The following is a 144,179-nucleotide window of genomic DNA, read 5'->3' as shown; positions in this document are numbered from 1 at the left end:
CTCCTCTACGGCAGCGAGATATGGGGCCCAGCCTATACCCAGACCAGCCAAAATGGGATTCTAGCCCAACAGAGACCTTCCATCTTGAGTTCTGCAAATACCTGCTCCATGTCCACTGCAGCACCTCCAACATAGCATGCCGGGCGGAACTAGGCAAGCTCCCCCTGTGGCTCACGATGCAGAAAAGGGCACCATCATTCCAGGTGCACATTCAGGGCAGCAGCCCCGGCTCCTACCACCACCAAGCCTGGCTAAGCCACAGAGCCCCGAGCAAACCCGATGCCCTCCAATTGAGCGATAGCCAACTGCCAAGCCAAAACTACCAATAGGCTCTGAACAAGGCCCAAATAAAGGGGGCCATAGAAGCGGCAAAGAGCGGTACATTAAAGAAAGGAGAAATGAAATAAATAACTCCAAGAAGCTCACCGTGTACCAGTCACTGCAAAGAGACTACACTATGGCCAGCTACCTGGAGAAAACACACCATCCCAAATACAGACAGACCCTGAGCCTGTAGAGACCGAGTGTCCACAGCCTAGAGATGGGGCGGCACAGGCAGACGTACAAGCCACGGGAGAATAAACTGTGCCAACACTGTGCCCAGGGGGCCCTAGAAGACGAGGCCCATTTCCTGTTTCACTGCACCAAATACTCAGTGGTGAGGGCTGTCTACTTCCAAAGTCTCTCTGCCCACATCCCAGACTTCACATCTGCAGACAAAAAGAGGAAAATATATATCCTACTGGGAGAAGAGGAGTCGACTGTGTAGACCTGCCACCAAATGAGGGGAAGATGAAACTCCAAGGACTATTATACCACCCAGTATAATCACCCACCCATTCACCCATCAACCACCCTACGCCCGCCCCACCCCCTATACCCACCACTCTCCCCCATAACCCCCCACCCCACTTGCTTTGGCAATGCCAAATGTGTATTCGGATGTGCCAATAAAGCTTCTTTGATTAATTTCCTGATTGATATTGGGAGGCCCTACAATATCACTTGGCCAGACTCCCAGACCTTGCACTTGAGGGCTCCCTTTAGCTGGTATCTGTGACCATGTGGGCGAGAGCCCAGATAGCAATGCATCCTGTCAAGTTGAAGCAGGGAACCAGAGGGAACCCCCAGCAGAGAGTTGAAAATCGAGCATAAGATACCATCCAATTGTTGAGGCTCAAATAGACTCAGGGATTCCCCCAATATGGAAGTTATTCCACCTTTTATGATTCTCCAAATCATTAAGGTCAGCCAAATACTGTACTTGAAAGGAGTGATTGAGGGGGGCCAATTCCTGTATGACAGTCTGAGAAAGTATTGAAAGAAGATTCCATATTGTCGACCTGGATCTCCAGCTGTTGAACAGTGCCATGGACAGTTCAGTTTTGTAGGGCTGCTCTAGCTAAGAGACATAAGCCTCCATGTCTTCTCTCATCGGTATAGCACTGAAATGTGCGCTTAACTGGCAAGACTCCCCCAAGGTGTCAGTCATAGGGGCAGCCAATGGGTCAACAAGGCAGAGGGAGGTATGCCCAGGGAGTTCCAAAGAGAAATATAATGTATAATGAGTAAATATTCACTTTCATGGGAGCTAGCCAAGAAAGCCGAAATACAGAACTCAGCTATCTCCAACACTCCCATTAAAGTGTATGGGAATGTTATCCACCAAGTTATATGGTTTTATTTCGTTTAACCCCTTAAGGACCAGGCCATTTTTTGGTTTCGCATTTTCGTTTTTCCCTCCTCACATTTCAAGAGCCATAACTTTTTCATTTTTCAGTTCACAGAGTCACATGATAGCTTATTGTTTGCGGGACAAATTGTACTTTGTAATGGCACCATTCAATATGCTGTGCAATGTACTGGGAAGCTGGAAAAAAATTCAGAATGAGACGCAATTGGAGAAAAAATGCATTTGCGCCATTTTCTTATGGGTTTAATTTTTACAGCATTCACTGTTTGGTACAAATGACATGTTACCTGTGTTCTACGTGTCAGTACAAACGCGGTGATACCAAATTTATATAGTATTTGAAATTTTTTGATACTTTTAAAAAAATGATAAACTTTGCAAAATAGAAAAAAAAATTTGTGTCATCATGTTCTAACACCTGTAACTTTTTCATATTTCCATGTATGGAGCTGGTTGTGGTGTCTTTTTATGCGGGACAAGATGACGTTTCTATTGATACCATTTGGGGAAAGATCCGATGGTTTGATCACTTTTTATTCAATTTTTTATAGGAGGCAAAGTGTTGAAAAAAACGCTTTTTGGCTGTTTTTATTTTTTTTGCCGCTACGCCGTTCGCAGTACGGGATAAATGTTTTAATATTCTAATAGTTCAGGCATTTTGGAGCGCAGGGATACCTAATATGTTTATGTTTAATGTTCTTTAATTACTTTTACAGCTGATCTAGGGAAAGGGGGGTGATTTGAACTTTTATATTTTTTTTATTTTTTTAATACTTTTAAAAACTTTTTTTTTTCTTCTGTTACATTTATGATCAGACCCCTTAGGTACCTTGAAACCTAGGGAGTCTGATCGCTCATACTATTCACTGCAATACTACAGTACTGCAGTGAATAGCAGAATCCCAGCACTTCTATTAGACGATGCCTCTGGCATCGTCTAATAGATCTAGTGCAGAGACAAGCCTGGAAGCCTTCAATAGGCTTCCGGCTGTCATAGCAACCGATCACCGCCCTCTTGTGACGTTCAGGAGGGCGGCGATCGGCGAAACATGGCGGCGCCCATGCCGCCGGCGCCGTTTACACACTGCGGTCACGTTTGACCGCAGTGTGTAAAGGGTTAACAGCAGCGATCGGCTCGGGCACCGACCGCTGCTGTTAGTGGCAGGTCCTGGCTGTATTATACAGCCGGCATCTGCCGTGTATGGAGCGAGCTCAGCGTGTGAGCTCGCTCCATACATCCCCATGCGACCCATGACGTACAGTTACGTCAAGGGTCGCTAAGGGGTTAAAGAATAACTGACTGCACCCAAACCAATCCCAGGAAGCAGCCTTTATGTATGTTTACATATTCAGTACCAGTACTCTGGGGATTGGATGCAGCTACAGATGTATACAGATTGATTACATCAGTAATTTTCAACCAGTGTACCGCACGTGGTCGGGTTTGCCGCGGGGAAAGTTCCCCAAACTATGGTGCCCCCTGTGTTTTGTTCCCCGGCAATGCGCAGTCACAACTTCCTACAGTGTAGGAGCCGTGTACAATAACACATGCGCGAGCTTTGAACGCTTGCGCGACTTAATGACGTCACCGAGGCCAGCGCGTCATCCTGAGAGCGGAGAGACTCTCGCATCTGCCCGTCAATAATGCGGTGTATAATCATTAAGTCAGCAACAGCTCATTAACAGTTAATGAGCTGTTGCTCATTATATGAGCTTTTGCCTGAGTATATGAACTGTTGGCAGAATACTCAGCATATGAGCTGGTACTTTTTTTTTCTGACAAACGAGAGGTCCGATTATTCAAAGCTGCTTGCAAGTGATGAGTGGTGTGCAAAGCTGGCATACCTGGCTGATATATTTCAATATCTGAATGAACTGAACACACGGATGCAAGGCCGAAATGAAAACCTGCTTACAAGCACTGATAAAATGAACGGATTCCGTTTAAAGGTGCAGCTCTGGCAACAACATGTGCAGGGTGGCAACCTTCAGATGTTCCCGCTCACCGAGAAACTGCATGATGACAATACTGCTGCAATGTGCAAGGTGATTGGCAGACATTTGAAAACTCTTGAGGAGAAGTTGTCGTTTTATTTCTCTTCAGCCTTCACAGAATGCCTTGACTGGGTTAGGGACCCATACAGCTCATTATCCGTTGCTGGAAAGGACATGACTTTAAACTTGGAGCAAGAGGAACTCATTGAACTGAAGCAAGATCGCGGTTTAAAGCTAAAGTTTGCTGATCTTCCTTTGGACAGTTTTTGGTTATCTGTTGCCAAGGAGTTCCCTATTCTGGCCAACAAAGCTATTTTGACATTGCTCCCATTTTCAACCACATATCTATGTGAGCTGGGCTTCTCAAGCTTGACTGCGATAAAAACTAAAAACAGGGAGAGACTGAGAACTGTTGAGGAAGAGCTTCGTGTGTGTCTTTCCACCATTCCTGCCAGGATATCCCTTTTGTCTTCATCGAAACAGGCCCAGGTTTCACACTGAGTGAGTATAAATACATTTAGAATCTATATTGTTAACAATATGTATAATATGTAATGTTTTAGTGTCATTTTGTGCCATTTTGGTTGGTGGTGTGTCCCGGGATTTTTTAAGTGTAAAAAATGTGCTGCGGCTCAAAAAAGGTTGAAAATCACTGGATTACATGGCATGACCTATACAACCAGCCCACTGAACAGCACATCAGGATACATGTCCAACTTGTTTACAGGCAAAATACACACAATGCAGTTTACTCAAAAGATGCATGCAGTATATCTTAGGATACAACTAAAACATAGAAAAATCTAGACATGTATACTATATAAAGAATTATAAAAATACAATCCAAAGATTAGAAACTTTTCAAGAACATTAATGCAAATAAATACGTAAGATCAGTGTGCAAATTAAAGTGCCTTGGAAATTTGCAGCCTTTTGCTCACCCTTCACTCAGGCTGCAAATGGAGCATAAATCACACACCAGCATTGTCTACGCAGCCCAGTTACAAGCTGCCAGCAACTATTGCATTCAGGGCAGGGGTGAACCATGGCTTTCTGCCGCCTGAAGCGGGAGGAGGGGGCGGGGCCGAGCGGAAAGGGGGCGGGGCCCCGTGGAGCGAGCTTCTTTAGCAGGCAGAGAGCAGGCACGGAGAGGACCTGCTCTGCCTGAGCGTGAGGGGCGGCCGCTGGAGCAGCGCTGCTCCAGTGGCCTCCCCAATCCACCGCTCAGTGACGGTGACCCTAAGCCAGTCCAGGACAGCTTGGTCAACAAAAATGCCGCCCTCCCCGTGGCCCTGGCATAGCGCCGCCTGAAGCGGTCGCTTCAGGTCGCCTCATGGGAGGTGCGGCGCTGATTCAGGGCCAGTAGGAACCCACCACATATGAACATTACTCTCCAACAGTCAGATGGCAAAAAAATTAAAAAAAGACAACACACTTTAGGCTTAGGACCCCCGTTGTGGAAATGCAGATTTTTTTTGTTGCAGTTTTTTGAGACAAAGCCAAGAATGTCCACAAAGTGAATGAAAACTATATTGGAGGTTCTTATATGTCTGCCTTCTTCTCATTCCCCTCCTAGTTTTGGCTCAAAAAAATGCAACAAAATCTTCAACAAAAAAAGCTGCATTTCTTCAACTTTAGTCTCAAGAAGTAATAGTTCTTTAGAGCGTACAGAGACTAACATTAAAGTTAACACTTTAACCCCTAAGCGAAGAGCACTGTACTATTACGGCATTGCCGTCTAGTTCTTGAGGGCAGGCACTTTTGAAGAGCTTCTGAAATGCCAGTTAAGTGGATTCCCCTGACATGTTCCCATTTTGGAAGCTAAACCCCTGAAGGAATTTATCCAGAGTTACAGTGAGCTTTTTTTTATCTCCCAAATGTTGGTATAATTTATTTTCCAGAAAATTACATGCAGCTGCAGATGGTGTAAGGTGAAAATGGCAATTTTTTCAGGAATACATACCGTATATACTCGAGTATAAGCCGAACCGAATATAAGCCGAGGCCCCTAATTTTACCACAAAAAATTGGGAAAACTTATTGACTCGAGTATAAGCCTAGGGGGGAAATCCAGCAGCTACTGGAAAATTTCAAAAATTAAAATGGTCAGAGTTTTTGGGTGCAGTAGTTGCTGGGTGAAGGGGAGGGGGTGTTTTGGTTGTCTGTCTGCCCCTTCCCTGAGCTTGAGGACTGTTTTTTCTTCCCCCACTTGGAATTCAGTCTGGCTGAATATAGGGTATCTGCAGTGCTCCTATTAACCCCTTCCCAACGGAACAGGAGCACTGCAGATACCCTATATTCAGTAGACCGGGCACTTTCAGACACAGGGATACCTAATGTGTATGTGTTTCACAGTCATTTTCTACTTTTGTATGAATTCTAGGGAAAGGAGTGATTTAGGACTGTTATTTTTTTTAAATCTTTTTTTTTTTTTTTTTTTCACTATTTTATGGGAGATTCTATACATTAATATTGTGGCTGGTCGTAGACCCGCCCCCCCCCCCCCCCCCCCACAAAAAAAAAAAAAATTATTTTTTTTTGCTGACTGGAGTATAAGCCGAGGGGGGCTTTTTCAGCACAAAAACTGGGCTGAAAAATTTGGCTTATACTCGAGTATATACGGTAATTTTGGTGTGCAATATGTTGTGTCCAGCTGGTATCAGAGATGAATGCTCCAAAAGCTGCTTAAAGGGACTCTATCATTGGTTATAGCGATTTTTAACTAAGCATATCTTTGCATAGGCTTTAGAAAGGCTATTCCAGGCATACCTTTTATTCATTGATATGTGCCGCCGTTTTTGAATTAGCCTGCTTTTAATGAAATGCTAATTATCCTGCACATAGCTCCAGAAGCCCTCTCTATGTTCTCTGAGCACCACTTGCGTCATCAGCCTTCCCCTTTTCTCACTGCCCCATTCTTTACACATGATCCCTCCTGCTACAGTTCTTCACTGCTTCCAGAGCAGCTAGTCACGTACAGTGCATGTACGCAATTTTAATTGCACTGTACGTGAATAGCTGCTCTGAAGGAAGGAGGAAGAATCAATAAAAGTGGGCTAATTCAAAAACGGCGTACTAACATGACAGCACAGGAAGTTCAGGAGGGGCAGGTCTGATCACAGATTGGGAGGTGCTTAGCTCCTATTCATTTTAATGTTGACAGTGCAGCTCCAGAGCATGAATTATACTAGGGAGAGGGGAGTAGTACAAGTGTGTTGTTTTCATCTTACTTTATACAAATCACCCAGTTTTCCCAGATTACAGAAAGGCTAAACTAGCAGTGTCATAACTACGAAAAAGCTTTTGCAGAAGCCACGTTGCAGAAGCACAGCATTTTATTTTTTTTTGTTGCAGATTTTGCTACTTTTTTTGAGTGAAAGCAAGGAAAAGATTGAGAAGTAAAAGTACTTCCTATCCTACTAATATTATAAACGTGAAAGTTTGTAAGTTTGTATGTTTGGTCCTCAATCACGCCAAAACGGCTGCACGGATTTGGCTGACAATTCACACATACCTCGCTGGTCACCTGGAATGAAACATAGGCTACTTGATATGCTGCTAAGTGCCCGCAATCCCCGAACCTATGCTCCGGCTAAGCTTGAGGACCTGAGATGACGTCATCACAGGACCTTTAGCCGTTGCCAGATTGGATGGCGCTATTGTGTTGTGAAAATCTATATTGGCTGAAACTGGGCACAGTGCACGCTGAAGAAAATGGCGTCGCATGGACAGTCGGCATCGGAGCGAACATGCAGCCACGCTCCTGGGACACACGACCAGCATCGGGTGTGCCGCTTCGGTTAGTATGATGGGGGATTTCGGAGTTGAAGGAGGAGGGGGGGAGGAATGTCGGCAGCCAACGTATGCAGCCTCTGTGATGCATCCTCTACACTAGCGGGTCTCCAAGTTCGGTGTGCATGACTGGAAAATGTACGATGCCGCCTCTGCCGGAGGGGGAATCAGTGGCCACGCTGGGGGGGACGAGGATCTGCAAGGTTGGGTTGTTGGGGGGTGGATTGGGGCGGGTAATGCGCGGGGGCGTTAGGAGGAGGGGGAATTGGTTCTGGGGGGGCAGTGTACACCAAGGTATACTGCCCATATACACAGATGCAGCAGAGCGCTGACAAGTACTCGCGGACGAAGTCGCGGGCAGAAGCCAGTACTGTATATTTCCCACTCCAGATCTGCAACAAAAAAGCTCCATTTCCACAATGTGGGGCCTCAGCCTTAGGCTCAGTTCACACGTAGTTTTTTTGGCCAGGATTTTGAGGCCAAATTAGCCTCAAAATCCTTACCAAAAAGACAGCTCCCATTGAAATCAATGGGAGCCAGTCAGTTCTTGTTTCCGACATTCTTCAGGCGGATTCGCCTCGCAAATCTGCCTGAAGACATCCTCCTGACTAGGCCCATTGGGCCTAATACAGAGCGGAGTGCGCGACTGGATGCCGATGCACTGCACCGACATCGAGTCGCAGCTACCCGTTTTTTGGTACAGAAACAGAATCCGCCTCAGTTTCCGGACCAAAAAAACCCCATGTGAACCCAGCCTTAGATTGATAAATTTTGCTTCAGCAGCAGTTTGACATCTGACATGATATGGCACAATTGTGTACCAATAAGTGGGATTCATTTAGATAAATGTAGTACTATGTATTTATTATAACTCAAACCCAGACCTTTAAGATAGAAAAGAAAAGAGAAAAAAATAAAATAAAATCAGAAAATGGTGTCACATAGAGAATTATTTGGTCCTTTCTCGCAGCCGCCATTTTTTCGATGTTTGTTTTGGCTCCGCCTTCCAAAAGCTATACCTTTTTTTTCCCCGTGCTGTATGAGCGCTCAGTTTGTTGCAACTTTTCATATATTTTTGTGTATTTTTTGGGAGGGCCAGATTTTTTTTTTTATTTATCCCATTTTGGGGAATGTCTATTGCTTTATGCTCATTTTTTTTATTTTTCATATATGCACGAGACAGCAAAAAAAAAAGAAAAAAAAAAGAACTGCTCTTTAGACCAGCGCCTGAACTCCGCTTTCAGGTTTCCGTTTTCTGCATGCAGAAGACGGAAACCTGTCATGCCGAGTCCGGCCGTGAGCGCTGGTGAGCGTATTATGCTCTCTGCAGCGAAACCGTTTTTTTTTTTTAAACCGGACACAGAGTACTGCATGTCCGACTCTGTGTCCGCTTAAAAAAAAAAACGTTTTCGCCGCGGAGAGCATAAAATGCTCACCGGCGCACACAGCTGCCTGCGTAGTAGCGCTTCCCTCCGAAGCGCTACTGCGCAGGCTCACTCGCGAACTGCCATTAAGTAAAATGGCGAGGGATTTGAAGAAGCGTGGGATTTGAAGAGAAGAAGCCGGAAGACACGGAACCAGAGGGCGTTACTCCAAGAAGACAGAAGAGGTAGGCGTGCCCGAAGCTGACGTCACATCGTGCATCCCCGTCCATGGTGCACGTTTAGGTAAGTTTTGCATATATGTTTTTATGCTTTTATTTAAAAACGGGAATGGGGGTTAATATAACTTTTACGGTGCCTGAATAGCCTTTTTAAAGGCTATTCACGCATATGTGGGGCTCTATTAGCATAATTTTGCTGATAGAGCCCCTTTAATACCAGAAGCAAAACTATTTATTCCCAGGTATAATCATACTGAATCATAAACGGTGTCAAAACAGCATTTTTCTTTTCCAGTGCAGTTTTAACTGCACCATGTGAATACTCCCTTATAGCCACCTAGTATGGCTGAGCCTGACTGTATCCCCAGGTATCAGTAAGCCCTTGTGCTAGACATATGTTAGGGGACCTATCATGTCTGAAGTCACCAGGGTGGATGCCGGAGAGCCAGGCTTCAGATATAGCGTTTCACTTTTGTCTGGGCAGTTTTGGATGTTACAAGGAGCATGGCCATAGGTGCCTCTCCCTAATCTTGGCGCCTCCTCCGGGAGCCATTGTATATTTTACTCCTAACCACAATGTTGTCAGACTTGGGTTAATCCCAAAATAGTTTCCCGACTACCGCAAATGACTCATTCAGACCTACCCTCGCCGCAAGCAGATCATTGCTCTTCCGTGCATGCGTTCATGAAAGCGCCGCGCCCACGTGATCCCTACGTCACCTATCAGGAACTCTTACACTGGGTATGCGGCCGCCATCTTCTAGTCTCATTCTGGTTCACCTGACTTGCATATCATGGCTAACGTTGGTCGCGCTGCGGCTTTCAGGTTTAGAATGGTGACAGGAGCTAGGCAGTTCCTAGAAACAACGAAAAATCACTCCAATGTTAGAAGCCGCACTGCAGTTACCACAAGCACGGGCGCTATTTACCCGAAACCGGATAAAGTAAGCTATTGCATTTTAATAATGGCTTAAAAGCATGGAGCATGAAAGCAAAGAACATGTAGTAGACGGAAAGCGAATCACTGCGCCTAACTCCGCTGTAGTCTTACTACAGACCAGCTCTTGTCACAGGTGACTCAGGTCCATCCCCTCAGTGAATTCATAGTTTGTGTGTATAATATATATATATATATTAGATTATTATTATTATTATTACACAAATATACTTTATTTTCTCTGCATAAATGTTTGTCTCCCAGTAAAACACACTTTCAGGCTAAGGGCGGGTTCACACCTGTCCCCAGTCTCTGCAGGTTTCTGTCTTATGCCCAAGAAACTGGACAGGAGATGGAAACCGGCAGTCAGTTCTCAAACCCATTTATTTGAATGGGTTTGCAAAGTGACCGCTCTTGAGCGTCTTCTGGTCTCCGCAGCGAAACTGTTTTTTTTTTTTTTTTTTTTTTTTTACTGACACAAATTCCAGTTATAACAAAAAAACAGTTTTGCCGCGGAGACCAGAAGACGCTCAAGGGCAGACACTGACTGCCGGGTTTCCGTATCCTGTCGGCAGAAGACGGAAAACCACAAAGCAGAGACCGGGCGTAGGTGTGAACCCCTCCTAAGGGTAGGTTCACACTTATGTTCGAGTTTTCATCTTTTGGGTCCGCATGGGGATCCGAAAAACAGAAAGCCTATCTGCTTAAAGAGGACCTTTCATCAGATCGGGCACATGCAGTTTTATATACTGCTGGAAAGCTGACAGCTTTCCCGATCTGTGCCCGGTGTAAAGCGCTATCGGTACCGTAGCGCTTTAGTGTCAGAAGGGCGTTTCTGACACTTAGCCAGGGACGCCCTTCTGCCCAGCAGCGCCTATCGCGCTGTACAGTGTGAGCAGGGAGGAACTTCTCCCCACCGCATCATCGGCTGGTTGTTCAGCCAAAAGAGCTGACTGTTCATCTCCATCGGCCATTTTCATGTGGCCTCTTACACGAGCGTCCATTTGGCCAAACGCCAGTGTGACCTTAGCATTAGATGTTTCCCTTCTTTTTAATACACCCCTGACTTTGGCTGAAAAAAACACAGGAAGGATTTTTTTTTGTCTTGTTTTTCTTCCCTTATTAAATGTATAAAGAAGCTGCAAGCATTTCTGCAGGTAAGGGGGCGTTCACACTACCGTTGGTGTCCGTTATGAAGGTGTCCGTTTAAAAGAAAAAAAACGGACACCTAACATAACGGACATTAACTGACACTAACTGATGCTAACTGATGTTAATTCGTCCGTTGTTTTTAACTGATCCATTTAATGGATCAGTTAAAAAAAAAAAAAAGGACACATTAGTATCAGTTATGCTAGGTTCACACTAGCGTTCACCTGTCCGTTCTGAGCTTTCCGTCTTCTGCATGCCAGAAGTTGGAAAGCTCAGACCGGGTCCGGCCGTGAGCGGCGGTGAGCGTTTTATGCTCTCTGCCGCGAAACCGGATTTTTTAATCCGGACACAGAGTACTGCATGTCCGACTCTGTGTCCGGATTAAAAAACCCGGTTTCGCGGCGGAGAGCGCAAAACGCTCACCGCCGCTCACGGCCGGACAGCTTTCTCACCCATTCAAATGAATGGGTGAGAAAGTCTCCTGCAGGTTTCCGTCTCCTGCCTCTGTTTTAGGCAGGAAACGGAAACCTGAACTACGGAGAGGAGAACGCTGATGTGAACGAGCCCTTAGCATTAGTTAGTGTCCGTTTTTTATACTGTCCGTTTTTTCTTTTTTGCTGTTTATACTTTCTGAGCATGTGCAGAAAATAAACGGACAGAAAATAACGGACTTTAACTGATGGCCATCAGTTACTGTCCGTTATATGTCCGTTGCCCATAGACCTCAATGTTAAAAAAAAACAAAAAACGGACACTTTCTGTCCGTTTTTTTTCAAACGGACAAAAAAAATCCTGCATGTGTGATTTCTCTGTCCGCTTGAAAAAACGGACATGATAGTTAACGGACCCTTAAGGACACAAACGGACAACAGATGAAATCCCATTGAAATGAATGGAAATTGTAACGGACACAGCTACGGACAGTAGCAACGGACACTGCAATCGGACACCAACGGTAGTGTGAACGCCCCCTTAGGGAGCGTTCACACTACCGTCGGTGTCCGACAGGTAGTGTCCGCTCAAAATCTGTCGCGGACACTAGCTGTGTCCATGACACCTGTCATTCATTTCAATGGGCATCGGGTGCATTCTTTTGCACTCCGTGCCCGTCCTTCCCTGTCCGCAAGTGAAGATGTCCGACTTCTCAAGCGGACAGAAGAACCCTGCATGCAGGGTTTATTGATGAGTGAGACTACATTCAAACCCCCCCTCCCAAAAATAAAATAATAGGAGTGTCTTTTTGAGAGCGTATGGCATGTATAAAAGGGCATGTCTATACTTTTTTAGACCCTTAGTTATAATCTACCCTTAACTAGTCACACTTTTTGGCAACACATAATCCTTTTGATGTCCCCTACACCGTGCAGTACCACCTTAGCAGCCCCTTTTTTAGTGCGATAATAAAAAGTAATACTTTACTCCATTTTCATGCAGTGGTCTGCAGGCCAGTCTACTCCACTCTGCAAGGTCTCTGATTTGGCACAGAAGACATGTCACTAAATCACATTAACAGAACAGGACAGTAGTCCTGCAGTGAAGTAGTGACCCATTCCATTGTAGATAACTATGATGCTGTGAGTCCTGGTGGTGAGAATATGCTCTGTATTTCAAAGAAAAAAAAAACAATTACCGGAATGGACACATGACTAAATATAAGTCATTGGTAGCAAGGGACTGTATGGAAAGAGTTCAGGAGGTGAGCCCTCTCCATACGTGCCAATCGAGCTATATAGATGCTAACAGCCACGATTGGTGCCAACACTTAGATGCTGCAGTTAAACCAGACCATGGCATCTTAAAGGGATTGTACCATTAAAAACTTTTTTTTTCTCTCTAACAAGTCGGAATAGCCTTAAGAAAGGCTATTCGTCTCCTACCTTTAGATGTCTTCATTGCCCTGCCGTTTGGTTAAAATCCCTTTTTCCGCCAGTATGCAAATGAGTTCTCTTGCAGCACTGGGGCGGGCCACCTCCATCTTCTTCAGGAACGGGGTCTTGACGCGTCTTCTTACGGGGTTGGCTTCAAACTTCTAGGCCTAGGGCAAAGCGCTTGCCAGCCGGCCGCAAGAAAATGGCCGCTTACACAGTATTGTGTAAGCTGGTAAGACTTGCTGCTGTAATAGCAGTGAAAGATGGCTCTAAAGTTTGCATGTCACACTTTTCAAATTTTTATTTGATTGAAATGTTGAAACCCATGTATCATTTTCTTTCTACTTCACAATTACCTGCTACTTTGTGTTGGTTTTTCACTTAAAATATCAATAAAATACATTTAAGTTTGTGGTTGTAAGGTGACAAAATGTGAAAAAGTTCAAGGGATATTCATACTTTTGCAAGCCACTCTATTTTCCAATAAAATGTCGCTTTACCTCATTTTTTTTATTTCCACAAGGGGTTAAAGGGGTTGTCCCATTACAAGGATCCTATCTATACTGCTTGTTAATATGGATGTAAGACTTTTCCTAAATACATTGCTTCAGCAAAACTGCTTTGTTTGTCCACTATCTTACTTTATTAATTTTTTTTTTGACACATCCCTTGACTTATCTGGTCATAAGTCAAGTGATGTATCTGCTGCTCTGAGGGAGGAGGAGCTAAGTGCAGGGGAGCGAGCCTGGAGGGGGGGGGGGTAGCTTACCCTTTGGGGGGAAGGGGCCGCCAATACAGACCCGGAATCCGCTGTAATAGAGAGGCGGATGCCGGTGAGGGTTATTTGGACCCCCAGGTATTACATTAATTTATTTATCCACAAATTGATGCACAACAGGGGTTGAAAGGTAAATCTGTGCAGATTACATCACAGTATTAGGAGAATATAATTATAAAATTAATAATCTGAGCACTTCATGCACAGGCCAGGTTTTTCTAGGCAGGTGTCACACTGAAAAATTGTGTCTTTCCTTATTCCCCTTTTTGGAACAGACGGCATTTTTTTATTTTTTAAGATCTTCCCTTTCTTTGCAGTTTGTGGGACTTCACTTGGAAAATAAAAATTGTAAAATGTTGCTCTGGAACAACAGACATCTTCAGTTCCAGAAGTCCCCAAATATCAGGGTCTTGATAATTTCCTCCTGAAACTGAAGGAATCTCCCTGTCCTGCCTGCACATTGTCATAGCACAAAAGATTTATACATTGCCATCTGTACGATGTGCATGGCCAGCTTTTTGTACCACATTTTGGTTTTTCTCATGGCATTGTACAACTTTAGGGCTTGGTCCTATAGATCAACTCGTCCCAACTACTACTTGTATGCCAAGATGCATTAGGCTTGGGAGTAAGGGTACTGGTAACTGTTACCATGAATTGTGGTCAATACAAGGACACCCCTCTTGTCCTCATACATAACCAACAGCATGTTCTCATTGCAGACTGCCCCACTCTCACATTCTGAAGGGCTGCGCAACCTGAGCCATAGGGAAGCATCTCTGATTTTTGTGCACCGCCTACAAGCTTTCTTTTTTATGTAAGTTGATTTTGAGATGAACAAATAGCAAGGATTTATTTTTTTTAAAGGGACTATCCAGGACCATACAGTGAGACAGCAAAAAACTACGTTCCACACAGAGGATCCAGCAGTGGATGTAGCAAATCTCGCACTATTTCCCCACTAACTCTCAGGATTAGGGGGCATTCTGGGGCTCAATTCTTGTCCCTTCCTGCATAAACTCTAAATTTAAAGGTGTACCCTGAGCTACTCTCGTACAGTTTGTATATTTTAATGCTGTACTGTTCTCTCTTTCTGGGCAGGTATTTGTGGAATTTAAACCTTACATTGAAACTGATCAGGGACTCCTCTATAGAAATATTCTGATGAGGGATCTATGAAAGTGGTCAATACTGGCCTGATTTTGAATAGGCAGTTAAGTTGGCGGGCATCTCAGGGAGGGCACTGCGCATTGTTGTTTGAAGGTCGCTTCAAAGCTTGACCTAGGCATTCTAAAGATTGGAGTGTTATTTAAATTGCCTGTACTCCAATACTGACTTCCTTAGCGGAGCACTGCCAAGACCATCGGTTGTAGCTAGTGCAGGACGTTGGGGGGGCGGGGGGAAGGTATGCTACTTACCTTCCCCATCTTCGTAACAGCACTGGTGCTGCTGTTGGTTGTGGTGGGCGGGTCTTAGTGGAGCTTTGTGAGACTTCCGGCGGTTGCGCCAGAGAGCCTCACTTCGTGGGCGTTGCAGTCGGCTGAAAGCTGTGCTCCGTGTGCACAGGAAAGCCGGCTGCTGCCTCTGCTGTGATACCACTGCGGTTGTGTCCACTGTTCCAGCTGCTGTGGGATGAGCTGGGAGAGTAGACTTACTGCAGTGTATGCACAGCGGGCATCACACAAAACCTCCCCCATGCCTTTCTTTCGGGAGATGTCTCATTTTTGGGGAAACATGGTAGAAACTTGCTTCAGGTATCATTTGAAAGAAGATTTTCTACCTGTTTTATGCTTGGTTCATACTAGCCTTCGGGTCAGCATGAGGACCTGCAAGACTGAATCCTTGTCCATTTAAAAGAGCTTACCTATGGAAACCCACGGGCCCTATATACTCTGAGGTCTGCTTGGTTTCTACCAATTTTATACTGAAACCAGGGGAGAGAAAAGTCCTCCTTTTAGGACTTTTCTCACTGCAGATTTTAAAGGGATCCTATCTTTTAAACACAATTTTTTTTTCTCCCTAACATGTTGGAATAGCCTTAAGAAAGGCTATTCTTCTCCTACCTTCTCTTCTCCGCGCCGCTGTTCGCCTACAATCCCGTTTTTTCTTGGTATGCAAATCAGCACTCAAACAGCACTGGGGGCGGGCCCCAGCACTCAAACAGCACTGGGGGCGTCCCCAATGCTGCCAGAGAGCTCTCCAGCGCCGCCTCCATCTTCTTCTGCGATGAGGTCTTCACCGCGTCTTCTTACTTCTAGGCCTAGGGCAAGCCAACTGCGCATGCCCGCCAGCCAGTGCCGCTCCTCCCATGAGGCGACCTGAAGCGAGCGCTTCAGGCGGCACTAAGCCAGGGCCTCAGGGAAGCTGTCCTGGACTGGCTTAGCACGGAGCGGTGGTTTGGGGAGGCCACTGGAGCAGCGCTGCTCCAGCAGCCTCCCCTCGCTCAGGCAGAGCGCAGGCAGTCTCCGGGCCTGCCGGCGAACGGCGCTAAGCCCCGCCTCCTTTCAAGGCGCCACGCCCCCTTCACTAAACCACGCCCCGCTCTGCCCCCTCCTCCCGGTGGGGGGAGGCGGCTTTCTGTACTTCGCTCGGGCGGCGAAAGGAGCAGGTTCACCCCTGCCGCCAGCCAAGAGAAAATGGCTGCTTACAATACTGTGTAAGCGGCCATTTTCAAACTAAAGACACATCTTTTCAGACAGGCCTATCACAATTTCTAGCATAAACCTTTCCTTAGTTAGAATCCCTAAAACAAACCCTCCTCTGTTCACACACTCTCACACAATATGATGTCGTTTCAGACTAACTTTATATGTCCAGGCACCATCTGCATGTTAAAGGACACGACTGATGATGGCTCATAGGTTTGTGTAATGACAGTAACCTCTATTACAAAATTGTCTGACGATTGTATAAGCAATGCTGCCTCTGATGCCACCCCTGCTACCCCTTTTGTCACCCCCCTCTACCTCATAAATTGTAAGCAGAGCCTGCAGTCCCATTGTGTGAAATGACTATTTCTTTTGTAATGCATCTTTTTTTGTCTGTGCTTGAACCCTACAAATTGTACAGCGCTGCGGAATATGTTGGTGCTATATAAATAAAATGTATTATTATTCTACCTCCACATAATCACTCATTGTCTCCCTTCATAATACATCAAATTCTCTTATGTTTTTGATGACTCCTCTTTCATTTATTCCTTGTGTAAAGGTTGATTATTATATTACGATATTCTATTATGTAATATGTACTACTGTTACTGTCCTGTAGTTTATGCTGTCTTATGCACTGTATTGCATTGAGTGTTCAATGAATCAAGTTTAAAAAAAAATTGTAAGTTGAAGTTTCTAGTTGTAATGGTTCCTGTGGATAAAATAGCTACAGTAACCTTTACAAGTACAAATTTGGTAAAATTGGAATCAGTGTATTACTGTACAGTATATAATGGAATTTGAGCTGCCCTTGAGGGTAAGGATTGTTACTGTATATGTTGTACCGTTAAAAGCCGTGCAAATATGCAGACAAATCTTAATTGATTTCCTTTTGTTTTTACAGGTAAGCTTTGGCTTGCTGAGGGTCTTCAGCGTAGTGATCCCATTCTTGTATGTAGGAACACTAATTAGCAAGAACTTTGCAGCCCTGCTTGAAGAACATGATATTTTTGTTCCAGAGGATGATGATGACGATGATTGAGGTATTCCTGAATGTTGATGCTAAATAGTTTAACCCTTTCGCTGCCAGGCACATACACTGTACGTGCTCCCAAGGTGGCACTTCAGTAGCGGAGGACGTAGTTACTACGTCCTCCCTACTAATGCCGATATCTCTGGACTGCATCAACATATATTGATGCTTTAAAATTCATTTTAAAGAAGAGACTCTCATCTTTAAAATGATACCAGGGACTTGATGATTTTACTTACAGTCTTGGAGGGATTCACTGTTGAAAACACTATTTGGCATTGAGATCCAACTGCAGATCTCAATTCCCGACAGTGTTTCAACAGTGAATTTCTCCAAAACTGTACATCCAATCATCGAGTTATTGATAACATTTTAAAGATGAGATTCTCCTCTTTAAAATGCAATTGAAAGCATCAAGATATGTTGATGCAGTCCAAAGATATAGAGCTCCAAAGTGTCCCCCCCCTCCTGTCTAAGCAAGCAATTTGCGATCTAACAAGAAAGGAAGAGGAACACGGAACAGTGCAGCAGAGAGAGAGACACACAGAAACGATCTCTCTCTGTGCATAACTCGTATGTGACAGCAGGAGGGGGGTGGCAGGGACTCTATTGTCCCTATTAACCCTTCTCCTGCCAATCAGAGCGTATACTATACATTTGTCTCTGATTGTCACATACAGTTATAATGTAATTCCCCCCTGAGCTTTACTAGTGGGGTATTCTTATGTTATACCTCCTGAACATAACCAGGAAGTTTATTGGCGCTGTGACCCAGACGTTTACCATTGTCCAGGTTGCAGAGCCAAAAAAAAAAAAGTCGCACCAAACACTTACACAACATATACATAAAGTCGCAAATAAAGTTTACATTTCACCGAATCCCTGTCCTGTCTATACCTGAGCTTTCTACAGTAAAATACGTCTCTAGTGATGTCCGTTACACACTAAAATAATAGTAATAATGATTATCACTAGAGATGAACGTATAGTTTGCTAAAATTATTATAGGGGGATGGAAAATACCATTTTTATGTAAAGTCCTATTTAATTTGCATGCACAAAATGGGATGGCGCATTTCTGCGATTTTGGTGATTCTTTAACACCCGCCCCTGTAAATATATACATGTGTGGTATGTATGAACTCCTCACATATTGCAGTTTTAAGGACAGTATATTATGTTTGCAGAAAGGGATTTCTTGAGCCGCACTTTAGTGGCAAATTTGAATTTTTGCGCAATTTTTGCTAGCAATCTCTGTTTGCGGCAAAGTTGAATGAAGGTGGTTGTATATATAAACTATTAAATTGTGTTTTTATATAAGGTATGCTGTGTACTCTGAAAAAAGTTTGATTTTGGTGTCACAGTCACCGTTTGGTAGGTGCAGTATAGCTTTTTAACATATTAGTGAACAACAGCAAAATCCTGCTTGTCTTCTGTATTCATGTTTTTGGGAGTCCGAGCTCTTGTTGTAGTTGATGTTTGCGGTACATATAGTATATATACACATTGTATACACCATAAGCTATTATTTTAAAAGTATTTTGTATACGAATGTGAGATTGAACATGAGTTTTAGGTGCAAATATGTGTTAGCATATTTTTTCAAAAAATTATTTGTGTTGGTCGCAAAGTTGCATGAAGGTGGATGTGGCTATCGATGACCCATTAAGACATTTGTAATCTTCAGGTTGTCTACTTTCAACAAATATATAGGGTTTAGGGGTTCACTTAATTTTCATGGTGTGTAATCCCTACATTTTATAGGATGATACTTTTTTAACATTTCCAGCTTCAAAGCAGAATTTTGTTCCTTCCAGTTCTAGCGATTTTCTGAAGACACATGCATGCGGGTTCAGGTCATAGTGATATGTATGAACTCTGCACATGTTGAACTCTTATTTTTAGGAGGTTTGGTGCATTTAATTTTTTGTTTGGTTTCCGCTTTTAACAACTAATATACATTTATTTGCATTTTTTCATAAAACATTCACTTTAAATCAAAATTGCATGAAGGTGCCTGTTCGTATACAGTACCAAGTGGCATTCTGACAATACTGCAGGTGTCTACTTTAAGAAAATATATAGGTATGGGGTGGTTGGATGCTTTTTTAATGTTGCAATTTAGGTTTGATTTGTCCATCTCAAAACTGTGAAAATTGCTCTGGCTACTGGAGGTGCAAAATTTCCGGAGACCCTTGGCAGCGAAAAGGTTAAAAACTAGATCATGTTTCATAATTTTCTTATAAAACTTACCGGGTTTTCACAGAGGTCACATGATTGGAGACTACACTGTACAAGGTATTGTGAACAGAGTGGCCTACTAATGCTTCAAGGATCAATGCACCATCTTTAACTGCATTTGTTTTTTTTTTTTTTTTTTTTTTTAATACATGCTGTTGTGCAGAAGTTAATAATAATTTTCTTTTTCTTTACAGGTGCTGCATCCATTAACCACGTCATAAAAGAAAACTCCATCACATATCTTGCCTTGAAACTATTCTGTTTACTTCCAGACTGCGCTAAAAATTTTCATTGATTCACAGATTATGTAGAGTGCATAATAAATTATGTTTAAATCAGAGAATACTTTTGCATGTTGTTGTCTCCCTCTTGCAGGCTGCAGATGGAAGCAAGTTGATTATAAGAGAAAGTTGGCAAGAGAAATCCAAGATGGCAGCCCCCAGAGAATAGTAAGGCTTAGCTGCACACTATAAGACTGACGTTTTCTCTGGGGGCTGCCATCTCGGATTTCTGCTGCCAGCCTGCTGGTTGCTAGGCAGCTTTACAGTGTCACGCGCAGTGTTCCCACATAGGCAAATCGACCTTATCTTTCTCTGGGGGCTGCCATCTTGAATTTCTTCTTCCAGTCTGGTTGCTAGGCATGCTTACTGCGACAGGCTTGTTTCTGAAGACTTCTATGACAGTTTAACCCCCTTCAAGACCGAGCCTAAAAGTATCTTCATGACCAGGCCTCATTTATCAAAACTGACATGTCACTTTATATGGCAATAACTTTAACACTTTAACTTATACAAGCGATTTTGAGGTTTTTTTGTGACACATTGTACATCATGTTAGTGGGAAACACTAATCATTATTTTTGTATTTATTTATATAAAAAAAAAAAAGGAAATTTGGAAAAAAAACAATTTTCAAAATGTGAAATGCTCTGCTTTTCAGACAGTCATACCAGCCAAATACATTAAAAATATTATCTACATATCTCTGCTATATATTGGCATCATCTTTTAATTGTCCTTTATTTTGGATGATAGAAGACTTTTGTAACAAGTGTAACAGCGGTTTTCCCGATTTACAAGAAAACTTCCCAAACTAATTTTTTAGGATCCACTTCAGTTCTGAAGGGAATTATAAAGACCTATATAATAGAAACCCCCATAAATCACCCCATTTTCAAAACTGCACCCCTAAAATAATTCAAAACAGCATTTGGGAAGTTTAACCCTTTCACGGAAATTAAAACAATATGGAGGGAAAATGTAGACATTTCATTTATTTTCAATTCCTTTAGCCCTAAAATTAACACACAAAGAATTAAAGGAGAAAATGCATCTCACTGTTTATGCAATTTCTCCTGAGCACAGAAATACCCACATGTGGGTGCAAACTGATGTTTGGGTGCACGGCAGTGTACAGAAGCGAAGGAGCAACATTGGATGTTTAAAAAGCAGATTTTGCAGGAATAGTTTTTGGTGCCATGTCCCATTTGCAGAGGCCCTAGAGTACCAATACAAAGGAAACCCCCAAAAAGTGACCTCATTTTGGAAACTACACCCCTCTTGGAATTCATCAAGGGATATAGTGAACATTTTAATCCAACAGAATGTGTAAATGAAAAATTAATAAAACGTCACTTTATCCCCAAAGTTTTCATTTTTACAACAGAAAAAGCACACCACAGTTTAACAATTGCTCATAAACTCAACAGTACCCCATATGTGGTTGTAATCTGCTGTATGGGTACATGGTGGGGCTTAGAATCAAAAGAGCGCTATTTGGCTTTTGGAAAGCTTGTTTTCCTGGAATAGTTTTTGGATGTCAAGTTGCATTTACAAATCCCCTAGAGTACCAATGCAATGGAAACTCTCAAAGTGACCCAGTTTTGGAAACTACACCCCTCACAGAACATATCAAGGGGTATAATGAGCATTTTGACCCTACAGCTGTTTCACATATTTTATTAACATTGGGACATGAATTACTTTTTTCCAATAAACTATCAGTTTAGCCCCAAAGTTTTATTTTCATAAGAGGACAAAGGAGAAAAAGCTCATCAAAGTTTGTTACACAATTTCTCCTGAATACAGGAATATTCCCCATGTGGTTGTAAGCTGCTGTATTGGTTCATGGTGGTGCTCGGAATGGAAAGAGCGCTATTTCGCTTTTCAAGGGCAGATTTGGTTTTCAGGTGCCATGTCTCATTTGCCCCTAAAGTACCAATACAATGGAATCCCCCCAAAAGTGACCCCATTTTAGAAACTACACCCCTCAAGGAATTTATCAAAGGGTATTATCATTTTGATGTATAAAAAGAAATAGGAGCTCACCGTGGCTTGTGGAACAAGTTCTTCGGGGTGCACGACCAGCTTCCTGGACCAAGGACCAATCAGTGTAGCCGCAATGTAATACAGATTGATCGGCATCACTCCAGGAACGTATATAAAATATAACTTTTAATTCATGTTAATAATAAAATAGACAAAAAACACAAAAAAGGAGTGAAAAAACAAACATCTAAAAAAAAATACCAACGCGTTTCGGAACGCACGGTTCCTTAGTCATGGCAGATGGAATTAATGGCAGATGGAATTAATGGCAGATGGCTGGTTCATAAAGAAACCTCATACACGTGCTAATTAATCAAATTATTCAGTTGGTGATTTGTTGACTATGATAGATGTTAACCCCATAGAGACACAGCCCAAAAGTGACTTAAGGACCAGGCCTCTTTTTTCAAAACTGACATGTGTCACTTTAAATGTCAATAACTTTGAGACGCTTTAACTTACACAAGTGATTCTGAGATTGTTTTTTCGTAACACATTGTACTTCATGTCAGTAGTAAATTTTCGACAATATGTTTTGTCTTTAATTATGAAAAAATAGGAAATTTGGTGAAAATTTTGAAAAAAATGCAGTTTTCAAACTTTGAAATTGCAAGCCTTTCAAATAGAAAGTCATACTACCCAAATTTTTTCATAAATATAATTAACCATGTCTCATATTTATGTGGCAATCAAATTTTAATCACCCTTTCATTTTTTTCAGAAATTATAAGGCTTACAAGTCAAGCAGTAATTTTCCAAATTTTCAAGAAAATTTCCAAAACACATTTTTCAAGGGACTAGTTCAGTTCTGAAGGGAAATTGAAAGGCCTCTCTAATAAAACCCCCCAAAAGTCACCCCATTCTAAAAACTGCACTCCTGAAAGAATCCAAAACAGCAGTTAGAAAGTTTCTTAACCCTTTCAGCATTTCACAGCAATTACAACAAAATGGAGGTCAAATTTACATTTTTCAATTTCTGTCACTAATATATTCATTTAGCCCTAGAATTTACACATTTACTAAGGGTTAAAGGAGAAACTGCACCCCACATTTTGTTACACAATTTCTCCCGAACACGACAATACCCCATATGTGCTGGTACCCTAATGTACGGGCACACGGTCGCTCTCAGAGCGGATGGAGCGCTAATTGGATTTTGTAGGCCAGATTTTGCTAGAATACTTTTCAGGCACCATGTCCCATTTGCAGAGCCCCCAAGGTGCCAAAACAGGGGAAACCCCCAAAATGTCACCCCATTTTGGAAACTAGACCCCTCAAGGAATTTATCAAGGGGTATAGTGAGCCCTTTGACCCTACAGGTGTTTCACAGATTTTTTTACCGTTGAGATGTGAAAATGAAAAATTACTCTTTTTATAATAAAATGTCACTGTAGCCCCAAATTTTTCATCTTCACAAGGGGTTAAAGGAAAAATTGCTCCCCAAATTTTGTTACACAGTTTCTCCCGAACACGACAATACCACATATGTTCTGTTACCCTAATGTACGGGCACACGGTCGCTCTCAGAGCGGATGGAGCGCTAATTGGATTTTGTAGGCCAGATGTTGCTACAATACTTTTCAGGCACCATGTCCTGTTTGCAGAGCCCCCAAGGTGCCAAAACAGTGGAAACCCCCAAAATGTCACCCCATTTTGGAAACTAGACCCCTCAAGGAATTTACCAAGGGGTATAGTGAGCACTTGGACCCTACAGGAGTGTAACAGAATTGGCCCAACAAAAGGAAAAGTGACATTTTTTGCTATAAAATGTTGCTTTAACCTCAAATTTTGCATTTCCACAAGGGGTTAAAAGAGAAAATGCACCCCAAAAATTGTCAAGCATTTTCTCCCAACTACAGAAATGCCCCATATGTGAATGTAAAGTGATGTATGGGCACGCTGTGAGGTCCAGAGCTGAAGGATCTCTATTGGGATTTTGGAGGGCAAATTTAGCTGAAATCTGTTTCAGGCACCATGTTGCATTTGGAGAGCCCCTGAAGTGCTAGAACAGTGGAACCCCCCTCCCCAAATGACCCCATTTTGAAAACTAGACCCCTCAAGGAATTTATAAAGGGGTTTAGTGAGCACTTGGACCCTACAGGTGTTTCACAGATTTTTTTTACCATTGAGATGTGAAAATGAAAAATTACTTTTTTTTCCAATAAATCGTCCATTTAGCGCCATATTTTTAATTTTTGCAAGTAGTTAGAGAATTAAAAGCCCCCCCAGTTTGTTACACAATTTCTCCTGAACATGGCAATACCCCATATGTGGCCATAATCTGCTGTATGGGTAAATGGTGGGGCTCAGAATGGAAAGATGGCTATTTGGCTTTTGAGGGCAGTTTTCAGGTGCCATGTCGCATTTGCTGAGCCCCTAAAGTACCAATACAATGGAAACCCCTCAAAAGTTACCCCATTTTAGAAACTACACCCGTCAAGGAATGAATCAAGGGGTATTATCATTTTGAGCCTAAAAAATGCTTCCCAAAAATTAATGTACAAAATGAAAATTTTAATTTTTAAAGAAATATGTCATTTCGGTGCCCAATACGTTGCACCCACTTTGTATTGTCAGAAACCTGCACTCCTAAAACTATTAAGTGGGCGATCCCGAGGGGCAAAAAATTATATATGTGGGTGTAAACTGCTGCTTGGGCATACAGCAGGGCTCAGAAGGGAAGGAGCACTGAGCTTTTTAGTTTTTGGGGTACAGATTTAGAGGGACTTTCTGGGTGCCATGTTGTTTTTGCAGAGCCCTGGAGATGTCAATGAACTGGAATTCCCCAAGAAGTGACCCCATTTTGTAAGGGCAATTTTAGGGTCTCTGCAAAAGTGTCATGGCATCCAAAAAAAAACCCCAAACCGTCTAAGTCTGTGCTACAAAAACCAAATAACCCTTCTTCCCTTCTGTGTCTGGCTGTGCCCTAATATCAGTTTATTCCCACATATGACATTACGTGCATTATCCTGGGTACACCAGTGTCATACATGTGGCATAAACTGCAGTTTGGGCACACAGCAGGGCGCAGAAGGGAAGGAGCGCGATGAGGCTTTTGGAGTACAGATTCAGATGTTTGGTATCTGGACGCAATGTCATGTTTGTAGAGTCTGTAAGGTACCGGAAAAGTGGATTCCACAAAGGAGTGACCCCAGTTTGAAAACTGCACCCCTCAAAGAATTTCTCAGGGGGTGTAGTGAGTATTAGTATCCCGGACGTGACTGCACAGCGGATGGCGAAGAGGGAATATATAAGCAGTGCGGAGAACTTTACAAACACCAAATTGCCTACTATGTCCCAGTAGCTCCTATGATTGGGGGAGTCACTCTGGGGGGGTCACTTTGGGGTCACTTCTGGTGTCTTTTCGCTCATAATCTGTAAATCTGGGGTGTCCCCTGATATCCGCTCACACAGCTTATATATTCCCTTCCTGACGCAGCCAGTCGTGTTCTAATAATTTGGCGATTTTGCGGGATTTTGTCTTCACATTGCTAGATGCTATATTTTCTTTATTTTTCTGGTGACGCGGCCATATAAGGGCTTGTTATTTGCGGGATGCGATGTATTTTGTAATGACACCATTTTTGGGTGCCTACAACTTACTGAATACATTTTATTAACTCTTTTTTTGCTGGATTAAAAAAAAAAAAAATCAATTCCGGTATTGCGATACCTCATTTATATTATTTTTTTATGCAATACTAATTCTGCAGAATAAAAACACATTTGGAGACATAAATCAATGTTTTTTGCATCGCCATATTTTGAGAGGCGTAACATTTTTATTTTTTCTTTGACAGTGTTGGTTGAGGGCTTATTTTTTGCGGGACAATGTGTGCTTTTTATTGGCACTGTTGTGAGGTGCATTTGACTTTTTGATCACCTTTTATAGCACATTCTGTAAGGTGAGATGGCGAAAAATCACTACTTCCGGCGGGTTTTTTCCGTTTTTTTTTTCTGTGGTTCACCGTGTACATTAAATATTGTTTCAGTTTTATTGTACAGATTGTTACGGACGCGGTGATACCAAATATGTATTGTTTTTATTAATTTTTAGGTTTTTTTTCTATATAATTCATTTTCTATAGAGAAAAAGGGTTTTTGGGCTTTATAACTTTATTAATTGTTTCAAAACACTTTTATTTTTTTTTCCACTTTTTTTTTAACTTTTTCATGTATCCCTTTAGGACACTTGGAGGAGTGATGATTGCATCACTCATCCACTATCATAGAGTGAGACACAGGCTGCAGTAACAGCCTGCACGTGTCACTCTAGAAACAGGAAGTGAGTCGTACGGACGGCACAGACTCACTTCCAGAAGACGCCGGCCAGGATACAAAGGTGAGTGGGACTCAGGGCTGGCTGGGGTCACTAAACAGACCCCTGGCCACTTAGTAGGGATACCAGCACCCCCCGATCTCGCAGCGGGGGGTGCTGGGGACCCCTACACGATCGGGCAACCCGTTGTTTGCCGTGATCATGTTTGATCACGGCAATCAACGGGTTAAAACCCAAAATCGGCACTCATGTCCGATGGAAGGTGTTGGAGCAGGGTGTTAGGTGTCAGATACAACTAACACCTGCTCCTAGAACGCCCGCACTGCGCTGCGGGGATTGTTTACATCCATGTGGTACTATTACCACATCGGTCGTGAAGCACTAGACATCCATGTGGTAATAGTACCACATGGGTCGGGAAGGGGTTAAAGTTTATTCAGACAATATATTCAATAAAAAAACAGCATTGCTGCACCTTCTCCGTGTGTGTTTGTTACGTCCATTAACTTCATTTTTCAATATTTTATAAAATGGCCCCTTCTTGTTATTGAAGAAGACCCGTAGTTGTAAAGATGGTAAATTTATATTATCACAATTGAGAGTCACATAACAGGAAGGTTTCTTTATGCATCTGCCATTAGTTCCATCTGCCATGATTAAGGAACCGTGCACTCCGAAATGCGTTGGAGTTTTTTAGATGTTTCTTTCTGGTTTTTTTCACACTTTTTTTAAATATTTTATTAACATGAATTAAAAGTTATATTTTATTATACATTCCCAGATTGATGCCGATCAGTCTCTATTACATTGCTGCTACATTATCATTTTCAGCCCAAGAGTGCTTCCCAAAAAATTAATTTACAAAATAAAAATTTTAATTTTTAAAGAAATATGCCATTTCAGTGCCCAGTTTGTGTCATCAGAGACATGCACTCCTAAAACTATTAAGTGGGCTATCCCAGGTAGAAAGAAGTTGTATATGTAGATGTAAACTGATGCTTGGGCACACAGCAGGGCTCAGAAGGGAAGGAGCAGTTTGCTTTTTAGGATTTGGAGTACAGATTTAGAAGGATTTTCTGGTCTGGATTTTCTGGTGTTTTTGCAGAGCCAATAAATTGGAATTCTCAAGGAAGTGACCGTATTTTGTAGGAGCAATTTTAGAGTCCCTACAACTGTGGCATGGCATCTAAAAACTAAACAATCTATATCAGCGGTCCAAAAGCACATAGCGCTCCTTGATATCTACACCCTGCTGTGTGCTCATGCGGTAGCTTATGCCCACATGTAGGACAAAGTACCCGGGATAACATACCTAACAATGTCATATGTGAGTATAAACTGCTGTTTGAGAACAGCTGGACACAGAAGGGAAGGAGCGCTATTTTGGATCAGAATTTAGTTTTTGGACGTCATGCCACTTTTGCAGAGCCCTTAAATTAGCAGTAAAGTAGAGCTCGTAGACACAACCCCACTTTGGAAGTTATACCCCTCAAGTGATTTATCAAGTGGGGTAGCAAGCATTTTTAACCCTTGAGCGTTGCATTAATTTAATTTCCAGAAATAAATGCGCAGCTGTTAATGAAAAGTGAAAATTTTACCATGGATATGCCATTTCATTGCCCAATATGTTGTACTCAATTTGTGTCAGAAGAGACACACACACACCCCAAAAACTGTTAAGCGAGTATCCCAGGAACATCTTTTGGAGCATTCATCTCTGATACAAGTTGGGCACAACTTATTACGCACTGAAATGAAGTATTCCTGGAAAAATTGTAATTTTCACCATCATATATTAATTTCTGGAAAATTTATTAATCCAATACTTGGGGGTTAAAAATGCTCACTATACCCCTGGATAAATTCAGGGGTGTAGTTTCCAAAATGGGGTTACGTGTCAGTGGATTCCACTTTACTGGCATTTCATGGTTCTGCAAAAATGTAATTACATCCAAAAACCAAATTGTCTAAATCTGTGCTCCAAAAACCAAAATAACACTCCTCTTCTGTGCCCGGCTGTGCCCAAACACCAGTTTATACCCACATATATGACATTAAGTATGTTATCCTGGGTACACCAGAGTCATACATGTGGCATAAACTGCAGTCTGGGCACACAGCAGGGTACAGAAGGGAAGGAGCGCTATGTGTCTTTTGGAGTGTGTATTTCAATGTTTGGTATCTGGATGCCATGTCATGTTTACAGAACCTCTAAAGTACCAGTAATGTGGAATTTCCTAGGGAGTGACCCCCTTTTAAAAACTGCACCCCTCAAAGAAATTATCAGGGGGTGTAGTGAGCATTAGTATCCGAGACGTGAATACACAGCGGATGGCGAAGAGTGAATATGTAAGCTGTGCGGAGGACATTGAGAATACCAAATTCCCAAACATAACTCCAGTAGCTCCTGTGATTTGGGGGGGTTATTATGGGGGTCAATTCTGGTGTCTCTTCCCTTGCAAGCTTTAAATTTGGAGTGTCCCCTGATATACGCTCGCACAGCTTATACATTTCCTTCCTGCTGCAGCCAGTTGTATTCTAATGATTTGGCAATTTTTGTGTTTTTTTTGTCTTCACATTGTATAACCTGTATTTTCTTTATTTTTTTTTGATGATGTAGCCATATGAGGGCTTGTTTTTTGCAGAATGAGATGTATTTTGTAATGACACAATTTTTAGGAGCGTATGACTGATTGGTCTAATTTTATTAACTCTTTCTTGGTGGATTAAAAAAAACCCCCAAAAACATCAATTCTGGTATTGCTTTTTACCCTTTTTTTTTTTTTTTCACACAGCATACAGTAACAAGTTCCCTTTACTCTGTGGGTCGGTACGAATACGCCAATACCTCACATATTGGTTTTTATCCGTTACTAGTTTTGCAGAACAAAAACCCATTTGGGGAAATATATAAATTATTTTTGCATCCCCGTATTCTGAGATGTGTAGCTATTGTTTTTTTTTCGGTTGAAAGAGTCGGTCGAGGACTTATTTTTTGCAGGATGACCGATGCTTTTTGTCGGTACTGTTTTGGGGTCCATATGCCTTTTTAATCACTTTTTATAGCACTTTTTTAAGGGAAGATGGTGAAATATCATTATTTCCTTGCTTTGTTAAGTTTTTTTTCCATACAATTCACTTTTCCACTTTTTAGCGATGTCCCATTAGGAGACCTGAACCAGCGATGCACGTGTATTACAGTCTATGGAGGAAGTCAGCCTATGCAGACACATCGGTTGACTTCCTCACTTCTTGTCAAGATCAAGCAGGTACTTTGGGCACCTAGCAGTTTGAGATCACTGGCCAGACCCCAGGCTGCAGAAAATGTATATAGGCATCCCCCAATCTTGCCGAATGGGGTGCCGAGAGGGACATTTCCTATGGCGGATCCCCTTGGGCCAAAACCCACAATCAGAGCTCAGCTCTGATTGGGCGTTATGGACCAGTTTGTTAGCTATCAGTTATAGGTAACACCCACTCCTGATGCCACCTGCAGGCGCATGGCAGCTACTATCAGGGAAAGTTTGTTACTTCAACAAACTTTCCCTGATATGGCAGCTATATTATTTGGACCTGCACCTATCAGGTCCTGATCATGTCTTCATGGACACCAGCAGCTATTAGTGCTGTGTTCACAGAGTTCCTGACCCTTGTGGAGACCTGATCCCCAATTGAGCAGGGTCAGTTTATAAACGTCGGCGCTGCACAAAGCCCAGCAAGCGCCAATGATTATATACAGTGGGCGGTTGCAGAGGAGTTAATGGCTCCTTCAAGTTTTACAGTCATGCATGCAGGGGCACAACTATAATCAGGCAAAGTGAGGCGCTATCTGTGGAAACCTAGGTTAGCAGCAAATTTATTTAACCTTAACCAGCCCAAGACAGGCCACTCAGTGTATGACTCCCTTTCTTTTTTTGGCTCCCCTTAAATATATGACACTCCCATTCTTGGTCCCAACATGGTATAAGCTTTCCCTTTTTATGGCCCCCACAGTATATGACATTTTTTTGGCTTTTTTTTTTTTTATTCCCCCACAGAATGATTCCCCTTTTTATGGCCCTCATACTATATGACTCCCTATTTTGCACCCTACACCATATGACCGCCTTTTGTTTGCTTCCCCAACAGTATATGACCCCCTTATATGCTCCCCTCCACATATGAGCCTGGTAGCAAACATTGAAGCTAGCTAGTGTACCCCTGGCAAACAGCAATTCTCCCAATTGCCCCCCAAAAAGTAGTAATGTTAGTGAGTGGCCCCAAGACAAAAAGTAATTCTCCCAATGGCCCCCAGACTAATATACAGGCTTATAAAATATCCTTCAGAATTGATGGTATTGGAAGTTTTTGAAAATATGGAAAATGGCTGTAAGACTTGTAAGCCATCTAACATGTTAAAAAAAATAAAGACTATCTTCCATATTACATCTTGTGGAGGGGGGGTGGTAGAGCAAGAAGCACTACAGATTCCAGGTTAACATTCCAAGAACTTCATTGTTCACCTGTCGCATAATGTGTAGTGGCTGGTTTAGGTACAGTACAGACCAAAAGTTTGGACACCTTCTCATTCAAAGAATTTTGTGTATTTTCACGGAAAACACATGGACCCCATTATAGTCTATGGCAGGGGTGCCCAATACGTAGATCGCGATCTACTGGTAGATCGCAAAGGACGTATGGGTCGATCGTGGGATGCAGGGATCCCCAGTGTCTGTTCACAGCGCAGGCAGAGAGTTATCTCCGGACACTGGCAGGCAGGGCTGCCGCAGCCCCAGCCTGCCAGTGTCCAGAGATAACTCTCTGCCTGCGCTGTGAACAGACACTGGAGATCCCTGGGCAGCCACAGAACGCCGCTGTGTTGCTCTTGCGATCCGCCCACATGTCCAGCCCCGCCCACAGACAAGCCTATCCCGCCCACAAGCCCTCCTGGTCCCGCCCACAGGCCCACCCCCGCCCTAATAGATCTTTTGCCTTGGTCAGCTAAAAAGTAGCTCACACACTGAAAAAGTGTGAGCACCCCTGGTCTATGGGGTCCGTGTGCTTTCACTGCACACCGCTTGCCAGTGCGTTCAGTAGTCCGTTCGTTAGGTCCCCATGCGGACTCCCCGAACGGATTACCAAACACAGATGTGAACCAGGCATAACACTATATTTACAAGAATGTCATAAACGGCTGCGTGATTGACGTTCATTCAAGAGCCGCAGCATGGCTTCATTAATATTCATATTACTGATTTTTTTTGACAGTCTGTCAAAATGTCACGCTCTTCTTTTGTCTGTTTTCATGGATCCCTCTCAATACTGCAATGTATAAGGGATTGGTGAAAATGAGCACCCGTGGGTGCAAAATGGTGGTAAAAAAAAATGTACATTTTTCATGGCTGTTTTCTGCCTCGGTTAGATGAATGTAGCCTAACTCATCTGTTCTGTTGTGGACACAACAGGTGATGCCTATAGCGCCACCTACTGGATCTGAAGCAGACCAAGGAGAACCTTCCTTGAACCGCTCCATTCTAGTGTGAGAGTCGGCTGTCTTTCTGAAAGAACTATTACACGTGACACAACTTTGCACAGTGTTTGCACTCATGCCAATAGTATACGGCGCATTTGTTGACAAAGGTGACATCATTAGCACGACATGCACGATGTGGTATTAATGCCACCAGGACAATGTGGAGGAGCAGCCATTAGGGCTAGTACATAGTGTACAGGTGGTGTGATGTGGTAATAGTTATCACCCTGATAACACCCGTATTATAGCATAGCTCTCAGGCGATTCCCGTTCTTTGACGTGTCTCTATCTTGATAAACAGCGCACTCCAGCCTTTACTTCAGCACAATAAGAAGCAGCGAGTTTGCGACAATTTTCTTTCACTGACAGAGTAGAGCTCAGCAGGGGCCGAAGCTGTTCTCTCATGTAATACCCACAGGCGCTGACATTGACCAGCGGCGCTGTGAGGACTCAGCCGGCAGGAGATCTCCGCTAACGCCGCGGGACTGGCGTGACGTCACTTCATCTCTGGTGAAGTTGAACCCTGAAGTAAAAGCGCGGGAACAGTGAGGAGCGGGATTCTTAGGTTTGGGGACTTAATTGTCAGTTCTACTTGACAGTGACATCACACAGAACGACTCGGTGCTCTGATTATTAGCAATAGTCATATTGTATTGTAATTCAGGTGAGGAAAACAGCACGAGCCTAATTAAGGCTAATATGAGAAGAAATACAGACGACTTGGCTGATAAACATAATCTGAAGAGAATTGCCTGACATGTTTTTTATGGAATCTATATTTTTATTCCTTAGAATAAGTTGCAAAAAAATTTAGAAATGTGCATCAGACAGTCAGTCCCTATGCTGCTGATATTTTGGTAGTACCATAAGTGTTAGGGGGTGTTCACACTACCATTGTTAAAGAGGACCTTTCATGGATTTGGGCACAGGCAGTTCTATATACTGCTGGAAAGCCAACAGTGCTCTGAATTCAGCGCACTGTCGGCTTTCCCCATCTGTGCCCCGGGTAAAGAGCTGTCGGTCCCGGTATCATAGCTCTTTACACTCAGAAGGGCGTTCCTGACAGTCTGTCACAGTCAGTCAGAAACGTCCTTCTTCACAGCAGCGCCTATCACGCTGTACAGTGTGAGCGGGGAGGAACGCCCCCTCCCCTCCTGATAATACTCGTCTATGGACGAACACTGTGAGTAGAGGGAGGGGGCGTTCTTCCGCACTCACACTGTACAGCGCGATAGGCGCTGCTGTGAAGAAGGACGTTCCTGACAGACTGTCAGAAACGCCCTTCTGACTGTAAAGTGTTACGGTACCAGGACCGATAGCGCTTTACCCGGGGCACAGATCGGGAAAGCTGACAGTGAGATGAATTCATATGGAACTGCTTGTGCCCAATCTGATGAAAGGTCCTCTTTAATGCCTCTTCCGTCATACTGTGGCAGCAACTGACATTAACCTGTCGCATAGAGATTGGTTATAGACTGTTTCTGTGTCCATTCCCATAGACACTAATGTAAATAACACGAGGGAAGCTATCTTCTGTCATGTTGGTTTATATTTGTAAATGAAGATAAAGTCATGCATGTACGCTCCTTTAGGGTAAATTCACACTGAGCTCCCAACTCTCCTATTCATTTCAATGGGAGTCAGAAGCAGATTTTTTCAGGTAGAGGAAGGGGGGGGGGCATCATGACTTATCTTAGGTGGTTTCTACCTTGAAAACTCCATTGAAATGAATGAGTGGCAACTTTTTTTTTAGTTGTGTTTTGCTAAGTGAAGCCTCAGCATAAAGGGATTTTCTAGGTTAACAGAGGTTGATGACCTATCCTTACCAGATTGGTGGCAGTCCGACACTGCATTCCTGCCAATCAGCTTTCTCAGTCGCTGATTAAATTGAGGGTTTATTCAGATCAAGTCGTACATATAAGCATGTCCATTTTCTTGATGGACAAGTATTTCAGAAAACTGACATGTTCTATCTTAGGGTAAGTTCACACCAAAGCCCATTCTCCATTTTCAGAAGACGGAAACCTGGCAGACAGTGTTTGGATGTGAGCGTTTTGTGCTCTCTGCGGTGAAACCGTTTTTTTTTCTAACCGGACACAAAGTACTGCATGTCTGACTTTTTGTCCGGTTAAAAAAAAACGGTTTTGCCGCGGAGAGCACAAAACGCTCACCAGCGCTCACGGCCGGACACTTTTCTGAATGGGTTTGAAAAGTGACTGCAGGTTTCTGTCTCCTGTCCAGTTTCTTGGGCAGGAAACGGAAACCTGCAAAACGGAGATCGGACGCTGGTGTGAGCCCACCCTCACTCTGTTTTAATGGCCACATGGCCCCCACTAAAGATAGTGAGGCTTTTTTAATGGACATCAAAACATATTTGCATTCTAGCTCTAGCTTTGTTAAGAACTAAAGCAAAATAGATGATACACAATTATTAAAAATGGACAAATAGACGTGGAACAAATGCATAAGGGTATGTTCATACTGAATCCACCTCAAAATCCGGCTGCAAAAATGGCTCCTATTGACTTCAATGGGAGTCGCTCACTTTTTTTTTTTCGCTAGCTAGTAGTGGAAAAAAGAAGCAACATGCCCTATCTTGCTGCTGATTCCGTGGCAGTCAGCCGCGGCATCCATGGCTCGAGACACACTCCTATTGAGGCCCATTCATTCCGGCCTAATCAGGAGCAGAATGCCATTGCACTGTATCGGAATCCAGTCGTGGCTAACCACGCAGATGTTCAAACAGCAAAGTTTGGTTTTCGCCGTGTGAACATGCCCTAACAGGTGCTAAAACTGACCGATTTGTCAGTTTTTCATGGCTGAGAAATGGATACGGTCATGTAAACAATGTTCCACAAAGAGAATGGGGACAGAACAACAACTCTATTTTCTATTTGGTGGCCTGGCAAGGTTATATCAGCTCAGCTTCCATTTACTTGCTTGCTGACATAAAGAAAACATGTCTGACACTAAAAACAATGGTTCTTTTTGAACATGAGTTTTAGGTGCAAATATGTGTTTTAGTGCATTTTTTCAAAACATGATTTTTGTTTGTCACAAAGTTGCATGAAGGTGGATGTGGCTATTGATAACCCATTGAGACATGTAATCTTCAGGTTGTTTACTTTTAAAAAATATATGGGGTTTAGGGGTTCACTTGCTTTCTACGATGTGCAATCCCTACATTTTATCGGATGATACTTTTTTTTACATTTCCAGCTTCAAAGCAGATTTTTGTTTCTTCCAGTTCTAGTGATTTTTTTTGAAGATATGTACATTCAGATTTAGTCCTTAGTGATATGAATGAACTCTGCACATGAACTCTTATTTTTAGGAGGTTTGGTGCATATAATTTTTTGTTTGGTTTCCGCTTTTAGCAACTAATATACATTTATTTGCATTTTTTTTTTATATAAAACATTCACTTTAGATCAAAATTGCATGAAGCTGCCTGTTTGCATATAGTAAATTATATAGGTATGGGAGTTTGGATGATTTTTTTAATGTTGCAATTTAGGTTTGGTTTGTCCATCTCAAAACTGTGCAAATTGCTCTGGCTACCGGAGGTGCAAAATTTCCAGAGACCCTTGGCAGTGAAATGGTTAATGTTCGTTGTTCTCATCCTATGATATTAGTAACGGCAGTGTGATCCTATGCTTACTCATTTTACTGCTTATCTTAGTCCTGGCTCTTTTCCTATACACTCTCAAAGGAACCTTTAAAAATTTTTAAAAGCACAATATATTTGGTACTCAGTTTGTTCTTCACTTAGTGCACTTGCTAATGCTTAAATAACCTTTCCCATTATTTTTTTTATTATATAGGTCAGTTTATTGGTGTTTTTTTATTGCTACTATGAAATCAATGGAAGATCAAGTAGTGGATGAGGAAATAGGATTTCATGATGATGAGGTAATTATTTTAATATATAACTGCTTTGAAATAAAAATTAAAACATAACAGTATTCTAAATAAGGCATTTCATAGAACTGCTTAATATGGCCTAAAATTAAAATCTCCTGACATGTATATGATCTAGCGATATGGGGGGGGGGTGATTTAAACTTTAAGTTTTGTAAAAAAAATAAATAAATTATATATATATATATATATATATATATATATATATATACACATACACACTCACCGGCCACTTTATTAGGTACACCATGCTAGTGTAACGGGTTGGACCCCCTTTTGCCTTCAGTACTGCCTCAATTCTTCGTGGCATAGATTCAACAAGGTGCTGGAAGCATTCCTCAGAGATTTTGGTCCATATTGACATGATGGCATCACACAGTTGCCGCAGATTTGTCGGCTGCACATCCATGATGCGAATCTCCCGTTCCACCACATCCCAAAGATGCTCTATTGGATTGAGATCTGGTGACTGTGGAGGCCATTGGAGTACAGTGAACTCATTGTCATGTTCAAGAAACCAGTCTGAGATGATTCCAGCTTTATGACTTGGCGCATTATCCTGCTGAAAGTAACCATCAGATGTTGGGTACATTGTGGTCATAAAGGGATGGACATGGTCAGCAACAATACTCAGGTAGGCTTTGGCGTTGCAACGATGCTCAATTGGTACCAAGGGGCCCAAAGAAAATATTCCCCACACCATGACACCACCACCACCAGCCTGAACCGTTGATACAAGGCAGGATGGATCCATGCTTTCATGTTGTTGACGCCAAATTCTGACCCTACCATCCGAATGTCGCAGCAGAAATCGAGACTCATCAGACCAGGCAACGTTTTTCCAATCTTCAATTGTCCAATTTCGATGAGCTTGTGCAAGTTGTAGCCTCAGTTTCCTGTTCTTAGCTGAAAGGAGTGGCACCCGGTGTGGTCTTCTGCTGCTGTAGCCCATCTGCCTCAAAGTTCGACGTACTGTGCGTTCAGAGATGCTCTTCTGGCTACCTTGGTTGTAACGGGTGGCTATATGAGTCACTGTTGCCTTTCTATCAGCTCGAACCAGTCTGGCCATTCTCCTCTGACCTCTGGCATCAACAACGCATTTCCGCCCACAGAACTGCCGCTCACTGGATGTTTTTTCTTTTTCGGACCATTCTCTGTAAACCCTAGAGATGGTTGTGCGTGAAAATCCCAGTAGATCAGCAGTTTCTGAAATACTCAGACCAGCCCTTCTGGCACCAACAACCATGCCACGTTCAAAGGCACTCAAATCACCTTTCTTCCCCATACTGATGCTCGGTTTGAACTGCAGGAGATTGTCTTGACCATGTCTACATGCCTAAATGCACTGAGTTGCCGCCATGTGATTGGCTGATTAGAAATTAAGTGTTAACGAGCAGTTGGACAGGTGTACCTAATAAAGTGGCCGGTGAGTATATATATATATATATATATATATATATATATATATATAAATTTTTTTTTTTTTTTTAATTTAGCCCCCCCTAGGGTGCTTGAACATGTGATCTGCACTACCACTGTATTGCAGTCTATGGCAGTTTTGCTATGTAACTACTGAAGCCTTCTGGCAGCAGGCTTCAGTAGTTGCAGTACTATGGCAGGGCTTGAAGCCTTCAGAAGGTTCCTGGCTGCCATGGTAATGGGACGCTCCCATGATCATGCCCCAGGGGGAGCCACTTTACCAAACATCTAATTGAAAGTGAAAGCAATGACTCAGATGCCATGGTTGCATTTGACCACAGCATCTGAGTGGTTAAATTCCCATGATCAGAGTCTTCCTTGATCATGGGCAATGCTGCCGGGTCTGTGCTGTTTCATACTATATACATACTGCATGCTAGTGTGCCCGCTTTGCTTCAGAGAAATCGCCATATTTAGTCACGTGCACCAGGACTTATAGGGTTGAATTTAAGGTTACTTTGTGTTACTCTATGAACCCATTACCCGTTTTGAGATGTGTTTGTGTCTGACTATTGGAGGGACGCCTGTATATGTATGTGTAGTTTCCGCTGAGTCTGTCAAGTCAGTGGTGCTGGCAGTGTGTATTTGGTGTGCATGGAATATGTTGTGGTGGGATTTACGCCCAATTTGCAGCCTGTGTGAAGGGTGAGTGCAAGATTGAGTGAGTGGAGCGAGTTGACTCCTGAGAGCCGAACCCACGTCACAAGCTAGGACAGCTCATACGTGACAGAACCTTATTGTGGAATCATCAACGCTGATCTTAACTGAGACAAGTGAGTCCTCAAATACCTTATATATTTATCTGGGTTCTTTTGTGAACTGAATGAGTCGTCAATGTGCTCTTGGAGTAATTTTGGTAGGCCAGACACTCCTGGGAAGGTTCAACACTGTTCCATGTTTTCACTATTTGTGGATAATAGCTCTCACTGTGCTTTGCTGGAGTCCCATAGCCTTAGGAATGGCTTTGTGACCTTTTCCAGACCAATAAATTTAAGGCTAGATTCACATCTGCGTTAGGGTCTCTGTTTGGGGGGTCCCTAAGCAGACCTCCCGAACGGAAACCTAATCCGCGTAAAGAAGTGGTTACCTTATGAAAGCCGCAGACCCTAAAGACTATAATGGGGTCTGTGTGGTTTCCGCTCAGTTTCCGCACAAAAAAATGCACAGAGAAAAGTCCTGCTTGCAGGACTTTTCTCTGCACATTTTTCATGCGGAATGGCTTGAAAGCAGATGTGAGCCGAGCCTGAATGACTTCTCATCTGTTCTTGAATTTCTTCAGATTAAGGCATAAAATGTGAGATCTAGTCAGACTGGTATCATTTAAGTGACTTTATTCTACATGTCTGGCAGTAATCAGACCAGGTATGGTTAGTGAAATGGATCTCAGCTTGCCAAAAAATGTGGTTAACAGTTAATTCATGGGGGGCAGTGCAGGTATGACAATTGTACAAAAACCTTTTTCACATCAATGCATAACTTTGCGTCAACAGACAGAAAGCACTGGAAAGGTAAGTACTTGATCCTGCACACGATGGGGCACTTTATGGTGGAAAAAACACCTGACAGGTTCCTTATAACTGATGATAGGGTATAGCTCATATCACCTATTTATATGCATTAATAGTCCCCAGTGATAAAACAACAGATGCATTTGTCCCACAAGTTTTTGGATTATCTTAATTTGTACATAGATATCTATGAGGGCGAAGATTATTTCTGATTACTACCCATGAGGGAGTCTGATCTCTGGCGATCTGTGTGAGGTGGGTTTCCCTCTTTCCTCCATGGTCCATAGTAGTATTTTGTGATATGACATTTTGTAGCTGTATGTTTCTGGTGCATTGGACAATGAAATGGAATGGGCAAGTATTATGGTGGATGTCCTTTGAAAACTTATTTTATTTTTATTTTATAGTTTATGCACATAGGTGGTTTTTAATAGTTTTGCCTTGTTGCCTCAATAACATCATATTATAATTTTTTTGTGCTTGATGTGGTTTCAGTTATTATAATTTGGCCATGTACATACACTGGTAGGGCCCCTTCACATGGAGTTTACGCTCCACTCATTCAGACACATATACACGAGCGCTTCAAAACACATCCCATTCACTTCAATGGAAGTGAATGGGATGTGTTTTGAAGCACTTGTGTATATGTGTCTGAATGAGCGGAGCGTAAACTCCGTGTGAAGGGGCCCTTAGGAGGAATGTGCTGCAGATTTAGCCCCCAAATCCTGAGCAGATTCCTCCCAGAATCCGCCTCCCATTGTTTTCAATGGGAAGCAGAGATCGCAGCAGGACACAATAAAAAGAAGCGTCTTGCTCGAACTTGCCACGGATTCTGTGGTTGATTCAGCCACGGAGTCCGAGGCCTGAGAGTCGGTGTTCATTAGGCCCATTCATCTGGGCCTGACCAGTATGGGAAGCTGCAACGGAATGCCGATGCACTGCATCACCATCCCATCGCAGCTGTGTAGTGATAGCAACTCTGATATTTCTGCACTGGGAACAGCCCATGTACCCAATAGCATATTGTTCTACTTTTTTATTTTAATTACCAAATTGCCGAATGTTACAATAAAATAATTTTTGTAAAATCTAAAGCAAAATTATAACCATCTTATCCTAATTCTTTCTTTATTTAGGAGTCTTTTTTTCAGGATATTGATATGTTACAGAAGCATGGTATAGTAAGTATTACCTATTAAATCACAGACTCATTTGTAATTTCAGACTGGTTATGCTGCAAAGAATGAACTTACAGAAACTTTAAGGGCTTACTCAGACGGCCATATTATACAGAACATATTAGGGCTAGTTCACACGGGGACATGGAGGAGGATTTTGACAGCGGAATCCACGTCATAAAACTCCTCCATACAACGTTAGTCTATGTAGACTGCTGGCTTTTTTTTTCTGCTAGCAGATTTTTCTGCTAGCAGAGAAAAAGAAGCGACATGACCTTTCTTCAGGCGTTTTCCGCCTGAAGAATGCAATAGAAGTGAATGGGAAGCGTTTTTTACCGCACGTTTTTTTCCAAAAAAACACAACGCATTTTTGACAGCCCATTGTCTCAAAGGATAGGAAAACCGCCTGGAAGCGGTTTTTAAAAAAAACAAAACGCTCCACAAAAAGCGTGCCAAGGTCAAAAAAACGCTTCCTAATTAGGAATCGTTTTTTTCTGGCGCCATAATAAGCCACACGTTATTTAAGTGTGAACTAAGCCTTACAGTTGCAAATATTTTCCCAACTGCAGGTTTAATAACAGAAATTAAAAACATCATAGAGATTTATGATGCAGCTAGTTCGGAGTATGGTATTTGTAACCACCATATTAAAGGGGTTTTCCAGGTAGAATTTTTTTTTTTTTTTATAGAAAGGTCTGTTAGTGCTAGTAATGGGTTAATATGTATACCAATATACCTTTAGCAGTGTATGGTGTGATTTCTGAGTGTCTGTGGCAGCTGCTGGCATTCTCTGCCTTTGTTTAAATGTTGTTAGCTTCCTGCTGTGCAGCTTCCTGTGTAGCTGGTACACTGGTTCCCTATCACTCAGCCCCCCCCCCAACTCCATTACAAAACTCTTCCTGTCTCTCTAAGCCTAGTGATCTTGCCCACTACTAGCCCCTCCCACCCTCCCTGTTTCACTAAGCTTAGTGATTACACCAATTATTAGCCCCTCCCACCCTCCTTGTCTCAAATAAGGCTAGCGATCCTGCCCATTACTAGCCCCAACCACCTTCCCCCATCTCCCTAGCTAACTTATTCCACTCACTACTAGAAGAACAGGAAGAGGGGAGGAGCCTTTCCCAGACACAGAAAGGCTTGGTAAGTATTGATGGGGATAGGGAAGGGGGGAAGAGTAATGGTGACATTACGTTTTGGAACCAGTGAAACAGAATGTCACTGGATTATCATAAAGTGTCACATGACCACATCAGGGATATGGGTAATTATAGATTTTTTTTTAAATTGAAGTACATTAGAGGTAAGGGGGGCGGTAGGGAGTTTAGTTTAGGGGTTAATTCTCAGTTTATCCTGGACATCCCCTTTAACTAATTTCTTCCCTGTGACACAAAGCAGACATCCTCCTTTAGCAGCTGCAATTGGGGAGAACACTATTTTTGGTCATTTAACTTCTTAGACACCACCATCAGTAATAATAATAGCATCGTGTGGTGCCAAGGCATTGTAATGGTGATGGGTGTGGGGGGGTCAACTGAAAGCGCCCACATCACCCTCACAAGCCCCACTATAAAACTTTGCCAGTAATGTAATACACTGAAATGCAGATGTTTTATCAATGAAATCACCTAGTGTTCAAATTCCAGTATGGAACTATGTGAAAATGTATTAGAAAATGTAAATATGTAATAAAAATTAAAATTACATTTTCCCAATATTTTTCCTATTTATAGAAAAGTAGTAATAATAAAAAAAAAATAGTTGTGTGGTATTGATCCATCCATAACAACCCATAGTATGAAATATAACATTATTTATCCCACATGGTGAACGCCGTTAAAAAAAATAAAAATCTTTTTTTTGGTCACAATGCCTCAAAAAAAAAAAAAAAAATTATCACACAGTTACATATAATACAAAATGGTACCAATAGAAATGACAGATGTAAAACTTTGTGAAACTTAAAAAGAAAACTTTCACAGCTCTGATTATGTAAAATTAGAATATGGCTCAACTATAACATATTGTCTTTGCCAAATAAGTCATTTTACTGTGTAAAAGTAGTACAACATAAAAATTGATACAAACTTGGTATCACCATAATCGTACTCACTAGCAAAATATAAATAACATGTCATTTATGATCCCCTGGAACCACCCACATTTAGGGCATACAAAAAGGCTAGCAAGACTGACTTTTTGTGCCGTCTTGCTAAGGACGAGTTAATAAAATTTGAACAATAAGCTAAATGTTTGTCAAAATAGAAATAGCAAAGTACAATTGTGCAAAAAACAAGCACCTATGTCAACATTAAAATTAAATAGTCATGGTGTTTAGAATATGACAATGAAAAAAACAAAAAAGGACCCGCATCTTTAACTATCAAACTTGGTCGCCTTCTTAACAGGTTAAGGCTGTCTGAACAAGCTCTTATGGCATATTTTTACAATGCTCAAATTCTGCATCAAAATACATATTGAATACGCCTTGAAACTACTAGCCATTTATTTCAGTGGGGAATAAGCTTCATTGTTCATAAAATACATATTGTTAAACAGCTGAGGAAAAAATAAATGACATATTCAATATGTCTGAGGATGATTTCATTTTACCTCAAGAATTTTAAGCCAGTAAAATATGCCTTCTGAAGATACCCTAAGGCTCAGTTCACACAGGGTATTTTGGTCAGGATTCTGAAGCCAAATCCGCCTCAAAATCCTGACCAAAAAAATGGCTCCCATTGAAATCAATGAAAGCAGCTCAGTTCTTTTTTCCGGCTCCCAGAAAAAAGAAGTGACATGATCATTCTTCAGGGTGAATCCGCCTGAAGACTCTCCCTCCTCCCAACTAAGCCCATACATTTGGGCCTAATCCGGATCGGAGTGCCGCGACTGGATGCCACTGCACCAGCATCCAGTCGCAGCTACCCGTATTTTGAACCGGAACCTGAGGCGGTTTCCGCGTCAAATTCCAGTTCAAAATAGACCTGAACTTGGCCTTAGGGTGAATTAACACACAGCATGTATGTTCAGATAGCAGTATATACTGCTTCATATTTTGCATCAGTATTTGTGAGCCAAAACCAGTAATGTGTCTAAAATACAAAATATTGCAAGTCTTTTTATTATATCTTTTCTCTGTTGATTCCATTCCTAGTTTTTGCATGAGCATATCTAGTGTATGTTCACATTGCTGTGTGAACATACACTAATTATGGCTCGCAAAAATCCATGTGCACTCAATTGAAATATCTCTAAGTAAATAAATTAAGCTGATTATCAGTCACAGATATTTCTGCAGCAAGTCTACACATGTGAATATACCCTTACAAATACATTCTGTAAAGTATATATTTATAGTGTTCCTAAACAAATGCATTCCTCTACTTTGAAATTGCAACATCAATAAGGATGTGGCATGTTGAAGGGTCATAAAAGCCAGATTGAAAGCAAAGGTTTTTTTTTTTTTTCAAAAAAAGTGTGGGGGTGGGGGGGTGCCTGTTTTCCACATTTTTAATTTCTTTAAAAATAGGTTTTACTCTTCATTCTGGAAATTTATATTTAGGTGACGCATATTTTTGTTTCCCTGTGATGGTTTTTTTTTTGTTTGTTTTTTTATTAATAGTTTGTTTTGTTTTATTTTGTTATATTTTTGTTTTATATTTATTATAATGTCATAATGTTTTTATATTATTATAATGTGAGAATGTCCTTTGGCGGACATTTTCACTTTACATTTAGTTTTTTACAAATTTTTTTTTTTTTTTTTGTTTCTGGCTGAAATCCCATGTAAATAGGGCTAATACAAAAGCTCACGTTACAGGGAACAGGGTTACAGGGGAATATAATTTAATTTCCTAATATACATTAAACAGCTGGTTTAGGACACAGCAGCTCATGCAGTTCCCCCGACTTGATGGAGTTCACATGACTCAGTCCAAGAGAAAGTCAGGGGAATCCTTAAGGCTTGGTTCACACATCAGTATGCCATCTGTCTGTTTGAATTCAGTTTGAGACTTTAAAACATGATACACATACTGATTGCATACTGACACCTTTTTATACTGCTAGCAAATGCTGTCTGTCCCCTAGAGGACAGATAAGGGGATTAAAAGTAGAAAATTGTAAACAGAGTAGAGATAAGGACATTTATTATATGAGATAAGGACATTTATTATATGTCCTTATCTCTACTCTGTTTACAATTGATACTTTTAATCCCCTTATCTGTCCTCTAGGGGACAGACAGTGTTTGCTATCAGCATAAAAAGGTGTCAGTATGCAATCAGTATGTGTATCAGTCCATTTTAAAGTCTCAAACTGAATTCAAACAGGCGGATGGCATACTGATGTGTGAACCAAGCATAAATGTGTATACAGCAAATGGGAAGGCAGGTACGATAGTAATAAGTAATAAAGCATCCCTCCCCTCTCCTGAGAAAGTCACACTGTCACTGATGAGCTGCTGACTCTCTAAGGACCTACAGGTACTTGCAAAGTTAATTCCTGATGGTCCAGACTACTTATATAGTACTAGCAGGAGGGCCCAACTTCGCACAGGTATATTCCATTTATTTTTTTTATTTTTTATGTAGATTGGGGATTACAATGTACATTTTTTTCCTATCAGTATGTCTTTGTAGAATGGGAGGAAATCCACGCAAACATGGGGAGAACATACAAACTACTTGCAAATGTTGTTCCTGGTGGGATTCGAACCCAGGACTCCAGCGCTGCAAGTCTGCAGTGCTAACCACTGAGCCACCGTGTTGCCCCCATTTTTTTGTTTGTGTAGTGGCCCCATAACAATTACTCAGTTTTGCACTGGTGAATTTTATATGTTGTTTGTGTGTGTCCTTAAGCATCATGTGATCATGTGTATCTCAGTTTGGATACCAGTGAAAAACCTACGATCGTTTGTTATGGATACCTGGAGTAAAGCTGTGTGAATGTGAACTTGTGTAACAGTGTAATCTACAATGCCCTACTGTGACCTACAGCAGTGAAGAAAAATGGCTGGGTTGTTATGGAAATCTGGAGTAAAGCTCTCATGAGGTGTGTGCTGAGCTTTGTATCTAATCCCCTGATGTGTGATAGTGTGTACTGAGCTGTGTATCTGATTCTCTGATGTGTGATAGTGTGTGACGAGCTGTGTATCTAATCCTCTGATGTGTGATACTTTGTGCTGAGCTGTGTATCTAATCCGCTGTTGTGTGATACTGTGTGCTGAGCTGGTATCTAATCCTCTGATGTGTAGTGCCCTGTGTATCTAATGCTCTGATATGTGATACTGTGTGCTGAGCTGTGTATCTAACTCTCTGATTTGTGATTGTGTGTGCTGAGCTGTGTATCTAATTGTCTGATTTATGAAACTGATAAACTGTGTATCTAATTCTCTCATGTGTGATAATGTGTGCTGAGCTGTGTATATAATCCTCTGATTTGTGATAATGTGTGCTGAGCTGTGTATCTAATCCCCTGATGTGTGATAGTGTGTGTGATGCTGTGTATCTAATTCTCTGATGTTTGTTAGTGTGTGCTGATCTGTGTATCTAATCCTCTGATGTGTGATACTTTGTGCTGACTGTGTATCTAATCTCCTGATGTGTGATGGTGTGTGCTGGGCTGTATATCTAGTGTGATGGTGTGTGCTGAGACGTGTTTCTAATCCCCTGATGTGTGATGGTGTATGCTGAGCTGTGTATCTAATCCCCTGATGTTTGATGGTGTACACTGAACTGTGTATATAATCCTCTGATGTGTGATGCTGTGTGCTGAGCTGGTATCTAATCCTCTGATGTGTGCTGCCCTGTGTATCTAATCCTCTGATATGTGATACTGTGTGCTGAGCTGTGTATCTAATTCTCTGATTTGTGAAACTGTGATAAGCTGTGTATCTATTTCTCTCATGTGTGATAATGTGGGCTGAGCTGTATATATAATCCTCTGATTTGTGATAATGTGTGCTGAGCTGTGTATCTAATCCCCTGATGTGTGATAGTGTGTGCTGAGCTATGTATGTAATGCCCTGATGTTTGATGGTGTATGCTGAACTGTGTATCTAATCCTCTTATGTTTGATACTGTGTGATAAGCTGTGTATCTAATCCTCTGATGTGTGCTGAGCTGTGTATCTAATCCTCTGATGTGTGATAATGTGTGCTGAGCTGTGTATCCAATCCTCTGATGTGTGATACTGTGTGCTGAGATTTGTATCTAATCCTTTGATGTGTGTTAGTATGTATTGAGCTGTGTATCTAATCCTCTGATGCTTGTACCTCAGTTTGGATATTAGTGTTGGATGTCAGTTATGGAAACCTGGAGTAATGCTGTGTGTATGTAGAGTGACCGTGTGTATGTCAGTTGGAATATGAGTGAGACTTGCAGGTTTGTATTGCTAATGCAGGTAATTGTTTTGGGAATACTGTATCTCAGGAATGGTATATCTGAGAGAGTTGAGACCCGACCTAAAACCTTCCTGGATGCTTGATGTATCTATGTGACAAATTTAGTGAAGATCAGTCCAGTCGTTTGATCACGCATAAAAATCAGACAGAAACTCATTTTTATATATATGAGACTAGCAGGAGGACCCAGCTTTGCACGGAAATATTAAAATTTTTGTTTGTACAGTGGCCCCATAAGAAATGCCAAGTTTTGCGTTGGTGTATTTTGTATGTCATTTATCTGTGTGTCCATAAGCGTCATTTGATCATGTGTATCTCAGTTTGGATATCAGTGAAAAATCTGCGATCGGTTTTTATGGAGACCTGGATTCCTGGAGTAAAACTGTGAATGTGACCTTGTGTAACAGTGTCATCTACAGCGCCCTGCCACTTTAAAGCTGATATACAACAGTGAAGAAAAATGGCTTGGTTGCTATGGAAACCTGGAGTAAAGATGTGATGTGTGGTACTGTGTGGTGACGTGCGTATCTAATCCACTGGTGCATGGTACTGTGTGGTAAGGTACGTATCTAATCCTCCGGCGTGTGGTGCTGCTTATTGATGTGCGTATCTAATCTTCCAGCATGTGGTACTGTGTGCAGAGGCGCCTATCTAATTCTCCGGAGTGTTGTACTGTGTGCAGAGGCACATATCTAATCCTACGGTATTTGGTACCATGCGTATCTAATCCTACGGCATATGGTACTGTTTGCTGATGTGCGTATCGATTCTTTCAGCGTGTGGAACTGTGTGCAGACCCGTGTATCTAATCCTCCCCCATGTGGTATTGTGTGCAGTGGCGCGTATGTAATCCTCCGGCGTGTGATATTTTGTGCAGATGCATGTATCTAATCCTCCAGCTTGTGGTACTGTATGCAAACGTGCGTATCTAATTCTTCAGCGTGTGGCACTGTGTGTTGAGCTGTGTATCTAATCCTCTGATGCGTGTATCTCTGTTTGGATATCAGTGTTGGATTGTGCATGTGGAGTGATCGTGTGTATTGCAGTTGGAATATAAGTGAAAGACTTGCAGGTTTGTATTAGCTAATGGGGGTCAGTTTTTTGGGAAAGATGTATCTCCAGAACGGAACGTCCCAGCAAGTAGAGGTCTCATCTTAAACCTTCCCGGACACCTGAAGTAACTGTGTGCCAAATTTGTTGAAGATCGGTCCAGTCGTTTGGTCGCGCATAAAGAACAGACAGACAGAAATCCATTTTTATAATATAGAGAGATATATACTTATGTATAATAAACTAGCAGGAGGACCTGGCTTCGCACGGGTATATTTTATTTTTTGTTTGTGTTTTGGCCCCATAAGAATTGTCCAGTTTTGCACTTGTGTATTATGTATGTCGTTTGTGTGTGTCTCCATAAGCGTCATGTGATCATGTGTATCTTATTTTGGATATCAGTGAAAAACCTGCAATCAGTAGTTATGGATACCTGGAGTAAAGCTGTGTGAATGTGACCTTGTGTAACCATGTCATCCACAGTGCCCTTCCCCTTTAAAGTTGACATACAGCAGTGAAGAAAAATGGCTGGGTTGCTATGAAACTCTAATGTGTGGTAATCTGTTCAGATGCGCGTATCTAATCCTCCGGAGTGTGGTACTGTGTGCAGAGGTGCATATCTAATCCTCCCCCATGTGGTACTGTGTGCAGTGGCGCATATATAATCCTCTGACATACGGTATTGTGTGGAGAGGTGCCTATCTAATCCTCCAGCATGTGGTACTGTCTGCAGATGTGCATATCTAATCCTTCGGCGTGTGTAACTGTGTGCTGAGGTGCGTATCTAATCCTCAGGCGTGAGGTACTGTGTGCAGAGGCGTGTATCCAATCCTCCCCTGTGTGGTATTGTGTGCAGTGGCATGTATCTAATCCTCCGGTGTGTGGTATTGTGTGCAGTGACGTATATTCAACTTTTCAACATATTAACTTGGTGAAGATCGGTCCATTTGTTTGGTCGCGCATAAAGAATAGACTGATGGACAGACAGACAGAAATTCATTTTTATAATTTAGAGAGAAGAGATGTGCAGTTGGCAAGTGGTTAAGATTTAAAGAGTGTAAACATAAAATAAAATATGACAACTTTCAAGATGGCTGATTCATAATGCATAATTTGTTGTAATTTTATAGTACAATCATGTGACCGTCCCCGGGACATTTTCTGATTATCCGGTGACAATCTTTTTCCCGATTTCTGGAAATGGATGGCCACTACTACTGCCCCCCCCCCCCCCCCGCATCCACCTCATTATACTTACCTTCCATGTTTCTTCCAGCAAGACTGCTCCTCCTTCTGTACTGATTCTGCAAGGTGCATGCTCTTCTCCACTGTGTGTGCTGCTACCGATAATTCACCTGTTGCACATACACACATACGCAGTAGAGGAGGATCATCGCTGGGGTAGACTGAATCAGTACAGGAGGAGAAGCTATCTAGCAGGAAGAAGCATGGAGGGTAAGTATAGAATATGGGTTGGGTTAGGTAGGGATGGGTGGGATAGCTAGAGAGAGAGGGAGGAGGCGTATGGGTGGGAGGGAGGAGGCGTGTGGGTGGGAGGGAGGAGGCGTATGGGTGGGAAGGAGGGAGGAGGTGTGTGGGAGGGAGGAGGTGTATGGGTGGGAGGGAGGGAGGAGGTGTATGGGTGGGAGGAGGTGTATGGGAGGAGGTGTATGGGTGGGAGGGAGGGAGGAGGTGTATGGGTGGGAGGGAGGGAGGAGGTGTATGGGTGGGAGGAGGTGTATGGGTGGGAGGAGGTGTATGGGAGGGAGGAGGGTAGAGTAAAGTGAGAGGGGTTAGTGAGGAAGTTAAATATCAGGAAGCACAAGCAAGTAAACAAGTGCATGAGATACCAGGAGCTCCCAGAGACACCCAGAAATCACTCAGAACAAGGCTAAAGGTATATGGGTTCATTTATTAACCTATTAATAGCACTAACAAACATTTTTTTAAAAAATTTGCCCGAAAAACCCCTTTAGCTCATGTCTGTTTCATGAAAGCCTGTAACCCTTTCTCGCTAAGCCATGTCCCCTTGTCGGTTAGGATGAAAAAACTAAAACACATGACAAGGGAGTCAAATGCACTATTTGTAATTCACCATACCCTCTACCTACCACATTTGGTATGCAGAAATGGTCAAGCATTATATAAAACATTTTGCATATCACTTTACAGAATCTTCCAGATATTCCTTGTAAAATGTTAGAATATCCTATCTGAAAGGTTATATTAATCTACAATAAGTATGCTTTTCCTTGTACATTTATTTAAAATGGTCCTATCTTATGTGTAAATTGCTAAATGACATACATCATTTAATTTCCACTGATTACCACCATCAATTTTTTTATATTTATTTACTTTTTTAATCTGGTTACCCATTCAAAAGATATGGAAAGTTATATGTAAATTAGCCCTGATACTCCAAGTGGGTGGCAACGTTTTATATACATACAAATTTCAGCTGTCATCTGTTTTGAACTGTGCAATGGGCATGTAGCATTTTGTACTTGGTGACAGGTCCTCTATAACATTATCCTTATTTGGAAAAATATAAAATTAATGCCTTATGTTAGTTTAGTTTTTTTAAATAGATTACATTTTTTTCTCCAGAATGTTGCTGATATCAAGAAGCTTAAATCGGTAGGAATATGTACAGTAAAAGGGATTCAGATGACAACAAAAAAAGCATTATCTAACATTAAGGGGCTGTCTGAAGCTAAAGTTGACAAAATAAAGGAGGCTGCAAACAAACTAATAGTAAGTTGTGTCATTATAATCCCTCACTTTACAATATCTGTTTTCATTGCTCAGATTAGAGTTCATGTACTATGTGTACTTTTAATGAAATGTTCTGGTCATGGTTTAAAGGCTCTGTTTAGTATCTCTCGCCCCCATTTTATTTTATGGTCTTTTTAGCGCAATGAATCTTTGAATGTTCATTCCCAGTGTTTGTTATTGATCATTACATAATGTTAATCAGTACATGTACTCATCCACCTATCAACTGTGCAGGAAAGAACATCAAAGAGTTTTCCAGAAATATTGATAACGTGTCCTATAGTTAGACCACTACCATTCTTATACTGATGATCCAACACCCAGCACCCCACCGATCAGCTGTTCTCAGCAGCTGATACACAAAGAATGATTCAGGAAGCAGATAGCACTGTCCTCTGTCTAGTGGTTAGATCAGTTCCCTTTCACTTTAGCTGTGTTGGGGGGGCTCAAGACCCCCCTGGGTTATGTTTGTCGTAGTTCTCATTGCAAAAAGAGGAAGTTACGAGCGCTCGGGTGACACACACAACAGACACAGCTGTCAGTTATTCAAGTGCCACACTTTATTGTTCAGCAGCACAGGTTTATAAAGGAAGCACAAATGCATACAGGTCACATGACCCGACATCTAAATATGGTCTCATGGATCCGGTAGCACGTAGCATATATTGTCACATACATATATATATATCTTCAACTGAACATCTGCCAACTTATGTGACAGTTAGCAGAACATCCTAGATAAGCACAAAATGTTACATATACCACGGCACTGAGCATCAACGGTCACTTACACCACAACTTCCCGTATCTACAGTTTTTTAGAATGATAACAGACTATGTCTAACCACTGGCATGCAGCTATCTATAGATCAGCAGAATGAGTCTAACTGCTAACGTGCAGTCTGAGACTTGTGGTTTTGCTGTCCAACTGACTTTGTCTCTTAATAAAAGAGCAAGTTTATTTTAACCCTTACAATTCCTCCATTTTTAGACATTATTCTCCTATCAGATGAGTACATTCACCTACAATGTAGATGCCACGCCCATTGGATTCCCCATCTGATATTCCTATAATGTCTACCATTTATGTCTAGCTTTATCAGAACATCGATTAAAACACATCAAAATTAACTTGAGAAAGCATGAAGCAAGTAATGTCCATCTCTTCATTCCTGCCGTGGTTCAGGAACCTTTTTACAATGGGAAGCGTGTATCCAGGTAGATTTTCCCTCCAATTTGACTGAAGTGACAGTTATCAGCAGCACTTGGAGGGACCGTCATATCTGGGTTCAAGAGACTTCCTGGTATGTCTTTTCACGACCACCCAATCACTGGGCTGCAAGCTATGTGTTCCTGGAAAATCAAAAGAGTCTGGAATAGAAGAAAACACCTGTTTATATGTTACTTTCAATCTTTGACACAGGCTCTGGACATAGCTGGAAGTGCTATCATAATTGAGTTGTAAATTCTGGGGAAAATACAACGCTAGTCTAGGCACACTTCCAAAAAGCACCTCAAATGGTGACAGACCCGTCTTTCTATTAGGATTGGTCCTCACCGAATATAATGCTAGAGACAGGCACTCTGGCCAGGGCCTTCCTGTCTCTGCCATGGCTTTCTGGATTTTTAACTTAAGTGTGCCATTCAACCTTTCCACTTAGCCTGAACTTTGGGATGGTAGGGTGTGTGGAAAGCTTGCTCAATCCCTAATACAGACATTATTTCCTTCATTATTTCACCTGTGAATTGTGTACCTCTATCAGATTCTATCACCTCAGGTATCCCCAATCTACACACAAGCTCAGACATCAATTTCTTGGCAGTTATCTGTGCGGTTGTCCGGCTCACAGGATAGGCCTCGGCCCAACCACACAAACCAATACGTACTCGTACATTCCGGACTTAGGCAACTGTATGTAATCTACTTGTATTCTCTGAAATGGATACAGGGGTATTGGTGTGCATGCGGTGTTTTAACTACCTGTCCTGAATTGTGTAGAGCACATATGTGACATGCATTTACGTGATTACCTGCAACCCTTCCAAAACCTAGGGCAAACCATAGTTTACCCACTAGTGACTCCATGGCATTTTGAGAGGCGTGCACCTTACTGTGGGCCAAACCAACCATTTGGGGATATGCTGCTGCGAGCAGACACAGTCTTTCCCCCATTTTCCACATTCCTTCACATTCTCTGGCACCAGTCACCTTAGAGTACAGACCCTTGGGGTCTGCTAGGTCAATGTCTCACCTGGTTGAGACCCTTCCATGGTAGTAGCACCGCTGCTCAATCAGCCTTTTCATTTCCAATACTCTCAGGGTCTCTTCCCCTTGTGTGAGCTCTGACTTTCACAATTGCCAACTGCTTAGGGAGCAATATGGCCTCCATCAACTGACTTACTAAGTTTCCATTCTTAATTGGCTTACCCTGTGCCGTCAGGAAGTTCCTGGACCTCCATATTGGACCATAACCATGTGCAATGCCATACGCATACCTGGAGTCAGTGTAAATGTTTGCTGTGCTATCCTTAGCTACTTTGCAGACTTCTATTATTCAGCCTCTTGTGCTGACATGTGTGGTGGAAGGGCTTCTTGTACTATGGTGTCATGTATAGTGACTACAACATACCCTGTAACAAATTTGCCTTTTTCTGTTAGGTACCTGGAACCATCCACAAACATCTCATAGTCAGGATTCTCCAATGGGGCATCAGTAACATGACTGAAGCCGCCTCTTCTGAGAGGGAGTTTAAAAATATCTCATCATCTACTCCCCCCTTTGAATCATGAACTCCTACTGGTAAAAGAGTTGCAGGATTCAAAAGTCAAACAACGCTGAAATGAGATGTTGGAGGAGGATTGTAGAGCAAATTCCATCTTGCTCTGTCTTGCCAAAGACAAATGACGTCTGTCTACCTGTGTGAGGATTGCATGGATGTCATGTGGTGTGTATACCACCAGGGGGTGATCTAGGACAATGTCGGAGCTTTTTTTTTCACGCAGGGCCTGTACTAAGAGTACAACCCTTACATGAGGGCATTCCCCATGCGACAGCATCCAAATGTACACTATAATATGCCACAGGACGCTTCATATCTCAATGTTATTGTGTGAGAATTGCAGTAGCATGTCCCATCATCTCAGTGACATAGATTTGAAAGGGCTTCTGATAGGCAGACGGAGACAGTCATACAAAGGCTGCATGGTCAGAGATGCAGATCTGATCCACGGCCTACAGTATGACACCAAACCCAAAAAGGTACGTAACTGAGCATGGGAGGTTGGCACCTGCATTCCTCTTACCACTTTGGTCCGTTCATCTGAAAGATGTTTGGTACCTTGGCTCAGACAATGACCTAAAAACACCACCTTTTGCTTACAAAATTGCAGCTTGTCTTTACTGGACTTACAACCGTTATGGTAGAGGAAACACAGCAGGTTTATGGTAGCGGCTTCACATGTCTGTTTATCTGGGGCACAAAGAAGAAACATTATCAACATATTGCAACAATACAACAGCATCAGAGGCAGGGTCCCAGGCATTCATGATCAGTGTGAGACACCTTGTGAACTGATTTGGACTATTTTGCACTCCTTGTGGCAGGACTGTCCACGTGTATTGTTTACCTCTGAAGGTGAAAGCAAACAGCTACTGGCAACACTACCGGGGTCTCTAGCAAAGTTACTTTGTTCAATTCTCTTGGGTCATGGACCATGCGGTAAGTATCTGGTTTGCCCTTTTAGCCCTTCTTTTTGACAGGGAACAGTGGTGTCTTGGCCACTGACATACATTCTTTTAACAATTCTACAATAGTTGTGGCTATAGCATTTTCTTGGGCGCGTGCCAATGGGTACCGTTTGATTCTAGGTGGCTTTGCTCCTGGTTTCAAGTTTACCATAACAGGAGAAACATCTAATTTGACTACATATCCCAGCAGACTTATTTATATAATCCCAAGTAAATTCAGTTCTCTACAACTTCTAAACACTCCAGAATTACAAACAATTCATTGAGGTAAGTAAAAGCTCAAAATATATCAGCAGAGAAGGCAGAAGCCTTAAATAAGGGATCAAATCTATCCCCTGATCACCATAACAAAAATTTGTACACAAAAAAACATTGCAGGGCAGATATGTGAGTGACTTCTGATTTACTTAGACAGCTATCTAGCACCTTGTAACAAACAATGCCCCAGAAACACCACTTTAGTTTTTCAGAACTGCAATTTCTCTTTACCTGCGTATACATGTTTAGGGGAGTTCTGTACCCTTTGTGTTAAGATAGTTCACATGTATTACCTACCCCTATGGGGCCTAATCCCATATCAGAAGGATCATCCGAATAACAATGACCAATAACAATGTACATGTACAAGGTAAAACTTTTTCACACAATAAATACCGATTGTTAACATTCATAGATTTATAGTATAAACCCATAACCGATATTTATATTACTTAAATAAGTCTAAAGCCCATGTGATATATTTGATACACACAAGCACCAATAAACACTGAGTACATAGTACATGTTATATCAAGTACATCTCATATTCACCAAAACACACATATATGCATTCAACATTGGAAAGAACTTTATGCCTCCCTTTTCATATCTACTTGTCACCACCCTTTGGGGTTATCAGCTCAATATCTTTATCTGCTCGCTGTGGAGACTGAAAATGTAACAATACAGACATGAACAAACAGAACATGTACACATGGCAGACACATGTAACTTGTACATATAACTCACACACATATGGGCCCATTCACTTCTCTGAACCTTCCATACAAACATGCAACATCACACTGGAGCTCCAGTCAAAACAAATGTCCATTAGATCAAAAAGAACTTGTCTGCACTAAAATCAAAATTTCTTATATATATTTTATACTGTGATATCACTTATTATCTCAGGATGGCCACATCTCATTCTTCTTTTCCTACAAATAATCACAGAGTTAGTTATAATCCCCGCACAGCTAAATATTGAGGAGAAAACAAAACATATAAGTAGATACCTTCATATTCTCACCAATTTGTATATTACTGGTAAAATAAACATAATAATGATGATCTCAAATTTATGTCATTAGTTCAATCTCACAGACATTACCATGAAGAGAAATCTCAAACTGGGACAACCTTTCCTGAATAAAGGACACTATAGACATTCTAGAAATTCCTTAATTCTTATTGTCCTGACTAGAGATGAGCGAACAGTGTTCTATCGGATATTAGGCTGTTCGGCATGTTCGAATCGAATCGAACACCGCGTGGTAAAGTGCGCCATTACTCGATTCCCCTCCCACCTTCCCTGGCGCCTTTTTTGCTCCAATAACAGCGCAGGGTAGGTGGGACAGGAACTACGACACCGGTGACGTTGAAAAAAGTAGGCAAAACCCATTGGCTGCCGAAAACATGTGACCTCTAATTTAAAAGAACAGCGCCGCCCAGCTTCGCGTCATTCTGAGCTTGCAATTCACCGAGGACGGAGGTTTCCGTCCAGCTAGCTAGGGCTTAGATTCTGGGTAGGCAGGGACAGGCTAGGATAGGAAGGAGAAGACAACCAACAGCTCTTATAAGAGCTAAATTCCAGGGAGAAGCTTGTCAGTGTAACGTGGCACTGACGGGCTCAATCGCCGCAACCCAGCTTTCCCAGGATCCTGAATGGAATACACTGTCAGTGTATTCCCGTATACCCGATATATACCCCCGATACCCGTTCCAACGGTGTGCCCCCCCACCTTCACCCCAGAAATACCCTGCAAGTCCCCTAGCAATAGAATTGGGGCTATATACACCCACTATTTTTGCTACTGCCATATAGTGCCATTGTCTCACTGGGAATTCAAAGAATATATTGGGCTTACATATAACTTCAATTCCAGGGAGAAGCTTGTCAGTGTAACGTGGCACTGACGGGCTCAATCGCCGCAACCCAGCTTTCCCAGGATCCTGAATGGAACACACTGACAGTGTATTCCCGTATACCCCATATATACACCCCAAATCCCCGTTCCAACGGTGTGCCCCCCCACCTTCACCTCAGAAATACCCTGCAAGTCCCCTAGCAATAGAATTGGGGCTATATACACCCACAATTTTTGCTACTGGTATACAGTGCCATTGTCTCACTGGGAATTCAAAGAATATATGGGGGTTATGTGCACCCACAATTTTTAATACTGCTATACAGTGCCATTGTCTGACTGGGAATTCAAAGAATATATGGGGGTTATGTGCACCCACAATTTTTAATACTGGTATATAGTGCCATTGTCTGACTGGGAATTCAAAGAATATATGGGGGTTACGTGCACCCACAATTTTTAATACTGGTATACAGTGCCATTGTCTGACTGGGAATTCAAAGAATATATGGGGGTTACGTGCACCCACAATTTTTAATACTGCTATACAGTTCCTTTGTCTCACTGGGAATTCAAAGAATATATGGGGGTTATGTGCACCCACAATTTTTAATACTGGTATACAGTGCCATTGTCTGACTGGGAATTCAAAGAATATATGGGGGTTACGTGCACCCACAATTTTTAATACTGCTATACAGTTCCTTTGTCTCACTGGGAATTCAAAGAATATATGGGGGTTATGTGCACCCACAATTTTTAATACTGGTATACAGTGCCATTGTCTGACTGGGAATTCAAAGAATATATGGGGGTTATGTGCACCCACAATTTTTAATACTGGTATACAGTGCCATTGTCTGACTGGGAATTCAAAGAATATATGGGGGTTATGTGCACCCACAATTTTTACTACTGGTATACAGTGCCATTGTCTGACTGGGAATTCAAAGAATATATGGGGGTTACGTGCACCCACAATTTTTAATACTGGTATACAGTGCCATTGTCTGACTGGGAATTCAAAGAATATATGGGGGTTATGTGCACCCACAATTTTTAATACTGGTATACAGTTCCTTTGTCTCACTGGGAATTCAAAGAATATATGGGGGTTATGTGCACCCACAATTTTTAATACTGGTATACAGTGCCATTGTCTGACTGGGAATTCAAAGAATATATGGGGGTTACGTGCACCCACAATTTTTAATACTGCTATACAGTTCCTTTGTCTCACTGGGAATTCAAAGAATATATGGGGGTTATGTGCACCCACAATTTTTAATACTGGTATACAGTGCCATTGTCTGACTGGGAATTCAAAGAATATATGGGGGTTATGTGCACCCACAATTTTTAATACTGGTATACAGTGCCATTGTCTGACTGGGAATTCAAAGAATATATGGGGGTTATGTGCACCCACAATTTTTACTACTGGTATACAGTGCCATTGTCTGACTGGGAATTCAAAGAATATATGGGGGTTACGTGCACCCACAATTTTTAATACTGGTATACAGTGCCATTGTCTGACTGGGAATTCAAAGAATATATGGGGGTTATGTGCACCCACAATTTTTAATACTGGTATATAGTGCCATTGTCTGACTGGGAATTCAAAGAATATATGGGGGTTACGTGCACCCACAATTTTTAATACTGCTATACAGTGCCATTGTCTGACTGGGAATTCAAAGAATATATGGGGGTTATGTGCACCCACAATTTTTAATACTGGTATACAGTGCCATTGTCTGACTGGGAATTCAAAGAATATATGGGGGTTATGTGCACCCACAATTTTTACTACTGGTATACAGTGCCATTGTCTGACTGGGAATTCAAAGAATATATGGGGGTTACGTGCACCCACAATTTTTACTACTGGTATACAGTGCCATTGTCTGACTGGGAATTCAAAGAATATATGGGGGTTACGTGCACCCACAATTTTTAATACTGGTATACAGTGCCATTGTCTGACTGGGAATTCAAAGAATATATGGGGGTTATGTGCACCCACAATTTTTAATACTGGTATACAGTGCCATTGTCTGACTGGGAATTCAAAGAATATATGGGGGTTATGTGCACCCACAATTTTTACTACTGGTATACAGTGCCATTGTCTGACTGGGAATTCAAAGAATATATGGGGGTTACGTGCACCCACAATTTTTAATACTGGTATACAGTGCCATTGTCTGACTGGGAATTCAAAGAATATATGGGGGTTATGTGCACCCACAATTTTTAATACTGGTATATAGTGCCATTGTCTGACTGGGAATTCAAAGAATATATGGGGGTTACGTGCACCCACAATTTTTAATACTGCTATACAGTGCCATTGTCTGACTGGGAATTCAAAGAATATATGGGGGTTATGTGCACCCACAATTTTTAATACTGGTATACAGTGCCATTGTCTGACTGGGAATTCAAAGAATATATGGGGGTTACGTGCACCCACAATTTTTAATACTGCTATACAGTTCCTTTGTCTCACTGGGAATTCAAAGAATATATGGGGGTTATGTGCACCCACAATTTTTAATACTGCTATACAGTTCCTTTGTCTCACTGGGAATTCAAAGAATATATGGGGGTTATGTGCACCCACAATTTTTAATACTGGTATACAGTGCCATTGTCTGACTGGGAATTCAAAGAATATATGGGGGTTATGTGCACCCACAATTTTTACTACTGGTATACAGTGCCATTGTCTGACTGGGAATTCAAAGAATATATGGGGGTTACGTGCACCCACAATTTTTAATACTGGTATACAGTGCCATTGTCTGACTGGGAATTCAAAGAATATATGGGGGTTATGTGCACCCACAATTTTTAATACTGGTATACAGTGCCATTGTCTGACTGGGAATTCAAAGAATATATGGGGGTTATGTGCACCCACAATTTTTACTACTGGTATACAGTGCCATTGTCTGACTGGGAATTCAAAGAATATATGGGGGTTACGTGCACCCACAATTTTTAATACTGGTATACAGTGCCATTGTCTGACTGGGAATTCAAAGAATATATGGGGGTTATGTGCACCCACAATTTTTAATACTGGTATATAGTGCCATTGTCTGACTGGGAATTCAAAGAATATATGGGGGTTACGTGCACCCACAATTTTTAATACTGCTATACAGTGCCATTGTCTGACTGGGAATTCAAAGAATATATGGGGGTTATGTGCACCCACAATTTTTACTACTGGTATACAGTGCCATTGTCTGACTGGGAATTCAAAGAATATATGGGGGTTATGTGCACCCACAATTTTTAATACTGCTATACAGTTCCTTTGTCTCACTGGGAATTCAAAGAATATATGGGGGTTATGTGCACCCACAATTTTTAATACTGGTATACAGTGCCATTGTCTGACTGGGAATTCAAAGAATATATGGGGGTTATGTGCACCCACAATTTTTACTACTGGTATACAGTGCCATTGTCTGACTGGGAATTCAAAGAATATATGGGGGTTACGTGCACCCACAATTTTTAATACTGGTATACAGTGCCATTGTCTGACTGGGAATTCAAAGAATATATGGGGGTTATGTGCACCCACAATTTTTAATACTGGTATATAGTGCCATTGTCTGACTGGGAATTCAAAGAATATATGGGGGTTACGTGCACCCACAATTTTTAATACTGCTATACAGTGCCATTGTCTGACTGGGAATTCAAAGAATATATGGGGGTTATGTGCACCCACAATTTTTACTACTGGTATACAGTGCCATTGTCTGACTGGGAATTCAAAGAATATATGGGGGTTATGTGCACCCACAATTTTTAATACTGCTATACAGTTCCTTTGTCTCACTGGGAATTCAAAGAATATATGGGGGTTATGTGCACCCACAATTTTTAATACTGGTATACAGTGCCATTGTCTGACTGGGAATTCAAAGAATATATGGGGGTTATGTGCACCCACAATTTTTACTACTGGTATACAGTGCCATTGTCTGACTGGGAATTCAAAGAATATATGGGGGTTACGTGCACCCACAATTTTTAATACTGGTATACAGTGCCATTGTCTGACTGGGAATTCAAAGAATATATGGGGGTTATGTGCACCCACAATTTTTAATACTGGTATACAGTGCCATTGTCTGACTGGGAATTCAAAGAATATATGGGGGTTATGTGCACCCACAATTTTTACTACTGGTATACAGTGCCATTGTCTGACTGGGAATTCAAAGAATATATGGGGGTTACGTGCACCCACAATTTTTAATACTGGTATACAGTGCCATTGTCTGACTGGGAATTCAAAGAATATATGGGGGTTATGTGCACCCACAATTTTTAATACTGGTATATAGTGCCATTGTCTGACTGGGAATTCAAAGAATATATGGGGGTTACGTGCACCCACAATTTTTAATACTGCTATACAGTGCCATTGTCTGACTGGGAATTCAAAGAATATATGGGGGTTATGTGCACCCACAATTTTTACTACTGGTATACAGTGCCATTGTCTGACTGGGAATTCAAAGAATATATGGGGGTTATGTGCACCCACAATTTTTAATACTGCTATACAGTTCCTTTGTCTCACTGGGAATTCAAAGAATATATGGGGGTTATGTGCACCCACAATTTTTAATACTGGTATACAGTGCCATTGTCTGACTGGGAATTCAAAGAATATATGGGGGTTATGTGCACCCACAATTTTTACTACTGGTATACAGTGCCATTGTCTGACTGGGAATTCAAAGAATATATGGGGGTTACGTGCACCCACAATTTTTAATACTGGTATACAGTGCCATTGTCTGACTGGGAATTCAAAGAATATATGGGGGTTATGTGCACCCACAATTTTTAATACTGGTATATAGTGCCATTGTCTGACTGGGAATTCAAAGAATATATGGGGGTTACGTGCACCCACAATTTTTAATACTGCTATACAGTGCCATTGTCTGACTGGGAATTCAAAGAATATATGGGGGTTATGTGCACCCACAATTTTTACTACTGGTATACAGTGCCATTGTCTGACTGGGAATTCAAAGAATATATGGGGGTTATGTGCACCCACAATTTTTAATACTGCTATACAGTTCCTTTGTCTCACTGGGAATTCAAAGAATATATGGGGGTTATGTGCACCCACAATTTTTAATACTGGTATACAGTGCCATTGTCTGACTGGGAATTCAAAGAATATATGGGGGTTATGTGCACCCACAATTTTTACTACTGGTATACAGTGCCATTGTCTGACTGGGAATTCAAAGAATATATGGGGGTTACGTGCACCCACAATTTTTAATACTGGTATACAGTGCCATTGTCTGACTGGGAATTCAAAGAATATATGGGGGTTATGTGCACCCACAATTTTTAATACTGGTATATAGTGCCATTGTCTGACTGGGAATTCAAAGAATATATGGGGGTTACGTGCACCCACAATTTTTAATACTGCTATACAGTGCCATTGTCTGACTGGGAATTCAAAGAATATATGGGGGTTATGTGCACCCACAATTTTTACTACTGGTATACAGTGCCATTGTCTGACTGGGAATTCAAAGAATATATGGGGGTTATGTGCACCCACAATTTTTAATACTGCTATACAGTTCCTTTGTCTCACTGGGAATTCAAAGAATATATGGGGGTTATGTGCACCCACAATTTTTAATACTGGTATATAGTGCCATTGTCTGACTGGGAATTCAAAGAATATATGGGGGTTACGTGCACCCACAATTTTTAATACTGCTATACAGTGCCATTGTCTGACTGGGAATTCAAAGAATATATGGGGGTTATGTGCACCCACAATTTTTACTACTGGTATACAGTGCCATTGTCTGACTGGGAATTCAAAGAATATATGGGGGTTATGTGCACCCACAATTTTTAATACTGCTATACAGTTCCTTTGTCTCACTGGGAATTCAAAGAATATATGGGGGTTATGTGCACCCACAATTTTTAATACTGGTATACAGTGCCATTGTCTGACTGGGAATTCAAAGAATATATGGGGGTTATGTGCACCCACAATTTTTAATACTGGTATACAGTGCCATTGTCTGACTGGGAATTCAAAGAATATATGGGGGTTACGTGCACCCACAATTTTTAATACTGCTATACAGTTCCTTTGTCTCACTGGGAATTCAAAGAATATATGGGGGTTATGTGCACCCACAATTTTTACTACTGGTATACAGTGCCATTGTCTGACTGGGAATTCAAAGAATATATGGGGGTTACGTGCACCCACAATTTTTAATACTGGTATACAGTGCCATTGTCTGACTGGGAATTCAAAGAATATATGGGGGTTATGTGCACCCACAATTTTTAATACTGGTATATAGTGCCATTGTCTGACTGGGAATTCAAAGAATATATGGGGGTTATGTGCACCCACAATTTTTAATACTGCTATACAGTGCCATTGTCTGACTGGGAATTCAAAGAATATATGGGGGTTATGTGCACCCACAATTTTTAATACTGCTATACAGTGCCATTGTCTCACTGGGAATTCCACAAATAATTTGGGGATTCATTCACCCTACATCTCAGGCTCTTGCCATATTCACCCAGGTTGTCAGTGCTGCACCAGCTCGTTCCCAGACAGCTCGGCCCGAAAAACGCGTTACCTATATAGAGGATTTGGACAATGAAGACAACATGTTCTAAATCTAATGTCTGCACCTTCTCCAGAATTAAAATAAAGGCAGCGTTTAACTTTCAAATAGCACTGCACAAAGGAAGAGCTTATCAGCTTGTCTCATGACATGCTACTGAAAAGTTTCATTTGTGTATCTTAATGTAAATATAGTTGTATAAGCTTTTTGGGTTTTAGGCACTGCCAAGTTATTTATTACCACCCACTCCCTTATAATGATGATGACGCCAAAGTCACTGTGGGTGTTCAGAGCTCACAGCTTTGGGTGACATTTGTCTTGCTCTCTGTCGGTACCAGCTGTCTTTTTGGATACCGTAAAGTTATGTTGACTTTATTAACAGCTATAGAAGCTTTAGCCAGGTTGTGACGGTGTGTAACCCTAACAACACTAAGTGGGATACACATTAATAGTCAGTCTATGTACGCTAAACGTATCACTGAAGTAATTTTTTTTCCCTCTCCCCTAATATAAGAAAGGAACAGACATTAGACCTAGACCGGGGTTCGAGGCTTGAAAAAATCCAGTATTATTTGTTCTTCATGATGTGAAATATGTGTTGAAAAGCAACCCAAGATGAAGTCAGCCATGTGTGCCAGTGTGTTACTTGGCATGCCTTTGCTGGCCCCAACTGTAAGGGTCACTCTCCATTTCCTCCATTTTCCACTCCCCTTCACACCATTTGTGGTGAAGCAATGGGATGCACTGAAGTGCACCCTCTAGCCTCGTGTGGGATAGGGACATCAGATGCCACTCCAACCCCCTCGTCTTCCTCCGCCAGCCAACGGTGCGAAGATGAGAGGAGTGTGCTCTGAATGTTTTCTGCCTAGCAGAGGCTAGTTCTCACTTACGAAAATGGCCCCACTTTGACCTGTATATCAGGCACAATGGTGTAGGTTTCAAAGAAACATGGCACCAACAAGTTGGAAAACGTGGGCCATGCGTGGACCGTGTTTGAGTCTGGCAAGCTCCAGATCTGCTACCAGGTTCCAGCCATTATCACAGGCGCAAAAATGCCAGGCCCCAGGTGTAGCAGGGAAAAAAAAATGCCATCTCAGCCAGGATGGCATCCCTGACCTCGGAGGCACTGTGCTGTCTGTCCCCCAAGCTGATCAGTTTCAGCACGGCCTACTGACATCTCCCCATGCCAGTGTTACAGTGTTTTCCGCTAGTAGCTGGGGTGGAGGTTGCAGCTTCGTAGGGTTTCAGTCTACTCCTGCCATGGCCTGGGAGAGGAGATAGGCCACCCCAGTTTGCACCCGGGGAACAGACTCCACCACATTCACCCTGCCTGTCATTAAAGATAAGCACTGCAGCATCCCTGACCACAGGCGCTTGTCCATGTGTCGGTGGTCAAGTGGACCTTGCAGCAAAGCGCAGAGCTCTGGGCCCGACTGATGTTATGGGACACATGCAGGTGCAAGGCAGAGACAGCACACCAAGAGAAGTAGTAACGGCTAGGCCCAGCATAGGGAGGTGCCCCAGCTGCCATCTGCTGACGGAAGGCCTGGGTCTCCAGAAGCATAAACAAACACCAACATCTCCAGGGCCAGCAGTTTATCGATGAGGCTGTTACAGGCTTGGGCATGGGGGTGGGTTGTATTGTACTTCTGCCTGCAATGAAAAGCTTGGGAAATGTGGAGTGGCTGGGAAGAGGCGCATGATGGTGCAGGCCAAAAGGGCGCATGAGGGTGAACTCCCCAATGTGTCAGAGATAGGTGTGTAGGTGTCCTTGCATCATATACTTGCACCATATTTGGCTTTGGAAGTTAATTTTGTGCCAAAAAGTGGTTAAGACAGCGATCCCTCAGCTACTCCCGTTACACTGTCTATTGAAGTTACCATCTGTGGAAGTGGACCACCATTTCTAAGATCCCAAAGGAAGCAGGCAAGAGATGTGCAGTTCAGAAAAAAAGATGAGAAAATAAGTTTAGGCTGTAGAGCACAGAGGGATCGGAGAGGACAGAGCTGGTGTCGGCCAGGTATTCCCACAACATGCGCCTATACTTGTCCCTCCTGGTGACACTAGGCCCCTGAGTGGCAGTAATTTGTCCAGGGGGGCCATTAACGTGTTCCAGACCTAGGAATAAGTCTTCCAACAGGGTAGAGTTTTGCATGCCTTTGCTTCTACCCACTGTTTTTGCTGCTTAGCTTCCCTCCACATCTACTCTGCTTTCACCCCTAAACATCACCCCAGTTTATGCCTTTGCTTCTACCCAGGTTTTTTGTTGATTTAGCTTCCCTCTACATCTACACTGCTTTAGCCCCTAGACATCACCCCTGTCCATGTGGGGTCGGTGGCCTCGTCATCCACCAACTCCTCTTCCAATTGCGCACTGCCCCCTTACTGCAAACCGCACATGACCACAGCTTGCCTTGATGGCAACTGTGTCTCATGATCCCCACTTAGGTCCAGACAAGTCGGTGGCGGGTCCAAAACCCCAAAATTGGAAGGAAATGGCAGATGCTGCAGTATTTCTAACACCTGTTCCTGGTGCTCGGGCCTGGTCTGTGTTGTACCCTGCACCCTGCTTAACGCATCTGCCATATCCGAAGTTGTGCTGAGCGCATGCTAATGTTTCGTGTCCAGTGCAATGGATGGGATGGGATTTCACATAAGTCTGCCACCCATGGCCACTCATGGTTGAGCAACTGAGGGAGTTGACTTTGACGAACCCGAGGGTTTTGGAGTTGGAACTACATCAAAGGTCTGTGCTGCTCACACACTCTGCTCAACACATGATATGTTTAGTGCCAGCAGTGTGGAGACGTCGCACAACAGCCGTTGTTCCAGCAGGTACAGGCGTTGTAGGAGTGCATAGAGGCTAGCAGCGGCAACTATACACTTTAAAAACTATCCGCACAAGCGCCACACTTTCACCAGTAGCTCAGGAACATTGGGGTACCTTTTTCAAAAGATTAGCAGCAATGAGTTAAAAACGTGGCCCAGGCATGGAATATGTTGCAGGCTGCCAAGCTACAGAGCCAATCCCAGGTTACGGCCATTATCACACATGACAACATGCCTGGGCCCAGGTGCAGTGGCAAAAACCACATTGCCGTCTCATCGAGGATGGCATGACTCACTTTGTAGGCAGTGTGCTGTCTGGCCCCCAAGCTGATGAGCTTCAGCACGGCCCGCTGACGTCTCCCCACACCAGTGTTGCAGCGTTTCCAGCTCGTAGCTGGGGTCAATTTAACAGCGGAGGAGGGTGGTGTTTCAGCCCTCCTCCCAGGAATGTTGTGTGGGGAGACAAGTCAGGCCACCACATTTTGCGACCCGGTCCACGCCTCAACTACATTCAACCACTGTGCCCAAATTGAAAGGTAGCGTCCCTGTCCGCATGCACTTGTCCATTCGTAACTGGTCACATGGAACTTTAGGGCTAAGCGCTGAATTTAGGGACCGCCTCATGTTTGGGGGAAAGTGCTGGTGTGGACGGCACAGTGCGGTGGCGCAGTAGACACTCTGCCCAAAAAGGGCAGAGTGTCCCCCAGCCGGGATTCCAACATCTCCTGGGCCAGATTTCTTGAGATGAGGCCGTTGAAGCCTTGGGCATGTGGGTGGGTTGCGCTGTACTTTAGCATGAAATGAAAGGCTTGGGAGATGGGGAGTTGCTGGGAAGAGGCGCATGATGGCGCGGGCAAAAGGAGAAATGGCAGGAAAAGGTGAGGATAAGGGTGAACTCCCCAAAGTGTCAGAGGCAGATGTGGAGGTGTCCTGGCTCCTGGTCTGGACTGCAGCGCCAGCCCTGTCAACAGTGGAAGAGGCAGTGGCCGCCAGGCCAAACGACGATTATCCTGCGCTTGCTCTCACCCCAGCCCAGGGCTTGCCTTCCAAATGATGGCACCCGCAAGAGGTGGTGAGATTCCTCTCCGCAGATCTCCAAACCATCTTGGACTTGCAAATTGCACTAAATTTGTCATGTAACTGACATGTATATGATGAGTCTATCCATTGTCTGTTCATTTTGGTGAAAGTCAGCCTGTCAGCTGACAGACAGCTGTGCTTGTCAGTGATGATGTCACCGGCTGCTTGTACCCCCAGTTTTTGCTGCTTAGCTTGCCTCCACATCCACACTGCTTTTGCCCCTACACATCACCCCTATCCATGCCTGTGCCTCTAGCCATAAGTCTGCCACCCATGGAAACTCATGGTGCAGAAAGTGAGGGAGCTGACTCTGAGGAACCCTTGGGTTTTGTAGCTGGTACTCCATCAAAGGTCTCTGCTGCTCACACACCCTGCTGAACATACGGTATCTAGGGTTAGAGCGTGTGGTGACCTCGCACAACAGTAGGTGCTTCAGGCAGATGTAGGCCTTGCTGGAGTGTATTGCGGCTAGCTCCAGGTACTGTAGACTTGGGAAAGTGGGTGTCCAAGTGCCGCACTTTCACCCTTAGCTCAGCTAATTTGGGGTATGTTTTTAAAAATCATTGCACCACTACATTGAACATGTGGGCCAGGCATGGAACGTGTTGGAGGCTGGCAAGCTCCAGAGCCCTCCAACAAGCTAAAAAACCTGGCCCCAGGGGCAGCGGGGATAAACAAATTGCCATCTCATCCAGGATGGCATCCCTGACCTCAGAGGCAGTGTGCTGTCCGTCTCCCAAGCTGATGAGCTTCAGCCCAGCCTGCTGACGTCTCCCCACACCAGTGTTGCAGCGTTTTCAGCTCGTAGCTGGGGTAAATCTAACAGCGGAGGAGGAGGAGGGTGGTGTTTCAGCCCTCCTCCCAGGAATGTTTTGTGGGGAAACAAGTCAGGAAAATTCTTGAAACGGGAGAGTTTTGCATCTTTGCCCTTGCTGCCTATGGACATCCCTTTGCCTCTAGCCACCATTTTCCCTGCTTTGCTTGCCTCCACATCCACACTGCTTTTGCCCCTAGACATCACCCCAGTCCATGCCTTAGCTTGTACCCCCAGTTTTTCCTGCTTAGCTTGCCTCCACATCCACACTGCTTTTGCCCCTAGACATCACCCCAGTCCATGCCTTAGCTTGTACCCCCAGTTTTTCCTGCTTAGCTTGCCTCCACATCCACACTGCTTTTGCCCCTAGACATCACCCCAGTCCATGCCTTAGCTTGTACCCCCAGTTTTTCCTGCTTAGCTTGCCTCCACATCCACACTGCTTTTGCCCCTAGACATCATCCCTATCCATGCCTCTTCCCCTAGCCATAACTCTGCCACCCCTGGAAACTCATGGTGCAGAAACTTTGGTTGCTGACTTTGAGGAACCCTTGGGTTTTGTAGATGGAACTCCATCAAAGGTCTGTGCAGCTCACACACCCTGCTCAAGATATGGTATTGTAGGGTTTCAGCGTGTGTGAATGACGGACAACAGCCTGTGTTTGGACAGATGTAGGCCTTGCTAGAGTGTTTTTAGGCTAGCAGCGACTCCTGTGCACTTGCAAAAGTGGGCGCACAAGCGCCGCATTTTCAACAGTAGCTTCGGTACATTTGGGTATGTTTTTAAAAAACTTTGCACCACTAGGTTAGACGTGGGCCAAACATGGAACGTGTTGGAGGCTGGCAAGCTCCAGAGCCGCTACCAGGTTCCAGCCATTATCACAGGCGTAAAAATGCCAGGCCCCAGGTGTAGCAGGGAAAAAAAAATGCCATCTCAGCCAGGATGGCATCCCTGACCTCGGAGGCACTGTGCTGTCTGTCCCCCAAGCTGATGAGCTTCAGCACCGCCTGCTGACGTCTCCCCACACCAGTGTTTTAGCGTTTGCCGCTAGTAGCTGTGGTGGAGGTTGCAGCGTCGTAGGGTTTCAGTCTACTCCTGCCATGAATTTTGGCCTGGGAGAGGAGATAGGCCACCCCAGTTTGCACCCGAGGAACAGACTCCACCACATTCACCCTGCCTGTCATTAAAGATAAGCACTGCAGCATCCCTGACCACAGGCGCTTGTCCAAGTGTCGGTGGTCAAGTGGACCTTGCAGCAAAGCGCGGAACTAAGGGCCCACCTGATGTTGAGTGACACGTGCTGGTGCAAGGCGGGGACGCCACACCGGGAGAAGTTGAGACGGCTAGGGACGGCATAGTGAGGTGCCACAGTTGCCATCAGGTCCGGGAAGGCGGGAGTTTCAACAAGCCGGAACGCCAACCTCTCCTGGGCCAGCAGTTTAGCGATGTTGGCGTTCTAGGCTTGCGTGGGTGGGTGGTTAGCGGTGTATTTCTGCCGGCGCTCCAATGTCTGAGAGATGGTGGGTTGTTGTAAAGAAGCGCCTGATGGTGCCTTTGATGGTGCAGGAGAAGGAGATAAGACAGAAACAGGGGAGGATGAGGGAGAAGTCAACAAAGTGGCGGAGGCAGATGAAGTGATGTCCTGGCTCGTCCTCTGGAGTGCATCGCCAGCACTGTGAGCAGAGGCAGTGGCATGAACGGCGGGCGACGTTTGTCCTGCCGTTGCTGCCTGCCACTGATTCCATTGCTTGGATTCCAAATGACGGTGCATTGAAGTGGTGGACAGGTTGCTCTTCTCAGGGCCCCTACTCGATTTCGAGAGGCAAATTGTGTAGACGACACTATATCTGTCCTCGGCGCATTCCTTGAAAAAACTCTACACCTTCAAGAAACGTGCCCTCGATGGGGGAGTTTTTCTGGGCTGGGTACAAAAGGGAACATCTTCGGACATTCCGGGTCTGGCCTGGCTTCGGCAAAGCAGCTGACCTCTGCCTCTGGACATGTCTCTGCCTCTAGCTACCCTTTTTGGTGCTGCACCTGCCTCAACATCCACACTACTTTCCCAGCTTGACATCTGCCTTGTCCAGGTGGGGTCGGTGTCCTCGTCGTCCACCACCTCCTCTTCCAACTCCTGTCTCGCCTCCTCCTCCTGCACAATGCGCATGTCAACTGGCTGCCCTGACAGCAACTGCGTCTCATCGTCGTCGATGAGGGTGGGTTGCTGGTCATCCGCCACCAAATCGACCGGAGATGGAATGGAGGAGACTCTAGTGTTTGAGCATCTGGACACAGATACTCGTCTGTTAGGTCCGTGGAATCGCGAAATGGAGGGGCAGGTTGCGGTACAGTCAAAGGAAGGGAGAACAGCTCTGGGGAGCAGGGACAGTTGGGGTTATTGTTCTGAGAAGATTGGGAATTTTGGGTGGAAGGAGGACAAGACTGTTGGGTAAGAGGAGGTAGAGGCTGACTGGCTGGTGGACAATGTGCTTTAAGCGTTATCCGACAGCCATTGCAAGACCTGTTCCTGGTTCTCGGGCCTACTAATCTTTGTACCATTCAGCCTAGTTAATGTGGAACTTTTGTGCAAAGCGCAGAACTTAGGGCCCGCCTGATGTTAAGGGACACACGCTGGTACAAGGCTCAACTCACCCTAAGTGCCAAAAACACTGCTGGTGCAAGGCTCTACTCATGCCAAGGGCCTCAATCTCTGCTGGTAGCTCAGCTTAAGGTCATGTAACTTTGTTTGGAAGGGCTCATGTTAAGGGCTAGAAAAGTGAATTTTGGAAGGTCTTACCACATCACACACACACACACACACACACACACACACACACACACTCAAAATGACAGTTAAGGGTGAGGGCTTTTGGAATTCCCATTGCCTATTCCATTTGTGGTTGTCATGGGGAACGTGATTTAAAGGGGTGGTTGTTACTGTTTGTTGAGCTTAAATTGGGGTTTGTGTCCATCCATTTGGGGAGTAAAGAAGGTTTCCAGGTATTTTCCCACTTTGATAGAGGTTTTTTTGAATGTGGAAAGTGTGTAGTTGTTAGGCAGTGATGTTGGGGTAATAGAGGGTCTTTGGTGTGTTAGATGCCCCCAGACATGCTTCCCCTGCTGTCCCAGTGTCATTCCAGAGGTGTTGGCATCATTTCCTGGGGTGTCATAGTGGACTTGGTGACCCTCCAGACACGGATTTGGGTTTCCCCCTTAACGAGTATCTGTTCCCCATAGACTATAATGGGGTTCGAAACCCGTTCGAACACACGAACATTGAGCGGCTGTTCGAATCGAATTTCGAACCTCGAACATTTTAGTGTTCGCTCATCTCTAGTCCTGACCCCTGATCAGGGACAGGCAGGCAGCTTCTAGACTGTCTTTTGTTATTATCACTTTGCTTAGGACACCAGCAATCTCTGGCCAAGTGTCCTTGTTTTCCACAATTAAAATACTTTCGAGTTTCCCTCTATCCCTGTATTTGTCCTGCTTAATCTAATCTCTATTGGTCCCAAAATTTACTATCAAACAGTCCTGTCTTGGGAACCCCTGCTCTCTTTAAGAATTTTTTTTTTTTTTTTTAACTTGGGCGGCAACTTCTTCTCTCTCTCCCATCCCTATTAGTTCATATGGGGTGTACCCTATCTCAGAGGGTCCCTTCCCCATACTGGCTGGTAGCTAATCAGCCGTGAGCTTCCCACTCCTCTAGGGCAATTAAGACAATAGAGGGTCACTTTGACTTCTCTTAGTGGGAACTCCCAAACAGTCACTCTGTTATCCTTGAACTAATCTCTGATGTGCAAGTCTCTGGCTTAGTGTCCCTTTACTGAGACACCCCTGAATCTTTGCACTTTTACTTGCGCAGATTCTACTCAGTCCTTAGTGAAACAAGGACTTTTCAATCACTCAGTACTTCTACTCTAGGGATTAAAGATGGAGAATAACTTTCCCTTCTGTGCCGCCTTATACACTTTATAACAGATATAAATGGTGAACAGAATCAAACTTAAATAAACCGAAGAAAATGTACAAGGTCTCCCTATACAACTACAGCAAACATACCCTCTCGGTTCTTCCGCACTATATAATTGGCATCGATTCGATTATTAAGACATGCAAGAACTCACCTCACTTATCAACACACAGGATCCGGGACACGTAGGAACTCAGATTAATTATTTGGTAAGATAAAAGCTTACCTTTTACAGCGCTGTTTTATTCATCTGAGGTCCTCCGGGCCCGCCTCCAAATCGGTTGGTAAGTGGATCAGTACACTATCGGCTGCATATCAAACGATCATCGATACCCCACGTTTGGGCTGCCAGGTTCTGTTGGGGGGGCTCAAGACCCCCCTGGGTTATGTTTGTCATAGTTCTCATTGCAAAAAGAGGAAGTTACGAGCGCTCGGGTGACACACACAACAGACACAGCTGTCAGTTATTCAAGTGCCACACTTTATTGTTCAGCAGCACAGGTTTATAAAGGAAGCACAAATGCATACAGGTCACATGACCCGACATCTAAATATGGTCTCATGGATCCGGTAGCACGTAGCATATATTGTCACATACATATATATATATCTTCAACTGAACATCTGCCAACTTATGTGACAGTTAGCAGAACATCCTAGATAAGCACAAAATGTTACATATACCACGGCACTGAGCATCAACGGTCACTTACACCACAACTTCCCGTATCTACAGTTTTTTAGAATGATAACAGACTATGTCTAACCACTGGCATGCAGCTATCTATAGATCAGCAGAATGAGTCTAACTGCTAACGTGCAGTCTGAGACTTGTGGTTTTGCTGTCCAACTGACTTTGTCTCTTAATAAAAGAGCAAGTTTATTTTAACCCTTACAGCTGCATTGAATTTATTCAGCCACTACACATAGAATAGAGCTACCTGTTTTGGTTGCTGCTACACTCCCTATTTATCAGATGCTAAAACGGCTGATGATTGTAGGTAAAGAGGTTTTTCGGGTCAAAAATATTGATGGCCTATTTTAGGTATTATCATCAAAATCAGATTGGTGGGTGTTCAACACCCAGCACTTTCATCGCTCCACAGGAATGGAGCAGGAAGCACACAGCTCTGTTCTCGGTGTAGTGGCTAGATTGTGGTATTTAGAGATGAGCTCCCAATCACCCAAATGGGAGCTAAGCTGCAGTGTCTCAGTTCAACCAATACACAGGAATCACATTTGCCCCTTCCTCCTAAATTCTCTGTATGTTGTGAACAGCTTATCAGTGGAGATTTTAAGCAGATGGAAACAGAGCTGGAGTTTAAATGGTAGGTGTTCCTGCCCACTGAGAAAGTTCATAATTTTGCGAGATGGATGAATGAAAAGAAGGGACACTAAACTGAGAACTTTTGCTTGATTGCAGAGGTACTATCATCTGTATTTTTTATCTGGATTTTTAGCAAACCTTACTGCTGGCCTGCAGGATCTACCAGAATTGTGGGTCTTAGTAATGCCAGTTTGTTCGATGACCCTGTTTCAGCTGGTTTGAGTGGACTGCATTTCTGTGGGACAGTCTCTGCAAAGCTACTAATGTGTCTTGACCATTATTGATCATTTTATGTAGTTTGCTTCAGCAGTACCCACCAAGGACCAGACAGCCAAGGCAATGGCACAGGGCCTGTGAAAACATTTCATACTACCTTATTGCTGTCCCTCACAGCTCCTTTTGGACCAGGGGCCTGCTTCAAGTGGCAGGTGATTTGGGGAACTGTTCAAACTATATTAAACAAAGAAGACAACTGTTCTCCCTACCAACCCAAGGGAATAGGGCCTGTGAGCAAATATATTGTACTTTGTTGCGGCTGATGTGCACCTTGTAGGAAAAAAAGAAGGAAGGGTAATTGATTTACATAGATGAGTAAGTGTGGGAGAATCAACAAGGTGCATGCTACTACTGGGTACTCTTAATGTTCAAACAAAATAGAAGATGCCCCATAGACATGCCCCATAGACATGATGATGCCTCCTTGTTTAAGCTAATGTTTGGGTAAATGAAACATGCCCATAGACATGATGATGCCCACGTGTGAGCATCCAAAGGACACCGTAGATCTGAATGAGCGAGCAGGGCCGGCTCCAGGTTTTTATGGGCCCTTGGGCGACAGAGCCTCAGTGGGCCCCCTTGTAAAGGAGGCGGGGGAGTCGAGACACTGTGCGTCGCAGATGAAGCGAGTGACGTCATGCAGGAGTGTGGCGTCACCGCCATACCTCCCAATTTTTAAAGAGAAGAAAGAGGAGCAAAATGTGCGGCGTGCTCTGCGCGCCGCGGCAAATTTGGCTCCACCCACTTTTGTTGATTCCACCCATTCTCATTCATTTATCATGTGCTCCCACACAGTACAATCCTCCTACAGTCACCCGTAAATTATATGGCCCCCCTCCATCTCTCCCCCAGTTTCATATACACCCTTCCTCTGCCCCCAGTTTCATGTCCCCCCCTCCATCTCTGTCCCCAGTTTCATCACGTTCTCCCCCTTCATCTGCCCACAGTTTCATGTCCCCCGTCTCTGCCCCAGTGTCATGCTGTTCTCTCCCCACCCCCTTCATCTGCCCCAGTGTCATGCCGTTCCCCCCTCCCCTTCATTTGCCCCCAGTTTCATTGGGCCCCCTCCATCTTTGTCCCCAGTTTCATGCCGTTCTCTCCCCACCACCTTCATGTTCTCCAGTGTCATGCCGTTCCCCCCCTCCCCTTCATTTGCCCCCCAGTTTCATGGGCCCCCTTCATTATGTTCCACCTTTATATTTAATACAAAACAAACACTTACACTCACCTTCCATCACTCACCTTCCATCGATCCCCCAACGCTCCTCTCTCCAGTCACATACGCGATTAAAGCAGGAGCTGTGAGTTCAGCTCCTGCTTAGCTGCGGCCCGGCTTGCGTGTGTAGACGTGATGACGTCATCGCGCCTACACACGCAAGCCGGGCCGGAGCTTTAAAGTAGGAGCTGAACTCACAGCTCCTGCTTTAATCGCGTATGTATTCCAGCTCATCGGCGGACGGACGCCGATGAGCTGAAATCGTGACAGGCAAGTGCCGGGGGGCCCCAGAGGCTCTGTGGGCCCCAGCACTTGCCCGACTGTGCCGTGCGCTGACGCCGGCCCTGTGAGCGAGCATTGGCTGTAAGTACAAGAGATATACAATCTGGTTAACAAGTGGTTCAGTCCCCAAACTCTGTTGGTCAACCACAAGCTTAAAGAAGTACCATTCCATGTCAGTGACCATGTACTGCATGTACTGGTGAGAAACTAGATTGCCAGAGGAGACAAATAGTTGAATTGGAGATGGGAATACATCATTCTGTGTGGTGATGTGGCAGCACAACCCACGTCTGTCTGTGCACAAAGTTCCTTAAAGTGGAGACAACCAAAGATATATTGGGTACTATAGTAGTTCGTGACCGAAGTTTCTGTCTCCCCAAGTGGAGAGCCTATGTGAAACAGTCCATTATGTGGAATTCATAAACTGATTTTTTTTTAAAGGGGCTCTATCACTGGGAAAAGTCATTTTTATCTAAACACATGCTTGCATAGGCTTTAGAAAGTCTATTCCACACTTACCTATAGTATGGAGATTGCCTCAGTGGTGTCTGAATAAGTCCGTTTTTATTCATATTCCTAGTGATAGAGCCCCTTTAATTCCTGTACATCTTATCTGGTCAGAGTTAGGGAGCCTTCACACGATGTAACGCTGCGCTCATTCTGATCGTAAAAATACGTTCAGAATGAGCGCGTAAAAAGCATCTCACATTGACTTGAATGGGAGCCGACATGCGTGCGCTCCCTATTGAAATCAATGGGAGGCTTTTTTCCCTATGCTTTCAATGTATTACGCGCAATGTTGTGATACCTTTTAAAAAGTGAAAAACTTTGCAAAACAGAAAATAAAATTTTGTGTCACCATGTTGTGACACCTGTAACTTTTTCATATATACATGTATGGAGCTGGATATGGCTTCTTTTTATGCGAGACAAGATGACGTTTTTACTGATACCATTTGGGTAAAAATTACATGGTAATTGGTGATACCAAATTTATATAGTATTTGCAACTATATAAATTTGGTATCACCAATTACCATGTAATTTTTACCACATAGTGAACACTGTAAAAATTAAACCCATATGAAATTGGTGTTTATTTGGTTTTTCTCCAGTTCCACCTCATTCAGATATTTTTTTCTGGCTTCCCAGTACATTGCACAGCAATGGTGCCATTACAAAGTACAATTTGTTTCACAAACAATAAGTCATGATGTGAGTCTGTGAACTGAAAAATTAAAAAGTTATGGCTCTTGGAATGTGGGGAGGGAAAAACAAAAATTATTTCTCTCTGCAAAATGTAAATACATTTGTAAAATGTATACAATGTGATTTTCTGGATTTTATTTTTGATATTCTTTCACTGTTAAAATTAATCTACCCTTAAAATTATAGACTGTTCATGTCTTTGTCAGTGGGCAAACTAACAAAATCTGCAAGGGATCAAATAATTATTTCCTTCACTGTAGATCTGGGTAGCGAGGAAATACAGTACTTGGGTGTAGAGTGTTAAAATCTCCCAGTAGTTTTCTGTCCAGGTCACCCATTATTGCCTCCCAATGATATTTACTGAGTGCCACAAAATTATCGCAATGATGTATGAGTTAGCAATTGTAAAGGACAGATATTCTGTATTCAGGGCTGCCTTTCATTATCTGTGTGGAAATAAATTGAAAGATACAAGCATGCGCAGCCCATTTCCATAAAATTTCAGGAATAGAGGAGGTTCTCTTCGCAAGATAGATGCACATCTATCAGGTAGCGTATCCTATGGGAATAGCCATTGAAATGCTGAATGTTGAATGGTAAAACTGCTGTTTTCCAGCAAAAATATGCAACCCTTTAACTATCTGTATATGAATACTGTGCCCACAACATGTCACCTTAAAGAGGACCTTTCACCACCTCCACCTATTCAAGTTATTCATAATTTCATAAGAGTCTAATGAGTAAGTACCCAGATATACTTTTTATATGTTACTGGGGCAATACTGGTACTACCAACAGAGGTTAGTAGCATGTAATTGACATTAGTGCATTTTGAGTCGGTAACAGTTATATAGCTTTACAGAACTGGATAAGTACCACCAGTTATAGACCGAAGTGGAAAACAAATACAAAACAAGGACAAACAGCCCAAAAAAATATAAATGCAGTGCTTGCAATCAAAAATGAGACAAAAAACACTTACATGCCCCGTAGTCTTGAAACGGTGAGTGCTTTTTTTATTTTATTTTTTTTTCTTGTGTTTTTTTTTTTTTTTTCCCCTCTTGGGTTAAAAGCACATTGGTACGCATGCATGCTCTTCATACTGAAAGATATGTATCCAGCACGCATGCGTGCATTCCCACAAACGCCATCTTTGTTGAGGGAAATTAGTGCCCTAAGCTTTATTATATGGATTGCACCGGAATGTTTTATATCATATCCTCACCCCCCTGTTTTTTCCCAGCAAGCCTTTTTCATATTGATGTTAAATATATAGACATAGGATGTCAGCCTTTATAATCGTGTAGTTGTTTGATAAATGTTTTTAGTAGACACTATTTATTTATTTATGGATTTGATTAACTATTTATTTTCCAAGCTACCAGCTTCAAATACTGGAGATAGGTATTTAATACATATAATTTCATATTTTGGTCTGACATATCATGTTCAGATTACTGTGTATATTTATTTATTTATTTATTAATTAATGTTGCAGTGATTTTGAATACACTGAATTATGGTTTTGCTGTCTTCCCACCTGTATGCATATCATTAACTTAATGACCTTCCTGTCAGTCGGGAAGGGTCGGGCAGTCAGTGTTTTTATCCTTTATATTGGTGCGCATGTAGGTGGTTTTTATGCCATGAATAAGAAGCCAATGCTCCGAAACACGTAGGCTTTGGTCTACTGACCCCACCGCCACTAATGTAGTTTTAACCAGCTGTATGCTAAAAAATAATAAAAGCTAAGTTTTATTAAGAACAACTTTGGAGTCTGTACTCGTGCTGAGGGACACCATTTGCAGTTTTCCATGGAAAACAAATAGTGAGGCTCTAATGTGAAGAAATGCTGCTCAACCCATTTGACCATTATGGTTATTTTTTTTTTACATATGCCTGAATTATTTGACATTGTTCCATTGACAAAGGACCAATGTATCATTTGACATTGGAGTAGGGTAGACTATACTTCCCTTCTATATATCAGTGTATTTATGTTTAGGAACTTGACATGTACAGTATATTTGTGTATTTATGTTTGATGAAAAGTTATAAACGATAGTTGGTTCTAATATGTGCATAGAGTATTAAAATCTGGCACTTGATACTTGAAATTGGACATATGTACTGAAAGTTTATACCTATGTGGTGTTTGATGAGATTACAATAAAAGCCTAACTAGGGCCGGGTCCCCACTATGCAAAACCGTAGCGGAAACATGGCATTAAAAAACACTGTATTTTACATTTCCTGAAAAGGTTTTTTTGCTAATCCCATCCACACATTGCAGAAAAAAACTATGATGTTTTTGCAAATTGCAGCTTATCAATGATACCTATGGTGGGGAATGTAGCTCATTAGAAGCAGTAGTGCAGACCCAAACAGTCAAGACAGAGACACAAAATACAGCAAACCGGTTTATTTAGAAAACAAACAAGAACATAAATAAACCTTGACTTCAGGCAATGAGCAAAACAAAATACAGCCTTAGGGCTAGTTCACACGTGGGCAAAGGGGAGGTTTTTGACAGCGGAATTCGCTTCAAAAACCTCTCCTTTAACATGGTGGTCTATGTAGACCACTAGCTTTTTTTTTCCTCCTAGCGTTTTCCGCCTGAAGAAGCGACATGACCTTTCTTCAGGCGGAAAACGCCTGAAGAATTGCATAGAAGTGAATGGGAGGCGAAAACCACGCGGTAAAAAACCGCACGGTTTTTTGCACACAAAACCGCGCGGTTTTCGCCTGCAGTTTCTATAGCACATATAGGAAAAAAAAACCCTAGCAAAAACCGCTAGCGAAAACCGCGTCAAAAACCCAGTCAAAAACCGCGTGGAATGCAAAAAACAGCGTCAAAAAAACTCCTCGAGGTTTTTTACCTCGCACAAATAAGCTAGGCGGTTTTCACGTGTGAACTGACCCTTAATAGAGTTGAGCGAGTACTGTTCGGATCAGCCGATCCGAACAGCACGCACGCATTGAAATGAATGGAAGCACCTGGTGCTTCCGGTTTGACGGCAGCTGGCCGCTTAACCCCCCGCGTGCCGGCTGCGTGCATTGATTTCAATGCGTGCGTGCTGCTCGGATCGGCTGATCCGAACAGTACTCGCTCAATTCTAAGCCTTAACACTAGGTTCACACTAGCGTTCGGGTCTCCGTTCTCACTTTCCGTCTTCTGCATGCAGAAGACGGAAAGCTGTCAGAGCGGGTCCGGCCGTGAGCAGCAGTGAGCGTTTTATGCTCTCCGCTGCGAAACTGGTTTTTTAAAACCGGACACAGAGTACTGCATGTCCGATTTAAAAAAAAAACGGTTTCGCAGCGGAGAGTATAAAATGCTCACCACCGCTCAAGGCCAGACATCTTTCAAACCCATTCAAATGAATGGGCTTGAAACATGTCGGCAGGTTTCCGTCTCCTGCCTCTGTTTTGTGCAGGAAACGGAAACCTGCATAATGGAGACCCGGGCGCAGATGTGAACGAGCCCTAACTTGTTTACCTCATTGTGTTGCTTAGTGTCAATGTCTACATTTAGAAATAATAAATACCAACTGTAAGAAAATTTGCCATAATATTCTTTTATCCTTTATTTAGGAACCTGGTTTTCTCACTGCCTTTGAATACAGCATGAAGAGGAAGATGGTGTTTCATATATCTACTGGAAGCCAGGAACTTGAGTAATTAATAAGTGACTTAAAGGGTTTTATGGGCTTCTATGTTTAACGCTGAAGTTATAAAGGAGGGTTTGAGTTCATGTATTTTTAAAAGAGAATATTTTGCACATGTCCCTCTTCCTTACAGTATATATTGTATCAAAAGGCTTTCCATGCTATAGCCATGTCACTGATGTGGCTCATTGGCAACTAAAAGTCAGTGAACGGTGTTGCATACTGTACATTACACTGGCAGATTGTATGGATTTAAGTTGTGCTGTAATGTTTACAGTCATGGGCGGATTATAATCGGGGTGAAATATGTGGTTGACTGGAGCCTTAAACTGCAAGTGGGCACAGTAGCAAGTATTTTGCACATTTATCCCCATTATAATCCAACTTTGTAGTCAACTGTGTCAGCAGTTGATTGGGTCTCAGCAATCACATGACCCAAGTGACTACTGAGGACCAATCACAGGCCTCAGCCATCCATGACAATATTCAGGAGGCTAGAAAGGGCCCAAAGAGGACTTACCATAGATCAGGGAAAGTGAGCAACACTGTTATATTTACTCACCTCCCCTGGGTCTTTGATTATTTTACTATGGGGTCTGAAGAGACCCCAGAGTATAATAGTAGTTCACAAAAATTTTTTGTGTTTGACGGAAAATTTGCAATTGGAAACAGTTCAATCAACCCTATGTATGTGCCACTATTGCACATTATACTTTGTGTAGGGGCTACTGTGGGACACTAAATTGTGAGGAGGGGTCACTATGTGGCATTATATTGTGTGAAGGGGCCACAATGGGACATTATGTTGCTTGGAGAGCCTTTATGGATCATTATTCTGTCACAGGAATTTTTGTCGTGAATGGGGTGGGCATGCTTTCTGAACAGCCTAGGGCCCATGGTACCCTTGATCTGCTCCTGTTTACAATGTAATGGCATTTTTAAAGGGATTCTATAATTGGTTCTAGTGATTTTTTACTAAGCATATATTTGCATAGCCTTGAGAAAAGCTATTCCAGAGATACCATTTAATCATTAACCTCTCAGCCATCTTTGAATTAACCCGCTTTTATGGATATGCTAATTAACCACCACGGAGCACCAGATGTTCCCTGAACACTGTGTGATATGTGTAAACAGGGGGAGGTGAGAGCAGGGAAGGCTGATGAGTCTTCAACAGCAGCAGCAGCAGCCTTCTCTGCTCTCCTCTGCCCCAAACAAGATAGTATTTCAGCTTTTAGTTTACTGTAATCCTACAGCAAACAAGCGCTGCAGGAAAAACTGCAGCAACAATCCATGGCGGTTTTTCCTGCACTGCTTTCTTTTTCCCACAGTGCTTCTGCAGCAGGCAAACTGCGTAGTTCATGCCATTTGGTGCCCCAGTCAAAGAGGGGAAAAAAACTGTGTGTAATGTTATTTATTAAGCTGTCTTTATTCACAGTAAAAACTGCTGTTAAGAATGCCAAAAAATACATTTGTTTGGAAATCAATCTTAGTCTAGACTCTAGAGCCACTTGTTGCAGGAAAGCTGCTTTTTTGTTGCAGATTTAGCAGCAGCTTTTTGAGCCAAACCCAGTATTGGCTACAAAAGGAATTGGAAATATAAAGGAAGCACTTATACTTTCTTGTCAATCCACTCCAGGCTCAAAATAAACACAAAAATTTTCTACAGAATAAGCAGCTTTTCCACAATGTGGGATCTTAGAGTTACCTAGTTTTGACGGAGTGCAGTCATGTCTGACCTCTATGTTTTCTTTCAGCAAACTATTAGGAGGGGGTATTGAAAGCATGGCAATAACAGAGACGTTTGGAGGTAAAGTTCTTATTATCCAATAAACACATTTCTAAGTTTCCCTCAAAATAAGTTCTACAGAAACATAATTTGTGATTTGTACAAATTGTACCATTCATAGTCACCAGTGCTACTCAATTTTTTTTTTCTCTCGTTTACATATTTATGTAGAATTCCGAACTGGGAAAACTCAGCTGTCTCATACACTTTGTGGTATGTTTTCTTTCATTAATAAATATTTGTTCATACACAATAGAACCCCATGTGCCTGATTTTCATAACTTTCTATAACTATAACTGACATGGCAGCTTTGTGAATTACTTTGTTGGTCTCTTATCTGTATAGGTTTCTGTGAATGCCCCTCTGTTTATTTTCTGCTTCCTATACCACAATGTATGAGTACATCATGGTAAGCAGCAGGTTATTGCACCATGCTGTACTGTATTATTACATTATTATGAGGCCATCTCAGGAGTTGAGCGGGGGCCATTAGCAGTGCTTGTCAGCTGTAAAATTCAGCTTTTACACAGTCACACACCCACAGTCTGAAATAACTTTAATCCTGTATTTTAACCATTTAATTATGCTGTAGTTGTTTTTGACACTGTCAATGGTCTCCTACCTTGCTGCTCAGTCATTCAACCAGTATTAGGGACTGATCATTTGGCTGCCAGCTCATAATATACTGCGGTACATTAGTGTTATATGATTGATATCACACAGCTTAGTCCCCACCTAGTACAACAAAAAAATTTATGTTTAATATAAAAAAATAAAATAAACAAACTTCCCCTTTTCTCATGTAAAAGTACCTAATTATGAATAATAATAATTATTATTATTAGTTTTCCTGTAAAAACCTAAAATAATGTGTTTTTATTATTTCACCTCCAAAAATGGAGTTGAAGTGATAAAAAAGTTGCATGTATGGTAGAATGGTACCAATTAAAAGTACCTACAAAAATATGCCCTTAAAGGGGCTCTATCAGCGAAATCATGCTGATAGAGCCCCACATATGCGTGAATTTTATCTACTTACGCATTGTGCACTGTGGGCGGGCATTCAGGGTGTGTCTTCATCTTCATCCACGCCTCTTCTTCCTCCGATGTCCTTCGGTCCCGTCTTCCTCCGGCGCTCGCGAACTGACACTGATATTAAAAAAATGGCCTGGGCGCATGCGCAGTAGCATGCGGCTGCTACTACGGCTACTGCGCAGGCGCCCAGGCCATTCTTTTATATCGGTGTCCGCTCGCGAGCGCTGGAGGAGGACGGGACCGGAGGACGTCGGAGGATGAAGAGGCGGGGATGAAGAAGACGGCGCACCCTGAATGCCCGCCCAGCGTGCACGATCCGTAAGTAGATAACATTCTTTTTTAGGGTTTTATTTTAAAACTGGGGGGTAGTTTAATATAACATTTAAAGGCTATTCACGCATATGTGGGACTCTATCAGCATGATTTTGCTGATAGATCCCCTTTAACTTGCTCCAGGGAGCTGAAGGTCTGTCCCAAGGTCACCAACTGCCTCAATTACATAAACTTTCAAAGTTGTTTTTCTCCAAATCTACAAAAGTGATCTACATAACAAAGGCATGATGTTTATCACTGTAATGTGCTCTGTAATACTGTGGTGACAGTTGATTATGTTTGCGAGTGGTGGTAGCCTCTTTTTAAATAGGTTTATTAGAGAACCAAGAGGATTAAAGAGGGATGCTGCGAGTCCAACCCCTAGGTCCCGAAGCATTCAGGAAAACAGGGCACTGAAGGTCCCTTATGCCTCCTGCTTGTGAATAGAGTGCTAATCCGTTTGCCATGACAGGTGCTTGATTCACTGCTATGGGGCTGCTGGGACAGCATGGATTAGGTGAGGAGGCAAGGGATACTTTCAATTCCCTATTCTTCTAATCGTTGGTGGACCCAGCATTCAGATCCAAAGCAATCTTCTGATAGGGGATAAAAGTTCAGAATATCACACCCCATTTAAGTTAACTGAGGGCGGGTTCACACCTGCGCCCGGTCTCCACTTTCAGGTTTCCGTCTTCTGCCGAGAGAAACTTGACAGGAGACGGCAACCTGGTGGCCAGTTTGCAAAGTGACTGCCCAATTTCTTGCTGATTCTGCTTGGCAAATTGGCATAGAATACAATATAATGAACATGAATGAGGTTCAAAACCCCCCAGTCACATGCAGTAGAAAAATTCACCATGGATGTGAGAGCATGTTTTGAAAAAAAAAAAAAAGAGTAGCAGGATACAACATGCTGTAGATTTTAACCCCTTCCCGACATCCGCCGTAATAGTACAGCGGACGCCGGGTGTTTAACTATGGCAGCCGCCCGAGTCGGGCGGCCGCCATAGCTGCCGGGTGTCTACTGTTTTACACAGTAGACACCCAAAATACCAAACAACAACATATCACACTGTGTTTAACAGCATAATCAATAACCCAAAAGAGTCTTTACACACAAAAAAATGTAATAAAACTTAACAAATTTTATTGATTACCAAAGATAAAAAACATAACATACAAACATATAACAGAATATACATATACTGGGGGAGACACAATAGTTCAGAACCAGAAAATACCTGACCCCACATGACTAAGGGTATAACACTAATGGGTAATAAGTGTGTGTGTGTGTGTGTGTATATATATATATATATATATATATATATATATAGTAGAAGTATATATTATAGTGTTAATACAAAAGGAAGAGAAGGTAACCATAATAATGTTGCTAACTGGCAGACTAACCACCACCAAAATAAAACGTGCTCAACTAAATAAACTGGCTCCACCAAAAAAATATGTCTTTCCCACAGCCCCAGGAACAGGTTGGCATATGAGGGCGCACAGTATACAGTAGACAAACAAAAAGCAGAACACATAAATAAGCAACCGAAAATGTATAAGGGAATGCATAGGTCCCCTATCAACTCTGCAAGGCCCTAAATGATTAATGTCCTTACCATATACAAAGTATCAACAAGCAAAAAAGAGAAGGTAAGTATGACACCTAATATGTACCGTATATACTCGAGTATAAGCCGACCCGAATATAAGCCGACCCCCCTAATTTTACCACAAAAAACTGGGAAAACTTATTGGCTCGAGTATAAGCCTAGGGGGAAATGCAGCAGCTACTGGAAAATTTCAAAAATTAAAATGGCCGAGTTCTTGGGTGCAGTAAGTGCTGGGAAAGGGGAGGGGGTGTTTTGGTTGTCTGTCTGCCCCTTCCCTGAGCTTGAGGACTGGGTTTTTTACCCCCACTTGGAATTCAGCCTGGCTGAATATAGGGGATCTGCAGTGCTCCTATTAACCCCTTCTCGACGGAATAGAAGCACTGCAGATTACCTATATTCAGTAGACCGGGCACTGTCAGACACAGGGATACCTAATGTGTTTGTGTTTCACAGTCATTTTCTACTTTGAGGGCAGGTTCACACCAGCGCCCAATCTCAGTTATGCAGGTTTCCGTTTCCTGCCCGAGAAACATTCATGGGTTTGAAAAGTGTCCGCCGGTGAGCGTCTTCTGCTCTCCGCATTGAAACCATTTTTTTTTTTTTTTTTTTTAGTCGGACATGCAGGACTTTGTGTCCAGTAAAAAACAAAAAACAAAACGGTTTCGCCATGGGCAGCAGAAGACGGCTCACCCAGACACTGAATGTCAGTTTCTGTCTTCTGCTGACAGAAAACGGAAACCTGCATAACTGAGATCAGGTGCTGGTGTGAACCCGCTGTGAACTTTTATTTATTTTATTTTTTATTATATTTTTTTTAAACTTTTTGTTAGCCCCCTTGGGGGACTTGAACCTGCAGTCATTTGATTGCAAGTTCCATAGACGGCAATACAAGTGTATTTCCGTCTATGGGAGATTCTCTACATTACTATTGCGGCTGGTCATAGACCAGCCGTAATAGTAATATAGCGATGACAGGCCTGGGAGCCTTCATTAGGCTCCCGGCTGTCGTCGGAACAGGTCGGCTACTGCGAGCTCGCTGCGCAGGAGCCGGCCTGCAACTTTAAAGGTATGGGGCCGGTGGGCACCGGCCCCGGGGGCTAATTTTGAACTAGGAGGGGGGAGGACATCTCCGAAAGGCACCTCCGCTGTAACGCTTACAGCGGAGATGCCGAAGCTTATGCCTACAATCAGAGATCGCAGGCATAAGCTTCAGCATCTCTGCTGTAAGCAATACAGCGGAGGTGCTGATTTCTATGGCGACCGCTCTGCAGAGCGGCGCCATTACGTTTACAGCCCGGCATCCCGACCCGGCATCCAGACACCGCGGCGGGTGCCGGGGCCCACAGCATCGCCACGCTCCTGCCAGGAGCGCGGCGATGCTGTACATTAAAATCTGCAGAAGTACTTACGGTACTTCTGCTAGCAGGGCAGGAAGCAGACATGCCGGGTGCGGGCCTGAGTTTACGTGGCTACGTCACCCGGCGTGTGATGGAGCGGTGGGGGGGAGCGGAGTCTGCTATCCTGGCCTGCTAGCAGAAAATTACCGTAATGACCCGAATATAAGCCGAGGAGCACTTTTTCAGCACAAAAACTGTGCTGAAAAACTCGGCTTATACTCGAGTATATACGGTATGTAAAAACAATTTTTGGGGGGCCACTGCGGAGTGAGTGCTTGTCCCTGATAGAGTCTATCTACATCTCCAGAATGGGTAAGCTGTAATGTCATTGACTTACAAGGCTATTTATGGTATGGGTAATTACATCCCCACCTAGTGAGAGTCCCATGCTGTGTGTTTACTATAGAAGTGGTTACTAAATACTGAATACTTGTAGTGTGTGCATAATACATGTTGGTTGATACTCAGCATTGGGCTGATTTGTACACCTTCAACATTGTATATTTGTTGTTATGTGAGATAAAAGGACTCTATAGGGACAGTTTTCCATCTTTGCACGTCACTCGACCCAGTTTTCTTTGTATATGTAGATTTTTCCTTCTATGTCCAAATTTTTAAATACGGTATGTAATTTAATAAAATATGATTTAATGTATTTAAATAATATGTGGGAAATAAAAAATTTTTTTTACATACATATTAGGTGTCATACTTACCTTCTCTTTTTTGCTTGAGTATACAGTAGACACCCAGCGCTAATGCCTCCAGTTGGTGCCCGCACCGATCGGAGGCATAAACCCCTCCAGCACCTCGGTCAAAGCTGACTGAGGCGCCATTTTCCCAACGGCAACATTTTGCCGGTGATTGCTGGCACCTGGAGCATGCTCCAGGGCCAACGTCACGTTGGCATGACAGCCGGGAGCCTTGTAAAGGCCCTCCGGCCGGTCTACAGTGATTTTCTTTTAAAAAACAATTTTTTGCAATGTATTGAAATGCATTAGCATTGTAATGCATTGCATTAGTGATCAGACCCCTTGGGGTTCAAGACCACTAGGGGGTCTAATAAATGCAAAAAAAAAAATTTAAAAAAAGAAAAAAAATGGCAATTCCCCCAAATGGTAGAACTAAAAAGTACACCTGGCCCTGCAAAAAAAGACGCCCTATGCATTCCTTTACACGGAAGTATAAAAAAAAGTTACGGGTGTCAGAATATGGTGAATTTTAGAAGAAGAAAAAATTGGCACAGTTTTGGATTTTTGTTAAGGGGTTAAAATGTAAATGAAACAATATAAATCCAGAATCGTAATGAAACAGAATATATGTGACATTTTGGCTGCACAGTGAACGCTGTAAAAACAAAGCCCATAAGAAAATCGCACAAATGCAGTTTTTCTTCAAATCCCCCCCATTCTGAATTTTTTTCCAGCTTCCCAGTACATTGTATAGAATAAATAATGGTAGCTTCATGAAGAAAAAATTGTCCCGCAAACATTCAGACCTCATATGGCTCTGGGAGCAGAGAAATAAAAAAAGTTATGGGGTTTGGAAGGAGGGGAGTCCAAAACGAAAATGAAAAAATGCCATTGGCGGAAAGGGGTTAAAATCTGCAGAATATTCTATTCAACATTTTTTTTCCCAGACTCAGTTGTAAAATCTAAATTGTATGTGATATCCCTTGTAATCTCAGTATATTATAGATAGATCGATCCTACTAATATTGTGTTTGGATGTTTGTGAGTTTGGATGTTTGTTCCTCAATCACGCAGAAACGGCTGAACAGATTTGCATGAAATTTGCCACATACATAGATAGGAACCCCGATTAAAACAACGGCTACTTTTTATCCCGGTAAATTACGTCACTACACGACCGCAGTGAAGGAATTTAGGTTCACACAACACTAAAGGACCTGTGATGACGTCATCACAGGTCCTTGAGCCATTCTCAGATAGGATCATGCTAGGCAGTAGGTGGAGCTACACGCTATTTTATAGGCGGAGCTATATAGGATGAAGCTGTACTGTGTGAAAGCTGAAGAAAATGGAGTCTCATAGAAGATCAGGAGACTACAGAACATGCAGGCTGTTTGTGGGCAAGAAGACTATATCGGGTGTAGAGTTTCAGTAAGTACTACAGGGAATGTGTTGTTCTGCCTCTGATGGGGGAGAACTTTGGCACATTTCAGCAACATCCGTTCAGCATTTTGTAACACAGAAGCTGCTCAGACAGTCTCATAACCGAACCCCTGTAATCACAATTGCCCGATGTAGCAGAGTTTAGGCAGTGCTGTAGCACACCTCTATAGGTTCTCCATATGCAAACATGTACATACAGCTGGGTATCCTATGCATATGCAGCGATGTAGCAGAGCCGAGACGCGGGAGTAGGCTGATCGAATTGTGGCAAATTTCTACAATATCCGTTCAGGCGTTTCCAACACAGAAGCTGCTCAGACACTGACATAAGAACACCCCTCTAATCCAAATAGCCAGATGTAGCAGAGCTTAGGCAGCGCTGTAGTACAGCTGAGTACGCTCTCCATATGCAGAGATGTACCAGAGCCGAGACACGGGAGCAGGCTGATCATCCACAGCAGCAATTGCTAAATATAAGTGGCTCAGCGCCAACACCAACCTGCAGACGAAGTCGCAGGCAGATGCTAGTATCTATCTATCTATCTATCTATCTATCTATCTATCTATCTATCTATCTATCTATCTATCTGGTCTTACTGGGTATGTTATTGTGGACTTTCACAGCATTTAGCTGTGTTTCAACCCAGTCTAATGGTTTTATTAAGAATAAACAAGAAAATGAGATTGTTTGCCCTGAGAAGTAGAATTGTGCTCCTATTTCTTTTTCTGTTCCCCTCAGGTTTGAGACATACAGTTGTCTTTTCATTCTAAGGGCTCGTTCACATGGAGTAAACGTGGCACGCAATGTGCCGCGTGTACGGGACGTTTGCGCCGCGATTTTGACAGTGCATGTTTGCGGTCGCGTTAGCGCTGCGTAAACGCCCGTTAACGCGGCGCTAACGCGACTGCAAACAAGCACCATCAAATTCGCGGCGTAAACGTCCCGTACACGCAGCAGATTGCGTGCCGCGTTTACTCCGTGTGAACAAGCCCTTCCCATGTCAAATACTGTAGCACATGCAATATAGTACCTTTAAAAACAGTATACTGAGATCAAACTGGTATTTTGTTTCTGCATACATTATCCCCAGAGAATCCTATGAAAAAGTTAGTTTATATATTTTTTGGAATACGGTACATACATTAGGCATATGTATCAAAATGCTGCAAAACAAGGCGTAACATGTTCATTTATCCATCCAGTCTGATACCAATGTAATATTTTGATATTTAAAGTGACTGCCCAGCTTTCTGGACACAATGGATACTCTGGAGGGAAGGTCATATTTGTGGACACGGAAAACACATTGAATCCTTTATAGCAGTGGAAATGAAACATTAATACAAACAGTGTATTGTGTATAGGTCATATAGCAGTGTTATATAGTGGGCATTAAAGGGATCCTATCACTCAGACACAATTTTTTTCTATGTACCACGTCGGAATAGCCTTAAGAAAGGCTATTCTTCTCTTACCTTTCGTCGTCTTACAATACTGTGCAAGCAGTCAGTTTTTCGTGGCCTGTGGCCATGCGTAGTCTGCTCTGCCCGAGGCCTAGAAGTTGCAAGCCATCGCCAGAAGAAGAGGCTGAAGAAGGCGCTGCAGAAGAAGATGGAGGCAGTGCTGGAGAGAGTTCTCTCACAGCATTGGGGACGCCCCCAGTGCTGTCTGAGCGTTGGGACCCGCCCCCAGTGCTGCGAGAGAGCTAATTTGCATACCAACAAGAACTGAGATTGTAGGCGAACGGCGGCGTGGAGAAGACAACGAAAGGTAGGAGAAGAATATCCGTTCTTAAGGCTATTCCGATGCGGTACCTAGAAAAAATTGTGATAGGTGATTCCTCAGGCAAGCCCGACAGGAGTGGAGGGGTAGGGAGTAAGCGCGCACACCAAAGTATGATCTTGAACAGTTTATTAAACACGACGCATTTCCGGCATCTGCCCTTTCTCAAGTGTGATACAAACTATAAAAAGAACAGTCCAATATGGTAGCAACATATTAAAATCAATCAATATATACAAATTTCCATCGTTAGCCAAATTTCCATATCATCACCAAGAGTGTTTATAATTACTACACTATATTGGCGCTCGGTGTCTCTCCCATTTTATCTTTTTACTAGAAAAAATTGTGTCTGAGTGATAGGATCCCTTTAAAGCAGTGGTTCTCAACCTTTCTAATGCCGTGACCCCGCAATACAGTTCCTCATGTTGTGGTGACCCCATTCAGTTTGGAACATGCGTCCATAACGGCGTGCGTTCCAGCTGAATAGCGCTGCTGCAGACAGTAAGGTGGCTTCTCAGTGGCTAAAGCCATCGGAAATACAGTATGTATTTTCTGATGGCTTTAGGCATACCTCCCAACTTTTGAAGATTAGAAAGAGGGACAAAATATGCGGCGCACTGCGTGCGCCATGGCAAATTTAGCTCCGCCCACTTTTGTTGACTCCGCCCATTCTCATTCATTTTTCATGTGCTCCCACACAGTATAATCCTTCTACAGTCACCCGTACATTATATGTCCCCTCGCCATCTCTCCCCCAGTTTCATATAACCCCTTCATCTGCCCCCAGTTTCATGTCCCCCCCTCCATCTCTGCCCCCAGTTTCATGTCCCCCCATCTCTGCCTCCAGTGTCATGCCGTACGCCCCCTTCATCTGCCCACAGTTTCATGTCCCCCCATCTGTTCCCCAGTTTCATGTTCCCCCAGCTCTGCCCAGAGCTTCATGTCCCTCCATCTCTGCCCCCAGTGTCATGCCGTCCCCCCCTTCATCTGTCCACAGTTTCATGTCCCTCCATCTCTGCCCCCAGTGTCATGCCGTCCCCCCCTTCATCTGCCCACAGTTTCATGTCCCTCTATCTCTGTCCCCAGTGCCATGCCGTCCCCCCCTTAATCTGCCCCTTCATTATGTTCCACCTTAATGTTTAAAACAAAAAAACCCCACTTACACACTCACCTTCCAACGCTCCCCCACCGCTCTCTCCGCAGTCTTGCTCACTCATACAGTTGTAGGTGCGATGTGACATCATCACATCGCGGCTACACATACAGAAGCCGCAGCACAGTATTAAAGCAGGAGTTGGCTGTGACAGCTCCTGCTTTAATCGCCTGTGTGTTCAACTCATCGGCGTCCTCCGGGCGCCGATCAGTTGAAAACGGGACATACCTCCCACTGACCGGGACGGTTGGGAGGTATGCTTTAGGCGACCCCTGTGTTCTGGTCGTTCGACCCCCGCCGGGGTCACGACCCACAGGTTGAGAACCGCTGCTTTAAAGAGAATCTTTCACCAACTCCATCTTTCCATCCATTAGTGCTGCTCTACTGATTCTCGTGGAGTAGGATTTTTTTTCTCTAGCCCCTGTTGTTTCTGAGGAATTGGTACTCTTGTTTTCAGCACTCAGTATGCTAATTAGGCTCTTTACTGTCAGGAAAATTACAGAATGGGACAGTAGTCCTGTAATGAGACTGGGAGACCCAGTGTCTGGATAGTGTTCAGACTGGTAAATACAGCCGGACATGCAGTCCATATTTCACTATAATTTTTTTTTTTTCTTTACTTCCTGCTTTCCAAAAGCCATAATTTTTTATAAATTATAGACTACTGTATGTTTGCAATTGTGTTGTCTGAGTGCAGTGTGAAAATGAAACACAAGATCCATTATGCTAGCTTTTTATTTGCTGCACCTTTTTTCTGTGTAAGGGAATTGAAAGCTAATGGAAGGGACCTTCTGTTTCATTTTAACATTGAAGTCCGTCTGGACACATATAAAGAGAAAGCCTTTTGTCTGTATCCTTCAGTCTGGCAAATTTAAAGGGTTTGTGCAGTTATAGATATTTATTCCATATCCACAGGATAGGGAAAAAGTGTCAGATCTCTAGTCAATCACTGCCAGGTCCCCCAGCCATTAGAAGAATGTTGGAACAAAAGACCCCCTAACATCTCCTTGTGAATGCAGTGACAGCATGCTTGTGTGACCAGCACTCCATTTACTTCTATGGGGCTGTCAGGCCTGTAATCTCTGGCAATGCCTTTTTAGTGAATGCACCAAAAGTACACAGCAGGGTACCATGTCTAGCGATATTCACTCTTATGAAGTGGGGGAACGTTAGAGCCAAACGACAATCTTATTAAATTTTATATATATATATATATATATATATATATATATATATATATATATATAAAGAAGCAGTGCATTACAATAAAAAGATGAAATATAAACGACACATAAATGCAAACAGTGTAAAATAAGAAGGGTATAACTCTACAGACCAGATCTCAAGTCTGGGACAGGCTGCACCCTAGCTCCAAAGAATTAGGCGATCAACATAGACTTTTTGATGAGCCAGGCTTACTGCCGAAGTGTCTTCCATCACACACGGTAATACACATGTTATGATTGGTAGAAATGTGGCTGGAGGAATTTCACTCTTCACAATTTTACAACAATTCAAATACTGTTGGCATGACTCCATGTTTGCCACATTGTAAGCATTACAATGTTCAAACATTTATCATATTTGTTATATTCTTATTCTATTTAAATTAAATTTATTATAGTGAGAATAATATTGTAGAAATTATCCTTAACAATGTGTTTAGCCGTCCAGACCGTCTTCGAGATATAGCTGACCGATTTGGAGTGGACCATGAGGCTATGCTCGACAATGTGTTATATGCCCGAGCTTATACAAGTAAGAGTAAAGACACAGCTTTACCCTATCAACAGTCCATTGCTAAATATGTAAATATATGCAATTGTCCTGTTACTAGCTATACGATAAATAGAATCAAAAAGTGCCTTTGTTATAAGATAGTTGCAGTTTAGATTCAGGCATCTATAGCATACCTAAAAGTGGTTAAAGTTGTTGTTGTTAAAATTGAGTCATGTCCGTTAAGTCAAAATTCACTTTGTTTCAGGTATACATTAAAATAACATGCAACAAGAGAAGTCCATGTGCTTGCTGCCAAAATAAGTTTATTTAGATTTGTGAAACTGATTTTCAGTTGCAGTAATTTCTGCACCAAATATGCCATGTTTGAATCCTCCCTAAGGCTAAGTCCCCATGTTGCGGAAACGCAGCTTTTCTTTGTTGCAGATTTTGTTGTATTTTTTTGAGCCAAAGCCAGGATTGAAATGAGCAGAAGGTAGAAGTATAAGAACTTCCTATATAGTTCCTATTCCTTTTGTAGCCATTCCTGGCTTTGGCTCAAAAAACCACAACATAATCTGCAACAAAAGCTGTATTTCTGCAACGTGGGACCTCAGTCTAAAGCTAAGGCCCCATGTTGCAAACCATAGCTAAAAAACACGGCGGAGAAATATCACATCACAATTATTCTTTTTATCCTGTTATAGTCTCCTAAATAAGCTAAGTGATCACACTACAGTACCTTGCAAAAGGTTTAGGCAGGTGTGTGGAAAAAAATCTGCTCACTTCTGAGTGAACACACTGGGAGGGGGGGGGGGAGTATAATCATATACGAACTCCAGTGTGTTATCTTAGATACGTTGAGTTCAGAGGCGCTCTAGTGACAAGTGTAAATTTGGGAATAACGGCACTAGTGGCCAAATCCAGTAAATTCCCTAGGTTTTGTAGTGTCCTGTGGCAGATGAAACAAAGCGTGAAGAGCAGTGGATGCTCCGTACCCACTGACGTATCGCTATAGATCCTGGTGCAATAGGACTGAGGAACCACATAATCTTGAATTAGACTTCATAGATTGCTTATTCCATCCTTAGGGGCGTGTTATTTTATATTTTTCGACAATTATGTGTAATCTAATATCTATGCTAGTTTTGGGCGTCCATTGTATATGATTGTAATAATATTGATACATCCACAGAAGGTCAGTGGTTAGTTCTACAAGATTTTTGGTACATCCTAACTGCTCAGTTCTTTGAAAAAAAAAAGCTGTTTGCAAGTACCTAGAAGAATTACTGATGGAGCTTAGATTTTTCTTTTGTTCATTCCCTTAGTTTTGTTAATTGACCTAATTAAACTATTAGGATTTTTATTTTTGAATGCATTCTTACTTTGCAGAATTTTTCCCACACCTGCATAAAACTTCTTCACATTACTGTATGTAACTAAAGAGGCTAATCTGTGAGCTGCTTTCACTATATCTGTGTAACAGGAGTTTGTCTAATTTATAAACAGTAGCTGTGACATGAGCTCCTCCTATGGACTGATTGTGTAGAACAATCTATCATACAGGGAGTTCTGGCATGGTTTTTGGAGTGGAGAGGGGCATGTTATTCTGAGCAGTTCACAATGAAATTACATGGCCTAATCAAAAAGAAGATTCCTGTGAATTTTCAGATAAAACACATAAAATAATAACTAAATAAAGTAATAGTCGCTAATGTAATTGATGGATCCCACTGACTTTGATTTCTTTTCTATGTGCAGTGCTATTATTCCCATGAGGACTGCCTTCAGAGGCTTTAGCAGCCGTGTGAGCATACAGTAGCCTAAATTTTCTGTACTGTTACTAAAACAGAATAGGAAGAATATGCAAATCTGTCTTCCATGATGTAAATAGGAAGACAGTGCCTCAGTCATGCTGATCCAAATAGATCGAAACAGCTGTCCTTGGCTGAGAGACTGACTTGGTAAAATCCCCTATATTGCAGCCAAGGCCTCTGGGAAGGTCGGGCATGATGTTAAAGTGAGCTCCCCCTTGTGGGCAGCATGACTGAGGCACTGTCTTCCTATTTACATCATGGAAGACAGAATTGCATATTCTTCCCATGATCCCTCACAGTGGAGCGTAAATGGCTTAATAAGACTCCATACACCTACATGGTGGTCTCTCCCTAAGGAGTGATGATATCCCCTTAAAACAGAATAGTTCAACAAGGTGGAATACACTTAATACGAGTATTTGCTGAATAATTTAGCAGATTGCTTTTTTGTTCTAACGATTGTGCACTGAGATTACTTTTTATGCAGGGTAGTGTCATTAAACACTGTGGCACTACATATTTTTTAATATATTCTCATACCATTATTTTTCCCCACAGGTGAACATCAGATGGAGCTTTTGGATTATGTGGCAGCTAAATTTCATGAAGAAGCTGGTGTTTTTAAGCTTTTGGTAAACATTAAGTTGAATATTGAAGTTAAGCAACTATCTATCTAAAAACTAAAATAACTGTTGCAGTGTTACTTAAAATCCAGTTAAAAATAACTCTTGATTTTTTAGAGCCATTTATAACCTAATCTTGAATTAGGTTACAGCTACCTCTAACTCACCACATGCTCATCACACTGCCTATTTGCTGCTTATAACTTCAACTTTGTAACTAAGGCCTCGTCCACATCTGTGTCGTTAATCTGCACACCGAACACATTGGCAAGCAGTGTGCAGTGAAAGCACACTGGAAAGTTCATGATTTACTTTCCTGTCCGCATGACTCGTGCAGAGACCATGCGGAAAGTACATGGACCCCATTATAGACCGGCCGTATTTGAGCCTTTATCGAGATCAAACCAAAACCCCCCTTCCCCTCTACTAAACCCCTTGTGTGTGATCTTCACATAAATCCGGACCAAGTTACCTTTGAATGGGTGGGGTCGGCCACAGCTTTATTAAATATATATTATCTGACATAAGCAGTAACCCCTGTTCCCCTCCTCCTCAGCGAACGTTTTGGTGTGTGCCCCCGGTGGGGCACGTCGCTGGTACTCTACATCGCTGAGAAAGGGGGCCAAGGTCCTGCTACTATGCCTGCTGTGACAACAATTTTAATGCAAATATATATTTACAGCATGTCATTTGCTAACAGAAAGAAGAAACAAACAAAACTTTTATCTGCACGGTACATAGTTACATAGTCAATGAGGTTGGATAAGGGCATTATTCCCTACAAACGCTACAGTGTTGATCCAGAGGAAGGCGAAAAAACAATTTGCCCTATTTCAGGGGGAAAATTCCTTCCCGACTCCAAATCTGGCAGTCAGTATGAAAACCCTGGATCAACGTGTCCTTAAAATTCTAGAGTCCATAACCTGTTATATTTTACTCTTCAAGAAAAGGCATCCGAGGAAAGAGGGGTACAATCATAAATGAAAAGAAAATTACTTAGCGGCTCGGTTTAGGTGTGGGTGGGTGGGGGATTGCTTTGTCAGCTCTGGCCGGAATTCAAAAGCAAGTTCCCCGCCCAGCGCTGCCCTGGATACTCCTGTGGGCGGCCCCGCCCCCCCTCCCCAGGCCACCAATGAATGGGAACCCCCCCCTTGAGGGGAAGGGCATAGGTCACACGGCCGCTCAATATCCGGCTGGCTTATACAGCCAGCCGGCTTGCAGACCGGCCGTATTTGAGCCTTTATCGAGATCAAACCAAAACCCCCCTTCCCCTCTACTAAACCCCTTGTGTGTGATCTTCACATAAATCCGGACCAAGTTACCTTTGAATGGGTGGGGTCGGCCACAGCTTTATTAAATATATATTATCTGACATAAGCAGTAACCCCTGTTCCCCTCCTCCTCAGCGAACGTTTTGGTGTGTGCCCCCCGGTGGGGCACGTCGCTGGTACTCTACATCGCTGAGAAAGGGGGCCAAAGGTCCTGCTACTATGCCACCGGACCTCGGTGTAAGCCTACAACGAGGTCCGACCCCCCCCCCCCCCCAGCAGGAACAGCGCCCTTTCTATGCCACCTTGAATCCCCGAAAGAAAAAAGTCCAACCCAATATCATTCAGGTGTACCCCATCCTTTTGCAGCAGCATCCGATTGTCCCCTTCAAGCTGGTAGTGCCTGACCACTACTCCGCCCAGTGTCTGTATTTGGTGTGACATTACTCTGTTGAGGGCTTTTCTTGTTCTCTCAAGTGCGGGCGGACTAATAGCGCCGTGCCACTGTGACCTCGGAATCATCTCACACCATACAGGGACTAGGGCTGGGAAAAGTTTTGGAAACCTGCAGAAATCCGCTCGCATCCTAGCAATTAGTTCTGGCTGCCGGATGGAGACCATGTCGTTGCCACCTGCATGGATTACTAACACCACCGGGACCTGAGTGGCTCTACTAGCGTTGAGGACCTCCGGAAAGACTTGTTCCCACTTCATGCCCCGTATGCCGAGCCACCGCACCTGGACGTTTCTGAAACCCAGCTGGAGGCCCATCGGCCGGACTGCTGCTCGCTTTGCGGCCCAAAAGACATAGAAGTGTCCGATGATCCAAACCACAGTGGGGGACCCTGTGAACAACAACATGGGTTAAAAACAACGAAGCATCATGCAAACCAAACTTTAGGGGACCCCCCCTCCACCCATATGTATGTATAAACTTTTTAAAAAAAATTTTTTTATTTATTTATTTTTAACTGATGATTAAACCAGGTCTGACGTAACGCCTATAGCAGTTGGAACGCCATCGTCCTATGCGTTTCACCTCTTCCTCTGCCAGGCCTGCCGCATCGGCAGCCGTCGCAGCCCCGATGCAGAAGGAGTGGGTACCAAATTCTGCTGGCGATACCCCATTGGCTTCTAGACACTTCTTGAACACTGTTTCAAACTGGAACCTTGTTAAGGGGGAACCATCCTTGTGGACTAAAAACTGGGTAGCGGCTGGTCGGGATACCGCATATGTTTTGACCGGGCACAACGGGCCGCTGAGCTTCGCTTTTGATAACCATGCCCCTTGGCCGTAAATGTCAGTTTTTAGATCGGCGGACCCTAAGCCTGAGTGATTCCGGGAGAAAGACTACGTCCTCTGCTGCTAAACCTGTTGCTGCCCGCCGGGATCTAGCTACTAGCTCCCCAATTCTTAGTGCTCCAAAAAAGGCTACAACAAAGGCACAGGACATAAGGACTGCTTTGTATGGTGTTGTGCAGACCGTTATAGTGACGTCCACCAGACGCCACAATAGGAGGAATGATACTGGCCGCCGGTGATCCTTCTTTCTCCTGGCCTTTTTTAGCCCTTTTAGTATCAGCTGAATTGGGAACTCTTTAGTTACATCGGGGAGGCCTAGCAATTTTAACCCAAATGCCATGCCAGATAGGCGCCTTGCCGCGGTTGCGGCGGACACCCCTGCTGCTGCTAAATGAGCGACGTACTCATACGTCAAAACCCTGCAGCCCGCTGCGTCCATTGCCCTGCCAGGAGGGCCTAATGATAACCACTCTCTCCACGATTTCTCGTGGCCTGCCCAGGTAGAAACTGTTATCGCGTCCTTCAGTAGCCGTGTCAATATTGGAGCCCCAAGTCCCATAGGAAGGGTGGGCACGGGGAGCCCTCCAACTCCGCCTTCGGATGGTAATCCCTGAAGCGCTCCCACTGGAAACGAGAAAGAGAGTCAGCAACAACGTTTTCAACACCAGGGACATGTCTTGCTTTAAACACTATGTTAAATTGCAGGCAACGTAATACCAGGTGCCTCAAGAGAGCTAGGACTGGCAGGGAGCTGGAAGACAAGTGGTTAATTGCCAGGACGACACTTTCATTGTCACACCAAAACAAAATGCGCTTGTTAGTCATGGCTGGCGCCCATAGCTCCAGCGATACCACTATTGGGAACAGCTCCAGCAGGGTCATGTTCTTTGTTGCACCAGCAGTTACCCAACCCTGTGGCCATGGGGCCGCTGACCAACATACGCCAAACACTGCACCATAGCCTGTTGAGCCAGCCGCGTCGGTATACAACTGGAGGTCCGAGTTCGACAACTCCTTCTCTGGGAAGCATGATATGCCTGCATAGTCAGACAGAAAGGATTTCCAGACTTCCAAATCATCCCGCATGACCCTGGTTATACGGACATAGTGGTGGGGCATTCTCTTTCCGGCGGTGGCCATGGCCAGATGCCTGGAAAAAACCCTGCCCATAGGAAATATTCTGCATGCAAAGGTCAATTGCCCCAGTAGCGACTGCAACTGGACCAATGGAACTTTCTTTGCTCTGAGGCACACCTCTATGTCCTGTTTTAACCTGATGAGCTTGTCCTGCGGGAGCTGAAGAACCATCCTGTCAGTGTCAATCAGGATTCCCAGGAAAGAGAGGCACGACGCTGGTCCCTCCGTTTTTTCACTGGCCAAAGGGACTCCGAACTTATCTGTAAGGAAACGGAACATGTTGAGTAAATAAAGGCATTGTGGGGAGCTCTTAGGACCGACAAATAGAAAATCACCCAGGTAATGTATTACCGAAGAGGAGCCTGACTCCTGCCGCAGTACCCACTCTAGGAAAGTACTGAAAACCTCAAAATAACGGCAAGAGATGGAGCACCCCATGGGTAAGCACATATCATAATAGAAACTCCTTTCAAGCTGAAAACCCAGCAAGTGAAAACACTCTGGGTGTACAGGTAGGAGCCGGAAGGCGGATTCTATGTCTGTTTTTGCAAGCAGAGCGCTGCGTCCTGCACTCACTACCAGGGACACCGCCTTGTCAAAGGATACATAGGACACTGCTGTTTCCTCCTTAGGGATACCATCATTGACCGATTCACCATGTGGGAAGGATAGGTGATGGATAAGTCTGAATTTTCCTTCCTCTTTTTTGGGGACCAGGCCCAGTGGCGACACTCTCAGGTTTTTAAATGGGGGTTCAGTAAAGGGGCCTGCCATGCGGCCCAAGGCCACCTCTTTCTCAATTTTAGCACGTGCTGTGCTCATGTCCTTTTTAATTGAACGTAGATTGTCCGCTAGTGTAACAGACGAACTTTGTAAATGGGGTATGTAGAAACCAACCGTGAAACCATTAATGAGCATATCTGCCTCTCGCCTCCTTGGGTATCTGTCGAGCCAGGGGCGCATCCTTTCTACGATCACCGGTGTCCTCCGGCTGACACTGCACCCTTTTGAGGAACTTAAATCTTCTTGCGCATCGCAAGGCTGCATGGGTCCCCCCACAGGTGGTGCATTCATGTTTAAAACGACAGGAGGCATGGAATCTACAGTACCCTTCATTATACATCCAACATGTACTTGTCTTGTGTGTTGCCGCTGCTGGCACCCATGCTCCTGCAGCGGCTGCGGGCGGAAAGGGATTCCTTGCCAGCTTGGGGTTCATCATTATTTGAAACCATACATCAGTGGCTTTTGAGGCCCATCCTACCTCTTGGCGCAGAGCTAAGCGCCGCCGAAATTCCTTGTCATACCTCCACCATGTTGAACCACCATACACATTATATGCTGAGAGAATGATATTCTGATACACAAACAGCTCAGATGCCTTCTCTGGCTTAGCCTGGCAAAGTATACATGACATTGTGCTAAAGGCCTGGATCCAATTGTTAAAAGTCTTTGCCACCCTGGGCTTTTTGTCCTCTCCTCTCCTGTACTCCCGCTCTTTATCCACTGTAGGTTGGTCCTGAGATATCAGCGACCATATATCCAAGAATTCCCCTTTTATAATTTTTTCCCGCACGTCCCCTGGCACGTGCGTGCCCAGTGGTGCCACTCCACAGAAAAATGTATCATTCCATAACCAACTTTCTGGCAGCTGCGCAGCCACACCCGTTGCAGACTTAGGAGGGGGGGATGCAGTTTCCAGCTTATCTAGGATTGCCTTCATCATCTGTATCACAAAGTCATTATTCTGGTGCTGTGTAGCCTCACTAGTTGTAAGCGTTGTCCTCCCCTCCAGCTTAGCTAGCATAGCCTTAAACATATCCAAGACATCCCCACCAGTTGAGGTCTGTGCAGACCAAGCTTGCAAACAAGCCAACTCACCGGTCGGAATGATGGTCGGATGTGCGTTGTCTGCGGGTGGCTGCAGCAGCATTGATCCTTTTGCCAACGGTTCCTGAGTGGCTGTGGGCTCCATACTCCGATTTTTGGATTCCACCTGGCCATGTGACCTTCCTTCCACGTCTGAATCCCTCGAGGATGTGCCAGAGGAGTGTGATGCTGACCTCTCCCTGCTATAGCCATGATGACGCCTGCCGCCTTGCATTCGGGACCTCATGCTAAGCTGACTTAAGGGACTCCCAGCGGATGATCCTCTGAGGGATCTATGCCGACTGCGGTGGGGGCTCCTACTTTTATGTGTTGGGGTGCTGGACCTAATAGCTGTTTCAGCCTGGCGCTGGGAGTTGCAGGACCTAGTGGTCCTTCTGGATTGTCTAGGCGCATGGGGCATTATTGGGGCATTAATGCCCAACAATAACTCCCCACCACCGTGGCCTGTGCCAATCAGCACTGAGTTTTCCAGGGGGCCGTTGGCTATTGAGCCCAAAATAGTCGCCTCCCCTGGGTTCCTAACATACTGGGCCTGGGGGTGTGGGGGTAAATATAACTGTGTGGAGGGTGGACTACATTGGGACTGGCTAGGAGGGGGTGAAGCTATTTGCATCTGGCTTCCTGCTGGCTGCCATGTGCTGACCCCAGGGCCTACCAGGCCCTTGGTCCGCCTGGCCTTTCGGGCCTGTGCCCTTATTGAGGCAGGGTCAGATGGCTGGCATTGTTTCCGTCTAACCACCCTCCCTTTACGGGCCCGGGTTGCTCTATTTTTGGGGGCTTTAACCCTGCTGCGAGTAGGTGGGGGCATGGGGAGAGCCGAGATGGTGGCCTGGCTGTCCTTGCTGGACGAGCCATGTGCCCCACTGTCTGCTGAGGGGGAGGGGGGATCTGGGCTGAATCCCCGCTCTCCTGGAGCAGGGACTCAAGCCAAGCTGTCCCTTTCTGACTTACTTTGAGTAGCAGCTGTTCTAACAGCCGTTGATGGTCCTGTGCAGGCTCCATAGCATGTGGTGGCAAGGCAGGGTCACTCAGGGGAGAGTTGCTTTGTCAGCTCTGGCCGGAATTCAAAAGGAAGTTCCCCGCCCAGCGCTGCCCTGGATACTCCTGTGGGCGGCCCCGCCCCCTTCCCCGGGCCACCAATGAATGGGAAACCCCCCCCCTTGAGGAAAGGGCATAGGTCACACGGCCGCTCAATATCCGGCTGGCTTATACAGCCAGCCGGCTTGCAGTCTATGGGGTCTGTGCACTTTCACTGCACACCGCATGCCAATGCGTTCAGTAGTCCGTTCAGGGGGGTCCCCATGCGGACTCCCCTGAACAGATTACTGATGCAGATGTGAATGAGGCCCCACACTGAAGCACAGCTTTTATTGGTTACAAATTTTGCTGCAGTTTTTTGATCCAAAGCCAGGAGTGGATTGAGCAGAAGGTAGAAGTATAAGTACTTCTTATATATTACCCATTACTTTTGTAACCATTATTGGCTTTGGCTCAAAAAAACGCAGCAAAATCTGCAATAATAAACTGCTTTTCCACAATGTGGCTCCTCATTCTAACAGTGTTAGAATTAGTGTAGGACAAGTTTACTACATATTTACTACAGGATCTGTTTTGCAGAGATTTTAACAAAATTGTGATTGGACAGTGATATATAATCATAGAACAGACATATTACTCGAGTAGACACTGGATAAATTGTATATCACAGCCCTGGTGTTTTTTGTGGTCCCATTGTGTAGAGAGAATATCTTCAATATGCTAGCACTGATGCGCGAAAAACTATAACCCTGCCGGTACAGGTATTGTTAGACAGTCCCAGAAAAAATAGTGATTCAGCATCCAGTCTAGTGTAGACTTAAAAGAATTTTGTACTTTAATTAGACCATTTAAAATTCCAAAATAACAAGAAACCAGTAAAAAATAGAAAAAACACACAGCACTTACATGAAGACGTTACTTGGGTTACATCAGACAATGGTTACACAAAAAAAACTTTAGCCGCCTACGCGTTTCAGGGTCAGAGCCCCTTCCTCATGGCGAGTAGGTCGTTTCTGCAAGAAGTCTATCAAAAAATAAATGAAAAAAGAAAACAACTACAATCTAATGTTTATTAGTTATATTAAAAGAGCTGGAAGATTGCAAATCAAATCAATTATAAGTACCTTAATTAAAAGTATTTCAGGCAAGTAATGTAGAGCTATAATATGTTGGAAATTCACACACGAGGAACCATCATTTAGTAGATCAGGTTGTCAGCCGTTTACGTCCGTATGACTATTATTGATATGGTGGAACTTAGCATGCTGATCACTAGAGGCTACTCATATGTCCTATGCGTGATTCTCTAATACCAGCTAGCCAAAGGGTGATCCAACATACAGTAGGTTCACACCAGCATTCGGGTGTCTGTTGTTTGAGTCTGGATGTGGACCTGAAAGATGGAGACCCTGTCCGCTTAAAAAAAAGTGGAAACCCGTAGACCCCATAGATTGTAATGGGGTCTGCCAGGTATCTACCCAGTTTCCACTGGTTTTTTACTGAAACTGGCAGAGAGAAAAGTTCTCCTTTTAGGACTTTTCTCTCTGTCGATTTTAAGCGGAATCTGTGATGGAATCTCCTACAGAGACTCCAACGCAGATGTGAATCCAACCTTAATAACATGAAATTGGATGCCTTGAAGATAAACTCAGAGAATATGGTTAAACTACTTAAGGCCGGGGTCCCATGGGTCAGAAACGCCGCCAAAAAAAAATCATGGCGTTTTACAGTACAGGCAAAGTGGATGGTATTCTAGCAAATCCCTTGCCCACTTTGCGGTAAAAACCTCTTTGTGGACACACCTCGATTTCCAAAACTGGCAGCACTTATAACTATGGAAATGCCTCTACCCAACCTCACTTATAACTATGGAAACCCCTCTACCCAATTACTTGCTGCTCCTCATCCTTGACCTGTTTCTCCACCATCACTGATGAAAAACTCTCCTCCCTTATCTCCAAATCCCACCTCACCTCCTGTGCGCTTGACCCGATCCAGTCACATCTCATTCCCAAACTCACTGAAGTCATTACTCCGTCCCTAACTCATCTCTTCAACCTATCCCTAACCAATGGATCCTTCCCCTCAGCCTTCAAACATGCCACTGTCACTCCTATACTTAAGAAACCGTCCCTAGACCCGTCCAGCCAATTATCGTCCCATCTCACTCCTTCCGTACGCCTCAAAAGTGCTTGAGCAACATGTCCACTCAGAACTCTCCTCCTATCTCTTGTCCGACCTGCTCTTTGACAGACTACAGTCAGGCTTCAGACCCCGGCACTCCAATGAAAACGGCCCTAACAAAAGTCACCAATGACCTGCTAACCGCCAAAACCAAGCACCATTACTCTGTTCTCCTCCTCCTTGACATCTCCTCTGCCTTTGACACAGTTGACCACTCCCTCCTGTTAGAAATTCTCTCATCCCTTGGTATCTCAGACCTGGCCCTTTCCTGGATCTCCTCATATCTCACCGACCGAACATTCAGCGTCTCCCACTCGCACACCACCTCCTTACCTCGCCCTCTCTCTGTAGGTTTCCCCCAAGGCTCCGTCCTAGGACCCCTCCTGTTCTCCATCTACACCCTCGGCCTGGGCCAACTCATAGAATCTCATGGTTTTCAATACCATTGCTATGCCGATGACATCCAAATATACATCTCTAGACCAGACATTACCTCCCTGCTGGCCAGAGTTCCAGATTATTTAGCTGCTGTAGCCTCCTTCCTCTCCTCCCGCTTTCTCAAACTCAACATGGAGAAAACAGAGTTCATCATCTTCACCCCACCCTGTATGGCCCCTCCACCTGACCCATCTATCAAAGTTAACGGAACCACAATTACCTCTGTCTCACAGGCCCGATGCCTTGGGGTAACCCTGGACTCCGACCTATCCTGCAAGTCACACGTTCAAACTCTCAACACTTCCTGCCGCCTCCAACTCAAAAACATTCACCGAATCCGCTCCTTCCTTACCCCTGAAACTACTAAGATGCTTGTCCAGGCTCTCATAATCTCCCGCTTAAGACTACTGCAACACCCTTTTCCATGGACTCCCAGCAAACACCCTCGCCCCCCTCCAGTCCACCTAAAACTGTGCATGCTCGCTTAATTCACCTCACCCCCCGATCTTCATCGGCTGCTCCTCTCTGCCAGTCCCTCCACTGGCTACCCATAGCCCAGCGAATTGAGTTCAAGCTACTAACGCTAACATACAAATCCATCCACAACCTGTCCCCTCCATACAGTATATCTCTGACCTAATCTCCCGCTACCTGCCCACACGTAACCTCAGATCTCCCAATGACCTACTCTGCTCTGCCCTCATACGCTCCTCACACAACCGCCTCCAAGATTTCTCCCGTGCATCCCCCATACTCTAGAACTCCTTACCAAGACGCATAAGACTGACCCCCACAATCACAGGATTCAAGAAGGCCTACAACCTCCAATAACACTATCACCCACTGCCATCTGTACAGTCTCCCCCTCTCCTTCTGTCTCTACCCCCCTTCCCTCATAGATTGTAAGCCCTCGCGGGCAGGGCCCTCTACCCCACTATGCCAGTCGGTCATTGTTAGTATTATATCTACCTGTATATTGTGTGTACTGTATGTCACCCCGAAACGTAAAGCACCATGGAATTAATGGTGCTATATATATAAATAAATAATAATAATAATGCCAGTGGTTTTCCCATAGATATAATTGTAACAGAAAGTCCATGGAGGAAAACTCTGCAAACTCTCTGTTTAAAGTGCTGTCTAGGGTATTATCATACAGGCCCAAAGCATTATGGTAGCAGTAGCAGCCTGTTGTCATACAGGCCCAAAGCCTGTGCTAGCAGTAACAGGCTATTACTACTACCACAGGCTTTGGGCCTATATGGTAATATCCCAGACCACGTGACATCTGGAATATTACCATATAGGCCTGAAGCCGGCTAGGATTAACATGAGCACAAACAGAATGTCATGCATTTCCCCCTTCGGATTATACTCAAGTCAATAAGTTTTCTCAGTTTTTTGTGGTAAAATTAGGGGGGGTCGGCTTATATTTGGGTCGACTTATACTCTAGTATATACGGTAATTATTATTATTATTTTGAAGAAAATAGTGTTTTATTACATACAGATGTGTCCACTGATAACTTATAATAAAAGCTACATCCACACAAATGTACGGGTGTGTAAGAAAACAGAATGAACAGCATATGTAAATATAAGTAAATAATGGGTCGGTGTGTTAAAAAAATGGGTAGAACACTGACAAAGCACACTTTTATGTGCATGAGGTCTTACTTGGTAATTCTTTACTAAGGGCCCGTGCACACGGAGTTAACGTGAGCACATTTTAGCATAATACACGTGTATAGATTACATGTGTAAAAATAACGCTCCCATTGACTTCAATGAAATTTTTTACACGTGTAAAAAAACGCATCAAAATACGCTTCAAAAAACGCGACTCGTATTTTGACGCGTTATTTACATGGGTAAAAAATTTCATTGAAGTCAATGGGAGTGTTATTTTTACACGTGTATTCTATACACGTGTATTATGCTAAAATGTGCTTGTGCTAATTTTTAAACTCCAAGAACTCCATGAAATCAATTCAGTACAATACAGTATGATGACATGTTGGCAAAACAGGCTGCAAATATCAACAAACTGGGTGGAATTAAGAGCTGGCAGCTCATGGTCCCATACAATAGAATTGAAATCTACACTAGTTGGAGACTGGCATAGATTTTAGATATCATATATATTTTCTGATTTTAATAGATTATTGATTCCATAATGGCGCTCTTCCGAGTGGATTTCAGTGGACGTGGAGAGTTGGCCGAAAGACAGCAGAAGTTAGCTCAGATGTTGTCCAGACTTCAGAAAATTTCTGAAGGTAAGAATGTAGCTGTAAATACTCTCCTAGGGATCTCTATGGCCTCCATGCAGTACTCTACAGACTCTGTAGGAGAGTATACATTTTTTTAATTTTTCACTGCCTACAGCTTGTTTAAACATTAAAAGGGTTGTCCATTTTTGCCTCGACAACACCTTTAATGTTTTTGGGGGGTTCATATGGGAAAAAAAAAAACATAATTCTATCCTAATATTTTTGCATTCTGTTTCTACGGAATTCACGATTAAAAATGACATGGCAGCCTTGGTGTGTCATTACAATTACAGTTTCCATTCTTTTCTTTTTTTTCTTTTTTTTAAATAAGCAACTTTCCTGGAGTCACCATATTCTGATGTCTTTGGCTAAGGCCCTCACATTGTGGAAATGCAGATTTTTTTTGTTGCACATTTTGTTGCAGTTTTGTGAGCCAAAGCCAGGAGAGGATTATGTAGAAGGGAGAAGTATAAGAGCTTTCTATATATTTCCCATTCCTTTTGTTGCCATTCTTGGCTTTGGCTCAAAAAAAATACAACAAAATCTTCAACAAAAAAAGTTGCATTTCTGCAAAGTGAGGCCTTAGCCTTTAACTTTTTTACTGTTTTGTTAATATGAAAGGGATCTTTATTTTCAGGACAAGTTGTCGTTTTTATTGGTACCAGTGCTTGGTATCTATGACTTTATAATTGCTTTTTATTGGTATTTTATGGATTTTTGGGGGAAGCGAGGTCACCATAATACGTTACTTTGCATATTGTGGTCCATATACACTCACCGGCCACTTTATTAGGTACACCATGCTAGTAACAGGTTGGACCCCCTTTTGCCTTCAGAACTGCCTCAATTCTTCGTGGCATAGATTCAACAAGGTGCTGTAAGCATTCCTCAGAGATTTTGGTCCATATTGACATGATGGCATCACACAGTTGCCGCAGATTTGTCGGCTGCACATCCATGATGCGAATCTCCTGTTCCACCACATCCCAAAGATGCTCTATTGGATTGAGATCTGATGACTGTGGAGGCCATTGGAGTACAGTGAACTCATTGTCATGTTCAAGAAACCAGTCTGAGATGATTCCAGCTTTATGACATGGCGCATTATCCTGCTGAAAGTAGCCATGAGATGTTGGGTACATTGTGGTCATAAAGGGATGGACATGGTCAGCAACAATACTCAGGTAGGCTTTGGCGTTGCAACGATGCTCAATTGGTACCAAGGGGCCCAAAGAGTGCCAAGAAAATATTCCCCACACCATGACACCACCACCACCAGCCTGAACCGTTGATACAAGGCAGGATGGATCCATGCTTTCATGTTGTTGACGCCAAATTCTGACCCTACCATCCGAATGTCGCAGCAGAAATCGAGACTCATCAGACCAGGCAACGTTTTTCCAATCTTCAATTGTCCAATTTCGATGAGCTTGTGCAAATTGTAGCCTCAGTTTCCTGTTCTTAGCTGAAAGGAGTGGCACCCTCTGTGGTCTTCTGCTGCTGTAGCCCATCTGCCTCAAAGTTCGACGTACTGTGCGCTCAGAGATGCTCTTCTGGCTACCTTGGTTGTAACGGGTGGCTATTTGAGTCACTGTTGCCTTTCTATCAGCTCAAACCAGTCTGGCCATTCTCCTCTGACCTCTGGCATCAACAACGCATTTCCGCCCACAGAACTGCCGCTCACTGGATGTTTTTTCTTTTTCGGACCATTCTCTGTAAACCCTAGAGATGGTTGTGTGTGAAAATCCCAGTAGATCAGCAGTTTCTGAAATACTCAGACCAGCCCTTCTGGCACCAACAACCATGCCACGTTCAAAGGCACTCAAATCACCTTTCTTCCCCATACTGATGCTCGGTTTGAACTGCAGGAGATTGTCTTGACCATGTCTACATGCCTAAATGCACTGAGTTGCCGCCATGTGATTGGCTGATTAGAAATTAAGTGTTAACGAGCAGTTGGACAGGTGTACCTAATAAAGTGGCCGGTGAGTGTATACGCGTGTATCTATCTATCTATCTATCTATAGCGAAGGAAATAATTATTTGATCCCTTGCTGATTTTGTAAGTTTGCCCACTGACAAAGACATGAACAGTCTATAATTTTGAGTGTAGGTTAATTTTAACAGTGAGAGATAGAATATTAAAAATAAAATCCAGAAAATCACATTGACGCAGAATCCGCCTCAAAATCCGTCTGCCAGAATGTTTCCCATTCATTTCAATAGGTGTCCCTCGCTTTTTTTTGTTCCCACTAGCGATTTTTTTCAGCTAGCGGGAAAAAGAAGCGACATGCCCCATCTTCCCAATGATTCCACAACTCAGTCAGGTGCGGCGTCTGTGGCATGAGACTCACTCCTGATTAGGCCCATACATCTGGGCCTAATCAGGAGCGGGATGCCGTGCTAGCTGCACGGAAAAGTCACACGGTGGAAGCCTTTTGTCCTCCTACCCTAAGACAGGAGGATAGAAGCGATCTGTATTACAGCAGTGTAAGGGATTGAGCTCTTCTCTTCTGTACATTGACAGAAAACACACAAGCTGGATGCAGAAGTGGAGGTATGTTAAGGTTAGGTTAATCTAATACACTGGTCAAGTAGATTTGTTATTGAGGAGCACAGGAAGATCAAGGGTACTTCACTACTGGGTAGAGTATTTCAAAGGAATACTTCATCCAAACTTTCTTTTTCTTTAGCTTATCTCTTGTCAGTGGCAGTTCACTGAGTCATGGAAAAATAGCAGAAAGACCCCATGGGCCGTAATCGCAGCGAACGTGAACACATTGCGATTCTTTTCACAGCACTTTTAAGAGAAAGTTCAGAGTTTTCCTCTGCGGACTTTCTCTTAACATTATATCTACAGGAAAGCCGCCGGCGTTTCCATAGATATAATTGACCTGCTGCAATTTGCAAAGCCGCAACGGCTTTGCAAATCGCAGCGTGTCCGCACTGCGTTTTTTTCCGCAAAGTGGGCATGGGATTCACATGAATCCCATCCCCTTTGCTTGCACTGTAAAACGCCGCGATTTTTCCCGCAGTGTCTCCACTGCGGGCAAATCGCGGCGTTTACGTTCCGTGGGGCCCCGGCCCTAATCAGCTCTTCTCTGTGCGTTCAAATCAAGGAGACTTCACTTCTGTTCTTCTAAAAAGTATAGGCCTTTTCAACCTGGACAGGCAGTGTTGATTCTAATCAATAGGGGAGATAAAACAAGAATTTTGTTACAATGAATCAGATGTTCTAATTGTGCTTTTTAATTTTTTTTTTTAGAGTACAATGTTGCTGTATTTATTACAAATCAGATGACTGCTGATCCAGGAGCAACAATGACGTAAGCTTCAATTTAATTTTAAATGCTCAAAAACCTTAGGCTTCTTGCTAGCAGTTAAACTGGTTGATAAAATGGATAAAATAGCGGCCATCCCTTTAAGCACTAATGTTTAATAAAATCATATACATCATTGATAGAACTGAAGAAAATAGTGCAACCTATGTAGAAGGTGGGAAAAAAAGCAAACCCCCACCACCCAAAGGCTATTTTAGATTTTTGTGTTGCATACAGTACACTGAAAGCAATAATGTGATGTCTTACTCCAACAGAAACATGAACAGTGAACTTACACACTAAGGGCTTATTCACACGGAGTAAACGCCAGCTTATTCTGAACGTAAAACGCGTTCAGAATCAGCGCCGTATAAAGCAGTTCCATTCATTTCTATGGGAGCCGGCATACGAGCGCTCCCCATAGAAATGAATGGGCTGCTTTTTTCACTATGAGTGCTCCCATTGAAGTGAATGGGAAGCGCTGCGTCTACGGCTCGGCATGAGCAGAGCTAGCCGTACACGCGAGCACATCCCATTCACTTCAATGGGAGTGCTCGTAGTGAAAAAAGCAGCCCATTCATTTCTATGTAGAGCGCTCGTATGCCGGCTCCCATAGAAATTAATGGAACTGCTTCATACGCCGCTGATTCTGAACGTGTTTTAAGTTCAGAATAAGCTGGCGTTTACTCCGTGTGAATGAGCCCTAAGGCTGATTTCACACAGGGTATTTTAGTCAGGATTTTGAGGCCGAATCCGCCTCAAAATCCTGACCAAAAAAAACATCTCCCACTGGCTCCTGGAAAAATGAAGCAACATGCTCATTAATTTGGTACTAATCCGGATCACAGTGCCACGACTGGATGCCTGGGCAGTGCATCGGCATCCAGTTGCGGCTACCCATACTTTGGACCGGAACCTGAGTCGGCCTCCGCATCAAATTCCGGTCCCAAATGCCCCGTCTGAACTCGGCCTAAGGGTCAGTTCACACTTTTGGCGAGGATTTTGATGCTGAATCCACCTCAAAATCAGCCTCCAAAAAAAGCCTCCCAACTATATTTATATGGTTTTATTTACCTTTTAACACCTTAAAGGGGTTGTCCCATCACAAGGATCCTATCTATACTGCTTGTTAATGTGGATGTAAGACTTTTCCTAAATACACTGCTTCAGCAAAACTGCTTTGTGTATCCACTATCTTACTTTATTCAATTTTTTGTGGCCACAGCCCTGACCTAGCTGCTCCTGAGTCAAATGATGTATCTGCTGCTCTCAGGGGGGAGGGAGGAGGGGCTAAGTGCAGGGAGCGAGCCTGTGTATCTAGCTAATCCTGTGTCTACACCATGTGACCTAGGTCCTGCACTCAGATAGAGGAGAGGAGCTGCTTTCATTTCTTCTGTTCTCCCAGTTATCAGGCTAGCTAATTCAGTTGTGTTCATTATGGCAGAGACAGGCAGTCTCTGTATGTAACACAGAATGGAGTTGCTGCTGCCTGTACTTCATAGTCCAATGTGGGTGGGTGGAGCTACACGTGAATTTGGAGGCGGGGCTAAACGGCAGGTTGCCTGTGAAACCCCGCCCACCAAATGATGCAAGAAACCAGTAAGAAAGAAGATTTTACAAGAGTGAAGACTGCTGAGTATGTGAGGTGGGAATACCCCTTTAACAAAATCCAAAACTGTGCTAAAAATTTTTTTTCTAAAAGTTGCTGTATTCCGACATTCCATAACTATTTTATACTTCCGTGTACAGGGATCCATAGGGTGTCTTTTTTTTGCAAGAGCAGGTGTACTTTTTAATTAAATCATTTTGGGGAATTGCTATTGCTCTGATCGCTTTTTATTAAAATTTTTGTCAGAGGTAAAATAGTGAAAAAACTATGGCTAGTGGCTTGGCACTTTTACCTTTTTCTTCCTGCTACGGCATTTACCTTACGGGAAAAATACTTTTATAAATGTATAGAACGGGTGTTTTTGGACACAGGGATACCTAATGTGTAGGTGTTTCACAGTATTTAAGTACTTTTATATGTGTTCTAGGGATAGGGGGGTGATTTGAATTTTTAATATTTTAATTTTTTTATGTATTTTTTTTTTTTTTTTTACTTTTATATTTTATTTATTATAGCCACCAATCGCGGATATTAGCAATGGCTATGGTATAAAACAGCAGACACCCGGCAGCTATTGTGGCTGCCTGGCTCCTGAGCGGCTGCCATATTTTAACACCTAGCATTCGATGTACTAGTATGGCGGATGTCAGAAAGGGGTTAAAGGGTTTGTCCAAGACAGTGGCGGATCCAGGGTTTGTGCGCCGCAGCAAATTAGGCCCCGCCCACTTTTATGTTGACTCCGCCCATTCTCATTCATTTTTCATGTGATTCCACACAGTATAATCCTCCTACAGTCACCCGTAAATTATATGTCCCCCCTCCATCTCTCCCCATTTTCATATACACCCTTCATCTACCCCTAGTTTCATGTCCCCCCCCTCTATCTCTGTCCCCAGTTTCATGCCATTCTCCCCCTTTATCTGCCCACAGTTTCATGTCCCCCCGTCTCTGCCCCAGTGTCATGCCGTTCTCCCCCCTTCATCTGCCCCAATGTCATGCCATTCTCCCCCCCTTCATCGGCCCTGGATCCGCCCCTGGTCCAGGATGAATATAAACACCTACACTAATCTAAACACCCTCCCTCTGCCTACTTCCTAAATTACATAATTTTGAAAAAAATGTATATTTATCCATATCCCTGGGGCAGTCATGTGACTGCCCCATGGACATTTTCTGATTATCCAGTGATGATCTGTTTCCAGAAATGGAACGTCACTACTATTTTCCCCCATCCACTCCATCATACTTACCTATCTTCTCCCTGTCTAGGCTTCCTACTGTGGGGAACGGCTCCTCCTCCTTCCTTGATGTCTGGCTGCTCGTGTGCAAAAGAACAGGAGTCCTGGCTTTGTCCTGAAGCAGAAACTCTATCTCTATTGTGCAAGTGTGGGAGCCTGTGCAATAGAGATGTAGTGAAGGCTACAGCGCAGTGCCAGGACTGCTGTGTGCTGGTAGTCAAAAAAGAGGAGGAAACATTCCCCACACAAGGAAGCCTGGACAGGAAGAAGAAGGCAGGTAAAGTATACTAGGGTAAGGCAGCAGGAAGCTACACCATTTAAACAAATGCAGAAGATGCTAGGTGCTCCCAGAAAAACCCAGAAATCACTCAAAACACTGGTAAAGGTATATGGGTGCACTTATTAACCCATTAATAGTGCTAACAGATCTTTTTTTTTTTTTTTTTTTTTAAAGATTTCTGCATTTATGGTCATATCCATTGGCAACTGATCAAAACATAGTCTTGTAACTGCTAAGATGGTTAGAGAAAATCTTTTAAAACTCAACAAAAAATTTTTAATAACTAATATTTGCAAAATTGCTTAACTTTTAATTGTCTACAAATCTAAATATGGTTATATTTGTGGGAAAACCCTTTAAAGTCTGTATTGTTTCCATGTATGAAATATGTTTGGAGATTTTCATATCAATGGAATTGAAACTTCGCTGACACCATGGTGGCTCCATTGAATGGCTCAATTAAATGTCTATATCTATGTGCTGACCTATAGCTATTCAAACTGTTAGGCTATGTGCACATGTGAAACTGTAAGATTTCGAAGGGTTGCAAAAATGGATTAAAAAGATTTAAAAAAAGAATAATAATAATAATGCACATTGTCATCAATTTCTATTATATAAGCAATGAAGTTAGATGACCCGCTCCCTACATCGCCAACCCCGTATTCCTTCTTGTTGATGCCTTCTCCTCCTCTTCTGAGCTTCTTCCTCCTGTCAGCTTGTGCATACACCAGATTTTGTTCAGGCCAACGAGAGAAAGAAGCAAAGAGGAGGGGGAGGTGTCAAGACCTATAAGTACCTGAGTGTGCTCCTCAATAATAAATTAGACTGGGCTGATCACCTGGAGGCACTGCACAGAAAGGGTCACAGCAGACTCTACCTGCTCAGGAGGCTGAGGGCCTTCGGAGTCCAGGGGCCACTTCTTAGGGCCTTTTTAAACTATGTGGTTGTTTCAGCCATCTTTTTCGGTGTGGCCTGCTGGGGGAGCAGTATATCAACCAGGGACAGAAATAGACTTGACAGGCTGATCAGAAGAGCCAGCTCTGTCCTGGGGAGCCCCCTGGACCCAATACAGGTGGTGGGTGACAGAAGGATACTGTCCGTGGTGACCTCCATGCGGGAGAACAAATCCCACCCCATGTATGGGACCTTGATGGCACTTGGCAGCACTGTAAGTGACTGTTTGCTTCACCCCAAGTGTGAGAAGGAGCGCTATCGCAGGTCCTTCCTTCCAACTGCGACCAGGCTGTATAATTTACATCAGACCAAGTGAAGATCACCCCACACAGAAAACTAAATGAATATGACTATGAAGTCTTCCTTCTTTCTTTCTTCTCTTCCTAAGCTGCTACAGACTCCTAGTATATCTTCTCTTCTCAGCATATATGTGTCTACTTCCGTAAGATATTACTGTATATTATCCTGTAACTATATTACTATTCTGCTGTAACATACTGAAATTTCCCCACTGTGGGACTATTAAAGGATTATCTTGTCTTAACAAGAAGGTAGAAGGGGGTGGCGATGCAAGGAGAGGGTGATGACACGGGTGCCCCCTGTGCTCCTTGGAGGCTAATTTACATAACAAAAAGGCTTTTTCTGAATGCCAGGAAATCAAAGGTATGCCTACAATAGCCTTTTTAAAGGCTAAATGAATATAGACTTAGCTAAAAATTTTAAATCTCAATTATAGACTCCCTTTATATTTTCCATTCCTTTCAAGACACTCCGGACTTCAGCTCAACAAAAAACGCAGCAAAATCTGCAACAAAAAAGCAGTATTTCTGCATTGTGGGATCTCAGCCTAAAGTAGTAGTAGGAAACATTTGTGCTACAGTCAAGTCATCCTCCAGTGCAAGTACTAATACAATAAAAATGTGGGTGGCAACAGCAACTTTACTTCTGTTCTTGGCAGCCCCACCAGTAGATGCCGGGTTGTTATACTTACGTAAGAATAAAGATGATATTATTGAAAGCAGTAAAACACAAATATTGAGTCGGGGTTCTGTATGTTCCTCCTCCTCTGTTGTTGTAATGTAATTTACCATGCTGCCTTTCTATAAACCATGTATTCTTCTTTATCTTCACTGACATAATACAAGTCTGTCTCTCCTTCCTCTTCTTGATGACATGGATGAGCAGACAATGTTTTGGATGTAAAGGATGGATGGAGGAAGAAGTGGAAGACTTGACTTGTGGTGGAGATAGTAGTGGTAGGGGTACTACCAGGATACTGGTAGTTGTTCTGGTAGGGGCAACAGTAAAAACATAATGACATACATATGTTTTCTGGATATCCCTTGGTCTTCTAACAGAAAAACGAACAGGTATGCACAGAGCTCAGGAACCTATCTAGTATGAAGTAACTAATACCAGGCAAATGTGGCTTTGAGAAATATCCCTACTAAACTGCTGATTGGTTCAGAGTAACAGAGCAATGACAGCTTAAAGCAACAACAGCACTGCACACTGAGATTCCTAACAGAGGTCATCTCCCATATAGGAATTTTTTCATACATTACCAAATGACAAATCCATGATAAGCTGCACAATCTGCATTCAAAAAAATTAGCCATGGCCATACAGGCAGACATATAGAAATTTTGTATGTTTCTCCTCCTCCATGCCAATGTTAGTCAGCCATAAGGGAATTTGTGTCCAGGAAATAGAAATATGTGCCCAGTCATGCCATGCAACTTTAGTGGATTCCACTGCATTTTCTGATGGACAATAACTAGTTGCCATTAATTCTCTAGAAAAATTGTCCCTGCTTGATATCACCATATGGTCCTCTACTTAGATATATCCATGTGGAGAAAGGTGCACACCATTGTCAACATATGCAATGGGAACAATACATAGCTTTCACAGCCTTCTGGGTCAATCTTTTGAGCATCAGCAGCTACCGTCCAGAAACACAACAAGGCCAAGTGCCCGTGCGTGCATGCCCAAGTTTCTACCTGTCCCCATCTTCAGGGCAAACCATTGCTTCCACTCTCCCTGCCTCATTTGATGGCTGGAAATTCTGTAAATTATCGCTCTACCAATGCTACATTGTTGTGGCATTTGCTTTTTTAAAGGGATGACGGGTAGGACAGTCCAGATTCTCTTCTGAATGCCAAGTGTTGTTCTTATCAGGGAAAATCTTTAGAGGTTCACTCGTATTGATGATCTATTCCTGGTGCATGTGATTGGCATAGCCTCTTCAAACAGTGGATCTGTGGGGTTCAAACTCCCACCTATCACATATTGATGACCTATCCAAAGGCCATGGAAAACCAACTTAGGGCTAGTTCACACGTGAAAACCGCCTAGCTTATTTGTGCGAGGTTAAAAACCGTGGGGAGTTTTTTCGACGCGGTTTTTTGCATTCCGCACGGTTTTTGACGCGGTTTTCGCTAGCGGTTTTCGCTAGGGTTTTTTTCCCTTTAATTCCCTTTAATTCATCAATACTACATATATGTGACTAAACTCCCTTTTTGAGGTGAAAAAGTTCACCTCAAAATCTTGATTTTGGCCTTAAAAGTGAAAAAAATAGTATCATGAATAAAACATGCCGTAGACATTAGAATCATAAACCCCCATAAACCTATATATTTCCAAACAGCAGACACCCTGACGATCGTAAAAATACCATCTAGCTTATTATACTCACAGCCACCTTCCCTTTTTTTCCCTATAGAAACCGCGGGTGAAAACCGCACGTTTTTTTGCAAAAAAAAGCGCGGTTTTGTGTGCAAAAAAACACGCGTTTTTTTACCGCGCGGTTTTCGCCTCCCATTCACTTCTATGGATTTCTTCAGGCGTTTTCCGCCTGAAGAAAGGTCATGTTGCTTCTTTTTTCCGCTAGCGGCGATAAACCGCTAGGAGGAAAAAAAAAGCTATGGTCTACATAGACCACTATTGTAAAGGGGCGGTTTTTGAAGCAAAATCCGCTGTCAAAATCCGCCCCTTTGCCCACGTGTGAACTAGCCCTTAGGCTAAGGCGACACACAGCAAATCAATGCCAAAAACCGCTGTGGGAAAGGCCATGGAGAAAACCCATTGCATTTTATTCTACATCGTTTTTCACACAGAGTCCAGACTTTCTGCCTCTATTATACCTATATGGAAGCTGCCAGTGTTTCCATAGGTATAATTGAAATGCTGCAATTCACAAAAATGTAGCTGTTTTAGAATCACAGCATTTCCATTGTTGATTTTTTTTTTCTGCAATGTATGAATGGGTGTCCACAGTGGGGCATAATACTGTGCGCAGTGGCCACTATGGGACATAATACTGTGCGCAGTGGCCACTATGGGGATAATAGTGTGTGCAGGGGCCACTATGGGGATAATACTGTGTGTAGAGGCCACTATAGGGCATAATACTGTGTGAAGGGGCCACTATGGGGAATAATACTGTGTACAGGGGCCACTATGGGGCATAATACTGTCTGCAGGGGCCACTATGGGGCATAATAGAGCGAGCAGGAATGTGGCGGGGGGTCGTCGGGGTCTTCGGTGTCGGTCAGGAAGGGGAGGGGGCCCCATGTCAAAAGTTCATCACAGGGCTCCGCCATTCCTACTTACGCCACTGTTTCCTTCACTTCATAATATAACTTATAAAAACTTGTTTTCTTTTGCCTTTCTCAGTTTTCAGGCTGATCCCAAAAAACCTATTGGAGGCCACATACTTGCACATGCTTCAACAACAAGAATCAGCTTAAGAAAAGGAAGAGGCGAGCTGCGCATTGCTAAAATTTATGACAGGTGATTTTAGAGGTGTCACATTAACATCCATCTAGGACTTTTTGTCCAAATGTCCTAATGAAGCAAATAAATAGGGGTTGTCCAAGGCACATATCAAATTGGGGAATGTTTTATCCCCTTCTTTAACCTTTTCAAGTGTCTCTGGAAATTTTGCACCTCCAGTAGCCAGAGCAATTTTCACAGTTTTGACATGTCTGAATAAAACGCATATTTCTAAATTAAATGTTTGTCAAAGACTCCCATACCAATTTATTTTCTGAAAGCAGGGAGCCAGGGGAATATAGCTTGAACAGTTCTATCTTGGAATGCTACATTATACTTGTATACATTTGAGTTAAAGTTTTTTTTTCTAAAAAAAAATCCTAAATTCCAAATTTCTGACCTAAACTCTACCACATGCAGGGATATACTGACATAATTTCTTTAGTATACTAAAATCTAAGGTGCCTTTAATTCATCAATACTACATATATGTGACTAAACTCCCTTTTTGAGGTGAAAAAGTTCACCTCAAAATCTTGATTTTGGCCTTAAAAGTGAAAAAAATAGTAGCATGAATAAAACATGCCGTAGACATTAGAATCATAAACCCACATAAACCTATATATTTCCAAACAGCAGACACCCTGACGATCGTAAAAATACCATCTAGCTTATTATACTCACAGCCACCTTCATGCAACTTTTTATCAAACATTGTTTTTTTGCAAAAATTACACAAAAGTTCAGGTTTGAGACTAAATCTCTGAGACAGTTTGAACTATATATACAGAAAACTGTCAAAGCTGAGTTCTTAGTGCACTAAGAAATACTAACTTTTAACAGTATATAATTGCTTAAATTTAAAGAAGAATCCCTTAACTTAAAGACATTATAGGAAATAGGGGGTTTCGATAATAGAAGGGGAGTGGGGTCGGTATATCAGGGACAGGGGTAAAATGTCACTAAGTTATGCCATCAATTTTTGGAAGGTGACTAACACTTTTTGGTCTGAGTTGGTCCAATGGAATTCCTTAAATATGGGAAGTACAGTATGTATAATCTTGAAATGTAATTGTATAAGACTTAAATGTTGCTTTTTGTTGCTTGACAGCCCAGAGATGCCAGAAAATGAAGCCACATTTTCAATCACCGCCGGTGGTATTAATGATGCAAAGGAGTAATGCCTGATCTATATGTACTATAATATAAGTATATATAAGTGTATGAAAGAAAAAATATGTTTAGTATCTACTAATAGTTTTCTAGTATTTTTTTTGTATTCATAACTACTGCAGACATGTTGTAACATAACCAATATAAAATAAGGGTATAAATGCACTTGCTCACCGGTATCATACTCACCGGTTGTAACATACTATTATTAATGGTTCAACAGTTTTAATTTACACGGTTTCTCATTTATAGTAATGGTTTTAAATGTTGTATAGTTATTTATAGCTATTAGAATTATTTGTATAAATACGGTATGCATAGTATATAAGGCAATATTCCATTTTATTGAAACAGAGGTGTTTAGTCACTCATCTACAACATTTCAGTCCAAGTTATTGGAATTTTTGTCAAGCAGCATGTGGTACAAAATGCCACAAATGTATACAGGCAAGTGTACCCTATATGAATTGTTCACAATTGACATTAAATAATAAAAGTGTTGCAAAAGTATACGTACACTTATCTTAATAAACATAGTTTGTAGGAAAATTCATTTCTGATATACAACACTAATAATATGCATAATGTGGTTTATGTGTAATAATTTCAGCTAGAGCATAATTAAATTTCATTATTCATATTGTACATGTATATGAATTAAAAAAAAACATATGGTCCCACTACAAATAGGGTCAAATACAAAACAAAATGCTATACTTGCATCTATGCATCTATGTCCCAAGAAAAGCATCCTATCTATACTGCTAGTTTATGTGGATTTAAGACATTTCCTAAATACATTACTTTATCAAAACTGCTTTGTTTGGCCGCTATCTTAATTTATTCACTTCATTGTTGACACTGCGTTTCTATGGCCACTGGGCTTATCTGCTCATTTCGTTGCCTGCTCTCAGGGGGAGGGAGGGTCTGACAAGCAATGGAGCTCCTCAGATAGGGGAGGGGGGAGGTGAAAGCTCTGTGAAAGCGCTGTCTATCTTCAGTTTTTCCACTTATCAGCCGGTTTAATTGAATTTGGCTGATAAGGGCTGAGATAAGGAGTCCCTTACTTCTGTATGTAATGCAAGCTGACTCAAATCCAGCTCTGCTACATCAGTTTCCAAATCAACATCATACTGTGGTAATGCATAGCAGATAGCAGAGCAAGTGAAACCCAGCCCACCAATGTGCCAATAAATTCAGGAAGTGAAGAGAGCACAGAGCCTTCAGACTGCAGAACAAGAGTTATGGGAATACCCCTTTAATTGTCTTGTAATCTACAAGCCACCTAAGGCCTGCAGTTTACAAGCCGCTGAGGTCACAGGCGGGCACGGTGACATGATAGTATCGTGCCTCCTGCACTGAGACACAGACATCCTATGCGTGGACAGGGAGGAGGTGGCAGCTTATTTTATCAGGATCGCAGGCAGTTGAGTATAACTTTTTTTTTTTTGTGTGCAGTTATTTTAATATTATAATGGATGGCTAGGAGGGGAGATTATAATTAGAAGAGAGGATTCATTAAGGGTATCATGACAGTGGGGGGTTCATTTATATAAGGGGGCATTATTGAACATAATGGGGGTCATTTATATTAGGGCTATTAGGGGGGCATTACAAATACAAGGGGAGGAGGTTATTTATATAAGGGGCCATTAGGGAGATATCATTTATATAATATTATTATTATTATTATTATTATTATCATTATTATTATTGTTTATTTATATAGCACCATTAATCCCATAGTGCTTTACATTTGGGGTCATTATGAACATAAGGGGGTGGTTATTTATATAAGTGGCCATTAGGGGTGCAGTATTTATGTCAGGAGGAATCAGGGGCATAATATGTGGAGGCAGGGGGTGTGGTCTGGCTATGGAGGAGTAGAGATGCTCCTCGCCTGAGCTCCTTCGCCTCCAATACAGCCAGCTTACCTGACCGACCGACTCTCCTACTGCCGGCGAATCTGTGCAAACATTGGAGGACAGCCCAGCGCTCCTCTTCGATCCCCCCGGGGGCCTCCCACGATGCTTTCATCGAGCGGTTCCTTCGGGGACCGCTTGCCACTGCGGCCGACATCGATGCGGGATCCAAGATGGCGGCCGCCACCATCTCTCCATCACGCGGCCGCTTGCCTGGCTCTCCTGCTGCAGACTCCACTGCCCTGCATGATCCTCCAGGGGCCTCCGGATACCGCCCTGTGACTCCTGGGGCCTCCGGTGCACCCAGTTTCACGACTAGCCCGCAGCTGTCTTGGATACAGGGAGGCTCAGACGCCATTTGGCCTTCCCTGCCACCGTCCCTGGCGGCTCCTCCAGCTTCACCCAGACCAGTGACTGACATGGACCCTTCCTCCCTCTCCTGCGATAGTGGAGGCAGGCCCTCTCACTCTCCTCAAGGTACTTCATCACTTTTTGTGTGACTGCTGCATCCCCTCCTGCCTCTGGGGCTCCGGGGGCAATCCCTCAGACTGCTCCTCCTGGCAGAGGTGTGGGTGCCCCCGCTGTGCTGTCTGCCTCTAAGGACACTGACTTGGCTCTCCCACTGAGGCCCCTATGCTCCCTGCCACTGCCGCCCCTCCACTTTCGTCCTCCGTCCCTGGCTCCCGGGTTGCTCCGGTGGTCCCTCCTGGGGCTTCCCTTTCTTGCTCCAGGTTCGCCATGGGGGCCGCACTGTGTCGCTCTCTCATCTGGCAGAGCTTCTATCTTTTGCCTCTACATTGGGCCTCCCATCGGTCCCAGCCTTGTCCTGGCCCTCCTTCTCTGGCTCCCTTCCTCCGGCTGCTCTCCCTGTCAAGATCATCCCTCCGCATCCCGGGACGGTTTGGATGTACCTCCTTTGAGGCCTTATTTTTGCTCTTATTGTGTTCTTTCTGGGGCTCTGCTGGCCTGGGGGGTCTGAGGGCCCTTTCGCCGCTTTGCAGCTTTTTGGTCCTCACCCCCCCCCCCCCCCCCGGGCCTGCATTCCCTATGCCTCCTTATACCTTCTGTCCTTGTTGGAGGGTACTGATAGTTTTGTCAGTCGGTTGCTGTTCGTTATTCTGTTGCCTATGTTTTGCGCGGCTCGGAGAGCTGGGGGGGGAGTAACAGCTCTTCCATTTGAAAGCCCGTTTCCCCACCGGAGCTTCCACGCTACTTTGTACTGTGGGTTTTGGCAGTTGTTTTCCACTTGCCCCTTCCCCGCCCTTTTTGAGTGGAGCCCTTGCTCCACCCCCACTTGGTTGGTCTTTGTTACTGTGTTTTCCTCTGTTTTTTTGGTCTTTCTCCCATTTGTTCTCCCTTGTGTGTTTCTCTTCCCCTTCTCCTTTCTGACCATGACCTCTCTTAACTGTACGTTGAACGTCCGTGGTCTCAATGTGCCTCAGAAGCGTAGCCAAATTCTGTACCAGCTCCATAAACAGCGCTCACATATCATTATTTTACAGGAGACCCACTTCAAGAAGGGGCACATCCCCGACATCCGCAGTCGCTACTACCCCCTCTGGTTCCACAGCGTCAACCCTACGGCCAAGTCCAAGGGTGTCTCGGTTGCCCTTCATCGCTCCTTACAGCATGAGGTATTGGACTCCCTGATCGACCCTGAGGGTAGGTTCTTATTTCTCAAACTGCGCATTCGGGCACCATTCTTACTGTTGCTGGCTGTTACCTCCCGAAGCAAGGTCAGCTCCCTTATTGTAGATCTCTGATTGGCAGACTGTCTGACTTTGGCGAGGGGGTTGTGATCCTCAGGGGTGACTTTAACTTCGTGATGGACCTGGGGCTGGATTCTTCCCCTCCCCGTTCCCCCCCATGCCTCCTCGCAGATGCGCCGCCTAGCCTCTACTCTCCACTCTTCCCAGCTGGTCGACGTCTGGCATATCCTAAACCCACGTGCGAGGGATTACACGTTTCATTCCCCTGCCCATAACTCTTACAGCCAGATAGACTTCTTCCTGACCAGTTACCATGCCCTTTCTTGGTTTCCTGATGTCCATATTGACTCTGCCCTGTGGTCTGACCACGCCCCCGTGTACCTGTCTTTAGAGGTCCCGGGCATGTCATGCCGCCCGTTTACGTGGCGTTTAAATGAGAGCCTCTTGAAGGATGCTACCTGTAAAGCGGCTGTCGACACTGCCATCATTGACTGTCCTCACTCATGATCATGACCCTACCCCCCTCTCTCTTTAGTGGGAGGCTCTGAAGTGCGTTTTGCGTGGCGTCCTCATCCAGCATGGCACTCGTCTGAAAAAAGAATGTGCTTCTTGGGTCTCAGCACGCTTGGAGCTTATCCACTCCCTAGAATTGACCCATAAACGCACCAGATCCCAGGAGGCTCTGACTGAGCTCCTTAATGCGCGGGAGGAACTTTGTTCCTTCCTCAATGAGATGTATTTGTGGACCAGGGACTGTGTCGTGAAACACTATTATGAGTTCGCGGATAAATGCGGTCGCTCTTTAGCGCGCCGTCTTCACCCACGTGACGTCCGCTCCTACATCCCTCAGCTGCGCGACAGTACGGGACACATGGTCCACAATCCAACCGATATTGCGGCAGAATTTTGCTCCTTCTACCACGACCTGTACAACTTGCGTGGTCCATACTTTGACGTTCCTTCTGCCTTCACTGCCAAGATTCAAAAGTATGTGTCTGACACTTCCCTCCCTGTCCTTACGGCGTCTGCGCAGTCCGCTTTGGAGGCGCCCTTCTCTGCTGAGGAGGTCTCGTTAGTTATTCAATCGCCCCCCTTGGGTAAATCTCCGGGTCCAGACGGCTTCACCACGCGTTTTTATGAGATGTTCTGCCCCCTCCTCTCTTCTGTAATGACACGGGTATTTAATGGGGTTGGGCACTCTGCGCTGTTCGCTCCACAATCCCTTTGCGCTCTTATTATGGTGCTCCCTAAACCAGGTAAGGATCCTTCCTGTTCGGTTAGCTATCGCCCTATATCCCTCATCAACATTGACGTTAAGTTATTCGCGTGAATTCTCCCGCTTTGGCCTCCTTAGTAACTTTAAAGTCAATATCGCCAAAAGTGAGGCCCTCAACGTCACTCTCCCCACTGCAGAAGTTGCGCAACTTGCCCATGACTTTCCATTACGTTGGCAGACCACCTCCTTTAAATACCTTGGCATTCACATTCTCCCCGACCCCACTCACCTATTTCGGTTCAATTATCTTCCGCTTCTCGAGAGGTTCTCCTCTGACCTGCGGGCTTACAGCGCCCGCGCTCTGTCTTCGTTTGGCCGCATTCATGCCCTTAAAATGGACGTACTGCTGTGGTTTCTGTACTTGTTTTAGGCTCTTCCCATCCCTGTACCGCGTTCCTTTCTTGTCCGCATTCAGTCTTTGGTAAGTTTGTCTGGGGCGGTGCGCGGAGTAGACTCAGTTTCCGTACACTCTTCCGTCGAAGCGGTGTTGCTTCGTCTTTTCGATTGGCATTATCGTTGCCGCGATAAGTAATGGGTGGCTAGTGAGTCCGATCTCTTAACGTCCTCGCTTTCCACACTCCCGTGGATCCCGTCGCATTATCGCCCGCAGTTTTCTGGTCACTCGGTGTTGTCCCTGCACTTCCTCCGCACCTGGGATCTGGTGTTTCCCATTAACTGGTCCCCTTTCTCCTCTCTTCGACAACCCTATGTTTCCTCCGGGTTGTTCTGTAGATCGTTTCCTCTGTTGGCGCCAAGGTGATGACATTCGTCTCCGTCAAGTTGCCGGGGACCCGCCCCTTCCCCTGTTGGACCAACTCTGCTTAGAGCATCCGGACCTCCATCTGTCCTGGCTGGAATACGGCCAACTTTCTTCCTTTTTGAGGAAGTTCTCTTTGCCACCCCTTCTTTCCTCTCCCCTGTCTGCCTTGGAGTCTGTCCTATCACGCGCTGACCCTACTCCGCGCGTCATTTCCCTTTTGTATGATGTCCTTCTCAGCGATGTCACCCCTGGTCTTCCTCTCTACACTAGGTCTTGCAACTCTGACCTCGCCACTAGTCTACTGCCTGCCGACTGGAATAAATCCTTCCTGCTAACCCACAAAATGGCCTTGCCCTGCAGTGCGCAGGAGAGGAATTTCAAAATCCTCACGCGTTGGTACAGGTGTCCGGACCTCCTCCATCAGATCTTCCCGACTGTCTCCGATAGGTGTTGGCGCTGTGGTTCCGAGAGGGGCACTATGCTCCACATTTGGTGGGAGTGCGATGTCATTCAACCTTTCTGGTACACAGTTTTCTCCCTGTAGTCCAAGTTATGTGACCATTCTATCACCCCGTCTCCTCAGGTGCCCCTCCTCTCAGTTCTTCCTGGCAAGATCTCTGAGATCAAAAAGGACCTTTTGCGGCATTTCCTCTCGGCCGCCAGGGCTGTCATCCCTAGACATTGGCGCAGTGCGGTCCCGCCTACTATGCTTGGATTTTTGCAGGAGCTGCTCCTTATCAGGAGAATGGATGGTATTCACAAGAAGACAGGAACTGGCAGGAACTGTAAAATGGCGCTTTTTTCTGCGGCGTTTTCACCACATGGGGCCCTGACCTTACAGAGTTTTGCAGCTCATTTTTATTATCTATCCTCTAATCCTCACTGATTAGCTGTATGGGGGGACCATGACACCTGTTTAAAACACACGCTGTCTGTTTATAGTGACGTGTAATGTAATTACAGCCTTGTCACATAGACGTGTATAGGATGAGGCTAGGAATATAACTACCGTGGTAGCCGCAGTAGCAGCTGCCACAGGGCCTGGGACATTTTTTTTTTGATGGAGTAATGCAGGAGCCAGAATTGGTAAGTAAAGCCGCGGGTCTGCAAACCCCACATACACTATCATTATATTTGGAGGTCTTTTCAGACCCCCCGAGTATAATGATCGGAGAGCTAGGAGAAGTGAGGAACATAAAAAACAGTGTTACTTATCTCTCCTGGTTCCAGAAGGCTTCAGGCCTACTTGGTGATGTCACAGATGTCATGTGGGCCATGTCCTTATGCGTCATGACGCAAACCCCAGCTCAAGTGACATCTCTTCCATCATTGAAGATGTAGAATAGGACTGAAACTGGACCAAAAATTGGATGTTCCAGTGATTGGATCAGATGTATGGCTAAAACAACAACTTTATTAAATGAACAAGGCACAACGCGTTTCGGGCATCACTTCGCCCTTCATCAGGTGCAACATTCTAAAATTATATATACAATAACAGAAATTCAACATTCACCAACCATTATCAAATCATCATTGTATTTGTTATTTTGTATATCATTTTACAATGTTGCACCTGATGAAGGGCAAGTGACGCCCGAAACGCGTTGTGCCGTGTTCGTTTAATAAAGTTGTTGTTTTAGCCATACATCTGAGCGCGTGTCCTCAATCACTGGAACATCCAATTTTTGGTCCAGTTTCGGTCCTATTCTACATACACATACACCCATAGGGTGTCAGGAACCCAGCAGCTCCACACATTCCAGATCGTGTAATCACAACTCATAAAGGTGAGGATACAATTGTATTTCACCACCTTTGGTCTTAACGATATTGCACTACGGGCCGCTCGGTGTCTCTCTTGCTTTTGTTTTTTGAGATCATTGAAGATGGGCGACATCAGTGGGGAGTACGCTGGAGCCCAGGAGATGTAAGTAACAGAGTTTTTTTATGGATGTATCTTCCCCTGGTCTCCAATTATTATACTGTGGGGTCTGAAAAGTTACGCCACTGGATAAGGCTGTAGTTATATTACATGTCTGCTTTGAAATGAACGGCACTATATTAGTTATATTACATGGCCGCTATGAAATGAATGATACTATGTAAACAGAGAAGGAGTCACAGTGCTTACACAGGGTGCTACGGTTCATTCAAACAGCTGATCCTGACTGAGGGTCCGGGATTGGAACCCCACTAGTTTTTACCCTTTTTTTTTATTTATTAGGAAACACATGGGGCACTGTTTATGGAGGTACACAGGGAGGTCATTCATTTAAAGATGCGCTTGTGGGTATTATTCATTGGGGGGTTATCTCTTATATATTTAAAAATGAGTTTCTGTCTGTTCTCTATGCATGACCAAACAACTGGACCGTTCTTCAGCAAATTTGGTGCACAGATACATCAGGTGTCCGGGAGGTTTAAGACCGGGCCTCAACTCTCTCAGACGTACCGTTCCTGAGATACAGTATTCCCGAAACAATTACCTGCATTAGCCAATACGAACCTGCAAGCCTTTCACTCATATTCCAACTGCCATACACACAGTCACTCCACATGCACACAGCATTACTCCAGGTGTAGCCAACACAGGCTACGACTAAGGAACATTTATTCTGAAATGCGTCAGCCCGGACGCTCCTTTTATCTTGTAATTTGTGAATCAAATATGGCCATACACAATATTTTGTAAACTTTTTTTAATGAAGCAAAAATAAAAACTTGGATTTTATATCATCTTTAAAGAGGACCTTTCCTCAGATTGGGCACAGGCAGTTCTATATACTGCTGGAAAGCTGACAGTGCGCTGAATTCAGCGCACTGTCGGCTTTCCCGATCTGTGCCCCGGGTGAAACGCTATCGGTCCCGGTACTGTAGCGTTTTACAGTCAGAAGGGCGTTTCTGACAGTTAGCCAGGGACGCCCTTCTGCCCAGCAGCGCCTATCGCGCTGTACTGTGGAGCGGGGAGGAACGCCTCATCCCCTTCTGATAATACTCGTCTCTGTGAGCAGAGGGAGGGGGCGTTCCTCCCCGCTCACACTGTACAGCGCGATAGGTGCTGCTGGGCAGAAGAGCGTCCCTGGCTAACTGTCAGAAACGCCCTTCTGACTGTAAAGCGCTACAGTACCGGGACCGATAGCGCTTTACCCAGGGCACAGATCGGGAAAGCCAACAGTGCGCTGAATTCAGCGCACTGTCAGCTTTCCAGCAGTATATAGAACTGCCTGTGCCCAATCTGATGAAAGGTCCTTTTTAACCATTGATTGCTGGATACCTTTCTTGAAAGTTATTTCTACTGCTGAAGTGCTCCTGGCCGAGGAGTAATTATCCGTGCAATCCACCTACATATTGAGGAATGTAAGTTTTTTTGAATCCTTTTTGATTTAACTTGGATCAGTGGGCTGTTTTTTCCCTTCTCCTCCTTTCCCCTTCACGTGTCAGTACATAGTATCACACGGAGGTGGATTAGATGCACAGCTCGGCACACAGTATCACACGGCGGAGTATAAGGCTTAGTTGACACATAAATTACGTGTGGCTTATTTTGGCACCGGTAAAAAACGCTTCCTAATTAGGAAGCTTTTTTGGACCTTGCCGTGCTTTTTGTAGCTTTTTTTGTTGTTGTAAAAACCGCTTCAAAAAACGTCAGGCTGTTTTCCCCTCCCGTAAAGTGAATAAGCCAAAAAAAACGCATCGCCTTTTTTTCCCGTGCGTTATTTTGCCTCCCATTCACTTCTATTGCTTTCTTCAGGCGGAAAACACCTGAAGAAAGGTCATGCCGCTTCTTTATTTCTGCTAGCAGAAAAAAAAAAAGCTAGTAGTCTACATAGACCACTATTGTAAAGGGGCGGATATTGAAGCGAAATTCGCTGTCAAAATGAGCCTCTATGCCCCCGTGTGAACTAGCCCTTAAATACAAAGCTCGGCACACAGTATCACATGGCGGAGTATTAGATACACAGCTCGGCACACCGTATCACACAGAGGAGGATTAGATACATAGCTCGGCACACAGTATCTGACGGAGGAGAATTAGATACACAGCTCGGCACACAATATCACACAGTGGAAGATTAGATACACAGTATCACATATCAGAGCTTTTCTCCAGGTTTCCACAGCAACCCAGCCATTTTTCTTCACTGCTGTAGGTCAGCTTTAAAGGGGGAGAACACTGTAGATGACACTGTTACACAGGATATGTGTGCAGGTGAGGACAATGTGGGTTAAGTGCCTGGAATAGTAAGAAGCCAAACATGCCTGTGCTGCAAACTTTACAGGCACTGGAAGGCGTGGCCATTTTGGTCCAGATGAAAGAGACAGGAATGTGAAAAATTAGTCAGACTTCACCTGTAAGTCAATAAATGTTACTGCACTGTATTCACCTAAATGGTCTGCAGAGCCCTGTGTAGAGACAATATATCATTGTATGGTGATAATATCATTATATTTAAGTGGGAGTCCCACTTGGACATCTTCACCCCTCCCCTGTGCTGAACCCAGCGCCGCACCTCCCATGAGGCAACCTGAAGCGAGCGCTTCAGGCGGCACTATGCCAGGGCCTCAGGGAGGGCGGCATTTTTGCTTCCCTAAGCCAGTCCAGGACAAGCTGTCCTGGACTGGCTTAGTACCGAGCGGTGGTTTGGGGAGACCACTGGAGCAGCACTGCTCCAGCAGCCTTCCCGCACGCTCAGGCAGAGAGCAGGTCACCTGCTCTATGCCTGCGAACGGCGCTAAGCCCCTCCCCCCGCTTGGATCCGCCCCCTCCGCTAGGCCACTCCCCCTCCTCCCGGGGGGGGGCGGCTTTCTGTAGTTCGCCTCGGGCGGCGAAAGGAGAAGGTTCACCCCTGGCTGAACCCCTAACTACGCCTCTGCCACCAAGGCTGAATAACCACTCAACATGAGCAATTCTCCTTTAAGCACACAAAAACCCCTGAGCATACTTCTATATATGCACAGTATGTGTCACTGTTATCTACTGTATGTTCAGTGGGTACTGAAGTTACAATATTAATTGGTTCCTGGATGAACACTGTAATTTGAGACCATAACTCTTTGGAAAACCTAATTGGCTCAGAAGACCTCAAGACATCAGAAACAATACATAAAAAAAATAAGATAAGATATTCCTTTAATAGTCCCACAATGGGGAAATTTCAGTGATACAGTTTCATAGATGGTACAGTAGTATATAACAAGAGAGAAACACATAGAAGCTCATGGCAGAGAAATCCTAGGAATCATAGCAACTAAAACGAAAGAAACAGACACACTGCAGGATCATTTAGTTCTCTGTGCGGAGTGATGTTAATAATACAGCCGAATGTGGTTGGAGGACACGAGGAGGGGGGGTCACAGCATGTAGATATAACAGGCAGAAAAACATTTTTTGCAGAGGTGGGGGACATATGCAGCTATCATGATAACATGTGGCAGTTCCTTTGGTAGGTGGTGACATCTCCTGCTCACAGCTGATAGTTGGTATCTTGCATCAGCACTATTGTCCATTAACCACAAATAAATGCCCCAAATGTCCTTCATCACAAGCCCTCCTCCTCCTTACCACTGTGTTCTACTTCCCCAAAGAAGTCTGAAGCCATCCAGGTATACATGGTGAAGTTCTCTTGCCAAGCTTCCATAACTCCTGGGGTAGGTGGGTGATGGTAGGTTTCCAGGCTGTAGCAGAGTCCCACGTGTACACAGTAATAGAAAGAAATACCAGTCAGCTGTAGGCATCTTCACACATCAGCAATAGACTCCAAAAATCATCTCCTTGAACGAAGAAGTCCGCATTTCCATGTAGGTTTCTCTTCCATGCCGCATGGTGAGACATGCTGTCCTAGCTCTGGGGGGATGGTAATAGGCACATGTGTAGATACAGGAAACCAGCTGAATCAGGTCTTGAGTCCATGCTTTACAATAGAAACAAAAGGAACAAACAACTCCACAGGGTCTTCCATTCGATTTATAGTTGCCAATTCATAGTGCTAGTTTCTTGGTTACAGGATTTTTGAAGATACAGAGAAAAAGAGTGAGAAAAGGAAAAGAGAGGAAAGATAAAGGTTGCTCCCAGCTTGGAGCCCTGTATCAAGGCAGCCACTAAAAGAGAATGAAAGAAAAAAAAAATCAACAGACAACTGATAAGATAAGATAAGATAATCCTTTAATAGTCCCACAGTGGGGAAATTTCAGTGTGTTACAGCAGCATAGTAATACAGATACAGGATAATACACAGTAATATATTACAGAAGTAGACGCACATAAGCTGAGAAGAGAAGATATACTAGGAGTCCATAGCAGCTAAGGAACAGAAGAAGAAAGCAGGAAGACTTCATAATCTTAACATTAGTTTTCTGTACGGAGTGATCTTAGCTTGGTCTAATGTAGATTATATAGCCTGATCGCGGTTGTAAGAAAAGACTTGTGATAGCGCTCCTTCTCACACTTGGGGTGAAGCAGACGGTCACTTACAGTGCTGCTAAGTGCCATCACGGTCTCATACATGGGGTGGGATTTATTCTCCCGCATGGAGCTCACCGTGGACAGTATCCTTCTGTCACCAACCACCTGTACTGGGTCCAGGAGGCTCCCTAGAACAGAGCTGACCCTTCTGATCAGCCTGTCAAGTCTATTTCTGTCCCTGGTTGATATACTGCTCCCCCAACAAGCAAAACACCGAAAAAGATGGCTGAAGAAACCACAGAGTTAAAAAAAAGACCCAAAGAAGTGGCCCCTGGACTCCAAAGGCCTTCAGCCTCCTGAGCAGGTAGAGCCTGCCATGGCCTTTTCTGTGCAGCGACTCCAGGTGATCAGCCCAGTCTAGTTTATTATTGAGGAGCACACCCAGATACTTCTTGACTATCTCAATGCATGTCCCTTGGATCTCCACCGGGGTCAGAGCACTTCTCCATTTACTAAAGTCCACCACCTCCTTGGTCTTCCCAGCAGTAATCCTGAGGTGGTTCTGCTGGCACCATTCAACAAAGTCCCGGTTTAAGTCTCTGTAAGGCCTACTATAGCAGAGTCATCGGAGTACTTCTGTAAGTGACAGCTGGATGAGTTGAGCCTAAAGTCAACAGTGTACAGTGTGAAGAGAAATGGGGCAAGAACTGTACCTTGTGGTGCCCCTGTACTACAGATAACAGTGTCAGACACACAGTCCTGGGCTCTCACATACTGAGGGAGGTTTTTCAGGTAGTCTAGTATCCAGTTGGACAGGTGCTGGTCCACACCACCAAGATTCAGCTTCTCAATAACCCTGGCTGAATGGTGTTGAACGCACTGGAGAAATCAAAGAACATTATTCTCGCAGTGTTTCTGGGTTTCTCCAGGTGAGAGAGAGCTCTGTGAAGTAGGTGGATGATGGCGTCATCTACCCCAATGCCCAGTCGATAGGCAAACTGGAGGGGGTTCAGAGCAGGGCACACTAGAGGGCGCAGGTGTGTCAGGACCAGTCTCTCTAGGACCTTCATCAGGTGGGATGTCAGTGCTACAGGTCAGTAGTCATTGTAGTCCATCGGGTTGGGTTTCTTTGGTACTGGTACCACACAAGATGTTTTCCACAGTTGAGGTACCACTCCCAGCTTTAGACTCATGTTGTACATGTGCATAATAACACCACACAGCTGGTCTCCGCACATTTTAAGAACTCTTGCGCTTATCCCAACAGGTCCTCCGGCCTTGTCTGCTTTAATCCTCTTGATTTCCCTACACACTTGAGACTCCTTGAGGATCAGATAGTCAGATTGCAGTTGACTGCAGGTCGGTGGGGGTTGGGTCTTGGTGTGTGAGGGGAGGGGGGTTGACTGACATGCTGGTGAAGGGAGAGTTGGCTTGGAGTCAAATCTGTTGAAGAATAGATTAAGCCACTTCCTGTCACCTTCTATCTGGTGACCAGCCTTTTGTTTATATCCAGATATCACCTTCAGACTATCCTACACCTTCGAGACTCTACTTTCCTCCACCATCTGTAGTTCCATCTTCTGCCTGTAGTCGGCTTTCCCCTCTCTGATCAGTTTTCTCAACTGTTTTTGCACTTCCCCCAGGCCATTTTTGTCACCAGACCTAAAGATTCTCTTTTTCTGCTTGCGAAGAGCTTTAATCTCAGAGTTGATCCATGGTTTGTTATGGGAGAAACACCTCACCTTTCTAGTTGGTACCATGCTGTCTACACAGAAATTAATGTAGTCCGTTATGCAGTGTCTAGGTCCCTCAATGTCACCTGGAAATGAGTTTTGAAACACTTCCCATAATGTTATATTAAAACAGTCCCTCAGGGTCTCGACACTTTCCTTTGACCAAATTTTCACTGTACGGGTAACCGCCAGTTCTCTGCGCACCAGTAGAGTGTAAGTGGGTCGCAGATGTACCAGGTTGTGATCCGATCTGCCTAGGGGCGGTAGGGCAGATGAGTTATATGCCTCCCTTACATTGGCAAAGAGCAAGTTCAGCGTTTTGTTGTCTCTTGTGTGGCAGGTTACATACTGTGTGAAATCTGGTAGAGTGGATGCTGGAGAGACATGGTTAAAGTTTCCAGCCATCAGGAGGAGGTAATGGGGGTGAGACGATTGCAGCTTGATCACCACAGCATGGAGGACTTCAAAGGCAGCGTCAGCTTTAGCAGAGGGGGGGAAATATGCAGCTAGCACGATGACATGTGATAGTTCCCTTGGCAGGTAATAAGGTCTCATGCTCATGGCTAGTAGTTCAATATCCTTTTCACATGATTGTTTCTTAACTACACTATGTCCTGGATTACACCATCTCTCATTCACAAATATTGCAAGCCCTCCTCCCTTGCAATCATTATACAAAAAAGTCATTTATGAAAGTATATACATACATAAATAATAATAGCATGGAGCCGCTCTCACCTGGTGTCCTAAGCAGCTCATCCTGACACAAGTAAAGAGAAGTACAGGCTCTGCTAGCTAGCCAGTCACTGCATTGCATACATACACTGATACAGAGGTCTTACCTGGTCTTATCTTAAGGGGATTTCACCCATCATGCCAAAAACTGGTGTAAATTATGCCATCCATGTCACACCACCTTTCTGGAAAGTGGCAAAGGTGGTGTAAACACTTGTGTCAGTTATTGATATATCCACTCAATGGGTTTAGTATGGCTATTACCTAGGGGGGGCACATAGCACCTGGAATAGGTCACAAGCTCCTTTCCTCTGGCCGTTGGCACATAACTTCTACCAGCAAAGGCACGGTGCTCTGGACTAGACAGCAGCAAACACCAGACCACTGGGGAAAGGTTTTTTGTTTCACCTTCCCCAGCCCACCGCCCTTACTTTTCTGGAAATCCAAAGAAAAAGAAACCCAGTTGCGCTCACAGGAGGAATAAATATGACAAATCCAGGGGTCGCATAGATGGAAAACCACGTCTCTTTAATATCATCAATGCATTTCGGGGCTTAACCTCCCCTTTATCAAGTACAAGACAATTACCTGCACATTGTATCCTCCAGCGCTGCCTGCTCCATACCTTTCACACAAGCTCCAGTTTACATCTTTGGATTTCCTGGTATACGACGTCAGAGAAAGGACGTAAGAACTGGTTGCTGCCACCTCTCACCATTTCACGCTACCTATGTTGTTGTTGTGACTGATTCACAACCACTTCAAGTGAGGGGCCAAACAGGCTTTCCTTCATTATTTTTTGTGTATCTTTGCGAACTGCATCACAGATCTACACTATGGTCAGCCACTCATTGTCCTTTTTGTCTTTATTTTTGTGAGTTTTGAAATCTCTGGACAACTCCTTTAATAATTGTGGAACTGTGGAATAATTCTAACGCTAACACAGCAAAAAAATTAGTAGAGGTGGACTTGACATTTTCAGGGTCACAAGCAAAATTATATCTTGTGGGCTCCCTAGTCAACATTTATAAGCCACATACCTCTTGGGGAAAAAGACATGCTATACCCTTGTGCCTACTTCTCAAGACGCCTGACCTCATCAGAAAAGAATTATGATGTAGGAAACAAGGAGCTCCTAGCGATTGTAGTCGCTTTCAAAGAATGGAGACATCACTTACAGGGCGCAACACAGCAAATAGTGGTCTTAACTGACCATCGCAATTTAGAATTTGTTAGATCTGCCAAATGTCTGTGTCCTCGTCAAGAACGATGGAGCTTGTTCCTAAATCAGTTTAATTTCTTAATTTCCTACAGGCCTGGTTCTCAGAATGGTAAGGCCGACGCCTTATCTAGAATGTTTTCCACTGAATCCTCTCCTGCAGAGCCGCCGAAGACTATCTGTCCATAGGGGGAGTCTGCCTAGCTCTGCCCTGCAGGCCATGTTGGAGGTGTTGCGATGGACATGGAGCAGGTATTTGCAGAACTCCAGGTGGAAGTTCTCTGTTGGGCTGGAATACCACTTTGACTGGTCTGGGTAGGTGGCTGGGCCCCAAACCTCACTGCCATAGAGAAGGATTGGAGCGATGACTGCATCAAATATCTTCAGCCAGACCCTCACTGGTGGTTTGAGGTGGTACAGTTGTCTTCTGATGGCGTCGAAGGTTCTGCAGGCTTTTCCTTTCAGGGTTTCTATTGCTGCTTTGAAGCTTCCTGATTGGCCCCAGGTAGGTGTCGCTACAGTGTAGCTGTTGGTTTTCTCCAGTGTGGAGCCGTTCAGTGTGAATTGTGGGGTGGGGGCTTTGTTGTTCTTCTGAAATACCATGACTTTGTTCTTCTTCTGGTTGATGGGTAGGGCACATGTGGTGCTGAATTTTTTCAGCACTAACAGGCTTTCTTGGAGGTCTTTCTTGGTGGGGGACAGGAGTAGGAGGTCGTCAGCGTATAGCAGGAACTTCACTTCTGTCAGACGAGTATCAATCTGAATGCAGCGATCAATAAAGTCAGAGAAAACTGAGGTAGCTTTTGCTCGTGCTAATTCATCTTTAATATTGCTGGAAAGTCCACTCTTAAAAAGTGCTAGCCTTGCGGAATCATTCCAGCTAGTGTCCACGATCCATCTCCGGAATTCTATGGCATAATCCGCAACAGAACGTTTGCCTTGCTACAAGGTTAATATGATGGTCTCTGCTGTAACCATTCGGTTGGGGTCATCAAACATCCCTTTCATGGTGTCCATGAAGTCTTTGTAGTTCTTTCGGCAGACGTCATCGGTTTTGATTAGCGGATTTGCCCAGGCAATAGATTTGTGTGTTAACAGCATAATGACGCACAGCACTCTTGATCTCTCAGTTGGATACTGGTTAGAATGCACATCAAAATACAAATTACACTGGTTTACGAATCCTCTGAATTTATCCCGGTCACCATTGAATCTAAATGGTGGAAATCTCAGTGATGGAGCAGAGGTGGGAATCAGGCCTTGTGCATCCAGCTGTGCAATACGTCCTGTGACCGTATTCATGAATGTCTGTAATTCCTGCAGAGCTTGGCCTTGCATAGCGATTTCACCAGTGGTCACTTTATCAAAAGATTCCCATTGGTGCTTCATATCTGGGACCTCCGCATACATTGCGCCCAAGGCGGCTTCTATCTTTTTGAAATGGACCTCCCAAGCTTCTTTCCCAACAGACTCCATTGTAGGTGTTGGTACCCTGTCACGGTACTAGTGGCATAAGATCAGGGGTCCAGTCGTCGGGTACTGCAGAGGAGGCTGGAGACAGCACGTGGGTAGCCCACAGGGGGGCTGAGGTAATAGGCCAAGATCAGATGAGCAAATAACAGGTAGAAGACTGTAGAAGTTCAGGAGCTGTATTAGAGCTACGGTGAGCTGGCAGCCAGCAGGTAAAGTTCCGAAGAACTAAAGAAGGTCTCCAGCAAGGAGTCTCCTAGGTGTCCAGGCTGTATTCGGATGAAAAGAACACAATACTAACACAACAGGAAGTGTCAGAGTCACCTATATATAGGCAACCCAATGAGGGTAATACAGGGCAGGTTCCAATCATTAGAAGCAGCTGATGAGCCTCAGGAGTAGGCTCCACACAGAAGTCCAACAGGCCATTATTCAACAAGCTGGATAGCTCAGGAAGCAAGGAGACACTGGGCAAAACAGCAGGTCACAGGTTCAAATCCTGACAGCTTGATCAGAGTCTGTTCTGTTTTCCTCCCCCTCTTCCTTAGATCTTATCTCTTGAGTCTGTAGTTTCAGACCTGTTAACTTTTTCTTCAGATCTGTGATTTCCTGAAGGCACTGTGTCATTTTATCCCACAGTTTTGAGTTCTCCTGGTGACAGGCTGTAATCTTTTCTTTCAGATTTGCATTTTCCAGGAGAAGTCTGTGAATGGCTTCTTCTATTGTGTCACCATTCATGCTGGGGAGTTCTCTGGCTGTTCGGCTATGTGAGTTGTTGCCTTTGGAATTTCTCTCATAGTTGTGTTTATGCAGAGTGAAGTCTCTCTCCAGCCGCGATAAAGTCTCTGCTATGGACTCCAGGGAGAGGTGTGAGGGAGCGGGGGAGGGCTTGTGTCTGTGTGCTGGTGGTTATGGATGGCTTTCTTGGATTGTATGCAGACACCTTACACACACACTGTATACAGTACTTATTCCTGGCATTACCCTCATTCTATAAATATATATAGACATATATGTATGTATACAGTCACCTTACACACACACTGTATACAGTACATATTTCTGGTATTACCCTCATTATATAAATATATATAGCATACCTCCCAACCGTCCCGATTTCCGCGGGACAGTCACGATTTGGGTGACATGTCCCGCGGTCCCGGTTGGCGGGAGGTATGTCCCGATTTCAACTCAGATCTGCGTCCAGAGGACGCAGATCTGAGTTGAACACATATGCGGCTGAAGCAAGGAGCTGACACAGGTCAGCTCCTAGCTTCGCCGCTGCCCGCCTCTCTCCCTGACACATGCGGCTGAAGCTGCTGGCGTGCTCGCTTCGCCGCTGCATCTCTCTCTCGCTGACACATGCGGCTGAAGCGAGGAGCTGACACAGCTCCTCGCTTCAGTCGCATGTGTCAGCGAGAGAGAGACGCAGCGGCGAAGCGAGCACGCCAGCAGCTTCAGCCGCATGTGTCAGGGAGAGAGGCGGGCAGCGGCGAAGCAAGGAGCTGACCTGTGTCAGCTCCTTCCTTCAGCCGCATGTGTCAGTGAGAGAGGCGGGCAGAGAGCGGCGAGGGAGCGGAGGAGAAGGTAAGTTTAATGTGGAGGTGGAACGTGAATCTGGGGCAGATGAAGGAGAGGACGGCATGACACTGGGGGCAGAGATGGAGAGGACATGAATCTGGGGGCAGAGATGTGGGACATGAATCTGGGGGCAGAGATGTGGGGACATGAATCTGGGGGCAGATATGGAGGGACATGAATCTGGGGGCAGAGATGGAGTGGACATGAAACTGGGGGCAGAGATGGGGGACATGAATCTGGGGGCAGAGATGGAGAGGACATGAATCTGAGGGCAGAGATGGGGGACATGAATCTGGGGGCAGAGATGGGAGACATGAATCTGGGGGCAGAGATGGAGAGGACATGAATTTGGGGGCAGAGATGGAGGGACATGAATCTGGGGGCAGAGATGGAGGGACATGAATCTGGGGGCAGAGATGTGGGACATGAATCTGGGGCAGAGATGGAGAGGACATGAATCTGGGGGCAGAGATGGAGGGACATGAATCTGGGGGCAGAGATGGAGGGACATGAATCTGGGGGCAGAGATGGGGGACATGAATCTGGGGGCAGAGATGGAGTGGACATGAAACTGGGGGCAGAGATGGGGGACATGAATCTGGGGGCAGAGATGGAGAGGACATGAATCTGAGGGCAGAGATGGGGGACATGAATCTGGGGGCAGAGATGGAGGGACATGAATCTGGGGGCAGAGATGGAAGAGGGACATGAAACTGGGGCAGATGAAGGGTGTATATGAAACTGGGGGAGAGATAGAGGGGGGACATATAATTTACGGGTGACTGTAGGAGGATTATACTGTGTGCGGGTACATGAAAAATTAACGAGTGGGCGGAGTCAACACAAAAGTGGGCGGGGCTAAATTTGCCACGGCGCACTACGCGCGCCGCACATTTTGTCCCTCTTTCAGTTCTTCAAAAGTTGGGAGGTATGTATATAGACATATATGTATGTACACAGTCACCTTACACACACACTGTATATAGTAGTTACAGTCCTATGAAAAAGTTTGGGCACCCCTATTAATCTTAATCATTTTTAGTTCTAAATATTTTGGTGTTTGCAACAGCCATTTCAGTTTGATATATCTAATAACTGATGGACACAGTAATATTTCAGGATTGAAATGAGGTTTATTGTACTAACAGAAAATGCGCAATATGCATTAAACCAAAATTTGACCGGTGCAAAAGTATGGGCACCTCAACAGAAAAGTGACATTAATATTTAGTAGATCCTCCTTTTGCAAAGATAACAGCCTCTAGTCGCTTCCTGTAGCTTTTAATCAGTTCCTGGATCCTGGATAAAGGTATTTTGGACAAACAATTCAACTTCAGTTAAGTTAGATGGTCGCCGAGCATGGACAGCCCGCTTCAAATCATCCCACAGATGTTCAATGATATTCAGGTCTGGGGACTGGGATGGCCATTCCAGAACATTGTAATTGTTCCTCTGCATGAATGCCTGAGGATTTGGAGCGGTGTTTTGGATCATTGTCTTGCTGAAGTATCCATCCCCGGCGTAACTTCAACTTCGTCACTGATTCTTGAACATTATTCTCAAGAATCTGCTGATACTGAGTGGAATCCATGCAACCCTCAACTTTAACAAGATTCCCGATGCCGGCATTGGCCACACAGCCCCAAAGCATGATGGAACCTCCACCAAATTTTACAGTGGGTAGCATGTGTTTTTCTTGGAATGCTGTTTCTTTTTGGACGCCATGCATAACGCCTTTTTTTATAACCAAACAACTCAATTTTTGTTTCCAAAATGAAGCTGCCTTGTCCAAATGTGCTTTTTCATACCTCAGGCAACTCTATTTGTGGCGTACGTGCAGAAACGGCTTCTTTCTCATCACTCTCCCATACAGCTTCTATTTGTGCAAAGTGCGCTGTATAGTTGACCGATGCACAGTGACACCATCTGCAGCAAGATGATGCTGCAGCTCTTTGGAGGTGGTCTGTGGATTGTCCTTGACTGTTCTCACCATTCTTCTTCTCTGCCTTTCTGATATTTTTCTTGGCCTGCCACTTCTGGGCTTAACAAGAACTGTCCCTGTGGTCTTCCATTTCCTTACTATGTTCCTCACAGTGGAAACTGACAGGTTAAATCTCTGAGACAGCTTTTTGTATCCTTCCGCTGAACAACTATGTTGAACAATCTTTGTTTTCAGATCATTTGAGAGTTGTTTTGAGTAGCCCATGATGCCACTCTTCAGAGGAGATTCAAATAGTAGAACAACTTGCAATTGGCCACCTTAAATACCTTTTCTCATGATTGGATACACCTGGCTATGAAGTTCAAAGCTCACTGAGGTTACAAAACCAATTTTGTGCTTCAGTAAGTCAGTAAAAAGTAGTTAGGAGTATTCAAATCAATAAAATGATAAGGGTGCCCATACTTTTGCACCGGTCAAATTTTGGTTTAATGCATATTGCGCATTTTCTGTTAGTACAATAAACCTCATTTCAATCCTGAAATATTACTGTGTCCATCAGTTATTAGATATATCAAACTGAAATGGCTGTTGCAAACACCAAAATATTTAGAACTAAAAATGATTAAGATTAATAGGGGTGCCCAAACTTTTTCATAGGACTGTATTTCTGGCATTACCCTCATTATATAAATATATACAGACATATATGTATGTATACAGTCACCTTACACACACACTGTATACAGTACTTATTTCTGGCATTACCCTCATTATATAAATATATAAATAGACATATATATCTGTATACAGACACCTTACACACACACTGTATACAGGACTTATTTCTGGCCTAATCCTCTTTCTATAAATATATATATATATATAGACATATATGTGTGTGTATACAGACACCTTACACACATACACTGTATACAGTACTTATTTCTGGCCAAATCCTCATTCTATAAATATATATATAGACATATGTATGTATACAGTCACCTTACACACACACTGTATACAGTACTTATTTCTGGTATTACTCTCATTATATAAATAGAGACATATATGTATGTATACAGTCACCTTACACACACACTGTATACAGTACTTATTTCTGGTATTACCTTCATTATAAATATATATAGACATATATGTATGTATACAGTCACCTTACACACACACTGTATACAGTATTTTTTTCTGGCATTACCCTCATTATATAAATATATATAGACATATATGTACGTATACAGTCACCTTACACACACACTGTATACAGTACTTATTTCTATCATAACCCTCATTATATAAATATATATAGACATATATGTATGTATACAGTCACCTTACACACACACTGTATACAGTACTTATTTCTGGTATTACCCTCACTCTATAAATATATATAGACATATGTGTATGTGTACAGTCACCTTACACACACACTGTATATATTAGTTATTTCTGGCCTTACCCTCATTCTGGAAATATATATAGACATATATGTATGTATACAGTCACCTTACACACACACTGTATACAGTACTTATTTCTGGCCTTACCCTCATTATATAAATATATATAGACATATATGTATGTATACAGTCACCTTACACACACACTGTATACAGTACTTATTTCTGGCATTACCCTCATTATATAAACATAGGGTCGGGGGACACTCGTCCACATCAGGGAGAGTGTGTGCCTACATAGGCAGTACGGAGACTTACAAGTCATTCCTGCTCCGCTAGGGATTATGGGTAAAAAATATGCAAATCTATTCTCCTGGATGGAATTAGTAGAACAGAGTGCACTCTGTACACCACCCTATAGAGGGCAGCATCCTTAACATCATGAACGACTCAGTTATAAAGTCTTTTAATCATGATGTGGATTTAATTGCGAAATCAGTATTTCTGTCCCAAAGGGAACAGATTCCCATCTATGGACAGCACTGTACTCTGTTCTCCTAATTCCATCCAGGAGAATAGATTTGCATATTTTTTACCTATAATCCCTAGCGGAGCAGGAATGACTTGTAAGTCTCCGTACTGCCTATGTAGGCACACACTCTCCCTGATGTGGACGATTGTCCCCCGACCCTGGTCTATAGTCTCTCACTCTGCCAAATCAGTATCCCTACGCTAAGCTGAGGATGGCCCAATAGGCCGAAACAGCTGTCCATAGCTTGGAATCTGTTCCTTTTGGGACAGAAATACATATAAATATATATAGACATATACTGTATTTTTCGGACTATAAGACGCACTTTTTTTCCCCAAAATTTTTGGGGAAAAGAAGGGTGCGTCTTATAGTCTGAAGGTGGCGCCTGGCATCCGCTGTAATAGAGAGGCGGAAGCCGGCAAGTGATAGATGCCATTACAGGTGCCGGGGCCTGAGACATCGCTGCGCTCCTCTGCCATGCATGAAGCCAGCAGCGGCAGGGGCTCCTCCGTCCCCCCGCCGCTGGCTTCAAGCAGGGCAGAGGATCGTAGCGATGTCTCAGGCCCCGGCGTCTATCCCTCCCCGGCATCCGCCTCTCTAGTACAGCGGATGCCGGGTCAGTATCCGTGGCCCCTTCTCCCCCGGGGCTGGTCCCCACCGGCCCCGTACCTGTAAAGTTGCAGGCCGGCTCCTGCGCGGCGATATCGCAGGAGCCGACCTGTTCGGGTGAGAGCCGGGAGCCTAATGAGGCTCCCCGGCCTGTCACTGCTGTATTAGTATTGCGGCTGGTCTCTATGACCAGCCGTAATACTAATACACAGAATGTCCCATAGACGGCAATACAGTAGTATTGCCGTCTATGGGACTTGCGATCAAGTGACCGCAGGTTCAAGCCCCCGGGGGGGGGAATAAAATAGTAAAAAAAAAAAAAAAGCTTTAAAAATATGAAATACAGTCCTATGAAAAAGTTTGGGCACCCCTATTAATCTTAATCATTTTTAGTTCTAAATATTTTGGTGTTTGCAACAGCCATTTCAGTTTGATATATCTAATAACTGATGGACACAGTAATATTTCAGGATTGAAATGAGGTTTATTGTACTAACAGAAAATGCGCAATATGCATTAAACCAAAATTTGACCGGTGCAAAAGTATGGGCACCCTTATCATTTTATTGATTTGAATACTCCTAACTACTTTTTACTGACTTACTGAAGCACAAAATTGGTTTTGTAACCTCAGTGAGCTTTGAACTTCATAGCCAGGTGTATCCAATCATGAGAAAAGGTATTTAAGGTGGCCAATTGCAAGTTGTTCTACTATTTGAATCTCCTCTGAAGAGTGGCATCATGGGCTACTCAAAACAACTCTCAAATGATCTGAAAACAAAGATTGTTCAACATAGTTGTTCAGCGGAAGGATACAAAAAGCTGTCTCAGAGATTTAACCTGTCAGTTTCCACTGTGAGGAACATAGTAAGGAAATGGAAGACCACAGGGACAGTTCTTGTTAAGCCCAGAAGTGGCAGGCCAAGAAAAATATCAGAAAGGCAGAGAAGAAGAATGGTGAGAACAGTCAAGGACAATCCACAGACCACCTCCAAAGAGCTGCAGCATCATCTTGCTGCAGATGGTGTCACTGTGCATCGGTCAACTATACAGCGCACTTTGCACAAATAGAAGCTGTATGGGAGAGTGATGAGAAAGAAGCCGTTTCTGCACGTACGCCACAAATAGAGTTGCCTGAGGTATGAAAAAGCACATTTGGACAAGGCAGCTTCATTTTGGAAACAAAAATTGAGTTGTTTGGTTATAAAAAAAGGCGTTATGCATGGCGTCCAAAAAGAAACAGCATTCCAAGAAAAACACATGCTACCCACTGTAAAATTTGGTGGAGGTTCCATCATGCTTTGGGGCTGTGTGGCCAATGCCGGCATCGGGAATCTTGTTAAAGTTGAGGGTTGCATGGATTCCACTCAGTATCAGCAGATTCTTGAGAATAATGTTCAAGAATCAGTGACGAAGTTGAAGTTACGCCGGGGATGGATACTTCAGCAAGACAATGATCCAAAACACCGCTCCAAATCCTCAGGCATTCATGCAGAGGAACAATTACAATGTTCTGGAATGGCCATCCCAGTCCCCAGACCTGAATATCATTGAACATCTGTGGGATGATTTGAAGCGGGCTGTCCATGCTCGGCGACCATCTAACTTAACTGAAGTTGAATTGTTTGTCCAAAATACCTTTATCCAGGATCCAGGAACTGATTAAAAGCTACAGGAAGCGACTAGAGGCTGTTATCTTTGCAAAAGGAGGATCTACTAAATATTAATGTCACTTTTCTGTTGAGGTGCCCATACTTTTGCACTGGTCAAATTTTGGTTTAATGCATATTGCGCATTTTCTGTTAGTACAATAAACCTCATTTCAATCCTGAAATATTACTGTGTCCATCAGTTATTAGATATATCAAACTGAAATGGCTGTTGCAAACACCAAAATATTTAGAACTAAAAATGATTAAGATTAATAGGGGTGCCCAAACTTTTTCATAGGACTGTAAATAAAAGTTCTAAATCACCTCCTGTTTCTTTTTCAATACAAGGTGATCTAAGCAATAGATATCCCCCAAAATGGTATAACTAAAAATTACAGCTGGCCCCGCAAAAAAAAACGCTCTATGCATCCCCGTACAGCTGCAGGGTCACCTGTCAATGTGGCCTTGCAGCTGTTGCAAAACTACAATTCCCATATATTAAATATTTTACCAGTTTTTGCTTCAAAATTTTTTTTCCCTA

At 43.6% G+C, this 144,179-nt stretch overlaps 2 protein-coding genes across 2 annotated transcripts; both read left to right on the top strand.

Annotated features, from left to right (window-relative positions):
• The first annotated feature begins 9,815 nt into the window (after positions 1 to 9,815).
• On the top strand, positions 9,816 to 20,086 carry SMDT1 (single-pass membrane protein with aspartate rich tail 1). Its single transcript, XM_075287758.1, has 3 exons — positions 9,816 to 10,027; positions 17,374 to 17,512; positions 19,938 to 20,086. Exons 1-2 carry the CDS (start codon positions 9,878 to 9,880, stop codon positions 17,509 to 17,511), a joined length of 288 nt encoding a protein of 95 aa, XP_075143859.1. The 5' UTR covers positions 9,816 to 9,877; the 3' UTR covers position 17,512; positions 19,938 to 20,086.
• Positions 20,087 to 35,716: 15,630 nt separating this feature from the next.
• Positions 35,717 to 118,696, top strand: DMC1 (DNA meiotic recombinase 1). The gene is made up of 13 exons (XM_075286876.1): positions 35,717 to 35,773; positions 39,909 to 39,953; positions 50,014 to 50,160; positions 79,333 to 79,415; positions 81,164 to 81,216; positions 81,367 to 81,408; positions 88,934 to 89,006; positions 92,303 to 92,394; positions 94,728 to 94,801; positions 106,212 to 106,326; positions 109,586 to 109,646; positions 117,403 to 117,519; positions 118,613 to 118,696. Exons 1-13 carry the CDS (start codon positions 35,717 to 35,719, stop codon positions 118,680 to 118,682), a joined length of 1,029 nt encoding a protein of 342 aa, XP_075142977.1. The 3' UTR covers positions 118,683 to 118,696.
• Positions 118,697 to 144,179: the final 25,483 nt, after the last annotated feature.

This window comes from Leptodactylus fuscus, chromosome 9 (genome assembly GCF_031893055.1).
Source record: "Leptodactylus fuscus isolate aLepFus1 chromosome 9, aLepFus1.hap2, whole genome shotgun sequence".
In the NCBI taxonomy this organism is placed as follows: Eukaryota; Metazoa; Chordata; class Amphibia; order Anura; family Leptodactylidae; genus Leptodactylus; species Leptodactylus fuscus.
The sequence above is the reverse complement of the archived record's forward strand: the minus strand, read 5'-3'. Positions and strand labels throughout refer to the sequence as shown.

Coding starts and splice junctions, on each gene's coding strand:
- SMDT1 (XM_075287758.1), top strand. CDS start 9,878: ATGGCTAACGTTGGTCGCGCTGCGGCTTTCAGGTTTAGAATGGTGACA. Junction 10,028..17,373: donor TTTACCCGAAACCGGATAAA/GTAAGCTATTGC, acceptor TTGTTTTTACAG/GTAAGCTTTGGCTTGCTGAG.
- DMC1 (XM_075286876.1), top strand. CDS start 35,717: ATGAAATCAATGGAAGATCAAGTAGTGGATGAGGAAATAGGATTTCAT. Junction 92,395..94,727: donor ATATGCCCGAGCTTATACAA/GTAAGAGTAAAG, acceptor TTTTCCCCACAG/GTGAACATCAGATGGAGCTT. Junction 117,520..118,612: donor ATTGCTAAAATTTATGACAG/GTGATTTTAGAG, acceptor GTTGCTTGACAG/CCCAGAGATGCCAGAAAATG.